The sequence below is a fragment of the Corythoichthys intestinalis genome, chromosome 11 (assembly GCF_030265065.1).
Source record: "Corythoichthys intestinalis isolate RoL2023-P3 chromosome 11, ASM3026506v1, whole genome shotgun sequence".
In the NCBI taxonomy this organism is placed as follows: domain Eukaryota; kingdom Metazoa; phylum Chordata; class Actinopteri; order Syngnathiformes; family Syngnathidae; genus Corythoichthys; species Corythoichthys intestinalis.
In genome coordinates, this window is record NC_080405.1 from 6,238,048 (window position 1) to 6,382,226 (window position 144,179).

Consider the following 144,179-nt stretch of genomic DNA (forward strand, 5'->3'; position numbering starts at 1 on the left):
TCACAGCAGCAGTATTTCGCAAGAGCCCGAATGTCGAAAGAGAACGCCACAAAGACGAGACTGAAATTATGAATTAAAAAAAAAAAATAAAGCAAATGTGACACACAGAAGGGCTTGATAAAATTTGTTTAAATATATTGTTCTACGTAAATCGGCCAAGGTAGCCCCCTGCATTTTTACCACACCAAATCTGGCCCCCTTTGCAAAAGGTTTGGACACACCTGTTTAACTGATGATCTGTAGACGAGGCCAGCTTCTTTCACTTGGTACCAGCTAAATACTATTCAGAATGTAATGATGGTGGAAGAAATAAGCATCTTGAATTTGAAACTGTATGTTGTTGGCGATTAGCCTCGCAATGATCTTTATTGTGGTTGTCAGCCCAAAACCATCTAAATATATATTAAATGCATCTTACCAGATATAAAATGACTACTACATAGTCTGTGGTAATCGTTTGGAGCCCAGTTTTCTCGTCGAATTGCAGCAGTCCATCTCACTCTCCTCTCCGGGTCTCTCGGAATACGGTACAACTTCAAGTCTCTCAGTCTATCTTCTCTGTTATTGCAACCAACCGCCACACACGCCTTCACCATTTTGATTATTAATGTGAACGAGCAGAAAAACACGCCATAATAGGAGGAATTTACGTAGCGGTAATGCTAAAATCTGACGAGTAGACGGACAACATGGCGCGGAGGCGTGGTTGTGACATCATGTGAGTAGGGTCTATAACTGTTATTACTATAATTCCAGTCCTGTATGGAGTTTTTCCAGTTTAATAAACATCAATGTCCAAAATATATAACTGTGGTTCTTTTCTGGCTTCAATTAATTGTTTTAAACGGACATAACTCATAACTAATGTGTGTGTACTGTGCGCACTCCCGCGGCCAGGGTATACAATTTTTGACGGAGGTAACGCCATTGGCAAGACACCGGTGGTGGCTCTGTTGTACAATTACCATCTTTAGTGGGGCAAATTGAAACTCCGCTCATCATTTTGGCGGTGTTCTCTGGCGGTTCATGGTCCACATATTCAATCCTTGGTTCTTGCTCAGTAGTTGTTGCTTTGAAAACTTAAGTTTGAAAAAATTAAGTGCATCCATCTTGCCTTTTCGGTGCTCGGTGGTTTTGGCTAAGCAAAGCAAATGACTGTCTAAAGTGCTAGTCACATGATCTGTTCGAAAAATAATTTTGTGATGACGTGCGCCCAGTGCAGTTGAAGAATGGATGCATACACAGCGAGTTCATTTCTCCTCTCCAATAGTTTACTTTGGTGGCGTCTTGTAACTCAAATGCTCTTTATCCAAATAAAAGTAACAAACCAAAAGACTCAAAAACGTATTCACACTCCAGGTCAGTAAAAACAAACGTTTGAAAGCTCAGAGTGGCAAGGAGTAAAATTACAATAATAACACAAATCAGGAATATGGCTCATACAAATTTTGACCGATTATATCTTTTTTTTGTTCATTTCATTCATTTAGTTGTGTTATTGCAAGGCAATTTTTATAGACAATATTTTACAGGAAAACTCTTTAAAATCATATATAGGAAAGTCAATTGCATGCAATGACACTTTTCGGCCACCGTGGGGGGCCTGGCCCCCCTTAAAATCTGCTTATGGCTGTAATGCAGTCAGCACGTTTGTAGTTTTTTTGTGAGTGGCAGGGTTCCTGCCACCCTCCTAATTAGTGCCTTTCAACGTGATACAGAACTCCTTAGAGATATAAAAGATGTGTCATTCACGTATTCAACAGTTGCCATATCACAAATTTTATGAAAATAATTTTTGAAGGTTGAAAAGTTACCTAGTGTTGCTTTAAATTATTAGAACGCACGTTTTATTAATCCGATGAACATCATTTCACCTTTAAAATATTACTGTGTTAATCTGCTCTATGATATACAGTGGGGCAAATAAGTATTTAGTCAACCACTAATTGTGTAAGTTCTCCCAATTGAAAATATTAGAGAGACCTGAAATTGTCAACATGGGTAAACCTCAACCATGAGAGACAGAATGTGGGGAAAAAAACAAAATCCCATTGTTTGATTTTTAAAGAATCTATTTGCAAATCATGGTGGAAAATAAGTATTTGGTCAATACCAAAAGTTCATCTCAATACTTTGTTATGTACCCTTTGTTGGCAATAATGGAGGCTAAAAATTTTCTGTAACTCTTCACAAGCTTTTCACGCACTGTTGCTGGTATTTTGGCCCATTCCTCCATGCAGATCTCATCTAGAGCAGTGATGTTTTGGGGCGGTCGTTGGGCAACACTGACTTTCAACTCCCTCCACAGATTTTCTATGAGGTTGAGATCTGGAGACTGGCTAGGCAACTCCAGGACCTTTGTTCCCCTGGCTGCGTGTTTGGGATCATTGTCATGCTGAAAGACCCAGCCACGTCTCATCTTCAATGCCCTTGCTGATGGAAGGAGATTTTCACTCAAAATCTCTCGATAAATGGCCCCATTCATTCTTTCCTTTACACAGATCAGTTGTCCTGGTCCCTTTGCAGAAAAACAGCCCCAAAGCATGATGTTTCCTCCCCTATGCTTCACAGTGGGTATGATGTTCTTCGGATGCAATTCAGTATTCTTTCTCCTCCAAACACGAGAACTTGTGTTTCTACCAAAAAGTTCAATTTTGGTTTCGTCTAACCATAACGCATTCTCCCAGTCCTCTTCTGGATCATCCAAATGCTCTCTAGCGAACCGCAGACAGGTCTGGACGTGTACTGGTTTCAGAAGAGGGACATGTCTGGCAGTGCAGGATTTGAGTCCCTGGCGGCGCACTGTGTTACTGATAGTAGCCTTTGTTACTGTGGTCCCAGCGCTCTGTAGGTCATTCACTAGGTCCCCCCCCGTGTGGTTCTGGGATTTTTGCTCACCGTTCTTGTTATCATTTTGACGCCACGGGGTGAGATCTTGCATGGAGCCCCATATCGAGGGAGATTATCAGTGGTCTTGTATGTCTTTCTCACAGATGATGGCTTTACACCTAGCGTTTTACCTATTGCAGATTCAGTCTTCCCAGCCTGGTGCAGGTCGACAATTTTGTCTCTGGTGTCCTTCGACAGCTCTGTGGTCTTGGCCATCGTGGAGTTTGGAGTGTGATTTACTTAGGTTGTGGACAGGTGTCTTTTATACCGATAATGAGTTAAAACAGATGCCATTAATACAAGTAACGAGTGGAGCCTCGTTAGAAGAAGTTAGACCTCTGACAGCCAGAAATCTTGCTTGTTTGTAGGTGACCAAATACTTATTTTCCACTTATTTGGAAATAAATTCTTTAAAAATCAAACAATGTGATTTTGTTTTTTTTTCTCCACATTCTGTCTCTCATGGTTGAGGTTTACCCATGTTGACAATTACAGGCCTCTCTAATCTTTTCAAAAAGGAGAACTTGCACAATTGGTGGTTGATTAAGTACTTATTTGCCCCACTGTAGTTAACTGAAATTGAACTAAAATCAGTGATTTACAAAGGAAAATCCTAAACACTATCAGGGGCACCCCAAATTTTGCATACCACTGTACATTACGCGCACAAACAGGTTTGTGTGTGTGTGTATGAGCCAATTTACACAAAATCTTTGACCAGAAACAACTTCCGCAGTGTGGTGTGCAGTTAAATTAAAACAATTAAGGACAAATTTAATTTTTTTTATTTCAAAGTCTTTACCAAGAAGCAAATATAACATTTCTATTAAAAAATAATTTGAGAAAAACACAAAAAAACAACAAGCGTGCCCGCCCACTTTTTTGCACAATGATATCACACTTTACAAACGAATCATTAAAAGTTTAACATTTTAGAACAATGTTGCATGCATTTCAAGTGCTTCTATGAACACCAAAACAAGCCAATTAAACTAATCTAATATTGTTAAAAAAACAAAACAATCCCTGAGTTATCCGTATTCCAAGTAAGGTTCTAGTAATGTACTTCTCAGCTAGAAATTTGGATGATTTAATCCTTGAACACTTTCAGGAAAAAATGAAAGGATTTTACAGTTGGGTTGAGTGAAAGTAAAATATTTAAGATGTATACGAACAGCAGGAGTGGGCAAAGACCTATGCCATGTCAAGCTCTACAGTATTTTCGGTCTTCTGTATTTTGTTCGGAGTTCCTGCACAGTCATCCTGAAAAAGAGAAACTTTTTTAAAGCCCTTTTCTAACCACATTACCATCTGTACACAAGTTGGCGTAGATGTGAGGACCTGTCATAAAAGCTCAAAGTGAACCGCTTCCCGATTGCCCAAAAAAAAAAGGAAAAAAAAAAAATCATCGTCAAACAGAAATAACAGAATAAGCCCAATCAGGCAATTGTTTTTCTATCGCCCAGATAAGAAAACAAATCTTACCATGTGTTTCAAAACAAGCAAGCCTAAAGCACAGCCTAGCTTGAAGTACATCATTTTCATATAAGTCTTTGGTAGTGAATGAGTTAACCACTGGTGATGGTAAAGGTGGGAGTGCAGGACATATCACATAAGTAACACCACCAAAACACAGCTATGATGCAGCCTGACAAACTACACGCACAATAAGAAAATGGCACACATTGTGAACATACGACAAAGATTATGGGGCATTTTCATCTGAATCTGAAGATCTGTTTTTAAGCTTGTTATCGTCACTGTTAACGAAAACAATTCAGTAATATATGGCAAAAAAAAAAAAAAAAAAAATATATATCATATATCATCACTATATCACGATATCGATATGACAAAATAATGCATTTTTAAATATTTGGTGAAGAATTATGTAACAGTTACACAGTGCCCCCCTTCCCACTAACTGTGTTGTTAAATTGACAAATTGCTATAAATGTTAAATGTATCACGTAGTGCTCCAACGTAAAACTATCCAGTTTAAACAGAAGCAGGTCGTTTCCTGTTGAGTTTCGGTCACTTTCTGTTGATTTTGGGGCATTTACAGGTCACTTCCAGTTGATTTTGGGTTCCTGAACGGGAAGTTACTCGAGAAATGCCCCAAGTTGCATAGGAAGTGACTCAAAATCAACAGGAGGTGACCTGTAAATGCCCACATAAGACTAGCGGTGACTAGTTTCAATGCCAATGACAGCGCTAGACGTCCAATCCAGGTCAAAATCAATTGGATGTCTGGTGCCGTCAATGGCAGCCAGTGAGCTAACACTATTCTAATGGAAGATTTTGGTAGCAACCCTGACATTAATCAAATCTTCGGTAAATTTATACCTACTGCTATTTTTCATTACATTTAAAAGCAATTTAAGACCTTGATTATCAAGATTTTAAATTTAAGACATTTTTAGACTTTTTTAGGCCTGCAGCTATTGATTATTTTAGTAGTCAATTATTCGATGACCTAGTTAGTTCGAATTAGGGATGTCCTGATCCAGGTTTTTGCGTATCGGATCGGCCGACACAGAAAAATTCCGATCCAGTTTTTTTTTTTTTTTTTTTAAAAGTCCGGTCCCGGTTTTCCAGTGCACCGACTTACATAATCCATTCCAGTTTTTGCTTCGGTTTCCCTAAAATCCGGTCCGCATTTTACGTACACCTTCAACACACTACATTACCGTCTCCCAAATGACTGAGAGACTATCAGTAAAAATGTCAGCTGTGTGGGATTATTTCACTTTAAAGGACGACAAAGACGAAGAGGTAGAGTGCAACATATGCCACAATAAAGTCAAGCGTGGTGGTAAAGCTGTAAGAAGTGTTAATACAACCAAACTAATCAAGCATTTATCGAAATACCACCACAAACAATACAAGGAGTATGAGGAGTATATGATGAGTATAAGAAGAAAACCGAAGACAGAAAGAAAGGTCATACGCAACGAACACTGGCAGAAACTTTTGCTATGCGTGACAAACTGGCACTTGACAGTCCCAAAGCCCACTGAAGAGTCATTGCCGAAGGAATCATTCTGGATGACGAGCCATTAACTCTCGTGAGTAAAGCGGGATTTAGACGCATCGGGCAGACTTTTTTCAAAAAATATATAATCATATATTTATACTAAAACCATGGATGTATGTATGTACTTTTCCAGCTTTATTTCGCTGTGTAAATGCATTTATAATGATAAAAATATGTAGAGTATTTAAACATTGAGAAAACTTGCGTTTTTTTTCTGCCAACTGGAGGAGATTAAACTAAATGTCAAATCCACTATCCACCTGTTAGAACACACATGCAAATATAAAATATATAAATGTTTATTGAATGTCCATCTTACAGTCTTGTTTAACTGGGAGAATTTGTTACAAAAGACAGGCTATAATTTGTTATCATTATGCATATATGCACTTGCGTCACCAAACGTGATCACACAAAACGTAACCACGAATCGCTCCTGAGTCCTCACAAATAAAGCATAAAATTTTGTTTTTTTGGGCTCGTGCCTACAAATAAAACATTTTGGGGGTTTTTCGGGCTGGACAAGCAAATCAAAGGGAGTGTGTAATAGTTAATAGTTTGAGGTTGTTTGTGTGTTTTGCTTTTTTAAGACAGTTTACAATATTATTAGCATGTTTTACAGTCTGAATATGTCATTTCTGTTTGTTATTTATAATATTTTGTGTTTATCATTTAATAAACAGGTCAGTTTCTTGTTACCAACCATTATGTGTTATTCCAACTCACCTAATTTAGCTGGCAAGTTGTTATCAAGACTACTAAAACCCTTTTCAACATGAGTCTGACAACTAAGCAAGGAGGCTAAATAACTTTAAACTTTAATGCAGGCTCAGAGAGGCCGGTATCGGTATCTGCCAGTATTGGTATTGGATCGGAAGTGCAAAACAATATCGGTATCGGATCTGAAGCGCAAAAACCTGGATCGGGACATCCCTAGTTGAAGGTGTGCGTAAAATGCGGACTGGATTTTAGGGAAACCGAAGCAAGAACTGGAATGGATTATGTAAGTCGGTGCACTGGAAAACCCAGACCGGACTTTAAAAAAAAAAACTGGATCGGAAGTGTGGATCGGAATTTTTCCATGTCGGCCGATCCGATACGCATTTTTTTGCCCATATTGGCTGGATCGGATCGGGACACCTCTAGTTCGAATAATCGAGTAATCGGATAAGGAACATTTAAAAAAAAAAAAAAAAAAAAAAAAAAAAAAAAGAGGATATATGTACAATAAAAGAACAATTGGCTAACTTACATAGTAAAAGTCCGCTAGTTAAAATGCTAGTATATAATGCCAACATTTTTTTTACAATGCTCTTAACAAATAGTTAAAACACATATTCCCAGAAAAAAATTGCTCAATATACCTTTAAATTACGAATGATGCATTAAAAAACATTAGCTTAAACAAAAACTTAGTTTATGTTGGTCTTAACAGGGACCAGCTGGATTCAGGAATGAGGCAGACTAGAGGGCAGTGTATCCACCCAAATCAATGAAACTAAAGGCAAACACACACACACAAAAAAAAAAAAAAAAAAAAAACAACATTAAAATGCCACTTTAATTAAAAAAATACTCGAGGCAGGAAAACTGAATTTGAATATTTTTTTTTCTAATCGAATACTCGAGTTAATCGATTAATCGTTGCAGCACTAGACTTTTTAAAGACACGTGGGGACCCTGGCTCTTTGTGGTTTGTGTGTTGTTTTTTTCCCCAATAGCGTACCGCACGAATGCCATTTTTAGACTGTGATGTCGCCATCGTAACGCGGAAGTGGGTTGTTATAGACACGCCCTTGCATACAATCCATGTTATTTCTATTAGTTTTCTCCAGTAATCTTTCAAAAAAGAACATGCCGACTAAACATTGCTGCTATGGAACTTGTAGAACCAACTCTAGACATTTCGACATATGAATGATGTTCTCTTCATACGTTTCCCGAAATCAAAAACTCGGAGGAAAAATTGTGAAGAATGGATCAACTTGCACGGACGTCCAAAAGACTAGTACAACGCCTGCAAGGTGAAGCCATTCATATTTCATATTAGAGTTGGGCGGTACAGCGAAAATTTACCGTTACCGAAATTCTTCACGATGACCAACGTAATTTTGACCATGTCGGTAAATTCAGTATTTTAATAAAACAATAAAATATAGTCTTTTCATCCTGCATTCACTGTGTTGTTCAGCTATATTCATTGATTTCATTCCCCTTTAAGAAAGCGGTCAGTGTGCTTACGTATGAAGTCACGTGATTATCAGGAACTCAAAACAAACAGAAGCTAGGCTAGTGCTAGCGGCTAACGCTACAAGCCTTCGCCAAACTTTCACCCGACATTAAGTAGACTCTTGGCGGCCTTCAGACGGGCTTTCACCAGCTATCCTCCCTGGTTCTCACCATTTCAGGAGCGTGTTTTCAGTGTTTTCTACTTGTATCCAGGCCACAGGCTAACGCTAGTGGCTAACAGCAGCTACAAATGAACGTGATGGAGTTGGATAGCGGCTCTAATATTGTCAAAACGGCTCAATTTAATAAGTGGATTGTGTACTTACTGCATCGAGCAATAAGTATGTCGCGTTATTTTGTATCTCTGTGTGTGATGATTTCTTTGATATCTTTTATGATGGTAAAGCATTCAGCATAAATTACAATCCAACAGTGACCGTTTAATGGCCACAGTTATTTTTCTGTATGTGCTTGCTTTATTTTGTCATTCTGTTATTCTGTGTCATTACTGCAATGATAAAATCTTAAATGTGTGCATGTGTGTGCATGTATTTAAAAAAAGGCTCTGGTTAAAAAAAATACCTGAAACCTTAAAGTAAACACTTGTGTTGAGTAATTATGTCACAGCTGCCATTAAAATTAAGTTGTTTGAAGTGTACTGTTCAAGCTGTAATTTGTGTCACAATGACTTTGTTATAATATACATTGTTCAAGTCATACAAGCTGTTATAAATGTTCATACAGTACTTGAATTCTTATTGTTTAACAAGACTTTTTATATACTTAATGTTAAGACTGCATGTACAATTGTTAAATTGAAAGCTGGTAAATAAATCAACGAGAAACAGTTCATTTGTATTTCATGCATTGATTCAGATTCTCAAATTATATAACAGTCTGTTTGGGCGAATTTATCGTCATTTATCGTTATCAAGGTAAATCTGCTCAATTTATTGTGATACGTACTTAAGGCCATATCGCCCAGCCCTATTTCATATGCAGTAAGCATTTTATTAGGGGCTATAGTCCTACAGAGGACGAACAAGTAAGCCATTTTGATATTTTACTTATTTCTTAGCGTGGCATTTTGCCGTGCTGCTTCTGTCTGACAATGAATGACCTGAAAAAGATTAAAATGGTATCTGACTGCTAATGTTGCCTTTTGTTGTAAAAAAGAAAAAAAAAGAAAAGAAATTATCAATGAAAAAATTAACCATTTGTTGGCTGTCAATAAATAACATTTATGATTGCTACACAAAAATAGCAATGTAAATTACACCTGAGAACGGTCAGAGACGCAAGACAACCAGAGGATGTAATATATAAGAAGGACGGGGCATATGGTGGTAAAGGATATATTGTTGAAACAGGATAATGTCATTGTCAGTGGCGTAAGGCAATGCACACAAGAAAAAGGTGTCGATAAAAAAGCTAACTCTGGATCAGGTCGGCTCTTTTTCAGCCCTCGACACTCAAGCCAACTCTTTAACTGAACATTAGTATGTTCTTCCAAATTTTTACCAGTGACTTTAGCACCAGGGACATCATTTTTGGACAGAAATGGTAAGTTTAGCTCAGTAAACATCTCGTTTGTACACTATTTAAATTCATCTACCATGAGGGACAAATGGGAGGTTGACCCACCTAGCAACAGTTGCTAACGTCATGATTATTAATAGGCAAAGGTGAGACGTTACATGCGGTACGCTTTGTCATGCATGCATTACTCAAAAAATGCTCTGCAGGGGGCGCCAATTGGCCAACTACTGAGTGGAGATAGGGACATTTTGAGGTCAATTTCTAATAATACTACAGCATTTGGAATCCCATCAGTCTAGCAAGTCAGGACATACTGAGCAATATATACTGGACATCATGTGCATTGTAGGAACAGGTCTATTAATCGGCGTTAATCAAGATAGACAGGGATAATGTCGATAGTAAGTTCGATATTGTTTTGCCGTCATATGTTACAGCGCTAACGTGTACTGTTTATCAAGTCGGTATTCCCAGAACGGGCCTCATAATGCTGGTTGGCAAATCTCGGAAGGATTTATCCATAAATAAATTATTGGAGCCATTTTTAAACGTGTCCAAGTTCAGCAGACTTTGCACATAAATGCCTCCGTGAGCTTATTTTCTAAGCTCCCCTAAAATGAATGAGAGCGTGGCAAGCAGGAAGTGGACAGGTACTTTCATAATCTGGAATCGAAGTGACGTCAAAAACCCATTTTGATGCATAAAAGATGTGAAGAAAATTTGACAACAGGGATAATTTAAATCAGGATTCACAGAATCCGGACCTCGATGCCACCTATCCTGTCGTGTTTTCCATGTCTCTTTCCTATGACACACCTGAATCAAATGATTATATCGTCAGCAAGCTCTAAAGAAGTCTGATAATGATCCTGATTATTTGATTCGGTTGCGTTGGAGGAGGGACACATGGAAAGCATGACAGGAAAAGTGGCCCCCGAGGTCTGGATTTGAGGAACCCTGATTTAAACTTCACTTGTAAAAAACAGAAAAATGATCTCACCTCCAGTGACAAGCTGTGCGTGGTGAAAGAGCATGTACCATTCCCAGAATCTGCTAAAATAGGAAAGTCCAGCTCTATGTCCATAACATCCTCAAAATTGAGCTCCTCACTACAAGAGAAACATACGACATGTATAAACAATATGAATTGTTTTGGCTTTGTAATTTTATCTTAAACATTTGCTTACACATTGGCATTGTCTTCTCCCTCTTTGGCTGGTGGGTCCCAGGCATGGAGTTTGACCTTCCATAGTTTGATCTGCTGGTCCCAGGAACGCCGACTGTATTTCTTGAATTTATTGGGAGTCTTTGGATGAATGCCTTGTTGTCGCATGTGTCTAAAAAAGGTAGCGAAATCAGCCGCAATTACCCAACTTTAATTTAAATGCAATCTTAAATTTAAAGTGCCTGTTACAGCATAAAAAAACTTAAATAGCGTTATTATGAGAATTAGTATCATATTTTGAGACGATTCGACTATATACAACAATTTGGCAAAGATGACGAGAAATTAAGTCTTTTAATCTGCCGTTTAACCCCTGCCTGTCATTATAGCACTCTAGCATTCCCAGCTGGAAGATGGCGTCGGCAGGGTTACGATTTCATCTGATTTAGAATTCAGCCCATTGAGGGGGAATTATTCACAACGAGGAAAATGCGACAAAGAGCAGCAAAATGTCATTGTTTCAATCTCTCTACTCCCAATATTTTTACAGGATATTCTTTTTATATATGTATTTTCCCCCCAATTTCTAAATGGTATGGTCATTGGTAAAATGGTAAGGCAAATAACAGTCATTTGCTAAATGGAATATTAAATTATATTAAAAATGCATTTATTCAGTACGACATGGCAAAACTGTCAAACAGAAAAACTGTAGGTTTCTTGCACATCCCGATCGATATTTTATGCCACTGGAGTTGGTCCGGCTTTTGTCATTTCCTTGCTCCGGCTTCGGAGAGCGTAAACAAACCAGGAGGCATGACAGCTAGCCGACACGCTAACCTGAACAGAGCGGCGTTTCCAAGTCTTATTCTCGCCTTTCGAAGCAAAAAAAAAAAAAAAAATCACACAAAACTACTCCGGTCATGTCACACGGCCACGAGGTTGTCGATTGTCTTGACGAAAGTGCCCCCCCCCCCCCCCCCATTGCATTATTCATTCACTCCACACTCAGTGGATGTAAGCTTCTATTGTAACCACAGCTACCCTGGGGGACACTGACACCTTCTCAAAAAATTCCCAGATGAAAATGTGTGTGTATGTTGATTCCAAACACTGATTGTATGTTCTAGATAACATCTTTATGTATGAAGAAACACTAGCATGCTGCAAGGCTGTTAGCAAACGCCAACAAGCTAGTTACAACAAGTTCTCCTCTTTCACGGCCACTGAAAAACAAGCTTGAATGAAGGGAAAAGGATAGCGTCAAAGATCGCTATTTGACATAATACAAAACACGATGTTTACTCAGTTCCTCTCGAAGTCCAACGGTCCCACAGTTGTCAGACTTGTTTTGGCCAATCTCGGGGTGAACGGGAACTTTTTGAAACCCAAAAAGGCTCCAAGGCCTCTCCCTGGTGCAGCAACAAAACCCTGCAGCATATTTGGCTGGCGTGATGCGAAAAATAAACAAATTAATCCGCAGGCCATTTGCATGCTATAAAGCAATGCTGTATTGTGAGATACTGACCCGAGTGAAGTCACATTCGCATTCGTCCTAAACCTGAGACTGGAGCCAGAAATTACTCCTTTTAATGGCACGGGATTCGAAAAATTGAATAAAACCATCGCTTACACACTTATCCAAGCGGTCCATTTCATTCAGGAGCATAAAATATTACGCGAAATATGAAATAAACATGCTTTTTGCTGTCATAGGCATTTTAAGTACTTATAAAACATTTTGAATGTTACATATGTATCCGAAAGAGTAAAACTTCCCTCAGTTTGTATTGGTAAAGAATGTTATGCGTGTACTTACTTGGGAACCTCCTTGATATATCGATCATAGGCCAGTGTATTCTTGCCGTAATTGATCTGTTTCTGTCGTCGCAGCAACACAGCTTCATCCATCTCTATGTTGTCGCCCTCTTTTGAGTCACAGCTGGAGAATCATTTAAAGAAAATATTTAACAATGATAGACGAGGGTCGCTATCCTGTCCAAATGTTTTATCAATCGACGCATTCACAAATGTGGTAAAATTTATCACCAACCACTCCGTAAATTTTTGAGGTGAAAAAGTAACTGAATTGGATAGTTTTAACGATACACAAACTCACGATTTTGGACCCATGAATCAATACACAAAATAATTTTTGACTAACCTATGTGGGTCTCGGCTTGCTTTGTTCTCGGGGAGGACACAAACAAAAATTATTCCTCCGTTATTCATGGACAGATCGGAATGAAATGTGGTAGGTTCTGTACATTCTTGGGATGGATACGCATTGATGCTCTGAGCCAGATTTTAGTTCTCTTCTCCAAAGGGCTGATTAATTATATAAATTAACTACGAACTTATTGTTGCCCGTCCATTTCAGATAAAAGTTTCGGGAACAAGCCAGGCGGTTGTATATTTTGAACTTGTTTAAATATGGAAAGGTATTTCATCTAAATAACATTTATACAAACATTTAACTTACGAAATAACCTGAACATTTTTAAAAAAATAACAAGAAGTAAAATGACTTCTTTTGGAGTCCGGAGTCAATGGTTTAAGTCTTGGCCAACACCATATTAAGGCGAGGCCATTCCGCAACTCATTGCGTCTTGGTGTCGCAGAGTCGCCATGTAAACTGCCCCTCAGTACTGTGATATCTGTTTCCATACACATATCGTTTCAACCTTAATTGCGAGTTACCAGCAAATGCGAATGTTTGTTGAGTTGGTGAGTGTCTTGATCGCCCCTTCTCACACCACGAGACAGGATCATTGCCATGAGTGTCACAGTTTTTATACGCATATCGTTAAAGCTGCGATAGGCATCATACCTTTCAGAAGAGCCCGAAGACATCTTCCTCTCCCTCTGAGCGAAATCTGCTGCAAGTATCCTCCTTCTGTAACTGGAAAAATGACCATACAGTGGGTTAGAAATGATAAAGAATGGGAATAGATGGGTGTGTAATTCCACGAACATCTTATTGTAATAAAGGCATAGTAAAAGTTTGAATAGTCATTTCAGTTCTAATCATTTCAGTTTTGAGATTAAAATTAAAATGTGACAGACTATTTCCCTTGAACATATGGGTCTACTTATTTTCTACCAAGTGTAGTTAAACTGTGCATTTCATAAAGGAAGTGACAATCAGAAGCCAGAAAGGAAGTAGCAGGGCGGTAAACCGAAAATTTACAGTTACCGAAATGCTTCACGATGACCGACATAATTTTGACCACGTCGGTAAATTCGGTATTTTAATAAAACAATAAAATATTGTCTTTTCATCCCGCTTTGACTGTGTTGTTCGGCAATGTTCATTCCCCTTTAAGAAAGCAGTCAGTGTGCTTACGTATGGAGTCGCGTGGTTATCAGGAAGCCAACCAAACAGAAGCCCCGGTCGGCTAACGCTACAAGCAAGCGTGATGGAGTGTGGCTTAAGGGAGGTTCGCCAAACTTTCACCCGACATTAAGTAGACTCTTGGCGGCATCCAGACGGGCTTTCACCCTAACCATGGTAGCCAGGCCACAGGCTAACTAGCGGTTAACACTACAAATAAACGTGATGAGTCAGATAACAGCTCTAACCTTGTCGAAACGGCTGAACTTAATGAGTGGATTGGCCACGGACTGCATCTAGCAATTAGTATGTCGAGTTTTTTTGTATCTCTGTGTGTGATTTCTCTGATATGCTTTACCATGACAAAACCTTCAGCATAAAGTACAATCCAACAGTGAAACTTATAATATGACCGTTTAATGGCCCCAGCTATTTTTCTGTATATCCTTGCTCAATTCTGTGTCATTAATGCCATCATAAAATCTTAAATGTTTCATTGGCATCAGATCCCTATAGCTTTAATGTGTGTGTGTGTGTGTGTGGGGGGGGGGGGGGGTTCATGTGTGCGTGCATGTATTAAAAAATGCACTGGGGAAAAAAACCCTGAAACCTTGAAGTAAACACTTGTGTTGAGTAATTATATCACACAGCCATTAAAAATAAATTGTCTTTTTGAAGTGTACTGTTCAAGCTGTAAGTCACTTGTGTTAGAATATGTGCACATTCATATTGATTTTGATTATGTACATTGTTCAAGCCATACAAGCTGTTTAAAATGTTCAAGCCATACAAGCTGTTTAAAATCTTCATACTTGAATTCTATATTGTTTGTAGGGCTGCAGCTATCGAATATTTTACTAATCGAGTAATCGACTGAAAATTCTATCGATTAATCGAGTAATCGGATAAAACAAATATATTTTTAGGTGAAGAGCAATTATAAATATACATGAGAAAACAAGACATTTCATCAAATCTTGAACCATTTTCAGTCAATCAATGTCTTTATTTTCAATGTATATTGTTGAAAACAGCCAACAATTGCACCTCAAACTGTAACTAGAATTTTAAAAAATGACTAATTCACTGCTTTCACTCGAAAACTTTTTAGATCTTATATATATACGTAAATATCTTACCTAAAAATGCCGTTACGCTTGATAAAACACATCACTTTTTTCCCACGTGTTTCAATTGAATTTCTATTGGTGTCAAGCCATTTTTAAGTTCTAGTTAAGTTTTAAGTTAGTCTAAACTGTAAGTCCTGTTAGGATTTTGAGTTTTTGCAGTGTTCAAAATAAATGTATGATACAGGCTGTATTGGAGCACATTAGGGACCAGTGCTACTTGGTGTTTTAGCCAGCAATGACTACTGAGCTAAAATTGATAATTAGCATTATTAAGTTTTTATTTTACACCCTCATCACTCCACAATGCTAAGTTATGTTAAAGCCTGTATGTAAGACACGTTAGCCACGCATCGACAGTGGTCATAATTAATAGAAACCTAGCCCTCCGCAGGGCTAACGTTACGTGAGCTAGTAATGACAGTAACGTTAATCTTATTTATTAGCGCTTAGAGCTCTTTATTAGCGCTTAGAGCTCATTATTAGCGCTTAGCGCTCTACTGCTTTAAGATGGCGGCTGTTTGCTAACGCTGCCCAGAGGCGGCCGAGTCTGATAGGTGCATCTAGGTCAACATACATGTGATCTTTATGAGACGCAGCAGACGCTAATGGCAAGTAGCATCGTGCGGGCTAGTATTTAACAACGTCGGCGTCGCTTGTAGCGGCTTTCAGCTGCAGTAAGTTTTTTTTTTTCCCCTTCTTCCTCCCCGCACGTGACATCAGCACGTTGTCCTGCATTAAAAGTAGTCCGAGCAAAACGTGATGCTTAGAGCTGTCAAAATAAACGATTACTCGAGGTGAATAAAATTACTCGGATCAGTTTTTAAACTCGAGTTACTCGAGTTGCTCGAGTATTCGTTTCAGCTCTAATTGTTTGTAATAAATTTTTATATACTTAATGTTAAGACTGCATGTACAATTGTTAAATATATTAAATTGAAAGCTCGTAAATAAATCAACGAGAAACGGTTAATCTGTATTTCATGCATTGAGATTCTTTTATCATCATTTATCAGTATCGAGGTAAATCTGCTCAATTTACTGTGATACGTGCTTAACGCCATATCTCCCAGCCATAAAAGGAAGTGACAATCAAAAGTGTTTTATGGACTCATCCACTTTGAAACTGGAGACTTTTGGAACTTGCCATCCAAATTAGGGAGGTCACTATTGATTATATATATACTGTATATGGTGGAAAGCAGTCAGGTGACTTGAAGTTCTGCTCTGAGATCCCCAATTTGGCCAACTTTCAAAATTGTCCGATATGCATGTGTGATACATCATTGGAAAGCTTAAAATCTCAATTTTTGGGGGGGAAGGAAAATTTTGAACAGTGGGGCATTTTTTTAAAAAAATTATTATTTTTTTAACAGCGAAACCCTATCTGGAGGTGAGAGCATGAAAGAGCAGAATTAAAGACACCATGAATTTAACAAGATATTATCGTATACTTACCTTGTTTCGATCCAAAAACTCCATGTAGCATGTATCACTGAATGTCAAAACACAGCTGTGAATGGCCACAGCTGGATTTTTGGGGGGATTTTATGGGTGAAACATGGTAATATAACAAGGGTTGCGATGCAGAAATCGCAGACATCAAGGAGTGGTCAAGATTTTCTTTTTCATATATTTACCCTTTTAAGCGCCCCCCCCCCCCCCAATTTTTCTTTGGATCGATTATTTATCATCCAACATATCAGAGAAAACGCAACAGTAACAAAAAAATACAATTAAGCGATAGTTATTAGGTAGGTATCCGTGACTTTTTTACAGACACCATTTTTTCCATTGTGACGTAATTTGTTTAAAAGTTTAAAATATGCAAGTGAATAGTTTTTTAAAGTCTTTTTTGTTAAAAAAACGAAATACTAGACATCAATTAATAATTCTAAGCTAAAAATGACAGACATTTTGAATAGTAAATATAATTAATTACCTTCGTTTTATGGCTGGGTTGAAAGAAAAGCGGTTGTGCGGCGTCTGTAAACGGGGGGTTTGTAAAAGGGCCTGTAAAAGGGCTGCCACTGCAGGGCAACGCTGCTTAACAGGTTTAAGTAAACAAAAGTAGTGCTTATCGTTTTTTTTAGCTTGTTATTGAAACATTAATACATTTTTTCATTCCGCCATGATAGCTCAGAATCCTGTGCGAGGCCCGACTGCATTTCTGTAGACAGCAGATTGGCCTCTCATCGACAGAGTCATTATTCCACCCTGTGCAAAGTAAGAGGGTTTATTCTGATTTTATCGTTTTACTCACCTAATTCTGACTAGTTTTCTGTGGATTGCCGATCAAAATTGTGTAAAAGATGTCCAACATTGCTCTCTTTCTTGCTACTACACAATGTGTCCGGAAATGTTTACCCATATAAGCTGCCTTTGGCTTTGAAGATTTGATTTGGCTTTGAAGCCTGTCAGTTGGTAAACGGCGGAGACCCTGCGGTAAATCAGTGCTGTTGTTGTGTTGTTACAAGTCGCAAAAATGGAGCCAGGAAATTCTCCATGGTGCGACGAAGAGGTCAAAGCCGTCCTTGGTATTTATTCAACCGAGAGCGTCCAAAGAGGACTTGAGGGGTCACAACGGAACATAAAAATATTTGCCGAGATAAGCTCACATCTCGAAAAGGCTGGGATTTATCGCAGCGCAAAACAATGTAGGAAAAAAATGAAGAAACTGAAACAGGACTATAAGAAAATCAAAAAGCACAACAACCATAGCGGGGCGAACAGGAAAACGGGCAAATGCTATAAGACGCTCGAGCGCATATGGCAGCATATGGTGGGATGGCATGGCTCAGTGGTAGAGTAGTTGTCCCCCAACCCAGAGGTTGTGGCTTCAATTCTCCGCCCTGATGAACTTGCCTAAGTATCCTTGAGCAAGATACTGAACCCCACATTGCTCCTGGTGCTGCGTCACCAGTAGGTAGTTGGCAATATAGTGTAGAGCGCCTTGAAAGGTGGAAAAGCGCTATATAAGTACAACACCATTTATCATATGGCAACGCCGCAACGAAGGAGTCATCTGCTGAGGTTTTGTGGTCGTTGATACAGAAGGAAAACAACCGACCCTCCCAGCTGCTTGAAGGTTGGTATGGAATAAGATGTAATTTAAGGGTGTAACAGTTCAAATTTGCATGTTCACTTGCGTACACTGTCGGTTGTGTTTTATTTTTCCCCTAATGAAATCTTTTACAAACATTGCATGGGGAACCGAAGTACTGAAAGTGTTTCTCCACGGACGCCTTAAGGGTCGGACACAAATGCAGGCAGGCATGACTCGTCTCGTTAAACTTACAAATGGAGAAAGGAAAGTGAATGAATCCATAGATATGTCGACATTGCTGTACAGATATGTTGATCACGGATCGATATAACGATTGGTTAAGCAACAATTCAATCAAATCGATCGAAATGCTATTAGTGCTGCAAAGATTAATCAGTAAACCTTAGTAATTCGATGAGAAAAAAAGCTTGCTTTGCTTATGTTGATTTTAACATGGAGCAGCTGGATTCAGCCATGTGAAATGAGACAGACGAGAGGGCAGTGTATCCACCCAAATCATTAAAACTTAATGCAAACACTTTCAAAATAAACCATTACAACGCCACTTTAATTAAACGAATACTCAAAGCGGCAAAATTTAATTCGAATCTTTCCAATTGAATACTCGAGTTAATCGATTAATCGTTGCAGCACTATAGCCAATTGTTCTTTAGTTGTACTTTGATTTTCATTTGTATTTTATTTGAATACCATTTGAGGCTAAGCTCAGGTATGTTAATTTATTTTTAAAAGCATTTATTGCTCTTGTGAAATGAAAGTGCAATTCTGCATGGTTTGAAAAAAAAAAATTTCGGGAATTTTGTTTTGTATTCGCATCAAATGCTCTTTGAAAGTGCAATCTTGGCAAGCCTTTGTTTTACATCTTCTAAAATTTATTCTGGAACCGATTGCATGTTCCTGATCCGATTACTCGATTATTCGAACTAGCTTATTGATAGATTATTCGATTACCTAAATAATGAATAGCAGCAGGCCAAAATGCCAAACATTGTCATCTTTAAGATATGCCATTTTACATTTGAAAACAAATGGTTTCCATTCAAATGTCTGAAATATTTCTACAAGAAAATACTCAAAAATGTTAAAATTGCCTTGTATGTTTTTATAGCTTTAGATGAAATTGAACTTTGGAACTACCATTCCATTAAATTGATTAAAGGCTTTCGGATTGGATTGGATTGGATTGGGTTGAATTGAATTGAATAATGGCAGACTTTGTAATATTGGCACGAAAGACATTGCAGTGACATACAGATTGGAAAACTGTTGGGAAGATTTTTTTTTGGGTCACACACAAGCAGGAATGCAAAACATGAGTCAGAGCTAATGTCAATGAAGAGTAGAAGTTGAATATTACCGTTGCATGTCTTTCTGCACATCCCTCCTCATCTCATCTTCCTCCACCTGGCTGCCCCAGTCAGCCCGTTGACCAATGCGGGACACTTGGCTTCTGCTTTCCGGAGTGGTAAAACTGAAGTAAGAAACAAGGACATACAGTAGAGCTAGGCATGTGCCAGTATGAGATTCTGACCGTATGATAAACTAAGGGATCACTGTATAGCAATTACAGCTCTAAAATGTTAATTTGAGATACAGTATCTGGGTTTAAAAAAAAAGAAAAAAGAAAAAAAACTTTTGAACAGGATTTCTATTTTTCAAAACATTAGCAAATTGGAACATAAGTATAATGTTAAGTTAAAATAATTTTTTTTAAAAACTTAAACATTCTAAATAGACTTTTAAATGCGGTTCTTTAGGTGAGCCTAACGCCACAGCCACAGCTCAACATTATTACCATCAGAACAAAAATAATTGAACTATTTTCCATAAAAAGCTCGTGTGTGTGACTCGTATCATGTTTACATTATACACACTCTGTCTAAACACGGACAGTTGCCAGAGAGAAAAAGACACATGTTTAACCATTGCTAGACACACTAAACACGGTGGAGTTAACTCTCGTAGCTGGTGGGAAATGTTCATGACAGCGTTTAGTAATCTTTAATTTTGTATAAACGCAAAATCATATTGGAGGTGTTGCCTCCTCGGCAGCCACTCCTCGCAACCATGTTTTACATATTGATTGGCCCTCCTCCTCCAAGCCATCTGTAACTTTTCTGGAGCCGAAGTATTCCCATACCAGCAATTTTGTTTTCTTCGATGGGGGAAAAAGTACAGGATTTTCACCTCCTCTAGCCATTGTGTAGCACAGCTGACTCACTGACAATGAGGAACAACCAATGATGGAGGGTTGAGCCTCGCAGCTGCAAGCGAGGGATTTCTCCCTGTATTTTTGGGACATTAAAAAAATGCTAAAACCGTGGGGACGGTATGACGGAAAAATTTTGGGGTTTTGAAACCTTGACGTTTTCAAACCATGGTATACCTTGAAACCGGTAATCAGCACATGTCTAGACACAGTAAAACCTCGTCATGTCAAAACAGTAGAGCTAAGGATTTCCCCATTATATTTTTGAACCCTGAATCCAAGTTACTGAACATTTTAAATTATAACACGTGCAAAATAACCTTGACTTTATGTTTCAAACACGGAATGTGAATAACAAAACAACTTAAAAAGCAATTGAAGGCACATCATCGGCACATCTTTTTTAACTATGGAGAACACAAGTGCAAAATATATTAGAGGTGCACGATAATTATCGGTTCGATAATTATCGGTCCAATAATAGGAATTCTGACGTCATCCCAATAAATCCAATAACATCATTTATCGGCCCGATAATATACTATATGTTTTTGCCACAGTGTCGGTGGATTGGGATGTGTGCATTTGTTTCCACTCCTGTTTTGCCAGTATGCAAAGTTTTGTTACTGTTCTAGAGGCCGTAGTTTTCCATCACTGAGTGATAAACCTTACTATGGCAATTAGCGATTGTTTGCATTTTACAGTGTTAGTTATAAGTTAGTATGTTATTGAGAGGCCTTTTGGTTATTGATAGGCTTGCTGTCCTATAATTGCCAGGTTAAGAAAGTTGTTTCATGGGCCAAGACCTCAACAGTCTCCTCTCCTGTTGCACCAAAAGTTTTATCTGCTGACAAAGCACAATACCTGTTGGATTTATGTTTGTTTTAGTTTAGTGCTCATTTGTTCAGGGGAACACAGTCAATGACATTGACTGATTGTGATTGTGAATTGAATTGAAACACATGGGAAAAACTCCTAACTCTTAAGTGATGTGTGTTATCAAGCGTAATGACATTTTTAGGTAAGAAATATATATTAGGGCTGCAGCTATCGAATATTTTAGTAGCCGATTAATCGATGGACTAGTTAGTTCGAATAATCGAGTGATCGGATAAGGGACATGAAAAATTAAAATACCCGAGCTGAGCCTGAAACGGAATAAAAAATAAAAATGAGGATCTATGTACACCAAAAGAACAATTGGCTAAATTACACAGAAAAAGTCCGCTAGCTTAAATGCTATAAAATGCTAAAGTTTTTTTTTTTTTTTTTTTAAACAACGCTCAGAACAAATGGTTCAGACTAGGGCTGTCAAAATTATCGCGTTAACGGGCGTTAATTAATTTCTTTGATTAATCACGTTAAAATATTTGACGCAATTAACGCATGCATTGAATGACCCGCTCTCGCATTGCCTCAAACAGATTTCAATGACGCCGTTTATGGACATTAAGAGAGAAGAGAATGCCACCGGCCGCTTGGGGGCAGCGCAGCGCCGTTCCATACTAATGTTATTCCTTCTAATAGTGGGAGAATTAGTAGTTATGAGACGTATATGCTGTTGCATTGTGCTATTTGTGCTCAACACATATTTTGCTATGTTTGCTTTCTTTTAGTGGCAATTAAGCCTGTCGCAATATGCAATAATTCCATTTATCGCACGGTAAATAAAAATGAAGGCGACAATTTTTCCGCTGCGATTTATCGCCTCGCGTGCACCTGCGTGCGCGCATGCGGCTGACGTGCTGTCAAAAGTTCGGATTCCTTGTTACCAACTACGCAAAATGCATTTTAGTTCTGTTTTTAATTTTGTGCAGTGTAAGTTTAGTGCAGGTGGAGAAAAAAAGAAACGGTGACGCTTACCATTGAAATGAAGATGTGAATGATAGCAATATATGAGCATGGTGTGTGCATCCATGAACTGGGTTGTAGAATGCCGATCTCGGCCGGCGACCCCCTCCGTTCGCCAGTCTTTATAAGTTAAGGTGACAGTTCTTATTGTGGTAACATCGCCTAAGAAATCGCCAGCTTCGTCAGGTTTCAAATCATTTATTCCATCAACTCGCCGAGTATCCACTGCTGTTGACGCTAGGATCGAAACAGAAAGTAAAATAGCGCTCTCCTGCTCACTGTCAGCCCCGCGGTGCGTTCAGGTACAGCAAAAAAAAGTCCGCCACATTAGAAGCCGCTTCGTTACATTATTACAGTTACTGTACTGTATTATTGTTATTATTGCTATTATTATATTATTGTCATTCTGATTTTTATTCATATTTTATTTGTTTTGCTCTTTGTAATTGCTATTTGCAATAGTAACAGCAGTATTTATTTAGGATGTAGTGTGGGTTTTTGGGCTGTGGAACGAATTCTTGGAATTATAATGTATTCTTATGGGAAAGTCCTGCTCGACATACGACCATTTCAACTTACAAACAAGCTCCTGGAACGAGATAACTCCGTATGTAGATGTACCACTGTATTACACATGGAACGCCATTGCAGAAGCTATGAGGGGAAACGTTTTCATTTGCCTAGATGCTTAAATTATTAAGTGGAATTTTATTTTTCTCAAAAAACACATTTTATTTCTTCTGTGCTTCCGTGCAGTATTAATATTGTTGTCTTTTACTTAAAAGAGGCATGGTCAAATGTTTTTAGTTGGGATTTCCTAAAAAGTATTTTTGAATTTAAGAGTAAACATTTATTGCGTTTAAATGGGTGTACATGAGCTATTAATATATACTGTATTCTCACAGTGGTTTTTTTTGTTTGTTTTTAAATTGGGGGTGTGCAATAATATCGCATATCACAATAATTTATGAAATAAATTATCGCACACTAAAATTTGTTATCGCGACAGGCCTAGTGGCAATTATGTGTCTCTTGTTGTATTTTGGGTAAGATGTGCAGAGATATATCTGTTATAAAGGTGAGTGGACACAGGCGTTCTTTGGACTGAGCCATTTATTGGCATAAGCTTCGGCAACTCCTTCACAACAAACATAAGTATCATTTAGTGAAAGCACAACAAAAATAATGTTCCATCTCTCAAAAAAAATAATGTCCACAAAAATAAAAGCACTTCAGTCTGTAGTAATGAGGCCCTATTCTCACACAGCTAAACAACAATGCAAAGTGAACTGGCATTACTCAGACTTTGGTCACTCAATTCTTATTATTGTTATTTTTATTCTTATTATTATTATATTAACTACTTTTGATTGAAAATTTTACAAATTTTATTAAAACAAAAACATGAAGAGGGGTTTTAATATAAGATGACTATAACAGTTATCTTTTAAGAACTACTAGTCTTTCTATCCGTGGATCACTTTAACAGAAAGAATGTTAATAATGCCATTTGTGGATTTATTGTTACAATAAACAAATACAGTACTTATGTACAGTATGTTGTATGTATATAGCCGTCTTGTGTCTTATCTTTCCATTCCAACAATAATTTACAGAAAAATTTGGCATATTTTAGAGATGATTTGAATTGCGATTAATTACGATTCATGAATTTTTAAGCTGTGATTAACTCGATTAAAAATTTTAATCGTTTGACAGATCTAGTTCAGACACAATATTCCCTAAATATAAACTAAATCATGAATGCATTAAAAAAAAAGATTAGCTCCAACAAAAACTTAGCTTACGTTGGTCTTAACAGGGCACAGTGGGATTCAGCCATGTGAAAAGAGGCAGACCAGAGGGCAGTGTATCAACCCCAATATATAAAACTAAATCTAAACACTTTCAAAATAAACCATTACAACGCCACTTTAATTGAACGAATACTTGAAGCAACAAAATTTAATTCCAACATTTATTTTTAATCGAATACTCGAGTTAATCGATTAATCGTTGCATCACTAATATATATATATATATATATATACACACACACACACACACACATACATACACTGTATATCCTTTTTATAAGATCTAGAAGTTTTTTGAGTGAAAGCAGTGAATTAGTCTTTTTATATTCTAGTCAAATCTGAGATGCAATTGTTGGATGTTTTCAACAATGTACATCGAAAATAAAAACATTGATTGACTGAAAATGTTTCAATATCAGATGAAATTTCTTGTTTTGTCATGTATATTTATAATTGCTCTTTACCTAAAAAAAATGTTTTATCCGATTTCTTGATTAATCTATAGAATTTACAGTCGATTACTAAAATATTGACAGCTGCAGCCCTACTCTCTACCATTACCCAAGTTTTGTAAATTCTTCCACTAATAACATTTTCATGAGAGAAAGAGAGAGAGAAAATAATGTCTAAATAATAATACGAGTCATACACGGGCACGCCGTCTGTAGCTCTCCATTAATATTCTACTAAATCATAGAAGTTGAAGTAGTGGTGGTGGTACGAGTTTTACATAATCATATTATCAAATATCATCAAATTCATTTAATTCCAGTTCTGTATCACCAAAGTCATTCCATTAAAAATTTGTGTTAATTTAACATATAATGTATAGCTTTATTTTTCCTTGTAATAGGGCAGCACTCACAATCCCGCATCATAACAGAGAGAAGTACCGGTATGTAGAAAATGAGCAGGTGTCTAAAAATGTTGAGCTGGAGCTTAAACGTCCGTGAAGTGCCTGCAATATATATAAAATTTATTTAGAAGTGTTTTTACTTTATTATGGAAAACAATTATTTCTGTTCTTCTTCTAAGGTTATCATACCGTCAAAATCTCATACCGGCACATGCTTACCTCGAACCAATGGCATACGTATATCTGTGTTTCCAGACTAAAGGAACATACATAATTTTATATAATTATATGTATTTGTTCATTACTGTTCTACGAATGTGTTTTAACTTATGCATAAGAAATTGCTGACCCCTTTTGTAAACAGAATTAACCATCCTTTAAGATATGATAAGGGGATATGAATTTATTGTTTATACTTTGTAGTTTTCCACTGCGTATAGATGGGCAGGAAATTCCCACAATTAGTCTGACAGAGTGTCCTTAAATTTGTGGGCTGAGACAAGCCTGCCTATTTGGATATGCATCAAAATCTTCTCAAAGGCACTGTAGAGCACTCGAGAACCGAGGTCCTTCTTTAAATTTGTCATTTATGACTAAGTGTATTTAGCTTAGGTGTTTATGGCTTCCTTTTGACTCCTGAATTGTGTTGTCATTTATGGTTTCCTTTTGACTCCTGAATTGTGTTGTCATCCTCGGGTTTTTAAGGAGCATTAAAAAAATCTGAAACGAGAAAGTCTTTGCCTCCACCGTTTTCCTCTTCAAGTCTTACCTGGCATTTCTGTTGTTTGTGTCAGTGTCATCTTCACCATCATTATCAACATCATCTCTCTTCAACCGCAAATTGCCATCAATCCCTCGTTTCCTGCATTGTGACCACCGTGATGAGCCATGAGACCTAAATAGTGAGAAAAAACTTCTTAGTACACAGACAAGACTGAAAAAGCAGTTTCTTTGCTATTGTTTTTGAGATATTAATTTTGAGTAGTGACGTCATGCAGCCCCTCCCCCCCGTTTATTGAACAATGGACCCGAAATGGTGCCATTGGTTTATGCTATGTTTGTGCTGTAAAACATTTAGTTTGTGCTGCTATTGTCTTATGGATATTGAGATACTAATTTCAAGTGATGATGTCACTCGCACCTTTTCCGTATCCAACTCCCGCAGCTTATGTTGCACACCAAATCTCTCAACAACAGAGGGGTGTTCCAACAACTAGCACAAACATTGCCCAAACAAATTGCACACCTTCGGGTCTATTTTGCAGTAAATGGGGGCTTGAGATATTAATTTCAAGTGATATTGTGACACGCAACCCCCAAATTTACTACAAAATGGACCCGAAGTGGTGCCATTTGTTTGTGCTACTTTTGCACTAGGTGTTGGGACACCCCTCTGTTATTGACAGAATTGGTGCACTCCGTCAACCGCGAATGAAGGGCTTGGATAGATGTCTTTACTCGAAATTAATATCTCAATATCTATAAAACAATAGTACAAACGAAAATTTTTACAGCACAACATTAAGCTTTGAACCAATTGGCTGCAAAGCTTGCTTCAAGAAGCTTCATTTGGCCATCAGTGTTCCCTTGGGGGAAACAGGCAACCTCTTCTGCTATCTACTGTCAACACTGTTGTCATCCAGCTTGCCTCCTATCATGCATTGCAGCTCTACAGATGTAAACAACAATCAAAATTCATGTTCTGTGCTAATTATTTCTTCAGTTACTGTTTCAGTTGGTTTATTAATTGCTAGTTATGTTATTTTGTAACACTTTCTATGACAGTGGCGCCATAAGACTGTCACTAGACAATCATCACTATGACATGACACGGTCATCAGCATTACTGAACGCTTATAACATGTCATTTAGTGTTATCCGGCAAATTATCATACTTTTGAATGGATGTAAAAGATCCAAACTGGACGTAAATGGCGTTAGTAACATAATTTGCCAGTTGACACTAAATGACATCTGTGATAAGCATTCAGTAATGCCCATGATAGTGTCATGTCATAAATATGACCGTCTTATGACCCCACTGTCAAATAAAGTGTTTCCAAATACCACAACAAGCTATTTTTGAAACAACCGGAACAGTAACTCAATAAATAATTAGCAGAAAACATAAATTTTGATTGTTATTTACAGCTGTAGCAGTGCAATGCATGCTAGGAGGCAAGCGTTGCCTCTTAACCCAAATAAATCAACAAAGAAACCACATTGGACTATAAGCCGCAGGATTCAAAATGAAGGAAAAAAGTAGCGGCTTATAGTCCGAAAATTATGGTAAATTTGCATCCGATGGGAGGCCAACTTCATAGATGTGAATGTGTCACGTGATTAAACAAATGTGCTGATTGGCCTAAAGAATATCTTCGATTATTTTTCTCCTCTGGGTTGGGGGACAACTACTCTACCACTGAGCCATGCCACCCCCCCTTTGTCAATGTTTTTCAGTTAGTTCTATATTTAAAATCCAAGTTAAGCATTTTAGATTCAGTTGAGAAATTCAGATTCTGTTTCTAATGGCACAAATAGGCTGATATGCAAATTAATATCTTTATAATTGACAGATTATAGGCCCTATCGGTTCTTGTCTCATGACGTTTCCGGCGCAATGCATTGTGGGTTTTCGTGTATTGCACAACAACAACAACAAGCCCGCGACGTTATCCTTTGCTAGGCATCCATTCTGCGTGGTAATTGTTGAAAATGGTACACTCGTGTTGTGTGGAAAGACTGCCATTCTAGGTCCCATGATAGAAACGGATGCAAAAAGGATGGGATAAGTTTTTTTTTAGCAATACCGCCTGGAAGAGAAAGTATGGACCTCAGATAGATGAGTTGACCAAGAGGCGTCAGTTGGCTGCAGCTGTGAGAAGAAAGGCTATCGCTTTTCATTCATCAACAGAAAACATGTCGGTCTGTTCCCTACATTTCCATAAAGGTAAGTAACTGGAAGTGTTAATGTTCTTCGGATACTGATACTGAACGTTCATTTGAACGCTTATGGCGTGTGGTTGTGTTGTTTCCTTTGGCTAACCACGCAAGTGTCTAAGAGTGGCCAACTGTAGCCCTACTGTTTAACTGCATAAGCCACAGGCGTTGACCGTACGTTACTAGTACACACAAAACCAGTTCAAGGGTAACAAAGAAAGTAAGGGCAGTAATGAAGATGTAACAGCACACCATTAATGATTATAAGTATGGGAGATGTGTTAGGAAAAAAATGCCATATTTACCTCCCGCTTAGGCTACGGATATGCTTGACCAAGCACTCTGTGGAGGATACTACAGATCTACTAAATCAACAGAAGAATCTTCTGCTTGTTTGTTATGCCTAATGATCAGTTAATCTTAAAAAAAAAAAAAAAAAAAAAACTGTTGCACGTACATCAGTGACATGTGAAGGCAGTTCCCATCAGTTTAGACATAATAAATAAAGCAATAATATCGCATATCGCAATAATTTATGAGCTAATTTATCGCCCACTAAAATTTGTTATCGCGACAGGCCTAGTCTACAACATGAAATCATGGATCCATCCTGCCTTGTATCAACGGTTCAGGCTGGTGGTGGTGGAGTAATGGTCTGGGGAATATTTTCTTGGCACTCTTTGGGCCCATTAGTACCAATTGAGCATCGTTGGAAAGCCTGCCTGAGTATTGTTGCTGACCATGTACATTCCTTTATGACCACAATGTATCCAACTTCTGATGGCTACTTTTAACAGGATAATGCGCCATGTCATAAAGCTGGAATCATCTCAGACTGGTTTCTTGAACATGACAATGAGTTCACCGTACTCAAATGGCCTCCACAGTCACCAGATCTCAATCCAATAGAGCATCTTTGGGATGTGGTGAAACGGGAGATTCACATCATGGATGTGCAGCCAACAAATCTGCACCAACTGTGTGATGCCATCATGTCAATATGGACCAAACTCTCTGAGGAATGCTTCCAGCATCTTGTTGAATCTATGCCATGAAGAATTGAGGCAGTTCTGGAGGCAAAAGGGGGTCCAACCCGTTACTAGCTCGGTGTACCTAATAAAGTGGCCGGTGAGTGTATATATGCATGCATAATAATGTTAATAGTCACAAAGGACAAGACAGTAGACAGACAAGACAGACAGGACAAGACATTGGCCAGGTATTTTCAATGCTGCCAAATTGTCAGTTAAAACAAATCACAAACTACCAATTACCAGTTACTTGAGTGGAGCACAGAGAGCAGAACCAACACATGTCTTTAGCTGTGTCACGCTGTAGACCAACACAGATTAAATGGTACCACATAATGGGGCAGTTGTCATTATCACACGCAACCAAGTCATCTTTGGTCTCCAGACCATGGCAGTGGCATGGCATAACTGACAAATACCGATCTTTCGCTTCCTTCTCAAGCTTCTCCACATAAGCAGTCTTGTCGTTCTTCTAGCTTTTTCCATTTTGATGTGACATTCGCGTGACTGCTTACCCGCAAAATTGTCAACAAAACAAACGTGACTGCGGTGGATGTCGTCCTGGTCACTGAGGCCATGTCCACATGTAGCAGGGTATTTGCCAAAAAGAAGATATTTTTCTACGGTTTGACCTATCATCCACACGCGCACGCAGAATTAAACCAAGGTTCTTAAAAACGACAGGGAAGGTGAAGATTTGAGAATTCTGCGTTTGTGGCTCTACCATGTGGACACTGATAACCAAAGATTTACGTCACTGGCTGCGACACATTTTGTCCTCACGTCACACATGAGACCAATTTTTACATTTGGAGTATATTAAATAGACGCTTTTTTGCTTCCATTTTTTTTTTTAAACTCTTGCTGTGCTTCTTATTGAATAATGGGTATTTTGGACAGATATTTTATTGTTTTGAATGTGCTTAAAAATGAATGACAGCCGTTGGCTGTGGAAGTTTGTTTTTTTTTCTACACAAACGTGCAGGTGTGGACGCAATTATTTTCCCCCAACGTATTAGGGCAGAATCCTCGTTTAAAAAAAAAAAAAAAAAAAAACCCTGCTATGTGTGGACATGGCCTTACATACACGAAAGATAGGTGGTCGTGATGACGTAGGTGACAACAACTGATAATCTGTCAATTGTAAATCGTATTACAAAAAGCATTTTCGAAAATACACGAAAACGCTTAAGTTTACGTTTGTTTTAATTTAGGTAAGCGTGTGTTGTTTGAAACAATTAGGAAAAACCAATAATAGTTTGTGTATATCTTGTCACCTAAACAGCACCGTTCTAGTTCTTTTGTTGACGAGCACACAAGTTGAGTCATTGTTCTCCCGCCATTTGCTCCCTACTTTCGACTGCTGTGAAACGAATACCATCGTTTCTTTCACTTTCAGGGATTCGTGGCGGTTTATTTACAACATAAACTAATCATACTGATTAATACACATAAGCAACAGAGAACATGTTGTAATTTAAGAACCAATTTGTTCAGCTAGCTCAAATTGTAAAGCTCTCAATGAATAAAATAGAATAGGTAAAACAGACCAACGTTACATTACAAGTGTAACTCTAACGAATACACAAATAACATAGAAATAGGCGAAGTAATTCAGATATAAGCTAGCAATGATTGTAAATGGCCATTTCGTCAAATACAAAATAGAAACTATCTAGGTCTACACTATCGAAAATGATGACTTACCTGTCGTGGTCCAGTTCAGTGCTGTTTCTCTCACGTCTTCCATCTCTGGCCAGGTCAGACATCTCGTTTTTTATAAGTGGGTGCGCTTGCAAAAGGTAAAATATTATTGGAAGCAATGGGGAGAACTTTCCCGGGTACAGCAGAGAAGAATCACCCGCGAATGCTAAAAGACGCGCGGCCAAAAGCTATACAAAACGTCACGTGACCGGAAGAGGCGGGTACTGCTCTTCTTCTTTCCAGTGTTCAACGGCAGCCTAGAGAGTCTGGCTGCAGCCCGCCTCTCTCAGTACCCTGCGCACATTGCAAGTACGCATTAGCGCTATTTGTTGATTTGTCATGGTTACTGCATATGTTGACAGGTTTGTTAAAAAAGTGGTGTCAAATTTAGGGTGACCCTTAGGGGTTCATTTGTGCCGTATCCGGCACCTCTTGATTTTGGCCGGACTTATTTGGCCAGATCCGGCTCGTGTATAGAAAATAATAATAATATAAAAACGTTTTTAAAAATGTATTGTAATAGCCCCGAATGGGGGAAAAGAAAGAGAGGAGTAGTTGATGGCTTTCTCCACTTTATTGTGGCAACAATAATAAAACAGCAAACAAAATAACAGCGGACTGCTGCCACATTCTACCGCGAACTTTTGCTTCTCGCCCGTCTCCCCCTCGTTTCATACTTCTCACAGCTCTCCAGTCCCAGCGTCTCTTAAAGGGACCGTGCATTAGGGGTGTGACAAAATATCAAAATGGGGATATATCGTGATATTTTATATCCCAAAAGGTTATCGATATGCTCCTGCCAAGAATCGAGATGTCATTTTAAAAAGGTGTCAATGTCTAAAAAAATAAAAGCCAACAAGTTTCTACCAAAATCTTCTACCATAATACTCAGATAGCAGACCGACATTGAACAAACGTTGATTTTCCATCAAAATCAGTATGGTTGACATCAAAATTTTCGACGTCAAGTGACGTTGAAACAACGTTGTTCTATAGTATGTCAGGCGATGGTTGGGTTAACAGTGTTTTATAGTTGATGAACAAATTTTGGCAAATAGTTGACTTATTATGACCGGGAAATATGATTGAAAAGTCATTGAATTATGGATGAGCGGGCGTTTTGGTCGAAAACATAACATTGATTCAGCGTTGTTCCAATATTATTAATAATCGAAATGACGTTTAGGTTTTATAAGTATTTTAACGTTGAAACAACATTCATTGAGGGTGCAAAAGTGACGTTGATTCAACGATATAAGATCAACAGCGGAATGTTGATCCAACATCTTTTCAACGTCAGTCTGCTCTCTGGGTATTGTCTGTTAACTCTAAGGCTGCATTAACAGTGCTCAACGCCGAATCCATTTAGACTGGGAACGTTCGTTCATTCGAAACCAGAGCATTCACAGTCATTCTCCCCGATTTTCAGGGCATTTACAGGTCACTTGCTGTTTATTTTAGGGCATTTACAGTTTATTTCCTGTTGAGTTTGAGCCACTGTCTTTTCATTTGAGTGATTCCCAGGTCACTACCTGTGTTTTTTGAGTTACAGAACAGGAAGTTCCCATAAAATACCCCATAATCAAGAGGAAGTAACTGAAAATCAACTGGTAAATGACCTTAAATGGCCCAAAATTACCTCATTGCCTGGCATTGGCTGCCACTGACGGCCATAGACGTCCAATCCGTTTGAAGTGGGAGAGATCAAATCAAATCCCAGTTTAAATGGATTGGACGTCTACTCGTGATAAACACATTCCAATTCACAGCAGAAGCTCGTTTTTCTGTTTATTAGTTATTTGTGGAATATCCTAGAATGATTTCCTGTCCAATGTTTCGATAATCGTTGTATCGCCATATCGTCAGATCATCTTTATCGTGAGCTTTGTATCGCAAATCGTATTGTATCGGCATGTACCAAGAGGTTCCCACTCCTACCATGCAGTGTCTTGTTTTGAGGTTTTTGTTGACAAAGGTATTGAACACACGACGTGCTGACAACTTTCTTCATTAACACATGGAGCTAACAACATGAACACAACTTGTGGCTCTTGAGTTGGCAGGCTGTGCCTCTCTATCTCACTCCCGCATCACGTGACCAAAACAACAGTAATGTTGCGTGCACTTAGGGGTGCCTCGGAAACCATTATATCATTATATTATTATATTATATATATATTATATATATATATTATATTATATTATTATATTATATCATTATATCATATATTATATTATATCATTATATCATTATATCATTACATACATTACAGTATAAAATAAAAGAATAATATGCATAAATTAATTTACAGAACAAATCCCAAGAATTGCATGTTGTTTATAAAAATCTAACGTCATTTGAAAGAGTTGGAGATTTGTTGATGCACTGAAAAGCTGGACCAACAAATCATGCCCCTGACATAAAAAAAATAATAATAATAATTAAAAAAAAACTTTACAGCATCTGGGGAGCAAGCAGCCAGGATCAAACGGTATTTCAACATGCCAAAAAAACTGTTGCATTTACTGTCTTCTTTTCAAAAAGAAGGAAGATGGTTAAAAATGAGTCGGAAAAGCACAAAGAAAAGAAAGAAAAAAAGAAAAGTCCCACAGCATGGCAAGTGGGCATTTGCATTTTGTTTTCAGCACCATTTTCTGCGTATGTTCCAGGACCTGTGCCCGTCGTGTCATCCCTGCGCTGTCATATGTACCGTACTTTGCGTCACTGGTGACCATGTTTTGATTTCCAAAAAAAGAGGACACTCGACCCGGCCTCGAGATACTTAAATTTTACTCGTTCACTCAATGATGCCTTTTCACTTTAATATAATTAAAGTGTGCCTCATCCACCTGGATGGATTTTTTTTTTTTTTAAACAAAGAAAAGTTTTATAACAAAATAATAGCTATATAACCAAAGACACAAAATCTCAGAGGTTACTCTTTATTATTCCTAAAACAATAGAACAATAATAATGTAAAAAAAAACTGGAATGAAAAGATGAAAAAAAAAAAGCCTCTTCTGTATTAGCGAATCATCCTTGAACTAAATAATAGCTGTCTTTTCAATTCTTACTTTACAAAAAATAATCTGAAATAATGTTATAAATAATACCTCTTCTGTAGAAAATTCAGCTTGAACTAAAAGCTCTTTTTTCTTTCCAATGAAATAATGTAAACAAAACCGTAGCCTCACAACAATGCTAATATAAAAAAGAAAACTAAAAAAAATGTCACTCTAGTCTTCAGTTTTTTTGTTTGTTTTAGCACTTTTTTGGGAAGATGGAACACTGCTCTTACGTCTGTTTTCTCTGTTACTGAGCACAGCAGAACCAACCGCTAAGTAGGCTCTCTGGGAACATGTCACAGGGATCTCTGTACCGTAGTATTGTGCATAGCGTCAGTCAATTTCAACACATGCTAACTGGTTCCATGAAAAATAATGAAATCTGGGCATTTACATTAATTTATAAAACCCAGCCTGACACCCAGGGCAGGATGTAAAAAGTGGACGTGTTCGGGCAAAAGAAGACATTTGGTCACCATAGTCCAGGGGTCGGCAACGCAAAATGTTGAAAGAGCCATATAGGAGCAGAAGTAAAAATATGTCTGAAACTGCAAAAAATTGAAAGCCTTATAATGAAAGCAACACATGCTGTATGTATCTGTCTTTGCCATATTAGCCTACTATCAACATGACTAAGTTGGCTACAAATTTATAATGAGCCTTCATGACATGACAGTGCGCCTTATAATCCAATGCGCCTTATATATGGAGCAATATTGGTTAATGATGGCATGACATTCCATTTTGCTCAGCTCCATCTTGTGGATGCATAACGCAATGCCAACCACTACACCTACTACTAATACAACTGCACCTTATTTTCCAGTGCGCCCTATACATGAAAACAGTTTTAAAAGAGGCCATTCATTGGAGGTGCGCCTTATACTCCGATGTGCCTTATTGTGCGGAAAATATGGTAAATCAGGGGCGTTACCGGGGGCGGGCACCACGGACACGCTCTGCCCACCCAAAGAAAACTGGATGTAGTACTAACGGCAGCCTGGGCACTGCATATGGTATCCCATTCATATACTGTACGTAGTACTGATGTGTTGAGTTTGGTGAGTTTTGAAGCATTCTGAGGGGGTCAAAGTAGGGCTCAAAGCGTCGGTGGGACAAAAAATGACTGCTGGCGGGCGCTACATAGTGTAGGCTATTTGGAATTTGTCGTTACACGGCATCAAAGATTGCACCTGTCTTGACCTGCCTGCAGATTTTGGTGCATTTTAAAGCATTCTAAGGGGGTCAAATTGAGTTCAAGGGGGCTACGGAACAAATAATAACTATTATAATAATTATAATAATAATAAAAAAAAACGAGGAACCACAATAGATTACTTAAAAAAAACATTGTCACCTGCATGTCCTTACTGTTCAGTTATGGATGTGTTATCAGTAGGGCTGTCAAACGATTAAAATTTTTAATCGAGTTAATTACAGCTTAAAAATTAATTAAACATAATTAATCGCAATTAATCGCAATTCAAACCATCTATAAAATATGCCATATTTTTCTGAAAATTATATATTTATTCTGTAAAATAATTTGTTGGAATGGAAAGATAAGACACAAGATGGATATATACATTCAACATAAGGTACATAAGGACTGTAGTGACTATTTCACTCTACTGTCATTTAAATCTGTCTATGCTGTCCTCACTCCGAAGCATCTACTTTTTCCAAAGCTAGACAGCTAGTGAACGACGCCTTAATAATCAGACTTCTTCCTTTTTCATCTGATTTATTAATAAAATGGCCTCAAACCACTGTCCTCTTTAGACCGTAGTGAAACTACAAAAAAAAAGTACACAAGCATTGCATTAGCAACAACGTTAGCTTAGCACGCTATACAGGTTGACTAAACATAAACAAAAAGCGTCTCATACAAAAAATATAACATTTCGCTTACTAACATAATATGTACATTCTTTACAACAACCATACTTACGAACAAATCTTGTCCAAGGAGCATATAAGCACAACATTACAACGTAGGCGTCAGCCCGAGACGTCGTGCAGCCATATTGAACTGGCAAGAAAAAAATAAACCATGTCACAAAGCGACCACAAGAGTTCGCTGTTAGACAGCACAAAAGGCCTTGCTGTAAAACTTACCAAAAGGCAGAATACTGTCTGAGCGGGACATGTGCATTAATTGCGTCAAATATTTTAACGTGATTAATTAAAAAAATTAATTACCGCGCGTTAACGCGATAATTTTGACAGCCCTAGTTATAAGTCAAATAAAATCAAATTAACTTTTATTTGTTTGGACCAAATCACAACAACAGTTATCTCAAGGAGAAAAAATGTTGTGTACATTCTGATAATTTCCATCGCTAAGAAACATCCTACATTAATGGCAAATATGTAAACTTTACTGGTTTGTTGTTTTAGCTTGCTTGGAGGAGAGTAATTGTAAAAAAAAAAAAAAAAAAAAGTCTCACATTGCCCCAGTAGCCCCTATACTTATACAGTCATGGACAAAATTATTGGCACCCCTGGAATTTTTCCAGAAAATACAGCATTTCTTACAGAAATTATTGCAATTACAAATGTTTTCAGTATGAATGTCTTTATTTCTTGGATGTGCAAATGTAAACAATCTTACACAGAATGCAAAAAATGGGCTGGACAAAATTGTTGGCACCCTCAACTCAATATTTGGTTGTGCATCCTTTAGAAGAAATAAGAGAAAGCAATCGCTTCCTATAACCATCAACAAGTTTCGTGCACCTCTCAGATGGAATTTTGGACCACTCTTCTTTTGCGAACTGTTCTAGGTCTCTCAGATTTAAAGGATGCCTTCTTGCAACAGCAATTTGGAGATGTCTCCATAGTGTTCAATGTGATTTAGATCTAGACTCATCGATGGGCACCTCAGAATTCTCCAGCGCTTTGTTTCCAACCGTTTCTTGATGCAATTTTCGGTATTTTGGGGGGTCATTCTCATTGTCCTGTTGGATCACCCACGACCTCTGACGCAGACCCAGTTTTCTGGCACTACATCCTACATTGCGGCTCAAAACATTTTGAGGGTGTCCATATTTAATGACTCCTTGCACACTCTGGGTCAAGGCACCCAGTGCCAGAGGCAGCAAAACTACTCCAAAAGATCATTGGACCTGTACCATGTTTGACTATAAGAACTGTGTTCTTTTCATTGTAGGCCTCATTCATTTTTTTGTGGTACTGTCATGGGTGTTCCAACAGGACATTGACCCAAAACTCAAATAGCCCCAAGAAATGGCTGGAGACTAGTGCCCAATACTTTTTTTTTTAAATAAATGTCAGAAATGCATTAATTTTACTGCATCCTTCTTTAGAATCCTACCGTTTAAAAAATCAACATCTGATCTGAATCATAGCCACGTTAATACGATTTGTAATAAACCCAAATGTTTGTAAATTTGTCAAGGATTCAGCATGTGGAGAAACTCAACTTACGTTTCTGTTTCAAGATGTCTGCCAACTACTTACACCGCCAACTCCTCTTTAAAACATCTTTCCTTATCAATGTTTGTGAATATATTATGTCTAAACCAGCAATATATCTACAATATATCTAAACCCCAAAAAGCGCTCTTACTCCGAAACCCATGTTCAAATGCATTTTCAAGCCATTTTTATTGAACAAGCGAAATGTAACAGTTTTTTTTACTATTTGCAATCGCCTGCTATATGTTGTAAACACCGCAATATCTTGTAAACACTGTTAAAACATTACAAAAAAGATCAAATTCGCCGCGAAGAAGGAATGAAACTACGGAAGCTTTCGTGTTTTCCATGACAACAAAGAAGCAAACGTAGCTTTGATTGGCTACCGGTATCGGCGTTAGTCTCGCGAGCAAACGCTATTTTTAACATCCGCGAGGATTAACAAACATTTGAATGGACAGTTTACAGCCCTAAAATATTATCCAATATTCATTTAAAGGCGTTTTGCAGTTTGTTTAAGAGCACGGTTACGGTTAAAAAGATGACCTTTGCTGCTTTACCTGAATCGATCGAGAGTTTATCCGATGTCAGACGAGCGTCATCTGGTTGTGGCGTTATCTCACTTCACGATGAAGACGTGTTAGCTGGCCTAACACTAGTTTCAGTAAATCACAAGAATGTACCAGGCTTGGACCTCAGAGAGCATTTTCTTGTGTCACTTCACCAACATGTAAGTTTCAGGTTTCAAAACTCCTACCTCGTCAAATCTACATTGTTCATGGCAGATTGTTTTTAACACGTTAATTGAACTACGAACTACAGTACTTTTCCAATTTTGATTTACATATAATCTGTATTTTTTCTGCTGTTTAAAATGCCCGTTTATTGTTATTTATTGTTGCAAAATTAAATGGCTGGTTATTGTCGTGTTTTTTTTTATTTTTATTTTTTTAATATAAACTCAATTCTCTGAAAGCAAGTTTATATTTCAATTTCATGTATTGATATTTACCTCAAACTGCAAGGAAAATATAAATGTTTTTTTTTTTTTTTTTTCTCCAGACCTGGTTGAGAATCCAATGGATGAAAAGAATTTCGATGCACTGAAAGACCTTGTTGGAAAGCCATTTCTAGCAGGTGATTTTGACATAAACTCACACACACACACACACACACACACACTAAGTTAACGCTGTACTGTTTTTCATCTAATCGTTTTGTATTCATTGCCTCTAGGTGTTTTATTCGGAAGTACATATTGTAACTATTACGTTGAAAGTGCTAAAAAAAAAAAAAAGACACAAACTCAAATAATAAATATTGGTGTTGCACAGATACCATTTTTTGGCCCCAATACCAATACCTGGCTGTGCAGTATAAACTGATACTGATACCATACCGATACCACTTTGTTTGAAATTATATATGTATATATATGTATATATACGCAGTGCCTTGCAAAAGTATTCGGCCCCCTTGAATCTTGCAACCTTTCGCCACATTTCAGGCTTCAAACATAAAGATATGAATTTTTTTGTTGTTGTCAAGAATCAACAACAAGTGGGACACAATCGTGAAGTGGAACAACATTTATTGGATAATTTAAACTTTTTTTAACAAATAAAAAACTGAAAAGTGGGGCGTGCAATATTATTCGGCCCCTTTACTTTCAGTGCAGCAAACTCACTCCAGAAGTTCAGTGAGGATCTCTGAATGATCCAATGTTGTCCTAAATGACCGATGATGATAAATAGAATCCATCTGTGTGTAATCAAGTCTCCGTATAAATGCACCTGCTCTGTGATAGTCTCAGGGTTCTGTTTAAAGTGCAGAGAGCATTATGAAAACCAAGGAACACACCAGGCAGGTCTGAGATACTGTTGTGGAGAAGTTTAAAGCCGGATTTGGATACAAAAAGATTTCCCAAGCTTTAAACATCTCAACGAGCACTGTGCAAGCCATCATATTGAAATGGAAGGAGCATCAGACCACTGCAAATCTACCAAGACCCGGCCGTCCTTCCAAACTTTCTTCTCAAACAAGGAGAAAACTGATCAGAGATGCAGCCAAGAGGCCCATGATCACTCTGGATGAACTGCAGAGATCTACAGCTGAGGTGGGAGAGTCTGTCCATAGGACAACAATCAGTCGTACACTGCACAAATCTGGCCTTTATGGAAGAGTGGCAAGAAGAAAGCCGTTTCTCAAAGATATCCATAAAAAGTCTCGTTTAAAGTTTGCCACAAGCCACCTGGGAGACACACCAATCATGTGGAAGAAGGTGCTCTGGTCAGATGAAACCAAAATTGAACTTTTTGGCCACAATGCAAAACGATATGTTTGGCGTAAAAGCAACACAGCTCATCACCCTGAACACACCATCCCCACTGTCAAACATGGTGGTGGCAGCATCATGGTTTGGGCCTGCTTTTCTTCAGCAGGGACAGGGAAGATGGTTAAAATTGACGGGAAGATGGATGCAGCCAAATACAGGAACATTCTGGAAGAAAACCTGTTGGTATCTGCACAAGACCTGAGACTGGGACGGAGATTTATCTTCCAACAGGACAATGATCCAAAACATAAAGCCAAATCTACAATGGAATAGTTAAAAAATAAACGTATCCAGGTGTTAGAATGGCCAAGTCAAAGTCCAGACCTGAATCCAATCGAGAATCTGTGGAAAGAGCTGAAGACTGCTGTTCACAAACACTCTCCATCCAACCTCACTGAGCTCGAGCTGTTTTGCAAGGAAGAAAGGGCAAGAATGTCAGTCTCTCGATGTGCAAAACTGATAGAAATATACCCCAAGCGACTTGCAGCTGTAATTGGAGTAAAAGGTGGCGCTACAAAGTATTAACGCAAGGGGGCCGAATAATATTGCACGCCCCACTTTTCAGTTTTTTATTTGTTAAAAAAGTTTAAATCATCCAATAAATTTTGTTCCACTTCACGATTGTGTCCCACTTGTTGTTGATTCTTGACAAAAAAATTAAAATTTTATATCTTTATGTTTGAAGCCTGAAATGTGGCGAAAGGTTGCAAGGTTCAAGGGGGCCGAATACTTTTGCAAGGCACTGTATATGTATATATATATATATATATATATATATATATATATATACACACAGTATACACAAACACAGTATACACACACACACACAAAGTAGGGCTGCAGCTATCAAATATTTTAGCAATCGAGTACTTGACTGAAAAATTTATTGATTAATCGAGTAATCGGATAAAACATTATTTTTTAGGTAAAGAGCAATTATAAATATACTTGAGAAAGTCATTTCACCTAATATTGAAACATTTCCAGACAGTCTTTCTTTTCAATGAACATTGTTCAAAACAATCAACGATTGCATCTCAGATGTGACTAGAAAAAATGCCCAACAAATTCACTGCTTTCACTCAGAAAGCTTATAGATCTTATTAAAAAAAAAAAAAAAAATCTTATTTCTTACCTCAAAATGTCATTACACTTGATAACACACATCACTTAAAAGTTCACGTGTTTTTCCCACGTGTTTCAATTGAATTTCCGTTTGTGTCAAGCTATCTTTAGGTTCTAGTTAAATTTTAAATTAATCTAAATTTTAAGTCCTGATAGGATTTTGAGATTTTGCAACGTGCAAAATAAATGTCTAATCCTGCAGTATTGGAGAACATTAGGCACAGTGCTACTTGGTGTTTTATCCAGCAGTGACTACTGAGCTAAAATTGACAGTTAGGTTTATTATGTTTTTATTTTACACCCTTATCACTCTACAGCGCTGTATTTTTACAGATTAAATAAAGCCTGTATGTAAGACACGTTAGCCACACATCGACAGTAGTCATAATTAATAGAAACCTAGCCCTCCGCAGGGCTAACGTTACGTTAGCAAGGTACAGTAACGTTAATTTTATTTGTTAGTGGTGAGAAGTCTACTGCTTTAAGATGGCTGATGTTTACTATGTCTGGCGAGTTTGTCATTTCGCATCTAGTTCTATATACATGGGCTAACTCGTCCGAGTCTGTCATTTTGCATCTAGTTCCATATACATGTGATCGATGAGACGCATCAGACACTACGCTATCACCGTAGCATCATGCGGGCGTAGTTTGTAGCAAGGTTTGCATAGATTGTAGCAGCTGTCGGCTACAATCAGGTATTATTGCTTCTTCCTCTACAGACGTGACGTCAGTGCGTTGTCCCTCAGTAAAAGTAGTCCTGGCAAAAGGTGATGCTAAGACCTGGCAAAATTAAACAATTCCTCGAGGCGAATAAAGTTACTCGGATCAACTTTTAAACTGGAGTTACTCGAGTATTTTTTTCAGCTCTAGCACAAAGTGAATCCACTTGAACTTTTTATTGCATACCGGGTATGGGTAATAATAGTTAAATAAACCTTTGGCTCTCATAGGCCAAAATACTGCTAAATTTGTAAAAAATTAAAACATGTATAATACTAGCCCAACAGTAAGAAAGTAAAAATACAATGAATAAACAGAGTAAACTTTTTTAAACCCTGCGTTTTGGCTCTCAAAGGCCAAACAGTGCAACTTTCATGAAATTATTAGTAATAGTAATTGACTACAGCATCCTGTCTCTCTATTAGCATCCCTCTCTGTGCACCAGCAGCAACGCACACTTAGCCACTTAGCCGCTTAGCTTACTTCTACTGCACTTTTGAATAGGCTTGCCACCCGTCCTTTGAAATAAGAAATCGTTCCGAAGTGGGAATTAAAATTTGCATTCCGTAATCAACCAATACGGAATATATATAAATAGATACATTTCTATGCAATTTAGGAGTTTTGGGGATGTCCCTTTTTTGTCGCCTGTACAGCTTTTGACGGGAGAGTCCCTGATTTCTATTTCTGAAAGGTGGCAACCCTACTTTGGAAACAATTCTCAAATTACTACGGCACTTCTTTCAGTGAAATACAATATAAGTGAAGTAGATGAAGTGAACCGCCCAGCCCCCTTTCTCTGGACAGCAGTCCTACTGTTCCAGCCTCAAACTCTGAGTTCGTTCACATGTTTCGTCTTCAAATGTTTCAACAGGTTCGAGGTATTGAAACTGGCCGATTTAACTCCACCTCTCGAAACTTTCAGGCCGCAAATCTTGCATGCAACCATTGATCGTACTCGGCGAAATTTCTATGCTGAAATATTTCCAGACTGCCGCCATTTCTCCTGGTTTGTTTTTCCTCCAGATGAATAAGCTGCCCCGGCACTGGTTAAGAGTGGCTATTGGCCCGCTCTCATTGGTCTGGAGCAGGCCAATAGCAATAGCTGCTTGGTGGGCAAAGTGATCACGTGTCATCACACAACACAGAGACAGAGTCGAGTGAGCGTCAGGGGGAAAAAAGGCTGCAGTCAAATGTTATAATACTGGACCGGTAAATGGTTTTGGCGCCATTTTAGTTGGTACTCGCCGATACCGATACCACCATTTTAGTGCGGGATCCCCTCGCCGATACTGGTATCGTTATTAGTGCATCATTAATTAATATTCAGCTTTTGTATTATATTTTTCCTTCACAATATAAACATTTAAATTAAAATGCATTTTTTAAATTTCTAGAATTACAAATAACAATATAATTTCTCAAAATAATAGTCATTCCGTAGTGTTCCGTAACTCAAATGGAACATCCAAAATCAAGTACCACAAAATTGATACAATTCATATCATTTCAGACCAAATTTCATGGGAAAAATACTTTAATCCATACATGTTTTAAAGTACTGTATCACAGTCAGTTGATTGTTACCTTTTTTTTTTTTTTGCACACAACAAAGAAGACGCTCAAGTTGGCATTGATGGGAAAGACCATTTGTTATTTGTTATTGTATTAATAATAATAATACATTTTATTTCTAGACCGCTTTTCATGCCACACAGATGCTTCACAAGAAAAATGGAGACAAAGTAGCTCATAAACCATTACAACAAAACAATCATAAAATTACATTACAATCAGGATAAAAGTAAATAAAAAATAGGAGGTCAAGATAGAACAGAGATGAGGATCATGGTAGGTAAAAAAAAAGTTTGTAATGTAATTTTAATGATAACTATTAAGCATGAAATGAAACTAATTGCAACAAAAACGTCGCTGGCTGATCGTTACAATAACCGTAATTACTATTTATGGATATTACATATACTGTACACTATCTAAAAGAGCATACCTATGAAACATTTAGTTTGTGCACCATTGTCCTGAGGTATAAACAAGAATCAATGAGACTGCGATCAGAGCTTACGGCATCATGAGATACGTTCACCTAATGAGGACCACGTGTCTCGTGCATACTAAAAAGATCAGCATGTGCCAAAGCTCCACCTCATTATTTGACTGCCAATTTAAGGATTGTTTCAGTATCTAGACAACAGGTCTTACTTAGTACACAAGGTGTAATATACACTTGTGCTCTAAGCGCAATCCAGTTAAATTTTTATTCCAAGAATTGTTGAAGTCATATCACTGAGCTAGTAGTGTGAGGTCAAATTCATGCTTCATACATTAATATTTCTTGTGTGTGTGTGTTACTTTTAGAAAAATCAGGCTTATTCACTCAAGAGGAGGAGAAGGTGGGTGTTATAATTATTTTTGTACAGAAATACCACTGCTGGCCAAAAGTATTGGCACCCCTGCAATTCTGTCAGATAATGCTCAATTTCTCCCAGAAAATAACAAATTACAAATGCTTTGGTAGCAATATCTTCATTTGTTTTGCTTGCGATGAAAAAACACAAAAAAGAATAAAACATTTTTAAATCATTATCATTTTAAACAAAACTAAAAACAAAATTGACCGGACAAAAGTTTTTGCACCATCAGCCTATTACTTGGTAGCACAACTTTTAGACAAAATAACTGTGAACAACTGCTTCTGGTATCCATCACTGAGTTTCTAACAATGCTCTGCTGGAATTTTAGACCATTCTTCTTTGGGCAACTGCTCCAGGTCTCTCAGATTTGAAGGGTGCCTTCCCCAAACTGCCATTTTCAGATCTCTCCACAGCTGTTCTCTGGGATTCAGTTCTGGACTCATTGCTGGCCACTTTAGAAGTCTCCAGTGCTTTCTCTCAAACCATTTTCTTGTGCTTTTTGAAGTATGTTTAAGGACATTGTCCTGCTGGAAGACCCATGACATCTGAGGGAGATCTAGCGTTCTCACAACGGGCCTTACATTATGCTGCAAATTTGTTGATAGTCTTCAGACTTCATAATGCCATGCACACGGTCAAGCAGTCCAGTGCCAGAGGTAGCAAAGCAACCCCAAAACATCAGGGAACCTCCGCAATGTTTGACTGTGGGGACCATGTTCTTTTCTTTTAAGGCCTCGTTTTTTCCTGTAAACTCTATGTTGATGCCTTTTCCCAACAAGCTCTACTTTTGTCTCATCTGACCAGAGAACATTCTTCCAAAAGGTTTTTGGCTTTCATAGGTAAGTTTTGGCAAAACTCTAGCCTGGCTTTTTTAGGTCTCTTGGTCAGAAATGGGGTCTTCCTGGGTATCCTACCATAGAGTCCCTTTTCATTCAGACGCCAACGGATAGTATGGGTTGACAATGTTGTACCCTCGGACTGCAGGACAACTTGAACTTGTTTGGATGTTAGTCCAGGTTCTTGAACCACCATCCGCACAATCTTTCGTTGAAATCTCTCGTCAATTTTTCTTTTCTGTCCACATCTAGGGAGGTTAGCCATGGTGCTGTAGGCTTTACACTTATTGATGACACTGCGCACGGTAGACACAGGAAGATTCAGGTCTTTGTAGATGGACTTGTAATCTTGAGGGTGCCCATGCTTCCTCGCAATTTTGCTTTTCAAATCCTCAGACAGTTCCTCGGTCTTTTTTCTTTTCTCCATGCTCCACGTGGTACACACAAGGATACAGGACAGAGGTTGAGTCATCTTTAATCCATTTTAACTGGCTGCAAGTGCGATTTGGTTATGTGCCACAGGTAAGTAACAGGCGCTGTTAATTACACAAATTAGAGAAGAATCACATCATTTTTCAAAGGGTGCCAATACTTTAGTCCGGGCCATTTTTGGAGTTTTGTGTAAAACAATAATGATCTCCCCCCCCCCCCCCCCCCCCCCCCCCCCCATTCTCAATTGTGTTTTTTCATTGCAAGCAAAATAAATGAAGATATATTTTTACCAAAGCATTTGTAATCATTTTCTGGGAGAAATTGAGCATTATCTGACAGAATTACAGGGGTGCCATTACTTTTGGCCAGCAGTGTATGTGTCGGGAAATTATTATTTTTGTATTTTAAAGCCCACCCAGAATGCAGTATTAACGCCAGCAGTGCACTAGCAGATGAAACATAAATATGGAAAGAACATCACACATTATATCTCATGATTCTTGGAGATAATCATGGAGAGATAACTGAATATGTTTGCTTGTTTGTGTCATAAGCATTACTGGGAAATGTGAATAAGTTCGACAACATTGTTCATCTTCATTCAGAAGACAAAATAATTTTGATTTGTTTTACAGAAGGTGTGCACATCTTCTACAGCAGAAGAAGACACGAATGGTACATTTTGGGCATATGCTGTATTATTGCTGGGTGATATGGGGGGGGGGCAATATGGACTTTTTATTATCACGTTACTGATATGCCACAATGTAATATTTAATTCTAGACGAAAAATTATACAAAAATTATGACAGCTCTTTCCCGACACCCTTAATTTTCAAAAGACATTAAACAGACTTGTCATAAATGTAAAATGTATCAAGTCATGATTGGTGGAGGGTGAGACATCCGTTTTAAACACAGAATCAAAACAATACTTTTTACGGGCTGACAATCGACTTTTAAAATGGCAGAATCTCTGCTTATCCATTGAGAACCCTGTTAAAAGTATTTCCCCCAATTTATTTTTTTTTTATAGTGTCTTGAAATATTTAGGCTATTTAATGAATAAATGAATCATACATTTTGCTCCTTTGTTTTTTAGTGCTTTTGTTATTGGCTACTTTTTTCCCATTGTAGTAGTTGTAGTCGTGAATATTTTCAGTTGTTTATCACATTTACTTTCTTGCTTTCTTCTACAGTATGTCTGTTTGTTCGAGCTTCTCCATCACAGCCTGCTGACGTTGCTCGTCTGCCTTTCAGGTTCATGGTCACAAAGGACTATCTCTCGTTTACTCAGAAGCACCTTAAATCCCCGTATGAATTGGCTCTTACCTGGTCACAGTCAAGATGATAATGAGGAGGAAGGAGAAGAAGAAGGAAACTTTGTGGTGGCCTGTAACCTGGTGTCCAGATCCTCTGCACATCTGTTACGTTTGCAACAGGCTCTTCTGAGTGTGTCCGACCAAAGGCAACATGTCGGCGGGGCAGCAATTGGCACTCCCAAGGTGACCTCTTGGAGACAGTGTTGTTCAAGTTACTTTTGAAAAGTTTTAGTTACTTCTCTGAAACAGTAATTACTTGTTATTCAACTATGAAAGCAACTACCATATTTTCCACACTATCAGGTGCATTGGATATTAGGGCGCTTTCACACTAGCACTGTTTGGTCCGTTTTAAACGGACCAGGGTTTTTTTTCCTCAGATACTGCGGTTCGTTTTATAAATGCGAATCTGCAACTGAACTGTAGTTCGGACCGAACAAACGAACTTGAAAATCGTAGGTCTCGGACTGCTTTAAGCGCACCCTGCAACCAGAGCAAGGTGCGCTTTTGCTACTTTATGTGCAGCCCGCCCATCTCATTAGACCATAGGACATGGTTCCAGTAATCCATGTGCTTTGTTGACATGTCTTTAGCAAACTGTTTGCAGGCTTTCTTGTGTACCGCCTTCAGAAGAGGCTTTCTCCTGGGGTGATAGCCATGCACACCAATTTGATGTATGGTCTGAGCACTAACAGGCTGACCTCCCCCACCTCTTCAATCTCTGCAGCAATGCTGACAGCACTCCTGTAACGAGTCACATGACATTTTGGAGGGAAAATGACAAGCAGTACTCAATTTGGACATTTAGGGATGTATGTTTTTTCAAAGGGGTGTACTCCCTTTTGTTGCCAGGGGTTTAAATGTTAATGGCTATAGTTTGAGTTATTTTGAGGGGAAAATAAATTATTATATACTAGTACTTTTGTTGCCAGGGGTTTAAATATTAATGGCGTTATTTTGAGGGGGGAAAAAATTATTATATACTATTAAACTGCACACAGACTACTTTTCAATGTCTCAAAGTGTCATTTTGTCAGTGTTGTCCTACGAATAGATATGCTTAAATAGCTGCAGAAATACGAGGGGTGTACTCACTTTTGTGATACACTGTATGATTCTCCATGCTGTGACACTACACGTAGGACATCCTTGGAAGGGGAAGTACAGCGCGCACGCTATTCAAAATCAACAATGGCAAGACGGACAATTAAACATGGCCAAATGTTGTTGTGCTGGGCTAAGCACTTGCATTTGACACACGGAATCAAGTTCTAATGTGGGGGTTGTGTTTTCCATGCTGTTCCTGAAAGTGCCGTGTGAGAGTGACAGTGGACGGGACAGGCTGATCCTCCCGGGGCGTCCATTTCGTGAGAGTGACAGTGGATGGGACAGGCTGATCCTCTCGGGGTGCCGAGTCTCGCTCTTCTGGAAGTGGCGACAATTTGACAATCCAAAAAGTCACAAAAGTGAGAGCGATTGTGCACCTGTGTGACCTGGGGTACCACGCGGTTCCCTTTCGTGGTTTAATTTTCCCCTATTCATTTTTTATATGCTCCAGTTTGCTCGGCATAGAGTCAGGAGGGAGCGACCCTGCCACTGGCTGAGCAGCGACTTAATTTATGCGACATTACGTGCAGCGTCACAGCACCACGCTGTGACGTTGGAGGGAGGTAATTAGTCTTCTATTTTTTCTATCAATGAGTGCGCCTTTCGTTCACCTGAAGTTACTTGGTAAGTTCGGTTGGCGCAGTGTGAATGCTGAACCTTGACAACAACTCATTTACAAATGCTGTTGTGAGGTAGCTCTCCAACCGGACCCTGTTCCTCTTGGTCTAATGTGAAAGCGCCCCTAGGCGCATCTTCAATGAATGACCTAGTTTAACAGTTTTCATATATTAGGCGCACCACATTATAAGGCACATTGGTATTAGTATTAGCAGCAGTACCAGTAGTTGTTTGTTACGTTATGTTTCCACTAGAATCTAGTGGATCTAGTGACTAGATGGAGCTGTGTTAACAGGAATATCATGCCACAATTAACTAATATTGATCCATCTATAAGGTACATCAGATTATAAGGCGCACTGTAGGCTTTTGAGAAAATAGGAAGGCTTTTAGGTGCGCCTTATAGTGCGGAAAATACGGTACTTTAAGTTGCTTTACCTAAAAAAAGAAATCATAAACAATTACTTAAAAAATTATTACAAATATTTGTATTTCCACCCTGCAAAGCCTCCACTCTCAGTGTCATGCGTACTTGCCATTGCAGCATATGTTAATGTTCAACCAGAGTTTTTTGTGTGTACATAATCTTGATTGGTTTGTCTGTGTTTAGTCCAGCCATACTCTAAGACTGACTTTGATTGGCTTTACTCTGGCATCTTGATCTATGTTAGCTGATCAATAACCTCATCTGGGACAGGCTGTGTTCATGTTAAAATGAATACAGCCAAGTGGACTCCCAGGCTAGTATGAGAGCACAAAGCTGTCATCAGAGAACACCACCGATAGCACGCTCTCTCTCTCACAGAAGCAGAGACGTCTGTCAAATACAGATAGACTTGCGTGCAACGGCACAGCAGAGGGAGACTTTTCACTTGTATCATGTAACCAAAACCAAAAAGACTGGCTGCAAATATGCTGGTTTCAGTGAAATTGACAGTGCTCGTCCCTCCCGGTCAAAATGAATTGGACGCCTACCGCTGTCAGAGGCAGCCAATGAGCTACTAACATGGACACTATTCTAGCAGGAGATTTTGGTAGGAACCTGATGTTTCGTTTTTATCAATAACCTTTTGGGATACAAATTACAGCGATATATCGCCATTTCGAAATATTTTCACACCCCTAATGCAAAGGTTGGGATACTTCTTTTAATGTGGTCAAACTTTCAGAACATTTCCTTTTTCCTGATTCGTTTATTTCAGTCAGTCCTGATCTCAAAGCGCAAATTAAAATTTAATACAGTCAGTGTACAAGTATACCTTGTAAGTAAGTTTTTGACTTGGTCTAAATACTTGTTTTCCTCTTTAATCCTGGTCAAGATGTGTGTCAAGAGTAGGACATTGTCAAGTGATGGTCTCCTGGTTGTGCCCTCGGCGTCCTTCTTGAATAAGCACTACAATGCTCTGTGGAAGCTCCTGGAGCAAAGATCACTGTTGCTTTTTATCCACGAGTACACCAGGAGGGCTCATTTTGCTGCTGCGTACATCTCGAAAGTTGACCTTCTGCTTGAGAATCACTTGAAGAAGTCACACCTCTCATACAACCCGGTATGTACAAAATGTGCATATAGCAATGCAATTGTCGTTTAGTCACTAATTAAATAATTTTTTGATTGATTATTGATCTTATCCATCATTCCAAGCTGTTGGTAAAGTAACAAAAAAATTTAAGTAATACTGTATTTTATTAAGTAAGATTAGCATTATTTCAAAATATTACACTAATAAAAGTAGTCATCCACATTTAACTAAAGTACAAGTAAAGTATTCGATGAAAAGAATGAGTGACTGCTTACCATGTTTATTTATTTTCTTTATTTAAACAATGATTTTTTTTTTTTTTTTTTTTTGCAGCGCAATATTTTTTATATGAGCTATTGTTATTCTGCGCTACATTATAACCTATTACATGACCATGTTAAGCCAAAGAAATACACAAAAATCATGGAATTCTGACTTGAAAATCTGTAGAAATGAAACTAATATAAGTGGGATATTAACTTTTAAGAGGCTGAAATCGGTGTATTTGCACAATATTATGTTACACAATTCCATAGCGAAGGTGTGAGACCAATTCGATTTATATAATTGTTCTCTTTCTTCTACTGTAAGGCCAGGCCTCCAGAGTGCCCCCAGATTAGAGCCGGGCGGTTTACTGAAAAATTTCCGTTACCGAGATGGTTCACGACGAGCGACGTAATTTTGACCATGTCAGTAAATTCGTTTTTTTAATGAAACGAAAAAATGAGTCATTTCAGCCCGCTTTGACTATGTGTTATTCGGCTATGCTCATTCCCCTTTGAGAAAGTTCAGCTAGTGTGCTTACATGTGACGTCATGTGGCTATCTGGAAAAACAAACAGAAAAATGTTGCTATTAACCGGTGTGCTAACGCTACAAGTGAACGTGATGGAGTCTGATAATCGTGAAATGGCTAACACCAGTTGGATGTTTCGCCGATGTAGCAAATTTTGGCAGAACACCGGAAACAAATGGTCTCTGCATGGGACGTGAGGTCGCCATAAACATCGACAGCGGCTCTAAAGTTGTTGAAGCGGATGAACTCAATGAGTTGATGCGGGAGCAGTGCTATTGGCATGGACTGCACCTAGCAATCAGTATGGCGTGTTATTTTGTATCTATGTGTGTGTGACTTCTCTGATAGCTTTTACAATGGATCAGCTCAGCATTCAGCATAAAGTATAATCCTTGAGTGTAGCCTATAATATGACCGTTTAATGGCCACAGCTATTTTTTCCTGTATGTGCTTGCTTTATTCTTTGTCATTACTGCCATCATAAAATCTTAAAATGTTTTATTGGCATAAAAGTTAGAGCTGTTTAGCTTACTGTGTGTGTGTGTGGGGGGGGGGGGGGGGGGGAGGGGGGGGGGTGCGTGTGTGGATTTCAGAAAATGCTCTAAAAAGAAAAAGTTAAAATGTTTTTTTTGCAGTAGGAACTTGAAGTAAACACTTCTTTTGTTGAGTGATCATGTCACAGCAGCCATTAAAAACAAGGTGTCTGATACTGTCCTATGTCTATAGTGCACTGATGAAGCGAGCGCGCTTCTATGTTGACCAGTGACGTGCGGTAAGGTTCATGGTTGGTGAGGCACTGACTCCTTTAGTGTCAGATTTCCAAATATATAAACCAAAAAGGGTAGCTTATTCAATTGTTTACTGGTTATTTCATATCTCATCAGCATTCTTCACAAAACACGCACACACAGTACATATTATCGATACGTAAAAGTAAGAAAATAACATGCATTTGCTCTACACCCTCAATGTGTTGGCCGTCTCAATTCTATAATTCATGCAACATAAATGAGAGTAAAGAGTGGTGTACAAAACCACAGAATTCAATTCTGACCTTTAGTGAAATATTCAGTTGTTTTTAAAACTTAATTCTGATACTTTAATCAATTTATTACAGATTGCTAAACAAAAAGTGTGAAAAGAAAAACAAAGGATATTTTATTTAAGTCCAAAATTTAGTTTTTAAATATTCTATTGTATTTTTCTTAGTCTAAGCTTTTTTTTTTTTTTTTTTTTTTTTTTTTTTTTTCTTAAATAAGATTGAAATGAAAACTTTGTGGTCTTGCGCCTGTCCTTCACCACAAAAACCGCCGTTACTTTGGAGGGGCATAGGTTTGGTCTCAACATTCGTAGGGACGATATAACAGCATAACCTGCATGTAGGTACAGTTTTTGCTGGGGACGGGACATTAATACGACCAAACAGATTGGATGAGGGGGCAAAGGGCCACATTTCTCATGTATATGAACCTAATTAATTAATAGGCAAAAATGATCAATGCAAAATAAATCCTTATCTACTGATAATAACTTTTACATGCATTGGTTCAGATGATACACTGTTCGATTCAAACCTTTGTTTTGAAAAAATACTAAAGAAACATTTTGAAAACTTCCTGAATAAATGTCTGGTTTTTATTAGCAAACATAAGCATAATGAAAATAATTCACTTAATAATGGTAGGGTCAATTCTATCCTTACAACATATGGAACTATTGAAAGATCTAAATTCTCTATATAACTGAACATTATATCAAGCAAAAAAGGTAAGGTTGCTTAAAAGTTGGTGGGGACAATTTTAGCATCCTGAAAAGTTGGTAGTGTTATGTCCCTACCGTCCCTATGCAAACCTACGCCCTTTTTGTAAAAGTCCTCCTTATTTTCCTTTACTTTAAAAAATCACTCCGCCTCAATGGAGAGGATTGCTTCAATTAGATCGTTCTGTGTTCTATTTGACAAGCCAGAAAACACAGTGGATGTGTCCAAATGTCTAGCTAACCTTTTATCTTTCTCAGCAAAACCATGTAATCGTTCTACATATATATACCACGTTTAGAAGAGCTTACACGTTCATCGTTACCACGAAATGTTAACTCCTGTTTAGCTAGGATGCAGGTTGCATTAATGAGGTCTTTCAAACTCTTTCGGTTTTCCTTTACCTTGGCATTGTGGATGCTACCGTTGAGCTTCCGCTGTTCGTCAAAGCCAAATCGATCCTTGAGCTTCCAAAGGTTTTTAAAGCAATCAGGCTTTAAATGTGAGTGGTCGAGCTCTCATGTTTGCTAAGGCTTCGTGGTAGTTTTTTAATGTCACAATATCTCGTGTTAGTCCAGACATTGGCACAAGTTGAGAAGAAAAGGCAGGGAAAGCAGCAAAGGCGATTTTTCGAAGGACAGCCGCATAGCCAGTCTTTTCGGGTGTACCAGTCCGTTTGAAAAGCGCGAGTTATCTTCTGTCCCTTAGTTTGAAGCAAACCTTTTAGCTCCGGTGTTGTGTTAATCGCGTCCACTTTTGACGGAAAGTCCAGTTTCACGTACGCCCCCTTTCAGTGCGGCAGAGTACTATCTGCCGCAACCTGTGCCTTTTCACTGCGGTTTTATTTCCCATCAGCAAAACTAAATATGTCGCTAACAAACATTAAACTTTAAGGGTTAAAGACATTAGCCAGACTGGGGGAAAATCAGGTCAAATAAATGTATCTGGAAACATTATAATGGCGACATGCAGATGTACGGCAACCAGCACGCTCCAATTCCATGTATCAACCCAGTTTGTTATGGATTGCGCAATCAGAGGTGAGGCTTTACTCGTTGCTGCCGCACCTCTCGTTTCATTTCGTTATTTGAACAGGAAATGGGAAAATTCAGCGATTTTGACTATAACAAATGTTTGAAATGAGTCATACATTAAGAGCAATGGACAAATATTAATATAAATTTGATGCTATAATTATTTTTTTGTCATGATGACAGGTGAGGCTCTGCCTCACCTGCCTCCCTTGACCGCACGTCACTGAGTCACTTCCGGTTTACGATGGTGACGTTACGCAGCCTTGCGGTCTACAAATAGCATTCATGTGGTACGCTATTGGAATCAGCTATACCTGCAGTCTTAACGCAGCCTAAGATACCCTTAGAAGAAGTTATTTAGAAACAAATCATCAGAGAATGAGAAAAGTATGAGAACTCCAATTGGTCTCACAAGTTTGCAATTGGATGGCTGGCCACTAAATAATGAGTGAAATAGTTGTCGATTAGTATTATGATTGTTTAGTTGTTGGTTTATCGATTGATTTTGACAGCCTTAGTTTTTTTTATTTTGACTACTATGGCTGCAATCCTGATGAAATGGTAAACCACAGCAACAGCATAAAAGTTCTGCTTTTATAAAGTTAGTGATAAAGAAAACAAGTATTAATTTTGACAATGCTTCTTCTGCAGACGCAGCACTTCTGCTCATCAGCAAAGGTCCATTTTGTCTCCTTGTGCCAGGAGTTCCGCATTCATCTCAACCACTGGTCTTGTTTGTCTGCAAAAGTCCAGGCTGATCACTACCTCAGGCGTGCTCTGGCCCAGCAGAACAAGATGCTGGAGGAGATTAGACAAACTCTTCACTTGCTTGGCCTGCAGGCTATAGTTTTAATGGAACGTTACGTGCACGCTATTCTCATTACCATGGGTCAGTCTGATTTGGACCAAATACCAAGGGAGGTCATGGCAGATATTTTAACTTCTTTAGACCTCTATAACACGGCAATGGAGGAACAGAGACTACATAACAATACCACCCATTTTAAGACTAAAATATTACAACAGATTTGTTATACCGCATTGACAAGCAATCAGAGACATCTTCCTGCTCCTGTCACAATTAAAGACTTGCTAAGCAGTTTAGCAGTGCATCATGCACATACTGCAGCCAGTCAGTTCCATTTGTGGACTACTCAGCAATGCATGTGCAAATCCCATATGAGACAGGGAATTTCTTCAAATTTGCCATCCAGATCTCCATCAACTTTGTCCTGGGAGCAGCTCCTGGATAAATTTATGTCTTGCTCCCATTTTCATACCTGCCAACTGAACAGTCCAGAACATAGGCTGCAAAACTCTACCAAGAAAAATCATCAACATCATCCCGATTTAGAAAAAGGCCCCTTTTTCCTTATCAAAGATACCAACAGGGACAACTTATCATTTCAGTGCCAGAAATGTACCAGCAATGTCAGTCAAGTGAAAACTGATCCAAAACATAAGAGCCCTTTAAGAAACCTTCAGCATTTGCAGAAGTCCAGTCCACTCAGCACCTTTTACCATTTGTCAACCATCCCACTGTCAGACTTTTTTCAACAGGACCAGTCCAAAGTGGAGCTTCTACTTCATCTGCTCGTTTCCTCCAATTACCTGCTGGCTCCAATGATATCACATCCAATGACACCTACTGCACAACAGGTTCCTTACGCTGTAACAATAGACATGCTACCAACAAATGGGAAGTCTGATCCAAACCAAAGAATTAGGGACGTAACGCACAAGGAAATTGCTGAACAGGACAGAACTACTGAGCGATCAGTAAATCTCAGGTAAACGCCCATCAACCATTATATAGTTTTAACATGTTATTGCTTTGTGTGAGAGAATCAGAATGACTTACACTGCTGGCCAAAAGCATTGGCACCCCTGCAATTCTGTCAGATAATGCTCAATCTCTCCCAGAAAATGATTGCAATTACAAATGCTTTGGTAGTAATATCTTCATTTATTTTGCTTGCAATGACCAAACACAAAAGAGAATAAAAAATAAAATCATTATCATTTTACACAAAACTCCAAAAATAAGCCAGACAAAAGTATTGGCACCCTCAGCCTAAAACTTGGTAGCACAACTTTTAGACGAAATAACTGCAAACAACCGCTTCCGGTATCAATCAGTGAGTTTTTTTTTTTTTTTACAATGCTCTGCTGGAATTTTAGACCATTCTTCTTTGGCCAACTGCTCCAGGTCTCTGAGATTTGAAGGGTGCCTTCTAGAGGTGTGCATCGGCACTACCCCCACGATTCGATTAGATTACGATTCGGAGGGCCACGATTCGATTCGATTCAGAGGGTCACGATTCGATTCGGTTCGATTCGGCAATGCACCGCGATGCCATAAAGCCTGGGATGCATTAAAATTTTAAAGCAAAGCATATTTTTCGTGAATCATAAGGCAACACAAGCGGTCAGACATTAAACAACTTTTTTATTGGATCTTGTGTCACTCCTGGTTGAAGTCAAATGAAAATACAATAAAAAACAACATCACAGCATTTAATTGGTGCTTTGAATGAGACCAGGGCTTTCTCTTTTTTTTTTTTTTTTTTTTTTTTTTTACACACAGTAGCAGCCTTTCACACAGTGCAACATCTGAACTCCTGTGCAAAATCAGTAATAACAGTCACTGTATTTTAGTCACAAAGACCCATCAATAAAAATATTCTAGTAAATATTAAAGAAAACGACAAAGAAAATATTGTAGTGCAGCAGCATCTTTATCGCAATATCAATCCAGGGATCAGTTCAGTTGCAACAAAACATCAACTAAATTGCAATGTAGAACAAAAGTAAAATGTAGGCCTAGCCCACTATACATGTGCAATCAACTTAGAAATGCAAACAGTAACTACCACATAACAATAAAAAAAATAATGAATTCAAATGAAGTGCAGCAGCATTTTAGCAGCCATAACAATCTGTTTCAACATGAGGAAATATCAGTTTTTTGCAATCGAGAGAGCAGAGAGATAGTAGAGGTTAGATCGGGCCTAAAAAATCCAGCCCGACCCGACATGGCCCGCTGGTATTGAAGCCCGACCAGACTTGGAGTGACGCGAAAAAAAAAAACGCAGCAGCAGCAATTTATTTTCATCGAGTTGGAAGAAAAAACACATGTTTTCTTTATGTTTAAATAGTCTATATATTTTTATGATCATTATAAAAGCATTTACACCACGAAATAACGCTGGGAAAGTTTAATATAAGAAAAAAAACATGCGATTTTGCAGACACACAGAGGAGATTCAAAAGGATCACATTTGTGTTGCCATTGTGTGCATAAAAAAGTGTCTTTCGTAACGAATTCTCAGTTGGCAGAAAAAAAAACGCAAGTTTTCTTAATGTTTAAATAGTCCACATATTTTTATGATCATAATAAAAGCATTTACACAACGAAATAACGCTGGGAAAGTTTAATATAAAAAACAAAAACAAAATGTGATTTTGCAGACACACAGAGGAGAAGCTTCAAAAGGATCACATTTGTGTTGCCTTCGTGTGCATAAATAAAAGTGTCTTTTGTAACGAATCGCAAGCGCCACAGCCAAAAAGCGGGCTGCGCCACTGTGTTCATGTGCGTGCACAAGCAAATGCACAATACAGAGAGCCTGTTCTCGGTTTTATCCCTTTTTTTAAAAAAAAATAATTTATTAGTCCGGAGCGGCGGCCCGACCCGACCCGACCTGACCCGAACGTGAATGCTTAACATTTTGGGCCCGACCCGACCCGTTCGGGTTCAGGCACAAGATCTAACCTCTAAGACAGTGGTGTCCAAACTATTCCACATAAGGCCGCAGTGGGTGCTGGATTTAATTCCTACAAAACAAGATGACATCTTTTCACCAATCTGGTGTCTCACAAATGTAATCAGTTGATTGCAGTCAGGTGCTGCTTGTTCTAGCACAAACTTCATTGGTTAAACTGTCTGTGCTCGATTGGTAGGAACAAAAACCAGGACCCACAGTGGCCCTTGCGGACAGGTTTGGACACCCGTGCTCTAAGAGATAGGACATAACATAACAATGGCTGAAGCGGAGAAAGAGGGAGCGAGAAAGATTATCGATGCACCTAAGACATTGAAAGCAGACATTTGGAGACATTTTAGCTTCTACGAGGTTGGTGGGAAACTTGACCAGAGTTATGCAGTGTGTAAAAAATGAAACATGAGAATAATAATACAAATGGGGAAACCAAATCAGTTGCATCACCGAAATTGCGCAGGGAAGATTTTTGATGCGTTGAATCGATTCGGCTTGTTGCCCGCATCGAATCGTCCATGCCTCGCATCGGGATGCATCGCCGCATCGATTATTGTTGACACCACTAGTGCCTTCTCCAAACTGCCATTTTCAGATCTCTCCACAGGTGGGATTCAGGTCTGGGCTCTTTGCTTGCCACTTTAGAAGGTTGCAGCACTTTCTCTCAAACCATTTTCTAGTGTTTTTTTTAAGTGTGTTTGGGGTCATTGTCCTGTTGGAAGACCCATGACATCTGAGGGAGACCCAACTTTTGTCTCATCTGACCAGAGAACATTCTTCCAAAACGTTTTTGGCTTTTTCAGGTAAGTTTTGGCAAACTCCAGCCTGGCTTTTTTATGTCTCTGGGTCAGAAGTGGGGTCTTCCTGGGCATCCTACCATAGAGTCCCTTTTCATTCAGACGCTGACTGATAGTACGGGTTGACACTGCTGTACCCTCGGACTGCAGGACAGCTTGGACTTGTTTGGATGTTAGTCGAAGTTCTTTATCCGCCATTCGCACAGTCTTTCGTTGAAATCTCTCATCCATTTTTCTTTTCCGTCCACATATAGCGAGGTTAGCCACAGTGCCATGGGCTTTACACTTATTGATGACACTGCGCACGGTAGACACAGGAATGTTCAGGTCTTTAGAGATCAACTTGTAGCCCTGAGATTGCCCATGCTTCCACACAATTTTGCTTCTCAAGTCCTCAGACAGTTCTTTGGTCTTTTTTCTTTTCTTCATGCTCCATGTGGTACACACAAGGACACAGGCATATAGCCCTGAGATTGCCCATACTTCTACACAATTTTGCTTCTCGAGTCCTCAGACAGTTCTTTGATCTTCTTAATTTTCTCCATGCTCCATGTGGTACACACAAGGACACAAGACAGAGGTTGAGTCATCTTTAATCCATTTTAACTGGCTGCAAGTGTGATTTAGTTATTGCCACCATTTGTTAAGTGCCACAGGTAAGTAACAGGTGCTGTTAATTACACAAATTAGAGAAGCATCCCATGAGTTTTCAAAGGGTTCCAATACTTTTGTCCGGCCCAGTTTTGGAGTTTTGTGTAAAATGATGATTTAATTTTTTTCCCATTTCCCTTTTATTTTTTTCATTGCAAGCAAAATAAATGAAGATATTACTATCAAAGCATTTGTAATTGTAATCATTTTCTGGAGGAAATTGAGCATTATCTGACAGAATTGCAGGGGTGCCAATACTTTTGGCCAGCAGAGTAGGTCTTTTTAAACATATTGCTCAAAAAATAAAGGGAACACTAAAGTAACAAGTTGTAGATCTGAATGAATGAAATATTTTTATTATATACTTTCTTTCCGTAGTTAAATGTGCTGACAACAAAAACAGACAAAAACTATCAATGAAAAGCAAATGTATCAACCTATGGAGGTCTGGGTTTGGAGTTACTAGTTACTAGTACTCAAAATGAAACTGGAAAAACACACTACAGGCTGATCCAACTTTGATGTAATGCCTTTAAACAAGTCAAAATGAGGTTCAGTAGTGTGTGTGACCTCTGTGTCCTTGTATGACCTCCCTACAATGCCTGGGCATGCTCCTGATGAGGAGGCGGATGTTCTCATGCCAGATCTTCTCCCAAATCTGGACCAGGGCATCACTGAGCCCCTGGACGGTCTGATGAGCAAGCTGGCATCCCGGAGGAGACTCCAGGAGAGCTGGACAGGGCCGTTGAAGGTCTTTAAACCCTCAGCAGGATCGGTATCCGCTCCTTTGTTCAATTAGGAACAGGGTGAGCACTGCCAGAGCCCTATAAAATGCACTCAAGCAGGCCACTGATGTGAATGTTTCAGACCAAACAATCAGAAACAGGCTTCATGAAGATTGCCTGAGGGCCGGTTGTCCAGTAGTGGCTCATTGCCCTGCATTGTAGACCTCAATTGGCATTTGCCATAGACCACCAAAATTTGCAACTACGCCACTGGCCCTGTGCTCTTTACGGATGAGAGCAGTTTCACCCTGAGCACGTACGACAGTCGTGAAAGGGTCCGAAATGCCTTGGAGAACGTTGTGTTGCCTGCAACATAATTCAGCATGACCGGTTTGCTGGTGGGTTAGTCAGAGGCATATCCCTGGAAGGACACACAGACCTCTACAGGTTAGATAATGGCACCCTGACTGCTATTAAGTATCGGGATGAAATCCGTGGACCCATTATGATAAGCTAGGCTGATGCAGTGGGATCTGGGTCCCTCCTGGTCCACGACAATGCCCAACCTCATGTGGCTAGAGTATGCAGGCAGTTCTTGGAGGAAGAAAGAATTGATTACATTGAGTGGCCCCTACATTCACCTGACCTAAACCCAATAGAATACCCCTGGGACATTGTTGAGTTCCATCCGGTGCGCCAGGTTGCTCCCCAGACTTTGCACTCAGTGATGCCCTGGTCCAGATCTGGGACAAGATCTCCTCGGACACTTCATTGTCTCGTTAGGAGCATGTCCAGGCGTTGGAGGGAGGTCATACAGCCACGCCGAGGCCCCACACACCACTGAGCCTCATTTTGACATGTTTAAAGGACATTCATCAAAAATGGATCAGCCTATAAAGTGTTTTTCCACTTTCATTTTGAGTGTAACTCAAAATCCAGACCTCCATAGATTGATAAATTTGCTTTTCATTGATAATTTTTGTGTGATTTTGTTTTCAGTACATTCAACTACGTAACAATGTATTGAATACAAATATTTCATTCATTCAGCTTTATAATATGTTACTTTAGTGTTCCCTTTATTTTTCTGAGCAGTGTGAATGTATATTTGGGATGTACCAAAAGCAACATTTTGGGCCGAAACCGAAAACCGAGTATTGGAAACACTTGGCCAAAAACACGAAACGCCGAATAATACACATGTATACAATTCATTTTTTATTCTTTTTTTTTTTTTTAAGATTTTCATTATTTTCCGATTAATGCCCTGTGCCTTGGCCCTTTTTTTAACGATCAGGTGGAAATAAAATATGGTATCTTTTCAAAAGTACGCAAACACCTTCCAAAATGTTCTATGGGCCCCGAGGTGGAGATCTTTCCTTCATGCCTGAAGTCTCGACACGCATCAGTCTGAAGAAATGTTAATTGGCAGAAGATGCAACTTACGCCAATGTTCCTCAAATCACCACTTCATTTCTGTCTTTTAGTTCAGGTGGGCAGCGCGGTCTCAAGGAGCTTGGAGAAGATGTTCAAAAAGTTGTTGATGATTGTGCCCAGCGGCCTCGCTCGGTTCAGTGGTTGGACCTTGGTCAGTCAATGCTCTTTGATGAGCTGTTGAGACAGTATGGTACGCTGCAGTGGGCTTGCTTCGGCAAAACGCTGTGGCTGCAAATGCACATTCCAGACGGAGCAAGAAGTACATGGAGTGTCAACCTTTGTGACAACCGTCGGAGCCTCCATGTTCTTGAGATAATCAGCCTGGCCTTGATGGCAGGTAAGGAGACTTGTTCAAGGTGCTATGAACACCTTGAAGCCTAGGTTCATACCGCAGGTCTTAAAGCACAAATCAAATTTTTTTTCTGTGTTTTTCCGACCTTGACTGAGGCATTAACTTGATGGTCTGAACGGGACAAGTCGCAAAGAAGTGTACCATTTCAAATCCGATCACTTTCGTATGTGGGTAAAAACCAATCTGGGCCACATTTTTCCAGAATGTGTCTGCGGTCTGAACTGTGAAGTTTCCCAAATCGGAATTCTGCAACAATTACGTCAGCAAAGAGCGAGAGAGGCAGGGAGCATGTCAGCAATGGAGCTGTGCATTAGCATTAGCACCTAGCTTGAATTCTGCTTTTAGGCAGGAGGCGGGCTTGACCACAGCCATAAAAAAATGGGGGGGAAAAATGAAAATGCTTGGTTTTCTTTGTGTGCGTCAAATGAGCAATATTTCAATATTGCCTCCATGGCCGAGAGTCGAGGCAAACTGACCGTGTATGTTTGTGCGTCATGGATGCACAGTGCGTGCATGCGTTCTATCAATCCGTATAAACTTTAAATATAGGACTAAAAGGGGATTATTTATATCTCTTATTTGTGTCCCCTTATTTTGAAATCAAAATATGATGCCCTAGAACACAGGTGTCAAACCGATTCCAGAAAGGGCCTAGTAGGTGCTGGATTTCGTTCCAACCGACAACCGAGAGTTTAACCAGTGAACTTCCTGCTGAAACAAGCAGCACCTGACAAAGTTTAACTGATTACACGTGTAAAAGATCTAATTGGTGAAAAGGTGTCCTCTTCATTGGTTGGAAAGCAAACCTGCACCCACTCGGCCCTTTCTGGAATCGGTTTGACACCTGTGCCCTAGAATGACATAGAGCCAGTATGTTAAGTCATTTATTTTGATGCTTCTGCGCATGTGGGTCAGTTTGCTCAACGCGTGTCTGACTCAGAGTTAATGCACATGTGTAATACATGAGCGGGCACACCAAAAAAACAGATATGAAGAACAATCCTGTGGTCTGAACCTAGGCTATGTGAATTTGAAATGATAGCAGACCATCTTTTGGACACAAAATCATCAAAAAAAAAGTGACAAAAAAGGCGATTCTAATTAGTCTTCCTTTCTCAGCTGCCTTGGCTCCGCCCTCTAAAAAACCTCCAAACAAAATATGAGTGAGAATGTGAGAATGAGCTGCAGATTTTTGCAGCCTGCTAGCGTGCTTTCCATAAGCTTTCGATTTTCATGTTTGTGATCTGTCATTCTGTCACTGTCATTGGTTTGGATGGAATAACAATGAAATGGTAAAAAAAAAAAAATTAATCAGCCATTTGATTGCCAAATGTGTTTTCTACATGCAAAATTAGTAGTGCATTTTCATAGCAGCTTTCAGTGTAGCACATAACAGAATATAATACTAGCACTAACATCCATCCAAACCAGCCCAGCAGCTTTAGCAGGGAAGCCCAGACTTCACTCTCCCCAGCCACTTCAACCAGCTTCTCCGGCCGGATCCCAAGGCGTTCCTAGACCATCTGAGAGAAAGTCTCTCCACTGTGTCCTGGGTCGTCCTTGGGGCCTCCTGCAGGTGGAACACCTCTCCAGGAGGGATCCTAACCAGATGCCCGAGCCACCTCAGCTGGCTCCTCTACGTGGAGGAGTAGCGCCTCAACCCTGAGTTGTTCTCTGATGACCGAGCTTCTTACCCTATCTCTAAGGGAGAGCCCAGACCTCCTGCAGAAGAAACTCATTTTGGCCGCTTGAATCCGAGATCTTGTTCTTTCGGTCACGACCCACAGCTCGTGACCATAGGTAAAGGTAGGAACATAGATCAACTGGTAAATCGAGAGCTTCGCCTTTTGGCTTAGCTCCTTTTTCACCACAAAAGACCTAGACAGAGTTTGCATCACTGCAGACGCTGCACCGTTTCATCTGTTGATCTCCGCTCCCTCCTACCCTCTCTCGTGAACAAGACCCCAAGATACTTGAACTCTCCTCCACTTGAGGCAGGATCTTATCCCCGACCCGGAGAGGACACACCACCCTTTTCCGACTAAGGACCACAGTATCGGACTTGTAGGTGCTGATCTTCATCCCAACCGCTTCACACTCAGCTGCGAACTGTTCCAGTGAGAGTTGGAGATTACGGCTTGATTAAGCCAGCTTGATCAAGCAGATATGCAATGCTGAGGCCACCAAACCGGGCCCCCTCAATGCCTCGGCTGCTCCTAGAAATTCTGTCCATAAAAGTTATTAACGGAACTGGTGACAAAGGGCAACCTTGGCGTAGTCCAACCCTCACTGGGAACTAATCTGACTTACTGCCGGCAATGCTCACCAAACTCTGACACCGGTCGTACAGGTACCGAATAGCCCTTAAGAGGGGGCTCTGTACTCTGTAGTCCCGAAGCACCCCTCACAGGACTCCCCGGGGGACAATGTCGAACTCCTTCTCCAAATCCACATAACACATGTAGACCGGTTGGGCGAACTCCCATGCACCCTTGAGGACCACTAACAGACATCCAGAAAATTGTTCCGTTCTTTAAAGGCGCTCTGAAATTGTGACCATGTCAAAAACGTATTGTTACAGTATCGGCATCGGCCGACTGATACAGCTGAGTTGTGGTTATAGGGAGCCAAAAAATGATACCGGTGCAGCGCTAACTATAACAACAATCTAGCTCATCACTCAATAACAACTAATGGGTGCACAAAAATATTGACCAGGGCATATTTTACCACCATATACTTTATGTATTAAATGGTGCAATATTGCTCCAGGAACCATGTAATTTTTTTTTTCAGCTGACCACTGCTGGTACTCTTTAAATATTTTGTTTACGCGAACCAAGAATAGTTTTACATTCAGAAGCCAATTTTATTTTAGTATTTGACATTGTTTTTCTTGCAGATATCCTTCCAAAGCAGTGCAAAGCCATGCTGGAGGAGTTCAATCTAAATATGTTGGTCAGTGCAGCGCATGCTCATTGGGACTATGGTTAGTAGGGGTGTGACAATGTATCGATATGGTGATATATCGTGATAATTTGAATCCCAATAGGTTATCGATGTTCTCTCGCCAAGAATCAATGTAACATTTTAAAAATATGTCACTGTTTAATAAAGGAACCCTAACAAATAATTCCACAAGATCACGATTTTCACCAAAAAAGTGTCCATGTTATCTTATTGGCTGCCACTGACGGCACGAAACGTCCAATCCATTTTGACAGGCACAGGGTTCCTACAGGTTTCCTCAATGGTAAATGGTGTTATTTTGTTGACAAAGAAAAACAAAATCCGTGAAGTTGTGTTAATTTATTTCTCGAAAGTCGATATGTGGAATGCGTGCATGATATAAGAATGCAGCGTATTGAATAGGCTACTCACGTGACACCACCAAAGCGCAGACACAGACCACAGCCAAGTAGAGGCGTTCTCATTAGCATTAGCATTTAGCATGGCGAGCGTCATCTTAAACTCTCATGCAACCACAACACCTCTGCTTTCATGGTTGCTGTGGACACAATGCACGTAGATCCACTCTCGCACATCCACTAGCAATCGTAGCTGGGCTAGGATGCAGGCGGGCTGCAGGACTAGCAGACAGCTAGCTAGTGTTAGCTGCTGTTGCATCACTTACATTAGCAGCTTGCTGGCTGGCTTTAGCTTCCGTCTGTTCAGGCTCGTGAGCAGTTGGGTGTCTTATACAGGCAGATTGAAAAATGCCAGCAATGGAGGGAGTTTGTTTCTTTCCTCTTAAGGAGTTTATGTGCTTGGACGATTTAGCATGGGCTTCTTTCGCCTTCATGCCCATTGTACCCAGCTGAATCTTTTTTATGCATACGATGCAAAAAGCCTCGAACACACTGCTATCCAGTGGTTTGAGCCAAAGGCGAAAGGATTGTTTACTCAACCACGCTTCGTTGAATTTACATTTCCCCATCTCTCTAATATGAAATGTATGGCTAGGTGTAAAAAAAATCTGTGTAGTGTACAGCATGACATTTTGTCGGGACTTTCGTCGTGACTCGGGATTCACGTGGGAATCCCGCAGGATGGGATTTAGACCCGGGGCTGCATTGCATTCTCAATGATTGGATCCTCCGTCCCGTCTACGTTATTTAATCAAAATGACAAATGACACTTTTGATAAGAAATGAAACACTGAGAAGTTTCATACATCATAAATGATCATCAGATATGAAAATTCCATACATTTTCAAGATTTTTTAAGGTATTATTTCCAAATTCATAAATTCAATGCTTTTGACTTCTTAAGACCCCGCTGGAACCCGGCAGGCAGGGACCACTCAAAATGGACTGGACCTCTCGTGCCGTCAATGGCAAAGAATACCGGTACTTAAGCGTTACTGATATTTCCAATAAGCAGAACTTGACAAAAACTTTCACTGTTTTTCGTGGTTTTCAGTTTTTTGTATTCATTTTTCACGGTTTTTCTCCATTTTTGCTATTTTGCGCAGTTTTTTTTTTTTTCAGCATTATTTCCTGTTTTCACTTTTTTTTTTGTTTTTTTTTTGCGGATTTTAACCTAAAACAATATCAAGATTGATTTCCTCAGCTGTGTATTGGTAATTTTTGTTTCACTATGTCGTGAGAAAGTTATCGTGAGACTTGTATCGCAAACCGTATTGTATAGTGAGGTACCCAGAGGTTCCTACCCCTAATGGTCAGTGTGTTATTATAGCAAGACCGATGCGCAAAACTTCCGTAATTCAAATTTAGGAAAGCATACTGTACTGTCCTTTTGCTATACCATTTTAGAGCAGTGTTTATGAACAGTATGGCAACCAGCCAAATGGTATGAGTCTGCATTTTACCGTTACTTTTTATATTACTAAGGCTGGTGGTAAATCACACTTGCTAAAGATCCTCAGATGTATCCTTAAACATGGATATAAATGACTGAATAACACTTTTTTTTTTTCAGAATAACTCAGTCCATTGGGTCAAATAATCTAAAAACCCAAATGTTAGACACTACTGTTTTGCAATAATAAATCCAGTTATTTGATGAGTAATTGAGACAAAAAGTACAGGTGGGTTGTTGCAGAAATGGGTAGAGTAGCTAAAAATTTTACTCATAATAATACTTCAAAATATTACTCAAGTAAGAGTAAAAGTAGTCATCCAGAAGTATACTCAAGTACAAGTAAAAAAGTATCCAGTGAAAAGAATACTCCCTTTAATGAGTAACATTTTGAGTTACTGCTTTTTTTTTTTTTTTTTTAAACTGGTATTTTTTTTTTCTTTCAGCATAAACGTATCTATATGAAATGCTGTTATAATTATACTACACAATAACCCATTACATAACAACATTAAGTCAAAGAAATAAAAACTATATATCATTCAATTAAAGAGACCACCCCCTCCCAAAAAAAACAGTAATGTAGCATTATTAGTCCAAAGAACATGAGTGCCCTGCCCTCTAGTGGACAACATAGTTTCTAGTTTGAATAGTGAATATTTCCTTCAAAATTACTATGATGAAATTAAAAGGATCTTATCTCTGGTTTTCTGTGGTCAATCGGTGCCAGATAAAAACTGGGAGAGAGTTTTAAATCCGTGCTTTCGAGTCATGTTGAGGGCATCGCTCTATGTGAAATACTTCATTTGTTACGGCATTTTAAAAACAAGTGATTAAACAGGCTTGCGTAATCATAGAACGGCAAGCTTGCTTCTGATTGGTGTGATGGAGTCTCATTAGTTAGAAGCGCTACTCCTTGCAATAGCATCGCTAGCAAAAAAAGATAAATCTAATATGTAAATACGTAGAATAAAGAGGAAAAATGTAACAGCTCTTGTGTAGGCCAGAGTAGCGGAGTAAGAGTAGCATTTTTTTCTTCACAAATCTACTCAAGTAAAAGTAAAAAGTATGACTTAGTAAAACTACTCTTAGAAGTACATTTTTCTCTAAAAGTTACTCAAATAAATGTAACGGAGTACATGTAACGTGTTACTACCCACCTCTGGTTGTATGCTTCAAGAATATTTTTCATATTTATTGCACCAGTTTCTCAATCTGTCCTTCTATTCTTTCTTTTCTCAGTGGTATGCAGAGGTTTGGGTATAGCTTTGAAAGACAAGTGTCTAACAGCTGGAAACCAACACAACAGGTCTTTAGAGCCATCATTAAATCAAGATGACAGTGTGAAGATGTCTGTGACCTCCGAGTACTTGCTACAGCTTGCTCCACCTCTACTTTCCGCTTTGTCTTACTGCAATGCACCAGGTAAACTTAATGCTAAGTTTCAGCCTGTCACTACATTTTATTGGTTTGCAGTGTTGTTTTCGTTGACGATAACAAAATATTTTGTCAACGAACAATTTTTTCATGATAATGACGTGACAGTGATGAGCTGAAAACTTGTCCTGGGAGACTAAAACATTACGAGATGGATGACGAGACGAAAACGAGATGAAAATTTGCCATAGTTTCCGTCATTTTGTTACTGTATGTGTATTGAGCACGCATCATAGCAGTGTTTGGTCATGCGCCCCCCATTAACTACGTAGATGAATGAATTGTGAACTTATTGTTGCCTGAGTGTGTTACAAGGTAGCTATTAGAGAGCATGCATGCTCTTCAGTTGTGCTTTTCATGTCATGTTTAGGAATCATCACCACCCCCTCCACTCCTCCCCCCTCCTGCTCTGCACTCTCCAGGGCAGGCAGATGTGTGGCAAAATCAGACATCTTGCGCTTCATTCAACCAAACTGTAGTAATGCGCCCCTTCACATCCTCAGTAACAGTAACGGCGTTGCAACGTTCGAAAGAGACATTAATTACATTACTCACTATTAAAAAAAAATAACTCCGTTAGAAATGCTGTTATACTCTTACGCCGTTATGAACAAAACTAATCATCACACACTAAATGTAACTTGTAGCATTAGCCATAGACTTCATAATGTATTGATGGGACACGGGGCCGATAAATTGGGGGCCTGCATTCGCGAGCACGTCAAAGCTGACAGAGTGGAATCACAGACAAAGAGCTTTTTTGTTGAAAATTCTTGTGAGTAAATGCTTAAATCCCCTAATAATTTATAGATATGGATGTAAAACAGTCTCGATTCTTGGTTAAAAGCAAAAAACGTGCAATTAGTATTTATTTTACTTAAACAAGTCGAAGTACAATGCTAGTCTGTTAGTAACTTTAGCTAGCGGCTGCCTTATGTAAACAGAGCTTTTCCGGTGAAAATTCTTGTGAATAAATGCTTAAATCCCCAAAGTCTTTATAGATATGGATGTAAAACAGTCTCGATTCTTGTTGATAGGCAAAAAAAAAACAAAAACAAAAACGAGATGTTAGCATTTAATTTACGTAAAAATTGCGAACTATGATGCCAGTGCAGTAGCGGCTAATTTCTCCCATTGATTTTTGTTTTCACAACGTTTCAAAATACATACATGGTAAGAAAAGTATAAAAATTACCTCGAATCCTCCAACAAATCACTCCTTAGACAATCCTTCCTGATTGTATGCGGTACAGCTTCCATACTTTTTTAACAGAAATCCGGCGTTAGATCACTGCGTGCGTGTGTTTGTGAATAGCTCCTCTTGATGTGGGCGGCCCCCTACTTGAATGCGAAGCGCAGTGCATGACCGATCTGACCCGTCAATACCATTATGAAGTCTATGCATTAGCATTTAGCGTGGTGAGTGTCATCTTAAACTCTTTGAAAACCTTTTACATACAGTTTGTGGCGTACAGCACATTTAATACCATTTTCTCTTTCAGGTTCTTCGAGCCTCTCCGCATCACGTCTCGCTTTTCACAGATTGACCGTTAGCTTGACGTTGGCTACAATGCAACTATACACAGTCTGGGTGATGTCAAAGGCCTACCAGTTCCTCTCCTCGTGGAGCCTCAACAAGTTCTTACTCATCACCCAAGGAGATCTCAAAGTAAGCTGTCCAGTGCAAACCTACACAATTTTAGCAAAAATTGAGTTTGTATTAATTTTGAATGGATGAATTGGTACGCTTGAGAACAGGTGCAGAATTTAAATACCGGTAATCAATTTGATTACATATGCTACGATTGACAAACCTCCTCGGAGCACCAACTTGTTTAACAACCCAATAAAACAGTAGACATTGAACGCTAATAATGATATCAATTAACCTTTCTCAAAAGCCCCTCCGTCCTTAGTTACGGTTGCTAAGCCGACAAGCTTCGTGACTCCCAACGGGTATAGGCAGATGTGTTTCAAGTAATTTCTTTTGGAGCAATACCAGTGCAATGTCTGCCAGATTGAGGCAAAAGCCTCTACAATCTGCAGAGGAGAGTGATATTGAAAGTATAAAAATGTTGCGAAGGGTTGGGATACTAAGGTGTCCGTTCACAAAATGTTACGTGAAAAATACGTATAATCAAAATAAGTTCAAGGCGCTTAGCAGGACACTATGCTCATACGCGGAGATTAAGGAGGGGCCGGGGCGGAGCGGGCATAGCCCCCTCTGGTGGCCGAAAATGTCATTACATGTAATTGACTTTCCTATACAGGGTGACCCAAAAAAAAGTTTACACTCAGTTGACTGCTTGTTAAAAAGCCATTGAAACATATCTAAATAGGTTGTCATGCTTAAGTGATTCATTAAGGTCACTCAATGCAGCTGGTAATCTCTCGTCTCTACAATTCCTGTGCTTCTGCTGAAAATGAAGAAAACTTTAGCTGTACCCGAATTGCTGCGTGCCGGTCTGACACCTACTGAGATTGCAGCAAATCTGACAATATCCAGATGTGCAGTCTACAAATTTAAAAAGAAGCTGAAAGATACTGGAACAGCCTCATAAAAACCTGGGTCTGGAAGTACCGATCTGTGCGGACCAAAAAGTTGATTGACAAGGTGATATGTGGCCACCCCAGAGTCCAGATCTCAATCCCCTGGATTATAGCATATGGGCAACTTTGGACGACAGTGCCTGTAAGAAGCCACAAACTTCTGTGGCAGCCTTGGAGAGGTCCATTGTTAGATCTTGGGAAAAGATGACAGCATCCTACATATTGAAGACCTGTCAAGCGTTCGGCAGGCGCCTGGAGGCTGTTGTGACACTTAAGGGAGGACACATTGAAAAATAGAGTGTACTGTACATGTTCTTTACAATAATGTATAATTTGTGATTAAATTCTAATTCTAAGCTGAATGAACATGGCATTTAAATTGTATTATGGCAGTGTAAACTTTTTTTTGGGTCACCCTGTACAGTGCTACCTCGACATACGATCGCTTCGACACACGATCATTTCAACAGCCGACGTAAAATTTGACTTCCATTTGTTTCTACTTCCTACGACATGCTCTAAATACGATGATCTATGACAGCGCCGCTGTCACTTGGTTTGCCCGCAAGACAAACGCACGGCATATTTTTTTGTGAGAAATCAACATGGGTTTCAACCATGTCAGTGCAGGTGGAGAATAAAAAAGGAAAAAAGTGATGCTTACCATTGATATGAAGACAGCTATATAACAACAAAGCCGTAGATGGTTTCGGCGGTCCTCCTCCGTTCGCCAGTCTTTATATGTTAAGGTGTCAATTATTTTTGTGGTAACATCGCCAAAGAAATCGCCAGCTTCGTCAGGTTTCTAATAATTTATTCCATCAACTTGTACAACACAACACACCTAGTGTCCCCCGCAGCAAAATAAACACAACGAAAGTAAAAAGGCTCTCTCCGTCAAGTTAGCCACGTGGTGCATTCAGGTACAGCAAAAATCACATTAGAACCCGGTTTGTTACATTATTACAGGTGTTATTATTACTAATATTCCAGGGTACCCGCAGGTTATTAAAAGTATTAAAAAAGAATTGAATTTAGTTTTCCATTATTAAAGATATTAAAAGCATTAAATTAGTAAGTCTGGAATTTTTTTCACAGTGGTTTTAATTTTCAAGAACATCTCTGTGCAACCTAAATTATATCCGTGACGAAGTTTGTTTTTTTTTTAAATCCAAGATGACGCGTAGAATTTTTACGATGTGCTGCACCTCGTGCGTGCGTGCCGTTGGCATCATTAGAATCAACAGCAGGCAATCGCACAGTACTGTGTGCTAATACAAGGAACTGCTCAGATGCCTTAGTTGTTATGTTCGACGAAAGCCTCAACAAGACAACCAAGTCCAAACAGTTGGACCAGCATGTGAGGTATTGGATCGGCGACCAAGTCGCATCCAGATACTTTGGGTCGCAGTTTATGGGTCATGCGAAGGCAGTGGACCTGCTTAACATTTCAAAGTAAGTTGCCAATTTCTCCAGTTAAAATGTGTTAGATGCAGTAATGTATTTCTGCACGGTTTGCCTTTCGAATGAATGTCAATTTCGCAGTTTTAACTCAAGAGTTAGCCATGTTCAATGGGGTATTGGCAGGTGCACTAGCCTTAGCATGGATAAACCGGAGTCGTAGATTCACCATCACTCTCAGATACACAACACGGTTGACACTGTCTATTATTGGAACGAGTGCGGGGTAACGTTCTAACGTTGATCTGAATAACATGGCGCGGTGATAGGCAAATTATAATGTAGGTGATAGTAAAACACCTCCTGGTATATTTAAATGTTTTTCTTGATTAAATCAGAGTATGGATTTTCTCGATCGGATTAAAAGAAATGTCTTCAATAGCTAACAAAGGATTAACATGTGTTTTTTATACTTCTTGTACTGTGATTAGAAAAAAAACAATTACCAAGGGAAATAGTCATGTGTAGCTTTTTTATTTTGTGGTAATTAATGGTAAACTACTGCCATTTAGTGGCTGTGTTTTTTAGACTTTCACTGCCAATTGCAAGCACTTTACAGTTAAGGTGGCCAACTTGACAATCACCTACCTACCACCTTGACTAGGTCCTCTTAAAAGGGAAACCTGTTGTATTGCAAATGTAATTTCTGAAGTTGCTTTACAATAATAGTGTAAAATCCATTTTATCCTGGGAAAAAAAATTCTGAAAGACCTTATATTGTGTTTTAATTTTATCTTCAATAAATGTGCATTCTTTTGTCAAACACACTTAGTAACTGAGGTTAAATTTGATGTTCAGTGCTTTATTTTTTAAATATAATTCAATATTATCTAAATAATGGGTGTGAGAAAAGTATTAATTTTCAGTTGAAATGGCATTAAAAAAGGTCTTATAAGTCTTGAATTTAGATTTATCAATCCTGGGGGGACCCTGTATTCCAGTTTTTGTTAATAATTTATTCGTTTTGCTCTTGGAAATTGATATTTGCTATTGTAACATCAGTAATTATTACGGGTGTAACGGTACATGTATTGAACCGTTTCGGTACGTGGTAGTCGGTTCGGAACGGATGCGTACCGAACGAGTTTCTGACGTAATATAACCCTTACTTTTCGAGGCTGTGAGTCAGTCGGGTTACAGTTTATTTGTGGAGATTATATTTACTCAGTCTTCTCTACTATAATGAGGACCAACACGGTAGGACAGTCCAGAAACGTCAACGGTGCGACAACGTGGCCGCCACGAGAACGCAGTGAAACGCGGGCGTTAGAATCAGCCAATGCACACCAGTCGCAGTGCGGCTGCGTCCCAGAAGTGGCTCAATGCGACGCACATGAAAAGAACGGCAGAGTTTATTATTTGACGCCAGACGCGGCCCTCCTGCGTCAATACTACTAGCTAGGATCGGGCCGGAAGTCACTCATGTAATAATATAGTGGATCCGGTCGATTTTCAAACTAATATGCAATCGTAACCTACTTTTTGAGTCCGTCAGATCTCTTGAGTGGTAGATCGGGGCACAGTTGACTTGTCTTTGTTGATTTACGGCTGTCTTCTCTGCTATAATAATAACCAACACGGCCCCGTGTTCAATACAAAGCCCTCCTACCACTACAAAACAAGTAGGAACTAATATTCACATAGGAACTGAAGTTATACAACATAAAATATACAATATAAATGAATACCACATCACATTTGTAAAATATAAACACATAATGAAATAAATAATAGCCCATTCAAATAAAATAAATTGAAATGAGCTAAAACACCTGTAATTAAATAATAAGAATAATACACACATCCTGCTTACACAATTTTTGTGTGGCGCTTTAACTTGAGAAAATCCACCATAAAGCTTTTGAAAACCGTTTATAAGAAAAAAAAATGTTTCATTGAGGCATTTCATTTGTAAAATACATGTTAAAATCTTTGTCATTGGGATTGCTTTTCTCTTTAGCACAGGACTTCTTTTTTCTTCTTTCTTTCAGAAAGAAAGCCGACCAATACGCGGGGTCTGAAAGGCAAATTGTTGTTGGATTATCTTTAAATACTCGCTACTTTTTGAGCACAATTCTAGCTTTGTATAGGCTAATTTCTTTGTGTCAATCGGAAACCATCAGTCAGACCGAACCAAATTCAGGTGTGGAGTCCCTCAAGGGTAAATTCCTAGACCACTCTTATTTAACATCTATATGATTCCCTTAGCTCAGATAATGGAACAGTACGACATCTCCTATCGCGCCTATGCAGATGACACACAACTGTACATTTCTGTGTCCCCACATGATTATAGTCCCTTAGTCTCACTGAGTAAATGCATTCATCAAATCAATGAATGGATGTGCCAGAATTTTCTCCAGTTAAATGTGGAGAAGACAGGTGATCATTTTTGGGCCAAAAAAGGAAAGGTCAAAGATAAGCAGGCAACTTAGCACAATGTCACTTACAGCTACAAATCAAGTCAGAAACCTTGGCGTAATTATTGACTAAGACCTAAAATTTGATAGCCATCTAAAGTCCGTCACTAAATCTGCTTACTACCACCTAAAAAATATAACCAGAATTAAGGGGCTTCTGACTCAACAAGACATGGAAAAACTTATGCATGCATTCATTTTCAGCAGATTGAACTATTGCAACGGTATATTTATGGGTCTTGATAAAAAATCAGTCAGGAAGCTGCAGCTAGTACAGAATGCTGCAGCCAGAGTCCTCACAAATACAAGGAAGCTGGACCACATTACACCGGTTTTGAAATCGCTACACTGGCTTCCAGTGAGTCAAAGGATAGACTATAAAATACTACTGCTCGTCTATAAAACACTTAATGGCCTTGGACCAAAATACATGCTTGATTTGTTAGATTCCTATGAGACATCTAGACCCCTAAGGTCGTCTGGAACCGGTCTCCTGCATGTTCCAAGAACAAGAACCAAGCAGGGTGAGGCAGCATTTAGCTATTATGCTCCTCACCTCTGGAACAAGTTACATGAACTTCTGAAGTATGCTCAAACTGTTAGCTCTTTTAAATCAGGGCTAAAAACGCTATTGTTTAGCACTGCATATCCATAACTGTCTATGTATTTCAATCTACTTGCTTTCTATTCCTCTTGTGCTTATCCCCATAGTTGATTTCAATTATTATTATTAGTAGTAGTTTTTGTGTTATTTTTATTTATTTATTTTTATTCAATTTGGGATTAAATGCGATTTTTATGTATAATTTTATTTCCGATTTTGATTGTCTTGGTTTTTACTTTGTATTGATTTAAATGTGATTTTTATGATCTTCATGTGATATAAAGCACTTTGAATTGCCTTGTGTTGAATTGTGCTATATAAATAAATTTGCCTTGCCTTGCCTAATGTTCCTATTTTTGAAAGCACAAAAGTGTGTAATAAACAACTAGCACATTTATATTTTGCATTTTGTTTTTTTACTGTGCCGAAAATGAACCGAACCGCGACCTCAAAACCGTGGTACGTACCGAACCGAGATTTTTGTGTACCGTTACACCCCTGGTAATTATCAAGAATTTAGTGAAGGTTTTCGGGCTGTGAAACGAATTAATGCAATCATAATGTATTTTTAGAGGAAAATCCTGCTCGACATACGACCATTTCGACTTACAAACAAGGTCCTGGAACAAATTAAATTCGTATGTACAGGCACCACTACATAGTTAGTTATGAGGGGGAAAAATTTTTTTTTTTTTGAGGGCGCGAGCTACCCACACTAGCGTTGCGATCGACGTACCCCTACTGTAGAATGATAAACAGTACATGAAAGCGAAGTCCTGTGAAAGGAGTCCGAAAGGTTACTTTCATTCATCAAAAAGCATTTAGAAAACTTCAATGTCAATAAGAGGTTATTAAAATAAGATGGTAATTCTTTATTCTCTGCAGGTGCTGAGAAAGTCACTGGACAAAATGGTGCAGCAGACTAAATCGTTGGTGAACTCGGACAGTAATTTTCTTTCTACTCTTCATAGCCATAATCAACTTCTACTGAAGCAGCAGCTTCAAAAGGTTGATGCAGCTTCTGCTGAGCTGCAGGTGACTTGCCCGATCCTCTGATGTTTCCATGATAAGCGTGTTTGAATATTTCAATCATTGCAGAATCAAAAATGATCCGCACATGGATCTTTCATGCACTGTCGCTTTGGTTTTTAGCGCAATTTTTCTCACACGTGCTGACTTATATGTCGTGATCACGATCGCAAGTACTTTTTGGATAAATGTTTACGCATGTTGTTTTCACTTGGTAAAAGTACCATTGTAGAGCAATGTGTAATTATCTTAGGTTTATGGTCAGAGGTATCTTCAGCAGCTGATGTTGTTTGGCACAATATTGAAATAGTGTGCCACTGAGAAGAATGGCGCATGAATGGCTTGAAGAGTTGAAAAGAGACGTAACAAGCCTGAGACATGCAGAATGGGTAGGACCTCATTCAACCTCTACCGCTGACGAGAAGACTGAGCAAGCTCTGCAAATTATACTGTCGGACTATTAGTCATGGGTTTGCCCATCAAATCATTCATAAAAGGAAAAAAAATCACTTATTGCCCTACAGACAAAAACGACAGTGCACTATAGAACGTGGAGATTATTTCTGACGTGACCATGTACAGTGGTATAAAAAAGTATCAATCTTTTGGAATTTCTCACATTATTGCATAAAATCACCATCAAATGTGATCTGATCTTTGTCAAAATCACACAGATGATAAAACTGTGCCTTAACTAAAACCACCCAAACATTTACAGGTTTTCTTATTTTAACCAGGATAGGATGCAAACAATGACAGAAGGGGGAAAAAGAAGTAAGTGAACCATCACATTTAATATTTTGTGCCCCCCCACATCGATCAGGACTTATCTTGGGCCTCCATGGAGTCCTCCCATGAACACCATTCTTGGCCATAGTTTTACATACAGTTGATGTGTGCACAGAGATATTGGACTCAGTGATTTCTGTAAGTCTTTAGCAGACACTCTAGGGTTCTTTTTCACCTCTCTGAGTATTCTGCGCTGAACTCTTGGCGTTATCTTTGGTGGACTCCTTGGGAAAGAAGCAACAGTCCCAAACTCCATTTGTAGACAACTTCTCTGTCAATTGATGAACATCCAGATTTTCAGAGATGGTTTTGTATCCTTTCCCAGCTTTATACAAATCTACAATCTTTGATTGCAGATCTTCAGACTGGTCTTTTGACCGAGCCATGATACACATCAGACAATGCTTCTCATTAAGACAATTCTTACCAGGTGTGTGTTTTATAGTGGGCAGGGCAGATTTAAACCACTCATCAGGGATTGGGCACACACCTGATGTAAATTATTTGGTAAAAATTGGTTCCAATTGCTTTTTAAGTCTCCTTAGGCAGAGGGTTCACTTATTTTTTCCCCTTCTGTCATTGTTTGCATGCTATATTTGAAATATGAAAACCTATAAATGTTTGGGTGGTTTTAGTTCAAGCAGACACTGTTTTTACATTGGTGTGATTTTGACAAAGATCCGATCACATTTGATGGTGATTTTATTCAGAAGTTTGAGAAATACCAATAGGGTCAGATACTTTTTCATACCACTGTAGATACTGATGTCTGCCAATTAATTATTTTTCTATATCAGGCTTTTTCTTCTCTGGTCCTAAAAACCTTTTCTGATGACTGCAAAAGGATATCTGCTGATCTCTTTGAGCAGACCATGCCTTCTGCTGGACATTGGAGACTCAATCCTAGGCCAGGTAGTCTTTTGTATAACTGCCAATCCATACTTTGCTTATGATTTTACAGAATTTCACTCCCAAGAGTTTTCAAAGCCAAACCTACTTGAGAATGACCTGAAATTTCGGTACTAGCAATCTTTGGTTTTTCTGTCGTTTTTTTTTTTTTTTTTGTGACATAATTTGACATCAAAAGTGCGCCTGCCTCACTGAGCTACAAGACTCGTCCAGATCAAAGTGTCATGTCATATGAGGTGTTTACACTGTCTTGCCCTACCATCGAACATGCAATTTGTCGTCACCTACCATATACCTGTATAGATAGTCCACACGCCGAGTAACTCATCTTCATACATCTTGGCTGTCGTGTTGCCTGTCAAACTGACAAAGTCTGCAAGCTCCTCTCACTTTAGAGCACGCTCAATGCGTCTTTTGTCACTCCTTAAACAAAATTCCTACGAAAAGATGTATCCCAAGCAATATCCACTTGGCCTGAACAATATTGGAAAAAAACTGTTGCTGCGATTTTTGGGGGCGGGGTTACGATATTTTGCGATATTAAAACTCAAATTTTCACTAGATGAGTTGAATAACTGTTTGGAAAGACATAGTGTATTAATAGAATACGGTTTAATCAGTGAATGATGAAGATTGATATGAGGGGATCCAGGAAGCCAAGGCTCTGCACAAAATAGATGATTTATTGAACACTGTATTTTACACTTTAACAGCAGCAAATATTTTAAACTACAAATAAAAAAGCAAGTGCATAAGTCCCCTGAGTTGTTAACAAAATATAACAATAAATACAAACTTCTGTAAAATAACAAAGTTGTAAACATATCTGAACAAAAATATTAAATATTAATAAATAAAAGATCAGGTACAATAGTCCCGAGTTGTTCACAAATATAACAATAAAATTAAAACCTCAGTTAAACAACAACAAAGTTGTAAACATATTTGAACTTAAATATTAAATCTGACACTCCCGCTGTGGGGGGGGGGGATTACTGGAGGGAAGGAGAGACTGTGTGGAGAGCATGAAGCAAAACAAAAGTTTGTGTATTAAAAAATGAAATAAACAATCGCACGTCCTTGCGATGGGACTACCGCGTATGCGCACATCGCGATGGCGATATTGTGAATATTATCCACTGATTTGCCATCAGATTGAGATCCCGTGTTAGTCCACCATCGTGTTGTATTCAGCCGACTGAGGGGGCGCAGTGGCCTGGGAGTCAGTGAAAGACCGGCCCGCTTCATGGATGGTGTTGGAACCAATCCAATGCATATGAGAGTAGTCAGAATGGTTTATCACAAAAATTCACCAACCATAGCCAGTACTTATTCAGATGTGTGGATTCACAGTGCCACAAAACCGAGAACTGAAACCTGCCATTTACTAATACGACCCGTTACTGAGGGGAATCGCATAATATTGTACTGACGTGACAGCGCATGTAACGCATATGTATATGGGGCGGTTTTAAGATCAGGCAACTTTGTTTCATTTTTAAATGATGACAATGGTGTTGTTATATTTATTTATAGTGTTGAGAGTGTTCTTACGAGTTGGGAACAGTGCAAGCACACAGAAGTCAACTGCCTTGCCGCTCGCTGCATTTACCATAATGTTTGGTTTACGCGGTTGTGCTAATTTTAGGGTCCCCGGTAAATCCAAAAATCCTCGGTATCTCTGCTTGCCAGTGCACTCTTGGTGACGTAGCAACTTTTCAGGGTTGTCAAATTTGTTTCGCGCGAAGCTTGAATTTACTTGCTTTATTTTTTTCGTGATATATTAAAAAACAGTTAATCTAGCGTGCTGTACAGTATTTTGTCATTCAGCATAAATTAAGGGTTACAAAAATGCCACTGGAGAGACTCACTTTAATGATTATGCTCACTGTTCATACTGTACTGTATCCTTTGCTCCTATTTAGCCCACGGCATACACAAAATAAATTATACTGACGGACTAGCATGTAGTTTCTTAATTGTTAGTCACACATTAACAACATCTGGTGTTTTTTGAGGCACGACAAATGTCATTGAGAGTGGGCACTGATTAAAGGATTAGCATGGTTATTACTAGCTCTAAATGATGACTGACTAGCAATGCAAATGACTGCATCTTTAATTATATTTTGTACCATGACCATGTCTCTTGTTCTAAAAGCGTTTCACATCAGTGTGGGTGGCATCTGAATTATTTGACAGTTTTTTTTCTTTGTTTAAACAGGCTGTCCGATGAGTCCCAATGAGTACGCGTCATTGGCTGCACAGAATGTGATTGGTCAGGTTTTGGATGGCGTGGAGTTACTGCCTGATGATGTCCGCATCCAGGCGCTTAGCTTAACCATGACAGCTTTCATGGAGGCATGGATGGAACACATACTGAAAGAACGAATAAAATTTAGGTATAGCCCCTGACAATTACAGTGGTATGAAAAAGTATCTGAACCTTTTGGAATTTCTCACATTTCTGCATAAAATCACCGTCAAATGTGAGCTGATTTTTGTCAAAATCATACAGATGAAAAAACTAAGCTTGAGAACGATCAACCAATACAATCGGATGTCCGGTTTTACAGGCGAGCGATACGGCTGTATCGATAGCAAGCTAACTATTTGACAGTAAATAGCCAGTAAACCTTAGATGTATCAATAGTACAACAAGGACTCTGCTATCGCGAGCGCAAAAACCGGATATCAGCGTTCATACCATTGCTTTGCTAGTTTTATGAACCAAGCGATGTGTAAATGACACATATGTAGCTTGTACTTCAATAATGCTGCGCAGTGCCTTCCCCTTCGCCGCACTTCAAGTGAGACAGCACTCGCAGTCGTGGTTGCCTCAACTTCCTATCATGCATTTCGATCGTGACGGGCGTGTCATAACTACGCCAGAGCAAACGAAACCACAGTCGCGCATGCTAAAACAATGGACAAAAAACATGAGCGCTGACGCCAGCTTGCTAGGCGGAAGTTACGAATGACAGCGATTGATTTTCAACGCATGTCGGACTTTGAAGTGAAGACGGCACCCAGATTTGTATGGGACAGAGATCGTTTTTAAGCCTGAAAAATAACCCACTACAATGGCACGACCTGCTGGAGATATTGTTTCCACGAAACGCAGTCTACTTAAACATGAACATTTGGATCAGTTGATCTTCCTCAAGAAAAATCTGCCCTTCCAAAAAGATATGGACAGTGATGAGGAATAAAAATGTGGAAGCACAGGCATAAGTGAATGACTTTGTTGTGTATAAGGTCAATAATCATTTTAACCTATCTGGCTAAAATGCCATGTTTTTATTCCCACAATTATACCAGAGGTAAAGAATAATTGCATTATGCTTTATTTATTTTTTTATTTATTGTGATAATACTAACAGGTTTGATTATTTTTCTCTAGAGCTCCTGCATATAATTTTAGTTTGTGAGATGTTTACATTGAAAGGTTGCACTTAACTTACCTACCTCTTGTGTTCAAAACACCAGGAAATACAGAGATTGAATTACTGCTCTTTATTATTGTCTGTCACTTGAGTTTTAGTATCAATCCCAGCCAACAAAATGATGGTCATCTAGTTGGCCTTATTTTTTTTTCATGTCTCAAAAAAAAAACACATTGGTATGAACTTATGTTGTTTAATTTTACTTGTAGAAATTTGGTCTCTTTTATCCGTTTAAAATACTGTAAGAACAAACAACAAATGTTTATCGTATCGTTTTCACACTGTATCGAACCGTATCGTTCTAAAACTGTATGGAATCGTATTGAATCTGTCTGCCTTAAAAATTTATCGTTTTTGAATCGAATCGTAACCTGTGTATCTAGATACATATCGAATCAGCTTCATGTCAGAGATTCCCAACCCTGGAAAAAACAGCGTCTGCTTTAACTAAAACCACCCAAACATTTATAGGTTTTAATATTTTTATGGGTATAGTATGCAAACAATGACAGAAGGGGGAAAAATAAGTAAGTGAACCATCACATTTAATATTTTGTGGCCTCATCTTTGGCAGCAATAGCTTCATTCAGACTGTCAATCAGTCTGGCACATCGATCAAGACTAAACTTGGCCCATTATTCTCTACAAAACTGCTGTAGTTCAGTCAGATTCCTGGGATGGCTGGCAGGAATCGCTGTCTTTAGGTCATGCCACAGCATCTCAATGGGGTTCAAGTCTGGACTGTAACTTGGCCACTCCAGAACGTGTATTTTGTTCTTCTGAAACCATTCTGAAGTTGGTTAACTTCTGTGTTTTGGATCATTATCTTGTTGCAGCATCCATCATCTTTTTAGCTTCAACTGTCTGACAGCCTCAGGTTTTCCTGCAAAACATCCTGACAAACTTTTGAGTTCCTTCTTCCATGAATGATTGCAAGTTGTCCAGGCCCCGAGGGAGCAAAACAGCTCCAAATCATGATGCTCCCTCCACCATGCTTCACGGTGAGGATGAGGTGTTGATGTTGGTGAGCTGTTCCATTTTTCTTCCACACATGACGTTTGTGTGTTATTCCCAAACCAACCAACTTTGGTTTCATCAGTCTACAAAATATTTTGCCAAAACCTCTGTAGAGTGTCCAAGTGCCTTTTTGCGAACATTAAACAAGCAACAATGTTTTTTGTAGACAGCAGTGGCTTCCTCCTATGAACACCATTCTTGACCATAGTTTTGCATATAGTTGAGATATTGGACTGTGCCAGTGATTTCTGTAAGTCTTTAGCAGACACGCTAGGATTCTTTTTTTTTTTTTACCTTTGAGCATTCTGCGCTTAACTCTTGGCATCATCTTTGGTGAACAGCCACTCCTTGGGAGAGAAGCAACAGTGCCAAACTCTCTCCATTTGTAGACAACTGCTCTGACTGTTGATTGATGAACATCCAGACTTTTAGAGATATCATTTCCCAGCTTTATACAAATCAACAATCCTTGAACGCAGGTCTTCAGACAGCTCTTTTGGCAGAGCCATGATGCACATCAATGTTTCTCATCAAGACACTTCTTACCAGGTGTGTGTTTTTTTGTGGGCAGGGCAGATTTAATACACTCATCAGTGAGTGGGCACACAATTTCAATTTCAATTGCTCTTTTAGTCTCCTTAGGTATAGGGTTCACTTATTCCCTCCCTCCCCCTTCTGTCATTTTTTGCATGCTGTCCTCATTAAAATATGAAAACTTATAAATGTTTAGGTGGTTTTAGTTAAAGCACTGTTTTTACATCTGTGTGATTTTGACAAAGATCAGCTCACATTTGATGGTGATTTTATGCAGAAATGTGAGAAATTCCAAAAGGTTCAGATACTTTTTCATACCACTGTAAGTCATGTGAATATGACTGATGTAAAACTTATTATTTATGCTTCCTCCTCAGTGTGCAGGGAGCGCTCCAATTAAAACAGGACTTTGATTCTATTCGAGAATTGATCTGCTCTGACAGATATGGACTGCCAGAGGAACTCCTTCAGCGACTACTCAGTCTCAGGTATCCTCAAGCCTTGGTATATATTAGCTTTTAACCAATTTGTTTGCCATGAGTATTTCATGTCTATATTTTTTGCTCCAAGAGCTACTTTACAAATTCCGGCGATCTACCTTTACAGCTTCAACTTCCTTAATTAAAAAAAAAAAAAGTATCCTATATTTAATTATGTTGTGTGAGCACCATATAAGCTTATGTTGCCCGCACAAAATAATTAACTATGTGCGTGTAATATTTTTATTTTTTATTTTTTTATGCCGCGAGCGATCCACACAAATGTTTTCCACTAAGGTAGTAAGACTATATACAAATAAATCAAATACTCATTCAAATTCAATAAACGTTTATTCACTAAATAAAACACACAAACTATTATTTAAAAAATATAATTATTAATAAAATTATTAAATAAAAAAATTAAAATTGAAATTATTAAATAAAATTATTAAAAAAAATACATAATGATAAACAAATATTTAAAATCGCAACGGGTGACGTGCGATTTGAATGCTGGCTTAATGTAGAACAGGAAATAGGTGAGAAACCAGTGCCATTTTTGTTCTGGGCCAGTTGGAGCCTATCAAAATCGATTGCTTTGGTCCAAAGTGATTGTCATATAGACACGTGTAGTGACATTGGACACTTCGAACCTAATTTTCTGTTTTTTACCGATAGAAAAGCATGCATACTAGGGTGTGACAAAATATCGAAATGGTGTTATATCGTGATACTTTGTATCTCAAAAGGTTATCGATATGCTCATGCCAAGAATCGAGATAATGTTTTAAAAAGGTGTCAATGTTTTAAATAAATGAAAAAAAAAAAGAAAAAAAGTGGGGGGAACCAACAAGTTGCTACGAAAATCTTCCACTATAATAGCGTCTCAGTTAATTCCATGGCTGCCATTTTTGGCGCTCGACGCCCAGTGCATTAAGAAGGGCGAATGAACGTTTGTTCGTTTGAAACCAGCGCATTCACAGTCAGTCAATTCGATTTTTGGGGCATTTACAGGTCACTTTCTGTTCACTTTAGGGCATTTACATGTCACTTCCTCTTGATTCCCGGTTCACTTCCTGTTCTGTAACCCAAAATGCCCCAAAATCAACAGGAAGTGACCCATAAAATGCCCCAAAATTACCTCCTTGCCAGGCATTGGTTGCCAATGATGGCCATAGAAGTTGGAGGGGCACGTTTGAAGTGGGAGGCCACCCTCGCAGTTCAAATGGATTGGATGTCTACTAGTGATAAACTTAGAGCAGAAGGATGAAAATGGCTTGTTTTTCTGTTCATTTGTTGTTTGGTAAAATAATGTCCTGACCAATGTGTCAAGCTCAAATACGAATCCTTAGGTAGACATTTATAATATTACCCAAAATAAGGAGAGAAGGCACTCAATTTATTTGAAAAGCTTGCAAGGAGAAGGAGGGAAAACCTATACAGCTTCCGCAACCGTTCTAACTAGCCCCTCCTTCACCTCACTTTTTATTTGGGATGCCCCTTGTCTTGCCCTAAAAAGGAAAGGGGACGCAAGTTGGCGACACCCCTTGTATTTGTTTGGCTATGTGTGTGCATGTAGGTGGAATTATATAGATGTGCGTCAGCACATTTCAGCAAAGCTGCATCTTTTGCCTCTGCCCTTGAAAAGGCAAGAGGCTTCTTCAAGACGAAACATTCCTTCTTTGTAAGCAACAATAAGCATTTCTTCTTTGCAAGCAGCTATTGATTAGAGCAATTATATAATAACATCTTCATAACTATCTCATCAAATACATCTAATTAAGCAATATCATTTGGCAAGTAATAAAATGCAACAATATCTTGAATGTCCCAGACAGTTTAGTTCCTTAATGTCTGTGGCATGTCCTTGAAGCTGGCCTGTGGAACCTGGGCCAGTTTATACCGGTCAGAATGACAAGGCAGTTTTATCAAGAGCTAAACATGTCTATAGTTATCAATCACCAAAATGTCTCTTACTGCAATCAATCATGGAACATCCTATTATAGCAACAATACTTTATTATGAATCTTCATTGGTAAAAGCAAATATTTAATAGCCATTTAATAATTATCTTATCAATGTATAATAATCGTTGTATCGCCATATCGTGAGCTTTTTATCGCAAATTGTATTGTATCGTGAGGTACCAAGAAGTTCCCAGCCCTAATGCATACTGTAGTATTGAGAGTGTAACAAGCAGCAAATATGATGAAAACAAGTTAGAATAACTGTATTACAAAACATTGCCACCCACAGGTAATATAGTGCAACTACAAGCTTTCAAGTTGGAACTGAGAAATAGACGTCGGCGTTAACCTCATCACCGTCAATCAGCAAAAATTTAAGCGGTTAGATGAGCACGTATACTCATTGTTTTCGTTTGCTTTGAAAACAAAATGCTCTAATGCCGGGGCTATGGAAATGAAAATTTTCCTTGTCTCCTTGCATCTTCCTGACTCGGCACCATCTGTACACGCCGCATTGGCCTCCCTCCATTGGATGATTGACATTTGGTCTCTCAAATTTAAAAACAAACACAGATGCCAACAGTCACATGAACGACACAAGCAAACAAAACACTGCTACGATGCGTGCTAACTACACATACAGTAAGAAAATCACACATTGTGAACTTAAGAAGGAAACTATGACGAATTTATCTTGGCATTCGTGGCATTAGGTTTTAGTTTGTTATTGTCATCATTGACAAAAACAATACTGAATGACAGTAAATTGGCGTGAGACTTCATAGTCAAGTGCCGCATGTTCATGTTTTTGTAACCTTATCTGACTCCACTAACTTTCTTCAGATTATCTACCATCAACTGTCCACAAAATAGACCATTTACCGTATTGGCCCGAATATAAGACGGCCCTGACCCCCTTTTTCAAGACTCAAGTTTGAAAAAAGACTTTTTGAACACCAAATTAATTTTTATACAGAAAATAATTACAGTACATCTGAAACAAATGATTATAACAATATATTTGAGAGAAAAAGTATGATATTTGGCCTCATTCAAATCTTAATATCTGAACATTTAAATACAGTATGTAAACTAAAGTGCAATCACATTCGTAAATGAATGGCTTCTGGTTTTTGAAATAAAGTAAATAATCCAATCTATTGTGATAAAACAACAAAATTGTAATAACTGCATTAACCATCAAAGTGAGGTCTAACTGTAACTGTAGTCTTGAAACAAATCTGAATAAGGAAAAACATTGCAATAAAATAATGCAAACTGGTTAAACTTGAGAGTAGCTGAGATCTGTCGTGACAGAACATTACTCCTCAAGTTCAGCATTTGCTTCAATGATATCTGGCGCCATCTAGCGTCGTGAATGGGTATATTGTCTAGACCCCGAATATAAGACGACTCCCACTTTTTCAGTCTTATTTCAATGCAAAAAACACAGTCTTATATTCAGGCCAATACAGAATCGAGAACAGTAAAAAGTAACGAGAATAACAATAAAAACGGTCAGGAAACCAGAGGGAAAAAACTGGGCCCTGGGTCCCATTCAGGCAGCACGCCTTTCTTCATCCTGAGGAATGAAACGCCTCTTACGGAAAAATTGTCTTTTTGAAGGTTCGGTAGGTGGGGAGGAAGGGAGTTCCAAAAAAATCGATTATTACATGCATTGCAATTCGACGATTCAATTATATTCATAAAGGTTCAAAAACGATGATTTTCCCTAATAACTTTATGACAGCCGCTCATAGCGGAACGACACTCAAGACACGTCTGCCTCCAGGACACCTTTACCGGACGCACGCACAACGTTATGATGGATGCTGCCGGTTACTGAGCGAGAGATTTACTCCTTTTCAAAAGACTGGAAAATAAATCTGTATGAGACAGGCAGGGACCCAGCGATCGCGCTTCTGTGCGCAAGTTAGTTTTTAGAGTGAGAGGGAAAGAGAGATATATCGTTGCCCCTTGTCTTTCAGTTGTCCAGCCGTAGGTTCAAGTCGTGTTATTTGGAAAAAGTCCCTAGTGTTATGCAAAGTCCTATTTCCGTCTATCAGAGGTGAGTACACGAACCCTCTTGTACTGTTTAGCCTTTGTTGTTGTCGTTTTTGAGATGTTACTAGTTAGCGCCGAGCGCTATGCTAATTAGCGACTTCACTAACAAATATTTCCATATCAAGTTGTGCGTTGTTTGGTGGTGTACATAAATTACTCCAGATGCAGAACGTTTAAAACCAGGATTAAGTACAGCGATAACACTGCAAACATGTGAAATAGTGCAGAAATCTGTGACAACAAAGTATATTGGTTATGGTCTTATTTATAAAGACACTTTCTTTGTTTCCAGAAAATGTGGAATTCATTCCACCAGTGTAATTTTTATTGTATTGTTGAGAGAAATAAGTACTGCCTTTGAAACGGCTAATGTTTTTGGACCTTCTTGTGAAAACATGTATCTCGAGGTCAGCTGTGTATTGTATGGGCTTGTTGAAATATGAGTACTGCCTTTAAAATGGTTAATGTTTTTGTACTTTCTTGTTAAAAAAAAAGTTTAAGGGCAGCTTTTTCTTGTATGGGCATGTTTCCATCGTTCCTGTTGAATCATTAGGATACTTTAAATAAACAATGGACATGAATTTCTTTGGCTACTTTATTAACCCTTTAAGGTCTGGGCCTATTTTGTCTGATTTTGCATGCCTTTGAAGTTGCCTTTATATTTCAAAGAAAGAATTGTTTACGATGGCCTGGTTTGGTCCCTTTTTTTGTGACACCTTGAACTTCATGTCCAAACTGTTGTTTCATTCACTGACCAATTATAAATCATCATTTTGGGCCCAAAAAGACCAAAAATTCCAAAATCGTTTTGTCAAATTTTTTAATATTGATGTCCAATTGACAACCAAACATGCGTAACGAACCGTTTTGAAACTTTGTAATATTTATTCAACATGTTAGGATGAACATTCAACCAAAAAAATGTAGAATAAATAGTCTTATATTTGACAATTCAACATAAACAACAGGTATAGCCATAGGCGTTTTTTTGCCTTTATACATGCTCTAGTCAAAACAGGTTATATACAGCAGACCGAACAGTGAAAAAATATATACCATCTAACACAAAAAGTGTTTAGAGGCCATCTCTTTATGAGTTTAGGTATTGCGGCCCATCACCTGATGAAAAATATGTACACACAATCAAGCTTCTTGAACACACATTTATATAGACAAATTGAGAAGGCTGATTGTGGGGAAAAATATATATACAACATTGGGAAAAAAAAGTATTTTCAAAAATATTTACAATAAACAAGTTAAATTTTTTTCAGGCATGCCACTCCGAAAAGCAGTTTCGTCCTGGAATTCGACACAGGGCGACATCACACAGCCCACACTTCCATGGGGTGTCGGTCCTCTTTCCACCCTTCCATTTTCATTTCACTTTACTTTCATTGTCACTATAAATGTACATGAAAAAAAGTCAGTATTTATGAAAATAATAAAGTATAAAATAAAAATATATACAGCAATAAATAATAATGGAAATCTATATGTATGACAATAGAAAGAATACCATAGCTGAATATGTGCTACATCCCTAATCTTCATATAGAAAGAAGATCATCACAATTATAAATTCCTGCCTTGGATACACACAGTGCACGTACGACTTTGATCTGATATGCACATTTTATTATTATATACACAAACACACACTTATATTGCATCAAAATTAACTTTGTCTTGCAATATCAAAAGAAACTTTCAAAAGAAACTTTTTCAGCATCAAAAAAAAGTGAGTTTGCTTACCTCTGCTTGTCGATGGCGTCACCCACGTATTCAAATCCGTCACTATCTTCACTCGAGGACTCTCCCGAAGAAGACGATGATGACGAATTTGGACCATCCTCTTCCTCAAGTTGATCAAAAAGCACAATTGCCTGCGCTAAATTTAGTTTTCCGTTCATTCTCAAAGTCACACAAAGTCGCTGCTCGAGCCACACGGCCGTCGCTCGCCCCCTCGCTGCTTCAGAACACTCCTCCCTCTCGTTCGGTGGAACCTCGCACGGCAGTTATATTTATTTAAAAAACGCATTTTGTGCTTCCACTGTGACTTCGAAAGGGTTCGTTTGATTTGTGTTTTTTTCATGGAGCTTCCGTTTTGAAAAAGGACAAGAAATGATGGAAATATAGACATAAAGAAATGATCCATGCAGCGTTTTAATGTTTTTTTGAGAGGACAATAAAACTATAAAACTTAAATGACAATATCTCACGTTTTAGTTGGTCGATTGACTTCAAATAATAACGAGAGTAAACCGCAACTTCCGCACTTTAAAACGAGACCAACCAACGGCATGTGGGTGACGTAATTAAAACGTGAGGGCGCTTCAAAGACGACGTGCGCTGAGGACGCGCCGGCGCGTCCTTCAACTCTCAAGGGTTAATTAGTAATGTATGATGCAAATATATAGATAACAGTGATCATCGTCACTACCGTGATCATCGTTTGATAATCGAATCATAGCACCCTGAATGAATTATAATCGAATCAAATCTTGGGTGCCGAAGATGGCACACCTCTAGTGGGGAGGCGGGGCTATAGGTGCAGTGCCCAATGGTTTCACCAGTCATGGATTGAGCAAAAGAGTTTGTGACCACTAGTGCTGCAACGATTAATCGATTAATTCGAGTATTCGATTAGGAAAAAAAGATTTGAAATAAATTTTGCTGCTTCGATTATTCGTTTAATTAAAGTGGCGTTGTAATGGTTTATTTTGAAAGTGTTTGCATTTAGTTTTATTGATTAGGGTGGATACACTGCCCTCTAGTCTGCCTCATTTCACATGGATGAATCCAGCTGCCCCCTGTTAAGACCAACATAAGTCACTTTTTTAATGCATTCGTAATTTAGTTTATAGGTATATTTAGCCGATTTTTTTTGGGTGGGAATATGTATCTGAACCATTTAAGAGCGTTGTAAAAAAAATATATATATTTTTTATAGGGCTGTCAAACAATTAAAATTTTTAATTGAGTTAATTTCAGCTTAAAAATTAATTAATCGTAATTAATCGCAATTAATCGCAATTCAAACCATCTATAAAATATGCCATATTTTTCTGTAAATTATATATATTCTGTAAAATAAATTGTTGGAATGGAAAGATAAGACACAAGATGGATATATACAGTGGGGAGAACAAGTATTTGATACACTGCCAATGGATTTTCCCATTGGCAGTGTATCAAATACATTCAACATACGGTACATAAGGACTGTAGTGGGCATTTCACTCTACTGTCATTTAAATCTGTCTATGCTGTCCTCACTCCGAAGCGTCTACTTTTTCCAAAGCTAGACAGCTAGTGAACAACGCCTTAATAATCAGACTTCTTTCTTTTTCATCTGATTTATTAATAAAATAGCCTCAAACCATTGTCCTCTTTAGACCGTCATAAAACTACAAAAAAAAAAAGTACACAAGCATTGCATTAGCAACAACGTTAGCTTAGCACGCTATACAGGTTCACTAAACATAAACATAAAGCGTCTCATACAAAAAATAGAACATTTCGCTTACTAACATAATATGTACATTCTTTACAACAACCATACTTACGGACAAATCTTGTCCAAGGATCATATAAGCACAACATTACAACGTAGGCTTCAGCCCGAGACGTCGTGCAGCCATATGAACTGGCAAGAAAAAAAATAAACCATGTCGCAAAGCGACCACAAGAGTTCGCTGTTGTGCTGCAGCACAAAAACCCTTGCTGTAAAACTTACCAAAAGGCAGAATACTGTCTGAGCGGGACATGTGCGTTAATTGCGTCAAATATTTTAACGTGATTAATTAAAAAAATTAATTACTGCGCGTTAACGCGATAATTTTGACAGCCCTAATTTTTTAAAAGTTCGCATTTTATAGCATTTAAGCTGACTTTTGCTATGTAAATTAGCCAATTGTTCATTTGTTGTTTATAGATCCTCATTTATTTATTTTTTCTATATTGTTTGGGGCTCAGCTCAGGTGTTTTAATTTTTAATGTTCCATATCTGATTACTTGATTATTCGAACTAACTAGTTCATCGATTAATTGACTACTAAAATAATGGAAAGTTGCAGCCCTAGTGACCACTGTTGTCCGGGCGTCAGCTTTGAGTGGTCTGGACGACGCCAGCTTGGAGCTATCGGTCCGTCCGTTATCATATGGCGAGGGTTTGACATGGAGCGGCAGCTATGTTCTCTTCCATCACTTAGTCTTTCATTTCCTGCATACAGGGCTTTTATGTCTGCCCACACAAACATTCTTTTTCATGCACTCATATTTTAGATGCATTTTATTGTAGGTTTTATCTTTATTTTGCACTAAAACGATAGAAGCAGGCCTATGATAATTGACTAGCATGTTAGCAAATGCCTCTGTCATTCATTTGTTTAGACAAAACATTTTGTAATTGTAAAAATGTGAACATTTACCGATTCTGTAACTGTTGATGAGCACGATTGTTCTTTCCCATCTCTTTCTACAGGGTTTTTCATCAGGTGGACTCTGCAGTATTATGCCTGCTACAGCAGCCACAGGTCAGGCCGTACCTGCAAAGCAGAGCCTGGCAGTCTTTCACGCGCTGCTGTGAGTTGTGTTCTGTCAAGTCAACTCATGAGGGTTTTCAAAACATCAACTGGGCGTGGTAGTCGGGGTGTAAATCATGTATTTCATGACAATACATCATCAATTGTCGATTGATGAGCCATTAGTTAATTTTGACAACTCTCATGTGATTCAATATTTAAAAATGTGTACCACCAGATTTTAGGGGAATTAACCTGGGTGTGTTTCTATTTGTAGGTCCCACTAAGAGCAGCGGAGACAGTTTAAGTGCAGCGGTGGGGAGCAGTATAACCAACCTGAGGGGAATGGAAGCAGACTACATGACACAGTCTAGTCCTTCAGTTGTAAGCACTGATATCCCTTCAGTGGACCCATTTATCCCAGGGGAGCCCTACCTTGCGCCAAGGTAACATCAACTGTTCATTGGAAAACAAAGCATTTTTACTTTGGACTTTACCAAAACTCTTGTAAACTAGTGTCAGGGATTTTAGTTAAACACTTGAAGGAGCAATATGTAAGATTGGTGGCCAAAATTGATACTGCAACCACGATCAAAATACTGGTTCTCCCCAGGTTACGACCAGTGCTGTTAAAAAATGTACAGTAAGTAGTTACAGTTGGTAACAAGTTACTTCTCCTAAAAATTTAGTTAGTTTAGTAGTTAGTAGGGGTGCAACGGTTCAGTTAGCCCACGGTTCGGTTTGAACCTCAGTTTTGGGATCACTGTTTCGGTTCGGTTGCATTAAAAAAAAAAAAAAGTCTGCCTTTCCAAAAGACCGCCTTTATTTTGCTTTTAAGAAAATGAAATAAACACTTAAAATGTAAACATTTTTAACTGTTAAAATGCCTCTTAGCTCTTTGGCTAGTGTAGTGACTGACTACTTAAATAGACACACAGTAGTAAAAATAACTTCAAAAGAACAATTGCACATTAGCTTGAACTACTGAGTGAACTGACTGAATGTAAACGACAGTTACGGGGAACAAACAATAACAAAAATAAAACTGCCAGCAACAGCAACAAATAAATAAAAATACTGTTTTCAAGTAACAAATACTTCTGTACAGTAAAGTCAAAGTGCAACATCAGTTATAGTTACTGTTAATAGATAATTGCTATAATTTAAATTACTAATATTTCTTTTTTTCAAGTTTGAGATTCTTATGCAAAAACAAAAGCCTGTCGACATTCTCTGGAGCAAGGCGAGAGCGGCATGCACTGACAATGTCCCCTGCAGTGGAGAAAACTCTTTCGCTTGGAACAGAGGTTCCTGGGACACAGAAGTGCCTTTGAGCAACTTTTGCCAAATAGGGGAACTTGCCTTCTTCCTTCTCTCACCATTTAAAAGGAGTGCCATCCACATCGAGACAGTCCATTGAAATATACAGAGTGACTTCCTCCTCAACTTGCAAGTGACGGGGGCTGACCTGTGCCTGTTGTGTTATATTTTCCTCTCCTTCCGTATTGTAGTCCACGGGGAAACCAAAATGTTGCCACACCGCAGATTTAAAAGAAGCCAGTGTTTCCTCAAAATTCGGTCCCTCCACTCCTCCGCTCGCCATAGCTTTTTCTGTTTTCCCTCGTTTCACTTTCACTTCGCTCGTAAGTGAGAGAGGGCGTTACTCGGCTCTTATTACACAGGTGCTTGACAGCGATTGGACATTTACTCGCGGGGCGGGAATTTCTTCACAGCTGCGCTTCACTGTGGTTCTGTGTACACAGAGCTCGAACAATTCATTCCACACGCGTTCGGAATAAATTAATTTCAAAACCGAAAAGGCGCGGTTCATAAAGGATAACGGCGTATTGAACTGTACAGGGCGAACCGTACGGTACGTCATTGAACCGCAAACCGTTGCACTGCTAGTAGTTAGGAACTCCGTTACCTCATTGTAAGAGTATGTTACTCAGCAAAGTAACTGACATTACTTTTCATGTTCTACACCAGGGGTCCCCATCTGCCGGCGCATTTGTTACCGGGCCGCACAGAAATAATAATTTAATAACGACCGCATTCTGGCCGAATTAACCCTGTGCCCCTGTTTAACACACCAATATCTCTGTCTACTCTAGATATAATACTACGGGATAGATTACAATGTTGTCATAGATGTCCATTGATTGGACTGCTTGCAGTACATCTTGTTTGTGTATATAATATATCTATGTACGCTTGTCCTCGATAATAATGTATTACTAGGCCGCGGGCGCAGCACATTTGTTCCCGGAAATAATTAGTCCCCACACGAGCGAAGGTAAAGGAAAACGGACATCTTTGGAGATATTTTTACAGCGAAAAGGATATTTTTATGGCGAAAAGGGCACCTGACGAGCCTACAACCTCGAAGACCCACGAACTGAGGAGTGGATTCGTGACCTGTTTGTGAATAAACAGAGAGCTCGCAAATGACGGCGACCTTATTAAACGTACATTTGAGACAACTCTACTGAGGTTCTGGATTAAAGTCATTCTGAAATATCCTGACATCGCGACAGGAGCATTGAAAACCTTGCTACAATTTCCAACATCGTATCTTTGTGAAGCGGGCTTCTTAATTAATGTTTAACGACAAGGCGAAGTCGTTAATGGTGAGCGCGGTGTGCAGCTGTTGTGTGCATCTTACATGGCAGGATGAATCTGAGGAGAACTTTTCTACAAGTCCTTCCATGATCAAACGTAAGTTAATATTCCTTTCTTTCAAGAAAGTTTGTAGTGTTTACTTTGGAATCGCTGTATTTGCGCATTTTGCGGCTATGTTTAACGTCACGTGCATGCGCAGAACCGCATCGTTGCAATTTTTGATGGGTTGCAAAATTTGCCACACACCGGTCCGTGACAAAAAAGACCCAAATAACACTGGTCCGTGGTGCAAAAAAGGTTGGGGACCCCTGTTCTACACGTTATTACATCAAACATTCAATAACATCTTTCACATCAAATGATCGAACTGATTTTTCCATTTAAAAAAAATTAAATGATAAAATTAATGAATATTATTATAATTAATTAATAATTATATAATTATTAAATTATTAAAAATTATTTTTAAAATTTCACCTATATAAGTGTAGCAGTGTACAAACTTTCAAATTCTGTGAGAAAAAGGCGTTTTTGTTTTTCCTCTTGTACTGAACCCGCACCAAACCATACCCAGGTACGTACTGAACCGTGACTTGCATGTATCATCACACCCCTGATATATATGGCGGAAAACACTGAGGTGACTTGAAGTTCTGCACTGAGACCCTCAATTTGGCCGAATTTCAAAATTGTCATATACTGGTTCTTCTTTAAAAAAAATTGCATATTGTGATAAAGTTCATTATTTTCTGTAATGTACTGATAAACATTAGACTTTCATATATTTTAGATTCATTACACTCAACTGAAGTAGTTCAAGCCTTTCATTGTTTTAATATTGATGATTTTGGCAAAAAAAAAAGTCAAGAAAAACCAAAAATCCCTATCTAAAAAAATTATATCATGAAAAGGTACTATAAAGAAGCTACGAACCTAATCAGCTGAATCAATGAATTAACTCAAAACTCCTGCGAAAGATTCCTGAGGCTTTTAAAAACTCCCAGCCTGGTTCATTACTCAAAACCGCAATCATGGGCGAGACTGCCGACCTGACTGCTGTCCAGAAGGCCATCATTGACACCCTGAAGCAAGAGACTAAGACACAGAATGAAATTTCTGAGCGAATAGGCTGTTCCTAGAGTGCTGTATCAAGGCACCTCTGTAGGAAGGAAAAAGTGTGGCAGGAAACGCTGCACAACCAGAAGAGGTGACCGCACCCTGAGAAAGATTCCAGACTTTGGGGGACCTGCAGAAACAGTGGACTGAGTCTGGAGTAGAAACATCCAGAGCCACCGTGCCCAGGCGTGTGCTGGAAATGGGCTACAGGTGCTGCGTTCCCCTGGTCAAGCCACTTTTGAACCTGAAACAGCGGCAGAGGGCTTCAGAGAAGAAGCACTGGACTGTTGCTCAGTGGTCCAAAGTACTTTTTTCAGATGAAAGCAAATTTTGCATGTCATTTGGAAATCAAGGTGCCAGAGTTTGGAGGAAGTCTGGGGAGAAGGAAATGCCAAAATGCCTGAAGTCCAGTGTCAAGTACCCACAGTCAGTGATGGTCTGGGGTGCCATGTCAGCTGCTGGTGTTGGTCTATTGTGTTTTATCAAGGGCAGGGTCAATGCAGCTAGCTATCAGGAGATTTTGTAGCACTTCATGCTTCCATCGATTTCATTTTTCAGCATGACCTGGCACCCACAGTGCCAAAACCACTGGTAAATGGTTTACTGACCATGGCATTACTGTGCTCAATTGGCCTGCCAACTCTCCTGACCTGAACCCCATAGAGAATCTGTGTGATATTGTGAAGAGGAAGTTGAGAGACACCAGACCCAACAGTGTGGGTGAGCTTAAGGCCGCTATCGAAGCACCCTGTGCCTCCATAACACCTCAGCAGTGCCACAGACCTATTGCCTCCATGCCACGCCGCATTGAAGCAGTCATTTCTGCAAAAGGATTCCCGACAAAGTATTGCGTGCGTAGCTGATATAATTAATTGAAGGTTGACTTTTTTTGTATTAAAAAACACTTTTTTTTTTGTATTTGTCGGATGAAATATGGTTCACGGACAGCCAAGCCGGGGCAGGAGGCTGCGACAGTGGCAGCAGCTGGTGAGGTTTGCGCCACCTGGAGTGCTGGCCAGCTACAGCGCCAGCAGTCAGCCAGGTGGACCACCAAGAGCCGAAGCAACAGGCCAGTACCCTGGCATCAGCTAGCCCTGTATAGCAGCCGGAGCAAAAGGCAGGAACCGCGACATCAGCTTGCTTACAGGAAGATTCAGAAGGAGAGAAGCGCGCACTGAGTGGAGAAGAATTTGGGATATCCAGCGACAGGTCAGGGATGGGATGCACAACTGTTTGGACAGCGCCTCAGTTCAGTTGTCATAACATTTATACCATGGATATTATCTGAAATTGAGGCTTGTAAGTCCCACAACATGGCAAGTGGGCATTTGCGTGTTTTTTTTTTTTTTTTCAGTACCATTTTCTACGTATGTTCCGGGACCTGTGCCCATCTCATCATCCCTGCACTGTCATATGTACTTAGCAATTCTGGCACCTTATGATTTACAAATTAAGCACTGAGTACACATACTCACAGTATTAATACAAGCAAGTACATGTTTCAAGTGCAAGTACAAACAGGTACACATAAATCTTACATATTGCTCCTTTAACCGGTGAGCTGCCGGTGATTGATGTGACCTCAAGTTTTGGACCCACAGACAATAATTTGTTATGGTAGAAATTAGGGATGTACGCAATTAGTTGTTTAACCGCCTACTCCTAATTTTTTACTAGTCTGCTAAACGCGGCATCATGCATCTTTCAGACATACGCTGAACTCCGGTTAAGTACCAGGATTTAAATGGGTAGCCCATATCTCTGAAAGCAATTCCCCTGATTAACTAACATGGAGATGACAGTGACATTAACTGGCATTATATCTTACTGTGTTTGTGGTTTGAGCTACTAAAAATTTATGCTGAGCTTTTCTTTTGGACTTGCAGTTTAGCTCTGGGTGCTTCTCAACAAGCCTGGTTAGACTTGAGGATTCATACCAATTCTCGTCGCTGGAGATTGCCAGGACTGCAGTGTCTTTCCAAGTCTGAACCCTGAACTCAATCGCTGCTTTTCACAAAGCTATCCGACTCCCTTGATGGGACAGTGTTTTACCAGCAATAAGAATGTTTTGAATATTACTTTAAAACAATGTGATATAGTCCCCATGCCAGGTTTTTGGTAAGGGTTTCTCTTAATTTTTTTTTGTTTTTAAATGCTTGGCTGTGAAATCAACCCATACGTTAGATTTTCTGCTTTGTGTTCACTTAGGTCTACTAAAAACCAGTGGCGGAATGGTACGAAGTACTTTGTTACTGTACTTAAGTACATTTTATTCTGTCTGTACTTCGCTACATTTTATTTATTATTTACATTTTAATTTTCAAATTGTCACCTGCATTGCACGTTACTTCCGTTTTTTTTTTGTTTTTTCCCCCTTACATTTTGAATTGATAGTTTCGTTTTCATGCCTCCGGCACAATCGATGAGCCCAGTGCAACTATACCGTAACTGAGCACTACAGGCAACAAGACGAGTACAAGTAAGATTAGGCAGGAGAACAAGATATTGACCAATAAATAAATTTAAAAAAAAAAACACCACACACTTGTACAGTAGGTGGCGAAATGCACCTGATAGTTGCTTGCAATCCGGCATTAAGTTTAGGAGTTTTTGAGCTTCTGTTTACATTGCAGTCAATTTTATAGCATTTTTTTTTTTTTTTTTTTTTAATTCTGCAATTTTAAATAAAATTTTTCTTTGAATTTTGACTTTGATATCTGTATGTACTGTAAATAATGTATATAATACTGTATAGTACATTTTTGTATTGGGAGAAAATTTTAAATCAATTGCTTTTGGACTTGACAATTTTTTTCTTAGATGCTTGTACTTTTATTTAAAAAAAAAAAAAAAAAAAAGAGTACAGTGGTACCTCTACATATGAAGTTAGTTCATTCCAGGACCTTGTTTGTATGTCAAAATGGTCACATGTTGAGCAGGATTTCGCCATAAGAATACATTACAATTCCATTAGTTGGTTCCACAGCCCCCAAAAAACTACACTAAATCCTTAATAGATACTGCTGGTGCTATTATAAAATACAAATGGTAATTACACATAGAAAAACAAATTATTAATAAAAATCAATGTAATTCCTGTAATATAACTAATCTGGTTCTAATGTGGCCGATGTGTATTGCATGACTGACGTGACAGAGAAAGGTGAGGTAGAGATTTTACTTCTAATGTTTTGTTGTTGGCGTCAACTGCGGCAGACAGTGGGCGTGTGCACAAGTTCTGGAATAAATGATTAAAAACCTGACGAAGCTGGCGATGTTACCACAATAATTGTCACTTGATAAAGGGCGGAAAACAATCAAGTGACTTGAAATTCCGCTCTAAGATCCCCAATTTGGCCAAATTTCAAATTTGTCCGATATGCATGTGTGGTACATCATTGGAAAGCTTAAAATCTCAACTCTCTACAGGAGGGCATTTAAAAAAATATTCAAACAGCGAAACCCTAACTGGAGGTGAGCACAAGAGCATAAATTAAAGACACCATAATTTTAACGAAATATCGCGTACTTACCTCTTTTCGATCCAAAAACTCCACATAGCATGTATCACCGAGTGTCAAGACACTGCTGTGAATGGCCACAGCCGGATTTTGGGGGGATTTTATGGGTGAAACATGGTAATATAACAAGAGTCGCGATGCAGAAATCGCAGACAACAAGGAGTGGTCGAGATTTTGTTTTTCATATATTTACCCTTTCAAAGTTTTATTTTTTCAATTTTTCTTTTTTTGGATCGATTATCATCTAACATATCAGGAAAAATGCGACAGTAACAAAAAAAAAAAAAAAATACAATTAAGCGATACTTATGAGGTAGATATCCGTGAGTTATTTACTGAAGGATTTACTTTTCTCACACACACCATATAACTGTTTGCATTACTCCAACACACGTACAATAATAATCCATCAGTGAATAGTATCATTTATCATATTTACTATAGGACTCTGTATTACTCCAAGACACCTAATATAAAATAGCACTTACAACATAGCTTAATGAAAAGAAGCAGAACAGAGAGCATAAAAGATACACAACGCCATCTTACCACAGCATACCAACGCATCATGAGCAAGATTGACCAACCAACTCTTGCAATCAGTTATCCCGGGCACTCCAGGACAAAGCAGGGCTCTCTGTCCTAAAACAAGTAGCATCTCGCCTAACCAGGATAACAAGTTGATAGCGGGTGGCTGGGACGTCAAGACCGGCGTCGGTCGCCGTGGCAACCACGTCCCAGCCACAAAGGATGACGCATGAACTTCATCGGCCCAAACCTGCAACAGAGAGATGATCCCAGGACAACACCCAGCCACGCCTGCGGCCTGACCCACTCCACCGCAGCTTTCAAAAAGAACAGAACATTTAGATAACATGGTCGTTGCTCTGGAATATTTCTATGTAGCCTTGTTTTGCTGACCCTGGATCCAGCAGGGTCTCTCCGTCGTCAGTTTTTGCCTTGTTTTTTGACCACTGTTAACGAATAAATTGTCAACCTGTGTTCAGTGAGCCTTCTTCAAACTTTTGGAAAATGGAGTCAGTACAAAGGGTTAACATGGGAGTGAACACACGGAATCTTGGCCCCCACCGGTTGGCTTGCGGGAGCGGTGCCAGCGGAACACTATTTCGTTCGGCTGGCGCTGTTTCCGCGTCTGGGCGGGGGGAATTCATTCATTACAGATGCCAATTTTTTCATTGTGATGTAATTTGTTTAAAAGATTGAAATATGCAAGTGAATAATTTTTAAAAAGTTTTTAAAAAAAAATGAAATATTAGAAATCAATTAATGATTTTAAACTAAAAATGACATTTTTAATAAGTTACCTTTTTATGGTTAGGTTGAAACAAAAGCGGTTGCGCGACGTCTGTAAACGGGGGTTTTCCAGGGTATAACGGACGAATTAAAAATATTTCGGAGGCTTAATGCACCATGAATCTGCTATGGCAGCATATAGACATATTGTTCTATCATACAGAACAGTATTTTAAAAATGTATATTAAAGAGGGGTGGAAGAGCAGAAACTGCTTTTTCAGCATTGTCTGTGTTTTCTGCCAAAGAATGTCGAACGGAGGTTGTTGGAGGACCAAGATTGTTGAAATTCTAGGGCCGGATTGTTGAGCCACTTCACGGATGCGCACTGCACGCTCTGATTTTTCTATCATTTCCATCTTCATTTCAATGGGAAGCGTCACATTTTTCCTTTTTCCACCACCTGCACTAACCTTCTTGGAACCAGTCTTGCTTTCTCTCACAAGAAAATCCGCCGTGCACACATCTTACGGGAAAACAAACTGTGGCTCTGTCATAAATTGTGTTTCCAGCATGTCGTCGGATGCAGAAACAAATGGCGAGTCAAATTTTATGTCGGGTGTCGAAGCGATCGTATGTTGATGTACCACTGTATTTCATCCACCACTGCTAAAAACTGCAGGTTGTACTTACATTTATTTTTCCACCATTGTAGCCTCACCATACAAATTTTGCAAACTTTTGAAAATGTGTGGTTGTAGTCAACCTATAAAAGCAAGAAATTCAGCTTTTAATTGTATCTGAAATGTTACTACCATAATTTTCAGACTATAAGCCGCTACTTCTTCTCTTTTTTCATTTTGATTACTGTGGCTTATAGTCCAGTGCACCTTATTTGTTGATTTTTAGGTAACTCTTTACTTGACAGTGGCGTCATAATGCCATCATAATTATGACGAGACACTATCATGGGCATTAATGAATGCTTATGACATTTTATTAAGTGTCATCCGGCAAATGAAGTCACTAACTTCATGTTCATACCTTTTACATCCATTCAAAAGTGAGATAATTTGCCAGATGACACTAAATGACATACAAGCAGAGACGTGCGGTCAGGGGAGGCAGGTGAGGCAGGTGAGGCAGAGCCTCACCTGTCATCATGACAAAAAAATAATTATAGCATCAAATTTATATTAATATTTGTCCATTGCTCTTTATGTATAACTCATTTCAAACATTTTTTATAGTCAAAATCGCTGAATTTGCCTATTTCCTGTTCAAATAAAGAAATGAAACGAGAGGTGCGGCAGCAACGAGTAAAGCCTCACCTCTGATTGCGCAATCCATTACAAACTGGGTTGATACATGGAATTGGAGCGTGCTGGTTGCCGTACATCTGCATGTCGCCATTATAATGTTTCCAGATACGTTTATTTGACCTGATTTTCCACAGTCTGGCTAATGTCTTTTTCCCTCAAAGTTTAATGTTTGTTAGCGACATATTTAGTTTTGCTGATGGGAAATAAAACCGCAGTGAAAAGGCACAGATTGCGGCAGATAGTACTCTGCTGCACTGCAAGGGGGCGTACGAAAAGACTGGCTATGTGGCTGTCCTTCGAAAAATCGCCTTTGCTGCTTTCCCTGCCTTTTCTTCTCAACTTGTGCCAATGTCTGGACTAACACGAGATATTGTGACATTAAAAAACTACCACGAAGCCTCAGCAAACATGAGAGCTCGACCACTCACATGCAAAGCCTGATTGCTTTAAAAACTTTTGGAAGCTCAAGGATCGATTTGGCTTTGACGAACAGCGGAAGCTCAACGGTAGCATCCTCAAGCTAAGGTAAAGAAAAGAGTTTGAAAGACCTCATTAATGCAACCTGCATCCTAGCTAAACAGGAGTTAACATTTCGTGGTAACGATGAGCGTGTAAGCTCTTCTAACGTGGCATATATGTAGAACGATTACATGGTTTTGCTGAGAAAGATGAAAGGTTAGCTAGACTTTTGGACACATCCACTGTGTTTTCTGGCTTGTCAAATAGAACACAGAACGATCTAATTGAAGCAATCCTCTCCACTGAGGCGGAGAGATTTTTTTTTTAAGTAAAGGAAAATAAGGAGGACTTTTACAAAAAGGGCGTAGGTTTGCATAGGGACGGTAGGGACATAACACTGCCAACTTTTCAGGATGCTAAAATTGTCCCCACCAACTTTTAAGCAACCTTACCTTTTTTGCATGATATAATGTTCAGTTACATAGAGAATTTAGATCTTTCAATAGTTCCATATGTTGTAAGGATAGAATTGACCCTACCATTATTAAGTGAATTATTTTCATTATGTTTATGTTTGCTAATGAAAACCAGACATTTATTGAGGAAGTTTTCAAAATGTTTCTTTAGTATTTTTTGAAAACAAAGGTTTGAATCGAACAGTGTATCATCTGAACCAATGCATGTAAAAGTTATTATCAGAAGATAAGGATTTATTTTGCATTGATCATTTTGCCTATTAATTAATTAGGTTCATATACATGAGAAATGTGGCCCTTTGCCCCCTTCATCAAATCTGTTTGGTCTAATTAATGTCCCGTGCTGTTATATCGTCCCTACGAATGTTGATACCAAACCTATGCCCTTCCAAAGTAACGCCGGTTTTTGTGGTGAAGGACAGGCGCAAGAGCACAAACAGTTTTCATTTCAATCTTATAAAAAAATTTTTTTTAAAAAAGAGCTTGGACCAAGAAAAATACAATAGAATATTTAAAAACTAAATTTTGGCCTTAAATAAAATATTCTTTGTTTTTCTTTTCACACTTTTGATTAAAGTATCAGAATTAAAAGTTTTAAAAACAACTGAATATTTCACTAAAGGTCAGAATTGAATTCTGTGGTTTTGTACACCACTCTTTTTGCGACGACCAACACATTGAGGGTGTAGAGCAAATGCATGTTATTTTCTTACTTTTACGTATCGATAATATGTACCGTGTGTGCGTGTTTTGTGAAGAATGCTGATGAGATATGAAATAACCAGTAGCCAATTGAATAAGCTACCCTTTTTGGTTTATATATTTGGAAATCTGACACTAAAGGAGTCAGTGCCTCACCAACCATGAACCTCACCGCACGTCCCTGCATACAAGCATTCATTAAAACTCATGACAGTGTCACGTCATAATTATAATGGTTTTATGACGGTCTTATGGCACCACAGTCAAATAAAGTGTTACCAAATACCAGAACTAGCAATTAATGAAACAACTGTAACAGTAGCTGAACCATTAGCACAGAGCATGAATTTTGATTATTTACATCTATAGCGCTGCAATGCATGCTAGGAGGCATGTTGGACGACAACAACGTTGAAAGCAGGTGGCAGCAGAGATTGACTGTCTCCCCCAAGGAAACAGTGATGGCCAAATGAAGCTTCATGGGGTTTGGGCTTATGATGCCGCTGTCAAAGTATTACAAGTTAATATCTTTCGGTGTAAATACGATAGAGTGAGGACAGCTGCGGCTTATATTCCAGTGGAGCTTATCTATGTACAAATGCAGTTTTCGTGTCAAATTTGGTGGGTGGTGGCTTATAGTCAGGTTCACCTAATAGTCCAAAAATTACGGTAATTTTTTTCTTAGATACTCGTACTTAATTTTTTGTACCTGTAGCCGTACTTTCACTTAAGTTAAAAAAAAAAAAAAAAAAGTGATTACTTCACCCACCACTGCTAAAAACAGAAAAACTCACTTGAAGCAAGCTTTTGTACTTGAGTTTTAGATTTTCCACAATAGCGTACCGCACGAATGCTATTTTTACACCTTGACGTTTGCCTGGCTCTGCCAAACTATTCTCCCCGTGTTTTTCAAACACTGAGAGAAATAGTCTGGGAACCATCCCATTAACGGCCTTTCGAGCAGGTACAAAATCAATCGACAAATCAGATTCGTTTACTTGCGTGACGTTTTCTTCACGAGCAACGTCACTCTTGCGCGTCGAAAGTCGTCTCTTCAACAACACAGATGGTGAACGGGAGAGCCGAGAATATGTTCCAATCCATGGTAAAATCAGTTTTAAATTACCAAAAACACATCGACACGAGTCATTGACAACAGTCTGTCTCGCGCCAGCCATGTTGAATAAACTCCGCTCTCTTCGTATGTTTACTTTCGCGCGCAAGTCCCTCGTCCTGCCCTCGCCATTTTACTTACGTCACGTCTGCCCGTTGCTGATTGGTCCACTCCGCTGTCTGTTTGCTGTGGCTTGCTCCGCCCTGGAAATTGTATCCGCGTGAATGGTGGCCAGACTCAATAGCTGGAACAGCGGTGAGTCTGGTGTACCAGGCAACCTTGACGTCGCCATCGTAACGCGGAAGTGGATCATTATAGACGCCCTCGCATACAATCCATGTTATGTTTGTTTTCTCCGGTAATCTTTCAAAAAAGAACATGCCGATCAAACACTGTTGCGATGGAACTTGTAGAAACGACTCTGGACATTACAACATATGAAGGATGTTTTCTTCACGTTTTTGAAACCAAAAATTCGGTGGAAAAAATGTGAAGAATGGATCAACTTGCGCGGACGTCCAAAACACCAGATTAACGCCAGCAAGGTAAAGGCATTCACATTTCATAGGCAGTAAACATTTTGTCGGGTGCCATTGTCCTTCAGAAGACGAAGAGGTAAGCCATTTTGATATTTTTACTTTTTAGCGTGGCGTTTTGCCATGCTGCTTTGGTCTGACAATGAATGACCTAAAAATATATATATATATCTGACTCCCACTGTTACCTTTTCTGTTGTAAAAAAACCCCCCAACTTTAGTATGGGGGGAGTGTAAATAAATTATAGAATTAGAGTTTTAATCAATGAAAAAATTAAGTATTTGTTGGCTGTCACTGAGAAGCATTTGCGATCGCTCACAAAAATAGCAATGTAAATTGCCCCCAAGAACGGTTAAAAACGTAAGATAACCAGAGGATATAATACATAAAAAAGACAGGGCATATGGTGGTAAAGAATAGATTGTTGAAATGGGAATGTCATTGTCAGTGGCCTAAATGCAATGCACACAAGACAAAGGTGTCGATAAAAAAAGCTAACTCTGGATCATATCGGCTCTTTTTCAGCACTCGACACTCAAGCCATCTCTTTAACTGAACGTTTGTATGTTCTTCCACATTTTTAACAAGTGAATTTGGCACCAGGAACATCATTATCAGACATAATTGGTAAGTTTAGCTCTGTAAACATCTCATTCTTACACTATTTCCGTTTATATACTATTGGGGACAAACGGGAGGTTGACCCGCCTAGCAACAATTGCTAACGTCATGAATATTAATGAGGAAAAGTGATGTGTTCTTTGCTGTACGCCATTGTTTTTCCTAATATATGTTATTAGAAACACAAAATATTGCTATTGATGTAAAAAATCTATCATTTTAGTACATTTTGACCTACGGAGGGCTTCATGTTTTATGCGCGCAATGGACGCTCGTGATGACGTAGTTTGTCACCGTCGCTAGACTAACACTACCGGTGTTCTGCAGTTCCTACGCGGCAAGACGTCCAATACATGTGCACATTGGTTAAAAGGCGCAAGTACTTACTATGTGTTTTTATCGAGTCTTTTATTAACTTTTCATTGCCTCAAAATACTTTTGGCATGTGTCTCCCTCTCATACATTTGTGTTGCCTTTAAAGCAGATTGTTAATCTGTTGACCACATTAGTCACGTAGCGTATTTAAACCACCCCTTATTTGATCTTACTACATTTAAGTATTTTCTTAAGGCATCTTTAGTATGTTCTGTCTGTATGCATCTAAACAAAACAAGCTGAAAGCACATGGTTGTACTTTGGATGTCGAATTCGCCTCTTGTTGCACGATTTCAATTACAAATTCTTTGGAAGTAATATCTTCATTTATTTTGCTTGCAATGAAAAAACACACACACACACACAAAAAAAAAAAGATCATTGTCATTTTACACAAAACTCCAGAAAGGGGCCAGACAAAAGTATAGGCACCCTTTGAAAAATCATGTGATGCTTCTCTAATTTGTAATGAACATCCCCTGTTAGTTACCTGTGGCACATAACAGGTGGTGGCAATAACTAAATCGCACTTGCAGCCAGTTAAAATGGATTAAAGTTGACTCAACCTCTACCCTGTGTCCTCGTGTGTACCACATTGAGCATGGAGAAAAGAAAAGACCAAAGAACTGTCTGAGAGCTTGAGAAGCAAAGTTGTGAGGAGGCACGGGCAATCTCAAGGCTACAAGTCCATCTCCAAAGACCTGAATGTTCCTGTGTCTACCGTGTGCTGTGTCATCAATAAGTTCAAAGCCCATGGCACTGTGGCGAACCTCCCTAGATGTGGACGGAAAAGCAAAATGAATGAAAGATTTCAACGAAAGATTGTGCGGATGGTGGACAAAGAACCTCGACTAACATCCAAACAAGTTCAAGCTGTCCCGCAGTCCGAGAGTACAACAGTATCAACCCGTACTGTCTGTCGGCGTCTGAAAAGGGATTCTATGGTAGGACACCCAGGAAGACCCCACTTCTGACCCAGACATAAAAAAAGCCAGGCCAAAACGTACCTGAGAAACCCAAAAACGTTTTGGAAGAATGTTCTCTGGTCAGATGAGATAAAAGTAGAGCTTTTTGGGAAAAGGCATCAACATAGTTTCCAGGGGGAAAAATGAGGCCTTCAAAGAAAAGAATGCGGTCCCCACAGTCAAACATGGCGGAGGTTCCCTGAGGTTTTGGGGTTGCTTTACTGCCTCTGGCACTGGACTGCTTGACCGTGTGCATTGCATTATGAAGTCTAAAGACTACCAACAAATTTTGCAGCATAATGTAGGGCCCAGTGTGAGAAAGCTGGGTCTCCCTCAGAGGTCATGGGTCTTCCAGCAGGACCGTGAACCAAAACACACTTCAAACTAGAAAATGGTTTGAGAGAAAGCACTGGAGACTTCTACTGTAGGTGGCCAGCAATGAGTCCAGACCTGAAACCCATAGAACACCTGTGGAAAGATCTGAAAATGGCAGTTTGGAGAAGGCACCCTTCAAATCCCAGAGACCTGGAGCAGTTGGCCAAAGAAGAATGGCCTAAAATTCCAGCAGAGCATTGTAAGAAACTCATTCATGAATACCGGAAGCGGTTGTTGCAGTTATTTTGTCTAAAGGTTGTGCTTACAAAGTATTAGGCTGATGGTGCCAATACTTTTGTCCGGCCCATTTTTGGAGTTTTGTGTAAATGATCATTTTATGTTTTCATTTTCTTTTGTGTTTTTTCACTGCAAACAATATAAATGAAGATATTACTACCAAAGCATTTGTAATTTCAATCATTTTCTATGAGAAATTGAGCATTATCCGACAAATTGCAGGGGTGCCAATACTTTTGGTCAGTACAGTATGTCTGTGGTTAGCGGGTACTTGTAGTACAAGCACACCCGAGGACAGGTGCTAGTTCAAGTACACGCAAGTAGGGGTTCTTGCCGTAGAAGTGTTTATTCTTAAATATAATCTGCGACTGGAAAGGAGATCACTTTTTTCGTACATTTGGGAGTGTGTTGCAGAAAAAAAAAAAGTTGTGAAGCCACCAAGGTACATGATACACCGACTCGACTGTATTTCTGATCCTTTCATTGCATTTTACAAGTTTCAACATAATTCTTCTGAAGCCAGAGACAAAAAAAAAAAAACTGATAAAAAGCCATGCATATGTTGACAGTCTGATCGTTTTGGCAGGCTATTGTACCACTTTATCAGAGTTGTCCTGGGGTCTGCGAGTCCGGTCCTTGAGAGCCACTACCCAGCTTGTTTTCCATTTCTCCCTCTTTTAACACACCTGAATCAATAATCAGATCGTTATCAGGCTCCTGCAGAGCTTGCTGATGAGCTGGTCATTTGATTCAGGTGTCTTAAAGGAGGGAGACGTGGAAAACAAGCTGGATAGCGGCTCTCGTGGACTGGACTTGCAGACCCCTGGAGTCGTCAAATGAAAAAGTAAATTTTAATACATTGATAATTTCACATACATCTTCATTTTAAACGGACTGAAAATTGAAATTTTAAAATGAATAACTCAGTGGCACGTCTATCCATCTGTTGAAGAAACATGGTGAGAAGCAAACTATAAATATCAACAGTTTTTCTGAGAGTTTCTGACACGTATCCACATAACAAGGCATGTTTGGGCAGTTGGTATTGGAAGCAATTAGCCCATGTTTTGGCGATTTCCATAACCCCTGCGATGATCGTCTTTCCAGTCATCCCACTTCCTGGCTTTCATCAAAGCCTCCTCGTCATCGTTTTCAGCCAATTTCTCTTTTTCTTCTTCTTCACTTTCCTTCGCATCAGTGTCCTCCTCAACCGCAAGCCTTCTGGGAACTCCCTGGTCGGGCAGGACTCCGTGTTTCTTGTGCTGATCATACCAGTCATTTACAGTCATTGTAGGAAGGCTTGGATAACCAGACCCAAACACCTGAGCCTGTGGAATGAATAAATAGTTTTGACATGTTATTAAATAAGCTAAAAGTTATCCAAGTAAATTTCAAATTAACCTGTAAAGCATCCTTGGTTAGGATGAATGGTTTCATGGGGGGCCTGCTGGGTCGAGCGGGCTGTGGGGCGCCAAGTTGCATCAGATCCATATTCTTCAGTATTTCCATCTCTTGGTCTATGCTCTGTACTTCATCCAGGCAAAGAATGATCCATTTTCGAACATTCAGCAAGTAGAAATCTCTGCTGGTTTCATCGTCCGCCTGTCCGCTCTCCACCGACCTCCGCACATCTGACAGTCTGGCCTCCAGCTCCTTCTTCTGGCTGTATCGCTCAATTTTAGCTTGCCTTTGTGTGGCCATGGCAACCAAGCTAGATGTGCTGGGCATAGGCTGGGGAAAATACATTGCATAGTTAATACAGAACAATTTTGTCAAAATACCGGCTGATATATAGAACATTTTCATGACAATGACTGTAAATTTCGGAGTATGAGCCACTACTTTTTTGTCTCCATCTGAACCCTGTGACTTTAATAACAAAGTGGCTTATTTATGGATTTTTTGGCAGCGCAAACGAGTCTAATGCTTTGTTGTTTAAAATTTAAATAAAGTTTCATTTACTCCATATATACAGTTGTGGTCAAAAGTTTACATACATTTGTGAAGAACATAATGTCATGGCTCTCTTGAGTTTCCAGTTATTTCTACAACTCAGATTTTTCTCCGATAGAGTGATTGGAACAGATACTTCTTTTGTCACAAAAAACATTCATGAAGTTTGGTTCTTTTATGACTTTATTATGGGTTAAAAGAAAAAGTGATCAAATCGCTGGGTCAAAAATATACATACAGCAACACGAATTAGCAATTTCTTGTGAGTGATTATTGACTTGAACAATCATTGACTTGTTCAAGTCAGGAAAGTCACTTGGAACTAGGCCTGAACGATATATCGTTTAAACATCGCCATCGCGATGTGCGCATGCGCAATAGTCCCATCGCAAGGACGTGCGATAGTTTTTTCATTTCATTTTTTTAAATCCACAAACGTTTGTTTTGAGGAAGGAGCGCGAAGGAGAGCGCACAGCCTCTCATCTCATTCCCTCCAACTCGCAGTCATCGGCTCCTCCCCCTCCCCTGCTACAGCGGAGTGGAGGGAGGAGGGGCCAAACAGCAGAGCGGAGGGAGGAGGGGCCGTTTTCAAAGTGAAAGCAAGCAACACGTTGAATAGAGAAGACTGTCTCCAAAAGGAGTTTTGGAAGTATTTTGGCTACCGACAAGAATATAAGGAACAAAAAACAGCCCTGTTGACAGTGCCTCGCCATGGTTGCCTCAACAAGAAGTAATCCGTCGAACATGTGGGACCATTTAAAACGCAGGTATCTATGCATTCCCGCTACGAGCTTCCCATCAGAGGCTTTTTAGTACAGGTGGGAACATTGTTACGTGCCAACGTTGTTGTCTCAAGCCTGCAATGGTGGATAAACTAGTAGTCTTGGCCAAAAACCTATGAGACCCAGTTGAGAATTGCTGAGCAAGGAAGGTGGACGATATGCAGACAAATACATAACACAGCTGCAGGAATGTCTTTTCTTCTTTTTATTCATGTGACAGCTAACAGGAAGGCAGGAAATTTGGGAGTTAAAATGGTTCTGTTATTCATCAGTTATTTGCTGTTATTCAGTTCAATTATTTACAAGTTCAATTGAGTTTCTGTTTCTTTTATATTTAAATTAATTGTAAATCGTATTTTTCAAATAACTATAGTACAGCTGCACATAAAGTTTTGATACTTAATATTTTAAAAATATTTTTACAACTTTGTTGCAGTTTTGCAGTTTTATATTGTTATATTTTGTGTAAACAACTCAGGGGACTAATGCACTTGCACTTTTATTTGACAGATTTAATATTTAAGTTCAAATATGTTGACAACTTTATTGTTTTACTGAGGTTTTTATTTATTGTTATAGTTTGTGAACAACTCTTATTTGTCATATTTAATATTTTTGTTCAACTAACGTTTACAACTTTGTTGTTATTTTACAGAAGTTTTTATTTATTGTTATATTTTGTCAAAAACTTAGGGGACGAATGCACCTGCTCTTTTATTTGTCATTTAATGTATTTGCTGCTGTTGAAGTGTCAAATATTGTGTTCAATAAATTATCTATTTTGTGCAGACATTGCTTCCTGGATCCCTTCATAATAATACAGCAATCTTAATCATTCACAAATGAAACGGTATTATATGAATACACTGTGGTCACGGTGTGTCATGCAAAGTATTTCCAAACAGCTATTCAAGTCATCTAGTGAAAATTTCTTTAAAAAAAAAAAAAAAAATATATATATATATATATATATATATTTTTTTTTTTTACTATCGCAATATAATATCGCAATATATTGCACACCTCAAAAAAATCGCAACAATAGTTTTTTCCAATATCGTTCAGGCCTACTTGGAACCATTTCATAGCAGCTGCAGGTCCCAAGAGCAACAGTTCAAACAATTGTTTGTAAGTATAAAGTGCATGGCACTGTTTTGTCACTGCCACGATCAGGAAGAAAACGCAAGCAATCACCTGCTGCTGAGAGAAAATTGGTCAGGAGGGTGAAGATTCAACCGAGAATCACCAAAAAGCAGATCTGCCAAGAATTAGAAGCTGCTGGAACACAGGTGTCAGTGTCCATAGTCAAGCGTGTTTCTCCATGGACTGAGAGGCTGCCGTGCAAGAAGGAAGCCCTTGCTCCAAAAGCAGCACCTTAAGGCTCGACTGAAGTTTGCTGCTGATCACATGGACAAAGATAAGACCTTCTGGAGGAAAGTTCTGTGGTCAGACGAAACAAAAATCGAGCTGTTTGGCCACAATGCCCAGCAATATGTTTGGAGGAGAAAAGGTGAGGCCTTTAAACCCAAGTACACCATGCCTACCGTCAAGCACGGTGGTGGTAGTATTATGCTGTGGGGCTGTTTCGCTGCCAGTGGAACTGGTGTTTTACAGATAGTAAATGGGATAATGATGAAGGAGGATTACCTTCAAATTCTTCAAGATAACCTAACGTCATCAGCCCGAAGATTGGGTCTTGGGCGCAGTTGGGTGTTCCAACAGAACAATGACCCCAAACACACATCAAAAGTGGTAATGGAATGGCTAAATCAGGCTAGAATGAAGGTTTTCGAATGGCCTTCCCAAAGTCCTGACTTAAACCCCATTGAGAACTTGTGGACAATGCTGAAGAAACAAGTCCATGTCAGAAAGCCATCAAAATTAACTGAACTGCACCAATTCTGTCAAGAGGAGTGGTCAAAGATTCAACCAGAAGCTTGCCAGAAGCTTGTGGATGGCTACCAAAAGCGCCTAATTGAAGTGAAAATGGCCAAGGGACATGTTACCAAATATTAGCGCTGCTGTATGTATATTTTTGACCCAGCAGATTTGCTCACTTTTTTTCTGTTCACCCATAATAAAGTCATAAAAGAACCAAACTTCATCAATGTTTTTTGTGACAAGGAAGTATCTGTTTCAATCACTCTATCAGAGAAAAATCAGAGTTGTAGAAATAATTGGAAACTCCAAGAGAGCCATGACATTATGTTCTCCACAAGTGTATGTAAACTTTTGACCACAACTGTATATACATTAGAGCTTTCCCAAACGACTAATTTTCTCCCGTTTAGACTGACGACTATTTTTACGATTAGTCGATTAATCTAATGAATGTTTTTTTGTTGTTGTTTTTTTTACTAATTTAGCAATGACATTTTTGTTGACGCTTATTAATTCACAAAAACATTTTGGAACACTTTAATTCTTTATTAAAACACAAATAAACAATAAATAACAATAATAAATCACAATTGCATTAAGTACTGCAAAAGAATGGAATGTAACAAATTCAGAACACTGACTTTGCCTTTCCAACATGATTCAAAACAATTCTTAAAATACAAATATCTAGCATTAAAATTATAGTATACTACTATATGACGGAAAACACAGACAAGACTGAAAAAGCAGTTTCTGCTCTTGCACCCCTCTTTAAAATAAACTGCTGTACTAGTCCTCCGCAAAAAATTAGCATATCGTGATAGATTTTTATTATTTTCTGTAATGTACTGATATTCATTAGACTTTCATATATTTTAGATTCATTACACACAACTGAAGTAGTTCAAGCCTATTATTGTTTTAACATGAATGATTTTGGCAAAAAAGTCAAGAAAAAACAAAAATCCACATCTCAAAAAATTAGCATATCATGAAAAGGTACTCTAAAGAAGCTACTAACCTAATCAGCTGAATCAACGAATTAACTCAAAACCACTGCGAAAGATTCCTGAGGCTTTTAAAACTCCCAGCCTGGTTCATTATTCAACAAAACCGCAATCATGGGCAAGACTGCCGACCTGACTGCTGTCCAGAAGGCCATCATTGACACCCTCAAGCAAGAGGCTAAGACACAGAAAGAAATTTCTGCGCGAATATAGACCCTAACCACATGACGTCACAACCACGCCTCCGCGCCATGTTGTCCGTCTACTCGTCGTGTTGACACATTACCGCTACGTAAATTCCTCCTATTATGGCATGTTTTTCTGCTCGTTAACATTAATAATCATAATGGTGAAGGCGTGTGTGGCGGTTGGTTGCAGTAACAGAGAAGATAGACGGAGAGACTTGAAGTTTTACCGTATTCCGAGAGACCCGGAGAGGAGAGCGAGATGGACTGCTGCAATTCCACGAGAAAACTGGGCAACAAACGATCACTACAGATTATGTAGTAGTCATTTTATATCTGGTAAGATGCATTTAATATATATTTAGAGGGTTTTGGGCTGACAACCACAATTAAGATCATTGCGAGGCTAGTCGCCGACAACATACAGTTTCAAATTCAAGATGCTTATTTCTTCCACCATCATTATTTTTTTAATAATATTTAGCTGGTACCAAGTGAAAGAAGTTAAACAGGTGTGTCCAAACCTTTTGCAAAGGGGGCCAGATTTGGTGTGGTAAAAATGCGGGGGGCTACCTTGGCTGATTTACATAGAACAATACATTTAAACAAATTTTAGCAAGCCCTTCTGTGTGTCACATTTGCTTTATTATTTTTTTAAATTCATAGTTTCAATAATCTCGTCTTTGTGGCGTTCTCTTTCGACACTCGGGCTCTTACGAAATACTGCTGCTGTGAAATTAAACTAGCTTCAAGTTGCTATAATTTCTCGCTGCGTATCTTTCCTATAATGTTGTCGTACATGTCAGCGTGTCTTGTTTGGTAAAATTGCATCACATCGAACTCCTTGAAAACAGCGACTGTCTCTTTGCAAATGAGGCAGACACATTTGTTGCGTGTTTTATTGAAGAAATAGTCCAATATCCACCTATCCTTGAAGCGTCGGCCATCGCAGTCAACTTTTTTTTTTTTATTGATTGTCGCCATTTTAGAAAATTGGAAGTAAAGGGTCCACGGGGTAATGTTGCTTAGAGTGCTCTTTAAATTTTTTCAAACTTTTGTGAGAATAGGCTGATTTTGTGTGGACAAGATAGTTGTAGATATCAGGGTAGCAGATGTCAGTCAGAGAGGGCGAAGACAGCGGGTCGAAAAATATCGATTTAGGCATCAAATATGGATCTGGCGAATGGATAGAGTGACGCTTTTCCACATAACGCCTTTTATGCAACGCATCCAATGAGTTTACAGCGTCTGAAAGCATCGGGGCTCCCATGAATTGCACTATAAATTGCACGACAAATTGAAACCATTGAGAATACGGAAAACACATACGGACAATATGGCGGCTGGATACAGCGACAGGTCATTCTGTGACTTTGGTGAGTAGGGTCTATAGGCTGTTCCCAGAATGCTGTATCAAGGCACCTCAGTGGGAAGCAAAAAGTGTGGCAGGAAACGGTGCCAGAAGAGGTGACCCACCCTGAGAAAAGATTGTGAAGAAGGGCCGTTTCCAGACATTATGGGACCTGCAGAAACAAAGGACTGAGTCTGGAGTAGAAACATCCAGAGCCATCGTGCAGAGGCGTGTGCTGGAAATGGGCTACAGGTGCCACATTTCCCAGGTCAAGCCACTTTTGAACCTGAAACAGCGGTTAAAGCGCCTGACCTGGACTACAGAGAAGCAGCACTGGACTGATGCTCAGTGGTCCAAAGTTCTTTTTTCAGATGAAAGCAAATTTTGCATGTCATTCGGAAATCAAGGTGCCAGAGTTTGGAGGAAGAACGGGGAGAAGGAAATGCCAAAATGCCTGAAGTCCAGTGTCAAGTTCCCAATGAACTTTATCACAATATGCTATTTTTTTTTTAGAAGGACTAGTATTTTAAGCCAAAACAACTGTTGTGTTTGATACAACAATGTGTCTACATGCTGCCATAGCAGATTAATGGCGCATTAAGCCCCCAAACTATTTTTAATTGATCCGTTTTAACCTGGAAACGCCCATTTACAGACGTCGCATAACCGCTTTTGTTTCAAACCAGACATAAAATAATTATATTATTTAAAATGTCTGTCATTTTTAGCTTGGAATCATTAATCAATGCCTAATATTTTGTTTAATAAATGACTTTAAAAAATTATTCATTCGCATATTTTAAACATTTACACAAATTCTGTCACGATGAAAAAAATTGGTGTCTGTCAACAAGTCACGGATATCTACCTCATAACTATGGCTTGATTTTATTTTTTACTGTCACATTTTCCCCCATGTGTTAGATGATAATCGATACAAACAAAGAAAAAAATTTTTTTAATGGTAAATATATGAAATGAAAATCTCGACCACTCCTTGATGTCTGCGATTTCTGCATCATGACCCATGTTATATGACCATATTTCACCCTTAAAATCTCCCAAAAATCCGGCTGTGACCATTCACAGCAGTGTCGTGACACTCGTTGATACATGCTACATGGAGTTTTTGGATCTAAAAGAGGTAAGTACGCGATAATATCTCATTAAAATCGTGGCGTCTATAATTATGCTCTTGTGTGCTCTCACCTCTAGTTAGGGTTTTGCTGTTTAAAATTTTTAAAATATTTTTTTAAATGCCCTCTTGTTCAAAAATTTTCTTCTCCCAGAAAACAGATTTTACGCTTTCCAATGATGTATCACACATGCATTTAGGACAATTTTGAAACTTGGCTAAATTCGGGATCTCAGAGCAGAACTTTAGGTCACACAAGTGTTTTTCGCCATACAGTGTATCACAAAAGTGAGTACACCCCTCGCATTTCTGCAGATATTCAAGTTTATCTTTTCACTCGGACAACATTGACAAAATGACACTTTGACACAATGAAATGTAGTCTGCGTGCAGCTCATATAAAAGAGTTAATTTATTTTCCCCTCAAAATAAAGCCATTAATATCTAAACCCCTAGCAACATAAGTGAGTACACCCATTTGAAAACTCGTACATTCCTAAATGTCCAAACTGAGTACTGCTTATCCAGGCATGCAAACTGGTTAGGGGTGAAAAAGGTGACAAAGTAACATCGACACACGGCATGCGCTGGAAAAGTGCATTTCATAGTGCAACCAGAGACATCTCGAATTAAAAACAGTACATAATAATTTAACATATACAAGTCTAAATCTCTCATCCTGAAATGAAAACATATAAGACGCATTAAGTAGCAAATTATACAAAATCTAAATTATAAAATATACAGTATGTCCCATTTGCATTAAGCAGAGAACAGCTGTACAGCATAAAATATGAATTTACAGGTACAGTATAAATTCCATTCACTTAACTATTATGTGATAGATAGATAGATAGATAGATAGATAGATAGATAGATAGATAGATAGATAGATAGATAGATAGATAGATAGATAGATAGATAGATAGATAGATAGATAGATAGATAGATAGATAGATAGATAGATAGATAGATAGATAGATAGAATAAAAAAAATTACAAGTCTTCAAAAGCATTAACTGTACCAACTTTACATTCAACCAAAGCAATTAGTCCCATGGTCCTTAACTTCGATTGATAGGGCTGTTAGTGCTCAGACCATACGCCGCACTCTACATCAAATTAGGGTGGAAGCCTCTTCTGAAGACGGTACACAAGAAAGCCCGCAAACAGTTTGCTGAAGACATGTCAACAAAGCACATGGATTACTGGAACTGTGTCCTATGGTCTGATGAGAAAGGCGGGCTTTCTTGTGTACAGTCTTCAGAAGAGGCTTCCTCCTGGGGTGACAGCCATGCACACCAATTTGATGGAGAGTGCGGCGTATGGTCTGAGCACTAACAAGCTGACACCCCCCCCCCCACCTCTTCAATCTCTGCAGCAATGCTGACAGCACTCCTGTAACGAGTCACGTGACGTTTTGGAGGGAAAATGACAAGCAGTACTCAGTTTGGACATTTAGGAATGTACGAGTTTTCAAAGGGGTTTATTCACTTTTGTTGCCAGGGGTTTAAATATTAATGGCTATATTTTGAGGGGAAAATAAATGAACTCTATTATATAAACTGCACACAGACTACTTTGCATTGTGTCATTTTGTCAGCGTTGTCCCATGAAAAGATATACCTACTGTAAATATCTGCAGAAATGCAAGGGGTGTACTCACTTTTGTGATACGCTGTATATAATAGATTTATAATAATTATTCATTGCCAATCAGATTTTTCATAAAGAGTGTCATTTTAAAGCTACTCTTAGTGTAGAATCTGAATTCTGAAGTATGTGGGATTAACTCGAGAAATCGTTATTTATATGACGAACACGACTTGCTTTTATTTTGAAATGTTCACTGGAAGTAAGTTTGCTAAACCGCTAACCATAAGCGAGAGACAGCGCGAACCAAAAGTGGTATTTGCCATGTGGCAAAAATGTTTTGCCATGTGGCATTTTTTTTGCCATGTGGCAATTTTTTTTTTTTTTGCCATGTGGCAATTTTTTTTTTTTGCCATGTGGCAAAATAGATTTTGCCATGCGGCATTTATTTGGGGTATGTGGCAAAATGCATTTTGGTTTGGTGGGGGGGGTGTATATGGCATCTTTGGGGGTATATTGCTGTTTTGCAGGCCATACAAGTCCATGCCATTGGCTGCTATGCACATCCAAATTGTATTTTCATTTTAAATGGCAGAAAAACATGTGTGGCTGTGTTTTTTGACCCTACACTTTACATTAGAGCTTATCGACATTTAACTGGCACCCCAAGTAAGTCCATGCCATTGATGGCTATGCATGTCCAAATTGTATTTTCATTTTAAATGTCAGAAAAACGTGTGGCTGTGTTTTTTGACCCTACACTTTACATTAGAGCTTATCCTTATTCAACTGGCACCCCAATTGCCACATGGCAAAAACATTTTACCACATGGCAAAAACAATTGCCACATGGCAAAAAAAATTGCCACAACGCAAAAACATTTTGCCACATGGCAAAAACATTTCGCCACATGGCAAAAAAAATTGCCACATGGCAAAAACATTTTGCCACATGGCAAAAAAAATTGCCACATGGCAAAAGCATTTTGCCACATGGCAAAAACCACTTTTGGTTTTCGGCCCTGCTGCCATAAGCTTTACATTCTGCAAAAACATTTCGTCATTGCATGTGGTGTCAGTAATAGATTCTTTTTTTTTCTTCATTTTTTTGTTTGCTAATGCTGTTAACCAGTGATTTTTCATGTTTGAAGCGTCACCTTTTAACGGCAAGTTTGTGTTTTGGAGAAGACTGCCAATGTTTTATAGCAGGCTAAAGTAGGTTTACTTTTTTCCCCCATTAGTGTCAATGTAGCAATGCTAACGTTTACCATGTTTCATATAGATATGTTTTCTTATTCCGTATGTGTCAACTTTAATTCTGCGGGTGTTTGATGACCAATAAACATCTGTAAAAGAACTGGAGTCTCATATGTCATCCACACGCACCCACAAATGTATGCATGCACGCGCGTGGTCATAAAACGCAGCCGTGAAAATTACCACCCTCATTTTTATTTACCGTGCGATAGACTCATTGCATAGTAGAGGTGTGCAAAATTTCCGATTCTTAGATTATTCGCGATTCGGCCGTGGAAGATTCGAGAACGATTCACAAACATCCAAATTTCGATTATTGAAATATGCCAAGTAAAACGGAAGTACAACACACTCAGCGCGCCGCGCGGTCTTCGGGACGCAATGAGGAACGAAGCGAGAGTAGCTAAACATTATGTTTCTCATTACCCGGCTCCTTGAGTAATGCCAATGCTCAACTCACGGCTCTAGCTCAACTCATGCCACGAGATAAAAAAACACAACAACATACCTGACTGCTGCCGAAAAGCTGCTACAAAGTACATCCACATAATGTTACGGTAGATATCATGTATATAGGACTAGATGCAAAATAGATTCGGTAGCGTTAGCAGCACATCTACAAAAAGCTAGATGCGGGCGTTAGTAAACGGCCGCCATCTTAAAGCAGTACACTTCCCTGCAAGGTTGTTGTAGCGAACCTTCTAAGCAAACCTAATTAACTTTTTATCTAAAATACTCCTAAATTGGTAAAATATTGACTTGAATCTATCTTTAAAATAGTTTTAAAACTTTCACATGTCGAAAGTAGACAAAAGGGAAATTATGGAATAACGGGAGCAACTTTAACAGACTTTAACTTTAATAGATTCACAACATTAAATTAACTGAATGTAGTTTAAAGCTGCTGATACAGAATGGGGACTGGAGTTTTTTATTTACTGTTATTTTTGTATATTTGTTTACTGCTATATGTTAACTTCATACTGAAATAGTAGTTTGGTTTACCCTGAGAGTATTTTTGAACCATTTTGAAACTAATGTACACAACATTTAATTTGATTGTGTCAATGGGCCAATTATTTGTGCGCTCTTCCTTCTATAACTTATTGTCAATTTGTAATTTTTGAATGAAATAAAAAAGGGACATCATTGTGTCAAATTCAATTAAAAATATGTTGAAAAAGAAGGCTTCAAAATTTTTGTCCAAGTGCTTATTGAATGACACTACATAGCAAGTAATATAAGTTATTATTATTTTTAAAAGCTACAAAAACATAACTTAAATGCTTCTGTTTTCCAAATATGTTGGTGCCTAAATTGTCCTCCAATTTTGAAAGGAGCCATTTTTAGCCGACGACTTTTGTGTTTTTAATCAATCCGTTTAAGTGTGCAGTAAGACTCCTGAAATTTGACATAGATTTAAGCCTCCTTTTTGACACTCACCGTCATGCAGGTGGAGGTTGCATCCTCTGAGGATTCTTCGGGAAGTGTACTTTCATTTCCAGACTCCGGCAGAGTGAACTGTGATACGTTATAGTCTTTACATCTTCTCAGGAAATCCATAAAATAGGCTCGGGCAGTTTGCACAATCTCCAAACGCTTCTCTCGACCTGTAACTTTCATGGTCAGGGCTCCCAACAGAGCGGGACTCAACAGATATTTCAGGTCCGCTGTAGCAATTTCCTCCAATTCTTCATTGCGACTAAACAAGTTCAGCTGAGCAGCCATTCGCGATGTATCTTCTAACATACTAATCGCGCGTCTCACTCTTACCTGAACACTGTTTGAAGCAAGAGGATCATTTGTATTGTCGACCTCATCAAATATCTTCCACCCACGGTCAAATAAATCTGATAATTTGGGAGCTTCGGCATCTGAAAGCGAATCCTGTTTGTCGCTCTCGCTTGTTTCACATTCCGCCATGTTGGTACTATTTCCGGGTGTCTTCTTCGGTTTCAAGAATGCAGTAAATCAATTAACATTACTGCCATCGCGCGGTCTAAAATGTTTATGCCATTGAGTTTTTTTTTTTTTTTTTTTTTTTTACGTCACTCACGCTGCCAAAATTTAAAAAATAAACAAATGAACAAATAAATAAATAAACAAATGAATAAATAAATAAATGTTAAGAACATTAATGAATGAATAAATAAATAAATAAATAAAAATGTAAAAGTATAGCATGTAAAAATCCAAAACGAAAAAAACAACTGACATTTCCATACTTATTTATTCTTCGTGATTCCATATGTCGTTTGAAGGTGTCGCGAGAGGTGTCTGCCAGTATTGAACTTGCAGGATGCAGTTCGCGCAAGACCTCCAAGCGCTTGAATTTTTAATATTTTTTCCTCGGTAGCCAAGCTCAGGATAAAAATTATTTCAAAAAACAAACCCGAAAATAAAATTATTTTGAAAAACAAGGTGGGAAAAAAAATAATTAAGAAAAAGAAACAAAAATAAATTATTTTGAAAAACAAAGTTGAAAAAAATAAAAATAAAAAAATAAAAAAAATTTGAAAAACAAAGTTTTTTTTGGGAAATAATTTTTTTCCAAACCCGAAAATAAACTATTTTGAAATACAAGGTTGGAAGAAAGACAAATTAAAATAAATAAATAAATAAATAAATGATTTTGAAAAACAAAGTTGAAAAAAAAAATTAATTTAAAAAACAAAACCAAAAATAAATTACTCAGAAAAACGAAGTTGGGAAAAAATTAATTCAAAAACCGACTGCCAAAATAAATTACTCAGAAAAACGGGAAGTTTAAAAAAAAAATTAATTCAAAAAACAGCCACAAAAATAAATTACTCCAAAAAACAGAGTTGAAAAAAAAATTCATTCAAAAAACAGCCCCCCATTTTTTAAGTTTTTCATGGGGATTCAATACGCTTCCGTACAGGAGTGACAAAATTAAAAAAAATAAATAAATAAAAATTACAAATAACAAGGAAAAATGTGACGAATAGTGTATCCCAAAGTAACAGGGCAAGAGTAACGATTCTTCTTCACAAATCAAGTAAAGTATCAAGTAAAAGTATGGCTTAGTAAAACTACTCTTAGAAGTACTTTTTTTTTCAAAAAGTTACTCAAGTGAATGTAACGGAGTAAATGTAATGGTCTAAGCGACCCCAAACTTTCGACATAACCAGGTAGCAGGCATAGTGTACAGGAACATCTGTGCCGAGTACGGACTGGAGACCCCAGAGTCAAGGTGGGCGACACCTCCGAAGGTAGTCGAGAACAACCGAGCCAAGATCCTGTGGGACTTCCAGATCAGGGTTGAAGGAAGAGTTGGAGAAAATGTGGGGAGTGAAGGCAAGAGTGGTGCCAGTAGTGATCAGGACACGAGGGGCAGTAACCCCCAAGCTGGGTGCATGGCTCCAACAGATACCAGGAACAACGTCCGACGTCTCCTTTCAGAAGAGCGCAATCCTAGGGACAGCTATGATCCTGCGCAGGACCCTCAAGCTCCCAGGCCTCTGGTAGAGGACCCGAGCTTGAAAGGAGAGACCATACCGCCCGGGTGGGCGAGACAACGATTTCTTTTTTTTTTTTTTTTTTTTTTTTTTTTTTTTAGATATATATGGCGGAAAACACTCAGGTGACTTGAAGTTCCGCTCTGAGACCCCCAATTTAGCCAACCTCAAAATTGTCCTATATGCATGTGTGATACATCATTGGAAAGCTTAAAATCTCAATTTTCTCGGGGAAGAAAAATTTTGAACAGGAGGGCATTTAAAAAAAAAAAATTAAACAGCAAAACCCTATCGGTAGGTGAGAGCAGAATTCCAGACGTCATGACTTTGACGAGATATTATTGCGTATTTACCTTGTTTCAATCCAAAAACTCCATGTAGCATGTTTCACTGAGTGTCAAGACACAGCTGTGAATGGCCACAGCTGGATTTTTTGGGTGAAACATGGTAATATAACAAGGGTCGCGATGCAGAAATTGCAGACATCAAGGAGTGGTCGCGATTTTCTTTTTCATATATTTACCCTTTAAATGTTTTTTTTAGGGCTGTCAAACGATTAAAATTTTTAATCGAGTTAATTACAGCTTAAAAATTAATTAATTGTAATTAATCGCAATTCAAACCTTCTCTAAAATATGCCATATTTTTCTGTAAATTATTGTTGGAATGGAAAGATAAGACACAAGATAGATATATACATTCAACATATGGTACATAAGTATTGTATTAGTTTATTATAACAATAAATCAACAAGATGGCTTTAACAGTATTAACATTCTCTTAAAGCGATCCATGGATAGAAAGACTTGTAGTTCTTAAAAGATAAATGTTAGTACATGTTATAGAAATTTTATATTAAAACCCCTCTTAATGTTTTCGTTTTATTAAAATTTGAAAAATTTTTAATGAAAAAATAAATAGCTCGCTATTGTTGATGTCAATAATTACACCTCTTACTCATGGTGCTGAAAGCTATAAAATCAGTTGGACCCAAGCGCCAGCAGAAGGCGCCAAACACACACAAAAAAAGCAAGTAACAAGCGGACATTACACTGCTGTCATTTTAATCTGAGCGGGCCATGTGCGTTAATTGCCTCAAATATTTTAACGTGATTAATTTTAAAAATTAATTACCGCCCGTTAACGCGATAATTTTGACAGCCCTAGGTTTTTTTTCAGTTTTTCTTTGTTTGGATACATTATTTATCATATAACATATCGGGGAAAATGCGACAGTAACAAAAATACAATTAAGCGATAGTTATGAGGTACATATCCGTGAATTTTTTCATAGTGACATAATTTGTTTAAAAGTTTAAAATATGTGAGTTAATAATTTTTTTAAGTCGTTTTTTTTTCAAAAACGAAATATGAGACACCAATGAATGATTCTAATGGTTCTATCAAACACAAAAAAAGCAACAACAAAAAAAAGCAGTTTCTACTCTTGCACTCCTCTTTAGAAAGAAACTACTGTATTTTAAGCCAAAACAACTGTTGTGTTTGATAGAACAATATGTCTATATGCTGCCATAGCAGATTCATGGCACATTAAGCCCCCAAACTATTTTTAATCTGTCCGTTTTACCCTCAAAACCCCCGTTTACAGACGTCACGCAACCACGTTTGTTTCAACCCATCCATAAAACGTAGGTAATTAATTATATTTATTATTCAAAATGTCTGTCATTTTTAGCTGAGAATCATGAATTGATGTCTTATATTTCGTAAAAAAAAAAAACTTAAAAAATGATTCACTCGCATATTTTAAACTTTTAAACAAATGACGTCACAATGAAAAAAATGGTGTCTGTAAAAAAGTGACGGATATCTACCTCATAACTATCGCTTAACTGTATTTTTTTGGTTACTATCGCATTTTCTCCGACATGTTAGATGATAAATAATCAATCCAAAGAAAGAAAAATTGAAAAAGAACGTTTAAAAGGGAAAATATATGAAAAAGAAAATCTCGACCACTCCTTGATGTCTGCGATTTCTGCATCGCGACCCTTGTTATATGACCATGTTTCACCCATAAAATCCCCCCAAAAATTCCAGCTGTGGCCATTCACAGCTGTGTTTTGACACTCAGTGATACATGCTACATGGAGTTTTTGGATGGAAATAAGGTAAGCACGCGAAAATTTTTTTTTTTTATTTTTTTTTTTAAATGCCCTCGTGTTCAAAATTTTGCTTCCCTCAGAAAATTGAGATTTTAAGTTTTTCAATGATGTATCACACATGCATATAGGACAATTTTGAAATTTGGCTAAATTGGGGGTCCCAGAGCGGAACTTCAAGTCACCTGAGTGTTTTCCGTCATATATACAGTGGTGCAAATAGGTATTTAGTCAGCCACAAATTGTGCAAGTTCTCCTACTTGAAAAGATTACAGAGGCCTGCAATTGTCAACATGGGTAAACCTCAACCATGAGAGACGACGGAATGTGGAAAAAACCCCTGAAAATCACATTGTTTGATTTTTAAAGAATTTATTTTCAAATTAGAGTGGAAAATAAGTATTTGGTCACCTACAAACAAGCAAGATTTCTGGCTGTCAAAGAGGTCTAACTTCTTCTAACGAGGTCTAACGAGGCTCCACTCATTACCTGTATTAATGGCACCTGTTTTAAATCATTATAGGTATAAAAGACACCTGTCCGCAACCTCAGTCAGTCACACTCCAAACTCCACTATGGCTAAGACCAAAGAGCTGTCGAAGGACACCAGAGAATAATTGTAGACCTGCATCAGGCTGGGAAGACTGAATCTGCAATAGGTAAAACGCTTGGTGTAAAGAAATCAACTGTGGGAGCAATTATTAGAAAATGGAAGACATACAAAACCACTAATAATCTCCCTCGATCTGGGGCTCCATGCAAGATCTCACCCCGTGGCGTCAAAATGATAACAAGAACTGTGAGTAAAAATCCCAGAACCACACGGGGGGACCTAGTAACCACAGTAACAAAGGCTACTATCAGTAACACAATGCGCCGCCAGGGACTCAAATCCTGCACTGCCAGACGTGTCCCCCTGCTGAAGCCAGTACACATCCAGGCCCGTCTGCGGTTCACTAGAGAGCATTTGGATGATCCAGAAGAGGACTGGGAGAATGTGTTATGGTCAGATGAAACCAAAATAGAACTTTTTGGTATAAAAACAGGTTCTCGTGTTTGGAGGAGAAAGAATACTGAATTGCACCCGAAGAACACCATACCCACTGTGAAGCATGGAGGTGGAAACATCATGCTTTGGGGCTGTTTTTCTGCAAAGGGACCAGGACGACTGTTTAAAGGAAAGAATGAATGGGGCCATGTATCAAGAGATTTGGAGTGAAAATCTCCTTCCATCAGCAAGGTGATTGAAAATAAGACATAGCTGAGTCTTTTAGCATGACAATGGTCCCAAACACACAGCCAGGGCAACAAAGGAGTGGCTTTGTAAGAAGCATTTCAAGGTCCTGAAGTGGCCTAGCCAGTCTCCAGATCTTAACCCCCTAGAAAATCTGTGGAGATAGTTGAAAGTCCGTGTTGCCCAACGACAGCCCCAAAACATCACTGCTCTAGAGGAAATCTGCATGGATGAATGGGCCAAAATACCAGCAAGAGTGTGTGAAAAGCTTGTGAAGAGTTACAGAAAACGTTTGGCCTCCGTTATTGCCAACAAAGGGTACATAACAAAGTATTGAGATTAACTTCTGGTATTGACCAAATACTTATTTTCCACCATGATTTGCAAATAAATTCTTTAAAAATCGTACAATGTGATTTTCTGGGTTTTTTTCCACATCCTGTCTCTCGTGGTTGAGGTTTACCCATGTTGACAATTACAGGCCTCTCTAATATTTTCAAGTGGGAGAACTTGCACAATTAGTGGTTTACTAAATACTTATTTGCCCCATTGTATATATAAAAAGCTTTTGACTTTATGCTGTTTTGATGCTTGTGCAATACCTGAATGTCTCCCATGTTGGATCAATAAAGGATTATCTTACCTGAAATTCTTTTTACCCAGCATTAGTTTTAGCCAGGTCAAATGAAGATCAGGAAAGGCCTGGCTTGCAAAGGGCCCTGTGGCTTAGCTGGTCAAAGTGCCTGTCTAGTAAACAGGAGATCCTGGGTTCAACTCCCGGCAGGGCCTGCAGTTGCTTTATGGGGTCTTTCAGAACATTGCACCGAATTTGAGGAGAAAGACTTGGTTCTTTCAATAATTGTATTTAGCATTGTTAAGAAGAATTGAGGCAACAATCTTCCATTGACTGCAAACCGATGCATGGGGACAGTATCCAACTTCCCTCTAAAATTAGTGGCAGCTTGCAAGTTCTCTAGCCTGACCCCCAACAGCTCTAAGTAGGGCTTACTCATTTTCAGTCCGAGAGTTCCATGCCACAGACCGGCCTACTTTATATCATGACCTACCGTATTGAAATATTGTAATAATAATCATGCTGTCCAGTGATTAAAATTTTTAATCGCAATTAATCACATGCTGTCAATAGTAAACTTGGGATTAGTGGCATTTTATTTCATATTTTAATTTTTGGTGGCCGAAAAGTGTCATTGCGTGTCATTACTTTCCTACATATGATTTTAAAATTTAGTTTTCTGGTAAAATATTGCCTATAAAAGTTGTAAAGCAATAAAACAAACAACAAATTGAATGAAATGAACAAAAAAACATTTTTTTTTATTTTTATAATGGGTCAAAATTTTTTTGTTCAAACAGATCATGTGACTAGCACATTAGACGATCATTTGCTTTGCTTAGCCAAAACCCCGCGATAACCGAAGAGGCAAGATGGATATACGTAATTTTTTCAAACCTATGCTTGCTTTTAAAGCAACAACAACTACGTGAGCAAGAACCAAGAATTGAAAATGTTGACCATGAATCGCCAGAGAGCATCGCCAAAATGGTGAGCGGAGTTTCAAATTCCCCCACTAAAGACACTAATTGTACAACAGAGCCACCACCAGTATCTTGCCAATGTAGTTACCCCCGTCAAAAATTGTATCCCCTGGCCACGGGAGCGCACACACACACAAGGGTTATGAGTTATGTCTAATTAACAAATTATTGAAGCCAGAAAAGAACCACAGTTATATATTTTGGACACCGACATTTATTAAACTGGAGGAACTCCATACAGGATTTGAAATGTGTCATGGAACTGCTCAACTGGTCACGAAGTACCTTGGACAAGATTTTCTCAACAATGTGACCTACATCGAGCCAACGCCCATGTCCGGCCAACACTTTCACGTCTGGATTTACGGAGGATGGCTGGGGGAAATGGAGGCCCATATGTTTGACCGCGCTTGACATTGAGGATGTCGAAGATTGTCACACTGCTGGTTCTCGCTCTCCTGCTGGGTATTGGTGCCCTTTGGATGATCCGTTTCTCGGCGAAAGTGGTGAGACACCATAGAGAAGCAATGAAGCTTGCTCGCAATATCGGCGACGCTATCAATGCGGGGCGTGCCAGCCTCAACAAGGCCTGTGATGATTTATCACAGGTGAAGATGGACCTAACAGCGTCTAGTGTTTCCACAGCTCAAATGGTGACGAAAATCATCACAGAGATTCGGGACCAAAAGAGGCTTGTTCGCGTGAACCAAGCCAGGCCTGACGAGGAGTGAACCACCTGCGCGGGATGCGGCGGAGGTGGGCTTCCGTGTCTCCCTCGGCTGTCCTCCTTCAACTGAAGATCTCTTAGCAGATAAACTCTCACCGAAACAATGAGCAAACGGATGATTGACTGATTGACCCAAGTGCCACGTCTAATCAATGACTATTGTGTGTAAAATATATATATATATATATATATATATATATATATGTACATATACATATATATTGCACTTGTATCACAATGTGAAATGTCTACATTATCATGCGAAGATTTGCGTCGTTTGGTTTAATGGGGACGGGATTTAATAAGCCCAGGCTTCTCCCGTCAGCCCTTGTCTTTTCTTTGGGTTATTTAATCTTATCACAATGCTATCTTGTAATTGTCAATGATACCGACGATGATGACAATAAACAACAATTACAGTAATAACGGTTACAGGTTGTTGTTTTTTTACGTTCAGTACACATGTTACGTTATACGACAGATTTTTTTTTTTTTTTAAAGGATGGGCCATGTTTTAAAACCTTGTAGAGAACTACACCACCAAAAGACAGAAATCAAGCAAATCAGTGCAGCGCAGTGGCTCCGCTCAGGCGATACAATTGTTGACGAGGGCGTACGATATTCAATGGATGACGATCTTGGCCTTAGCAGCCTGATTTAGAATTCCCCTCAAGAATGATGGGAAACCAAAAAAAAAAAAAAACGCTTATTTTCAAATTATTTTTACAAATATTTTTGTAAGTTAATTTTATTGCTGACACTGCGTTTCAGGGTCATCATCATGTTGTGCTCCCCCTCCCCCAAAAGCCAAACTCTGCCTATGGCTCAAGCACGGGTTCTGTGTTGAGTTACCGTTTTATTTTTGGGGTAATGGTAAATGGAGAGTACTTCTATCAATAATTTTATCTTATATAGTAGACTGACTTAAACGCTCAGAAATCTTTTGCAGGTGTTTTGAATTATAAATGCGGTAAATGTGTACAAAACTGAAGCTTTTCACCATATTCATTTTTTTAAATTTAGGTTTGTAGTTATAATTAGCTGAAAAATCTTCAGAATCAAACAAGTTACAAGGTACTGCTTGAGATGAGTCATTACATGCAATTTGACATATAGAATTTTGTGGGTTTAATCTTTAATATTAAATTGCCAAAATGAAACAACTTCTACTTGATATTCAAATTTTCGGGGAGTACTGTACATACTTTAATGTAATATATCATTGGTTATCATTGGTTTCATATTATTTATGGCATAAGATTACCAAAAAAAAAAAATCAATGTTAAAAGATAAAATGATTGAACTCACTAAAATGTCTCCCAAAGCACTGATACAGTTCAAACATCTGTGCATTTCAGGGTAGTTCGCGCCCATTACGTATTCCACCTCAGAGCGCCATGTTTAGGGCTAAAATGCCAAAGTTATATTTTGCCCGGGAACATGGATTTCACCCCAATCCTTCGTGTTTGTGCCCAAAAATAGCGAGCTTCGGGCGGCCACGACAGAAGTACGAAGTACTAGGAGCCTCCATGCTGGAGGTTTTCTGATGCTTTAAAACATTCAAATTCTTTCATTCTACATGTTCATTCACAGTTTACTGTATCTGTGCATTGCAGGAATAAATAAAAAGAGTGCCATATTTTGGTTTTGCCAGCCTCCATCCTGCTTTTGCCTGCATATAGGCCATCTCGGGCGGCCACGACAGCTGCGCAACACGGCGGTAGGTTCATCGCTGTACTTTCATCCAAACAGGCTCGAAAACAACCATAACGGGTCACGCCAACAGCCGGAGGGGTTCATGCTCGTCACGCTGCCTTAACGTGCCTCATTTCGGCCATTAAAACTAGGGCTGTCAAAATTATCGCGTTAACGGGCGGTAATTAATTTTTAAAATTAATCACGTCAAAATATTTGTCGCAATTAGTGCACATGCCCCTCTAAAACAGATTAAAATGACAGCAGTGTAATGTCCGCTTGTCACTTGTTTTTTGTTCTTTGGCGCCCTCTGCTGGTGCTTGGGTCCAAATTATTTTATGGGTTTGTGGAGTGAGTATGGTGTAATTATTGACATCAACAATGGCGAGCTACTAGTTTATTTTTTGATTGAAAATTTTACAAATTTGAATAAAACGAAAACATTAAGAGGGGTTTTAATATAAAATTTCTATAACTTGTTCTAACATTTATCTTCTAAGAACTACAAGTCTTTCTATCCACGGATCGCTTTAAGAGAATGTTAATAATTAGGGGTATGACAAAATATCGAAATGGTGATATATCGTGATACTTTGTATCCCAAAAGTATCGATATGCTCCTGCCAAGAATCGAGATATCGTTTTAAAAAGGTGTCAATGTTTAAAAAATAAAAGGAACAAACAAGTTGCTATCAAAGTCTTCCACCATAATAGTGTCTCAGTTAACTCTAATGCTGCCATTGAAGTTGCTCGACACTCAATCCATTTAGGCTGGGAACGTTCATTCATTCGAAGCCAGAGCATTCGCAGTCATTCTATCCGATTTTCAGGGCATTTACAGGTCACTTACTGTTCATTTACAGGTCATTTCTTTTTTAGTTTGAGTCCCTGCCTATTCATTTGTGTGATTCCCAGGTCACTTCCTGCTCTTTAACTCAAAATAAACAGGAAGTGACCCCTAAATTACCCCACAATCAACAGGAAGTAACTGAAAACCAACAGGTAAATGACCTTAAATGGCCCAAAATTACCTCATTGCCTGGCACTGGCTCCAACTGACAGCCATAGACGTTCAATCAAAGTGGGAGGGATTCATTCGCTGCGGATGGGACGTCGGATTGGACGTTTACTAGTGATAAACTCATTCCAATTCACAGCAGAAGCTTGTTTTTCTGTTTATTAGTTGATTGTTGAATATCCTAGAATGATTTCCTGACCAATGTATCGATAGTCGTTGTATCATCATTATCGTGGGCTTTGTATCGCAAATCGTATCGTATCGTGAGGTGCCAAGAGGTTCCCACTCCTATTAATAATGTTAATGCCATCATGTTAATTTACTGTTATGATAAACAAATACAGTACTTATGTACCGTATGTTGAATGTATATCTTATCTTTCCATTCCAACAATAATTTACAGAAAAATATGGCATATTTTATAGATGGTTTGAATTGCGATTAATTACGATTCATTCATTTTTAAGCTATAATTAACTCAATTAAAAATTTTAATCTTTTGACAGCCCTAATTAAAACCCAAAATTAAGTTTCACTAGCATCAAGTCATGAGAGCTGGTGGAATTGGGAGCACGTCGCGGGGTCTTGAATTCCAAACTACGGGAGGGCCATAACTTATGGCGCAAAGAGGGGTTGTGTTAATGCCGTGATTAATGAGTTTAATTGACAGCTTCATTAGAAATGTAAATTACTTCAGGCCGGCCTAACGGGAAGCGTTACGGTCTTCCCTAGCCTGAAGGTATCTGTCTGTTTTTTTTCAGTATCTGATATTTTACTTGATGGGAGTCTCACCTCCCATTTGACTGTCTTTAAGAACTGCGTTCTAAACTTGATGTTGGTTTAAAGGTCTAGTGCTTTGCAATCACATTCAATATCTGAACGGGAGATACCAATTATTTCAAAGTTGGTGGCTCTTGAAAATGGGCGGCTCTGGATGGGCTAAAAGAGCAGAAGGGCGACAATGACAGGAGGAATCACGCAAGCTCATTCATTGGAGTTGTGCCAAAAAATCAGCATCATTTATTTATCATATATTTAAGAAAATGGTCATGCATATTTCCAGTGATATTTCACCCAGTTGACCAATCGCTGGGATGGAATGCGTCACTTGGTCACACACACTGAGCTGAAGAGCACCCATTGGCCAACAGCGGGTTTGCTCAAATCGAGATTACAACTGTGGAATAAAGTGAGGAAATTCTTGTTACCCAGCATTACCTTTAGATAGGTCAAAGGAAGATCAGTAAAATACAAGCATGCGAAGGGCACTGTGGCTTAGCTGGTCAAAGTGCCTGTCTAGTAAACAGGAGATCCTGGGTTCAACTCCCAGCAGTGCCTGCAGATGCTTTATGGAGTCTTTGAGAACATTGCACTAAATTTGAGTGGAAAGGCTTGTTTTTTGAAGTAATTGTCTTTAGCATTGAGGCGCAAGCCACTTGCCATTGACTCGACACCGATGCATGGCTACGCCCAACTTCCCTCTGAAATTAATGGCAGCTTGCAAGTTCTCTAGCCCTGACCCCCAACGGCTCTAAGGTGTTTTTTTTTTTTCAGAATCCGACACATGACTTGATGTGAGTCTCACCTCCCATTTTGTAACTTCTAGAAATGTAATACTGACAATAGGTTTTTCTTTTAATGATTACATTAGAAAACTAACAATGGTTTATTCCTTAGCATATTGTTATAATTGCTTTTAATGATTACATTTAGTAGGCGCAAGGTCAGCGCACTCGGCTGTTAACCGAGAGGCTGGTGGTTCGAATCCACCCAGGGACGTCTGACTTTAAGAACTGCGATCTGTGCTGGCTTTTGATTTCAAGGTCTAGTGCTTTGCAATCACATTAGGTATCTGAACTATATAGATTCCAATTAATTTCAAACTTGGTGAATCTTGACAATGGGCGGCTCTGCATGGGCTAAGAGAGCATAAGGGTGACAAGGACAGGTTTCACCCAGGCTCATCCATGGGACTTGTGCCAACAAAGCAACATCATTTATTTATCTTAAGGAAATTGTTACACATATATACAGTGCTGTTCCACCCAATTGAACATTCGCTGGGATGGGATGCATCACTCAGTCACACACGCTGAGCTGAAGAGCATCCAGTGGCCAGCAGCGGGTTCGAGATTACAACTGTGAAATAAAGTGAGGAAATTCTTGTTACCCAGCATTGCTTTAAGCAAGGTCCAATGAAGATCAGTAAAGGATTAAGATGCAAAGGGCGCTGTGGCTTAGCTGGTCAAAGTGCCTGTCTCGTAAACAGGAGATCCTGGGTTCAACTCCCAGCAGTGCCTTCAGTTTGCTTGATGGGGTCTTTCAGAGCATTGCACCAAATTTGAGTGGAAAGGCTTGGTTCATTGACGTAATGGTCTTTATTAGCATTGTTAAGAAAACCTCTTTGTGCCAAGCCACTAGCAACAATCTGCCATTGACTGGAAGTGTATGCACAGGTACACCCAACTTCCCTCGAAAATTAGAGGCAACTTGCAAGTTCTCTAGCCCTCATCCCCAACGGCTCTAAGGTATTTGTTTTTTCAGTATCTGACATTTTACTTTATGTGAGTGTCACCTCACATTTTGTAACGTCTAGGAATTTAAAAATGACAATTGTTTATTTTTTAGCATATTGTTATAATTTCTTTTCATGATTATTATTATTATTATTATATATTATTATTCCATGGAATGCTTTAACAGTTTTAACTCTGTGGCATGATGCATTATCATCTTGGAAAATGAAAAACATATTTTCAATTGAAGGGATAAAAAAGCTGTCTAAAATTTCAATGTAAACTTGTGCATTTATTGAAGATTTAACCACAGCCATCTCCCCACTGCCCTTGCCTGACATGCAGCCCCATATCATCAAGGACTGAGGGAATTTGGATGTTTTCTTCAAGCAGTCCTTTTTGTAAATCTCACTGGAACAGCACCAAACCAAAGTTCCAGCATCATCACCTTGTCCAATGCAGATTCTTCACTCTTGACACCTTGTCCAATGCACATTCTTGACCAATGCAGATTCTTCACTCTTGACACCTTGTCCAATGCACATTCTTGACTCTTGACAAGGTGATGATGGTGGAACTTTGGTTTGGTGCTATTCCAGTGAAATCTAGAAAGAGGGCTGCCTGAAGAAAACATTAAAATTCCCTCAGTCCTTGATGATATGGGGCTGCATGTCAGACCATAAGGGCGACAATGACAGGAGGAATCACACAGGCTCATTCATGGGGCTTGCGCCAACAAAGCAGCATCATTTTTTATCTTAGGGAAATGGTCTAGCACAGAAACGTGTTCCACTCGGTTGACCAATCGCTGGGATGTGTTGTGTCACTCAGTCACACACACTGAGCTGAAGAGCACCCATTGGTCAACAGCGGGTTTGCTCAAATCGAAATTACAACTGTGGTATCATGTCAGGAAATTTTTGTTACCCTTTTAGCAAGGTCAAAGGAAGATCGGGAAAGGAGTACAATTGGAATGCAAAGGGCGCTGTGGCTGTCAGGGAAGCTCAAGTTTGAACTCCGAGACAAGTATCAACAGATAACAAAATGAGAATAATGAATCAGACAGCCAAGGATTGCCTGCTTCGAAAACTTTTATATACCATGATATATCACGGGTACAGAATTGTATGACCCAGCTAGGAGCTGAGATCACCCAGAAAGTACAACGTGGATACACAAGTCAAGAGTTTTTATATCCGTTGAAAGGGGGTTGCTTACTGTGTAACAACACCTTTTTCGGAAACACAAGTGAATACCTTTTATGGAAACAAGTGATGATTCATTCCACAGAAACATAGGGGAAAGTTATTCTTGTCCAACTCTGGTGGTCTTTCACAAAAACATTCAGAGCCTGTCCTTGGAACAGCCTGCTCCTGGACAGGAATGCATGTTTTTGGACGATAAGGAATCAAACCAGAAAAGGAATCATTCAGGGCATATTGAAAAACAGGAACATAGCAAATCATATTTGGGCATATTGTAATACCGTCTACAGTCGTCAAGGCCATAAGAAAGCGCACTCAAAAAGATTACAACAGATTAATCTATAATGTTCTAATGCAAGCATAACAAATATATACAAAATATGAAATGATAATGGTTGTGTTTTAAGCATGAATAAAATTCTTTCACAGTGGCTGAGCTGCTCAAAGTGCCTGTCTAGTAAACAGGAGATCCTGGGTTCAACTTCCAGCATTGCCTACAGTTGCTTAATGGGGTCTTCCAGAACATTGCACCAAATTTAAGAGGAAACCTTTGGTTCTTTGAGGAAACTGTTTTTAGCAATGTCAAGAAAACCTTTTTGTGTCAAGTCACTTTTTCTGAGACTTGAGGCAACAATATACCTGCCACGTTTGGGTGCCTTCTCAGTTATTTTCCTTTCATTCCAGCACATGAATCAACTAGATGGGCGGGGCTGCACAACACACCTGCGACGCATCAGGAGCACTTATTATTTAAGGACTCCTGTCACCATACACAAGTGTCGGACTATTGCATATGCTTGTTACCTACCTTGCTTACCGCTGTGTGCTCATCGTCATCCTCGGTGCTTCCCGACATTCTTCGGTTGTGTTCTGGTGTGATCTTATTTACTTTTGTGCTCTTTTGGATTTTGTAGTTAGAATTTTGTACTCAGTTATATTCACGCCATCTTGCGTGCTCTCTTAGTTGTACTTTGTTATACTTGCGCTTTCCAGCGTGCTCTCTCAGTTATACTCGTGTTTTCTAGCGTGCTCTCTCTGTTGTACTTTGTTATACTCGTGTTTTCTAGCGTGGTCTCTCAGTTGTACTTTTTTATACTCGCGTTTCCTAGCGTGCTCCCTTTGTTGTACTCATTAAATACAAACATTCGCTCTACTGATCTCCGGGTCTGTGTTTTGGATCCACATTAACGGCTTGCCGTTCCTAACAGAATAGTCCGACCATGGATCCCACAGACTCGGAGGGTATTTGCCATGCGCTTGCCGGTCATGGCCAGATGATCAGCAAGCATGAACAATCATTAAATGAACAGGTGAACGTGATCACCGCTGTTGCGTCCGCTGGGTTAAACGTGTTTAAATTGTGCCTCACCTGCTATCTTGTCCGGGAAAGGGTTAATTCACTGTCAATCGGAAAGGGGTGTGGAGTCGCATTTAAGCGGAAGCTGGGTCGGCGTGGCTGTCATTCACATTCACGTTGCCGAAAGAGACGCGCACCACCGGTGAGTTTGCCGCTCATTTGCTTGTATTTGTATTATGTATTTGCACCTACTGCATTGCTTTAGATGGCTTGGCGTTTCTTTCATGGCGATCACTCAATGGCCTTCCAGTTTGTGTGTTACGAGATCCGCTGAGAGCTGACAGTTGGCGACGAGCGCGTTGGTTTAGCGTAGCCACTGAGTCAATCTCGCAGCGAATCAGCGAGCGGTGCAGGGCACGCGGTGAACCATGGGTAATGTAGTCTCGGGACCCGCTGTATTGGTGCTTATAATCTGAATGCTTGCGGGAAAAAACTACATTTCCTCATGCTGTTAGCCGCCACCCTTTCAAAGCATTGGACGGCGTTCGTGACTTGAAGTGTATAAATGATGCAACTATTGCCTAAAGAATAACGATTAAACGGTTAAAAATGTAAAATGTGATTTTAAAATACTGCATAATAGTTGGTTATTGCAATCTGAGCAATTTAATTGTGAATGAATTATATATATTATGCACAGTGTATTATTTATTCATTTATATATAAAGAAGCTTTGTGTATATTTGTATTTAGCATTATCATAATTTGTATATTTATACACATATATACATTCTTTGCTTGCATTTATAGGTTTATAACCTGCTTGGTGTTTGCTATTTACTACTCCAAAACAAATCAACAATAAAAAACCAACAATATACTGTGAGCACAAGCCGAGTTATCCAGTGTGTTCTCTTTCGGATCCCTTTCGGCGGGGAAAACGCCACAAAAAAGCGTAAACGGCCGAACAGTTATAAACCGGTGCACTGATCTGGGCTAGTGCAGCATCAGCTTGGTAACCAGGAGGCAAAACCAATCCAGCCCTGGTCAACTTAACACTCCAGTAATTTATTGGAGCTGACAGGGACCTAAACCTGGACAAACAATTGTGCCATCCTGGGAAGCGTTCTGTAGCCGGATATTGGACGGCACCTGAAGCTAATCAAGTCAAATCACCTGCTTGAATTCCTGTTGAGCTCGGGCAAAGGAGCCAGTCACCAACAAAGTGGAGAAAGGTCCCCAGCACGGACCCCATTGGTTGAATAGTCGGCTCTCCGGCCAACAAAAAAGGGAATTGAGATGGACGACTTGAAAAAACTTAAAAGTGCTCGTTCAAAAGCGCAGGCGTCATTCACAAGAAAAGGAAATGCACTTACTACTTATTTGGCGGCTGGACTTCTGGATCCAAGTGAGGTTCCAAAAGAATGGAGGAGTCTCAAACTGGACTTCTCTAAAGTTGTTGATACAGGGCTTGAGTACGCCCACGCCTTGAGAGAGTCAGATGATGAAAGGGTTAAAGAGTCCGCTTTGGACGTTGACAGGCTGACTGCTGAGTGCGAGGCAAAGTTCCTAGAGGTGAAACGAGCCACCCAAGAAGCCTTTTGGAATGGCTACGCCGAGGAAATGTTTTCCGCCCAGGCTAAAGTCGCTGAATCTGCAGTTGCTCAGGCTGAAGAGGACGAAGTCAGCCCTCAACAACCAATTAAGGACCGCAGGCTTAGGAATAAAGGTCTGGACAGAGAGGTCTCGGAACTCGGTGACATGCTGGTGGAGTGGAAGGAATTGGTTCCTGCCTCTAGGTTGATTGATCTGAGGTTATGCTACCGAACATTGAGGAAGAGGCTCCTGGCTTTGTCAGACAAGCTGGAAGAGGAAGAAATGGAAGAGCAAAGTGGTGAACCACTGGCCCCAAATTCCGGAGTGGGAGCGTCCAGGATGGACAGGCAGTCTCCCCCAGCCGAGTCTGTCAAACTAAAACCAGGACCTGACACCTGGAAAGCATTTACTCCAAACCCCAAACACAATCACCCAGCCTTTCTCACCACAAATCGACAACAGTAATGTTCAGGGAGCTATCGCTATAAAGCCCCAAATCAGTCTTGAAAGGGCAAGACTACCCAGTTTTTCTGGTGATATGAGGGACTACTACAGGTGGAAGGCTGAATGGGTGAACCTGGAGTTATTAGGCAACCCATATGGAGCTGAATCTGTGAAAAAGTTCCACCTTCTAAGCAGCCTGCATGAAAAGGTTAAAAGGGAACTTGTTCTATCCAGCTGTGGTTCAGCCGATGATGTATTCAGGCTGCTGGATAACAAGTATGGAAACAGGCAGAAGATCGTTTGGTTGATCACCAACGAGGTCCAGGCTCTTCCCCCTCTGAAAAGTAACAACCCCAGAAAAACCATTGAACTAATACAGGCTGTGGAAAGAGCACTTTGCAACCTTCAGATTCTTAGAGAAGAGGATGCTGTAAAAAATCGGGTGGTCTGCCAGTCTCTCGAGAGCAAGCTTCCCAGCACACTGAAAAAGGAATGGATCATGCATAAGTCCAACCCTGCTTCTGGATTCTCTCCAACAAACCACTTTGATTGCCTCTTGGAGTTCCTGAAAAAACAAGAGGAGATTCTGGAGGAATTGGACCAATTAGAGCCAAGCTCAGTGGAAAAGGATGCAATGGAGAAAAGTTTATCGGTTGTTAAGGTGAGGAAAGCCTCCACTAAATCCACAACTGGTCAACAAGACGTTCAAGCTAAATGCACTATGTGCGGTGACAACAAGCATGCTGGCAGGCTATTTGCGTGCAAAGCCTTCAGAGAACAAGACCTTGCTGGTAAGAAGGCTCATCTGAAGAAGATTGGGTCATGCATCAAATGCTTGCGGCCTCACACCAAGGATGGCAACGGCTGTACCCAGAGATTCCTTTGCCCAAAGCCAACCTGTAGGGGATCAGGGGTTTCGGACCACAACTATCTCCTCTGTCCCAAGCCACCTACTCCAAAACAGGATGAGAGTGAGGACCGGAACAGCACACAAGCTGAAGGAAAGAGCCTTGGCTTGACCAAGAGACAGGAGGAGTTTTTGGCAGAACTCACTCCAGAACAAAGAGAAAGGTGCAAGAAGGTTTTCTCAAACAAAATCTCATCAACTGTATGCAGCAACACTGGAGATGAACTGAAGGAACACCCAGTAGTGATGATGCTCCTGAAAGCAACAACAAATTCAGGCTGTCTAATTGGCACCCTCATCGACCTCGCCTCCGATACAAACTACATCACTCATGAAGCAGCCAACCGCCTTGGTCTATCTGGCGACAACATCAAGCTGATAGTCCATGGGGTGGGGGGTATGAGGAAGACTGTCCTGACAAAGAGATATTCCCTTCGGCTGAGGGTGAAATCACCCAAAGGTAACGTAGCAGACCACAAGATACTCTGTTACGGCCTGGAGAAAATTGCTGAGGTGAATCAGCCAGTCTCACCCAAGCAATTACAAAAATTCTTCCCTGATGTTCCTGCTGATGAGCTGGTACGGCCAAGGAAGATAGACCTTCTTGTCAGTCACCGTGAGGGTCGGCTTGTTCCTCAGCCAACCAGGATTGTGGGAGACCTTGTGCTCTGGGATGGCCCGTTGGGCAAGACAGTCGGAGGAACCCACCCCAACCTCATTGAGGCTGTCGACCTTGCCGTGTACTGCTCTGACACCCACCTTGCAAGGAGCATGAGATGTGCTTCGGTGGCATACAAAGAGACCGTCTTTGACCAAGCAGCAGAGGAGAACACAGTTTCCCAGAGCTTCACGGCCACAAACAAGAAGGTCCTTGAATGGTTCAAGTGGGATAGTATCGGAGCAGCCTGCAGTCCCGTGTGTGGTGGCTGCAGGTGTGGCAAATGTTCCCCAGGTGGAAAGGAAATGACTCTCAGTGAAGAGAAAGACCTGGAGAGGATAAAAGCCTGCATCACTTACGTGCTGGCTGACAAACACAGCGATTCCCCCCACTGGGACGCAGCGTATCCCTGGAAGGGTGACCCAGCAACACTTCCGGACAACCGTCAAGCAGTTGAGGCGACCTTCAGGAGCACTGAAAAACGCCTAGAAAAGGAACCTGTGTGGAAATTAGCGTACAAAGAACAAATCCATGAAATGGTGTCCAGAGGAGCTGCTGTCAAACTCGCCAAGGAAGAAATTGACAGCTGGACTGGTCCAACTTGGTACATAAGCCATCTAATAGCACCTAATCCTCACTCCACTTCTACCCCTGTGCGGATCGTATGGAACAGCAGCCAAGAGTTCCGAGGGATGAGCCTCAACAATCTCCTGTACAAGGGCCCCGATGTTCTCAACCCAATACGGGGAGTGCTTTTGAGGTTCAGAAGTGGCCAACATGCTGCACTGGGCGATGTAACAAAAATGTATAACTCAGTGTGGCTGAAGGAAAAGGAAGTCCACCTACATCGCTTCCTCTGGAGGGATAACCTGGAGGATGAGATAGAGGTCTTCGCTGTTGTCAGGGTAAACATCGGTGACAAACCCGCTGGTTGCATCGCCCAAGTTGCCATGAGGGAGACGGCCAACCTTCCCCAGTTTGCTGACAGGGTTGAAGAACGTCGGGTTCTGACCGAGGATAGCTACGTTGACGACATCTTGACCGCTCATGATGACCTCGAAACCCTGCAAAAGATCTCCAGAGGGGTGGTGGACATTCTGAAAGCAGGAGGTTTCCACCTCAAGCCTTGGGTCCTGTCGCACCAAAGTGGGAGGAGTGGTAAACCTTCTGACATCAGGGCTGAAACAAAAGCTCCCAGGACCTTAGTGCTGCCAAACCAAATGAAGGATGAGGAGAACAAAGCTCTGGGTGTCGGCTACGAACCCGAGACAGACAAGCTTCGGCTCCTGACTTCCATCAACTTCTCCAAGAAAATGGGGAAAATGAGAACTGGACTCGATCTGAGTGAAGAGCTGGTCAGGGACTGCACACCAACCCCCTTGACACGGCGTATTCTGCTCAGCCAGATCGCAGGTTTCTACGACCCAATTGGTCTTGCCTCACCAGCCAAGCAAAAGGGAGTCATGCTAGTGCGGGAGTCATTCCAAGAAGCCGGCAAAGACAACCCTGCCAAGGACACATGGGACATCCCTCTCTCGCCCAGACTCCGAGAAGCAGCAATAACACTCTTTGAAGAGTATATAAGACTTAGCCAAGTCAGATTCGAGAGAAGCCTGACACCACCTGACGCTCTAGGCCCACCAATGGGAATTACATTTTCAGACGGGAGCGAATCCTCTTATGGAGCAGTGCTCTACCTTCGGTGGACAACCCCAAATGGGATCATCGTAAAGTTGGTGGAGTCCAAAGCAAAACTCACTCCCCTAGACCAAAAGGGGGACGTGATCAAGGCGGAGCTCTGCGGCGCAGTCTTTGCTACCCGCCTAAGGCAGTACTTTGAAAAGCACTGTCACATTAAAGTACAGCGCTGGATCCACTTCGTTGACAGTCAAACGATCCTGGCAGCCATCCAAAAGGAAAGTTATGGCTACCAAACATTTTTTGCCAATCGAATTGGTGAGATTCAGAAAGCTGGACAAGTGGAGAATTGGAGGTGGATTGAAGGCAGCCGAAATATCGCAGACATCCTCACCAGAGGAGCTTCCCCTGAGGAACTTGGCGAAGGTTCGACGTGGCAGAAAGGCCCCGAGTTCCTACAGTTGCCAGAGGAGGACTGGCCCATGAAAATGGCTAGCGAAATAACAACCTCAGCTGCTGAAAATGTAGGAAAATTACAACGGAAGGGGTTCTCTGCGGTAGTCACCAGGGTCCAACCAGACCATAAGACAAAGACCGGCCCCAAAGACGAAACAACCCTCCAAGAGCCAGAGCAACCAGCTGGTCCAGAACCAGCGCCAGTACTAGGCAAACAAAGAACTTGGAGCACTGGACTGGTGCACCTTGTGGAGCCTCAGCGTTTCAGTTCCCTGTCGAAGTTGTGTGGAACTTTGGCCTGGGCTCGACGAGCCGCTGAGACCTGGCTTAGGAGGCTCAAGACACCAGATCGACTAAAGTGGGAGGAAACCAACTCCATACTGAGTGCTAAGGAAAGAGCAGGAGCCTTCCAAGATCTGGCCCTCGCAGCCCAAGATGGAGTTGAGTTCAATGACTCTACACTGAATCGCTTGGTGGTCCACAAGGAAAAGGACACTGGACTCCTTCTCTGTGGAGGCAGAATCCAGTCCTGGAAGGAAGGTGGGACAGCTGTTCCACTTATCCCATTCCATTCCTGGTTGGCAACCTTGCTGACGAGAGATGCCCATGAAAAGAACCACGAAGGCATTGCTACCACACAGCTGCGGACGAGGAAGAAGGCATGGATAGTACAAGGTCGGAGAATAGTGAAGAAAATCCTGAATGATTGCGTTCCCTGCCGTAAACTGAAAGGGAGAATGTGCCAGCAGATCATGAGCGACTTGCCACCAGAGCGCTCGGAGCGTGCCAGTCGATTTGAGTACACTACACTTGACCTCTTCGGCCCTTTTGAAATCAAGGATGCCGTCAAGAAAAGAACCAGCAAGAAGGTCTGGGGCATAGTGTTTTGTTGCATGGCATCAAGAGCAGTTCATGCAGATCTTGTTGATGACCAATCGTCTGAAAGCTTCCTCCAAGCCTACTCTCGTTTTGTAGCTCTGAGAGGCCATCCAAAAAGACTTTGGTCTGACAGGGGAACAAACTTTGTTGGCGCTAAACCAGCCTTGCAGGAACTGCACAAACACCTGGCGAGCCTGCAGGAAGCTTCCATTAAGAATGAAGCCGCCAAGAATGGAACAGAATGGTCATGGGACTTTCATCCGGCTGACGCACCTCATCGTAACGGAGCTGCTGAAGCTGCAGTAAAGCTCCTGAAAAGAGCCCTTATGAGTCTTGGAGGGACAGAAGGCTCATTCACCTGGAGTGAACTCCAAACCCTTTTCTATCAAGCAGCTAACCTCACAAATGAAAGGCCAATTGATGCCAGAGCACAAATCCAGGAAGACTCAGTCGAGTACATCACACCTAACAGTCTACTCCTCGGACGAACTGGACTTGGAGGCGACACGGATGGCCTCGAGCTTTGCATCCATCCCTGGCGCCGTCTGAGAGCCATACAAATCAGTGTGGACATGTTCTGGTCGAAATGGAGTGAGCTTGCTGGACCTAATCTATTCATTCGGCCAAAGTGGCACCACACGAAGAGGAACGTTGAAGTTGGCGACATCGTGTGGATCGCTGACCAGAATGCCTTGCGAGGACAATTCCGTCTTGGACGGATTCAAGCAGTCTACCCAGACAAGAAAGGACTTGTTCGAGACGCTGATGTAAAGATGTGTGCTGGCCTGCCTGCAGTGCTAGCAGTCAGGCAACGCAGAAAGGACCTACAACAACTGACGACAGTCATCCTCCGGAGAGACATCAGGAGATTGGTTGTCCTCATTCCCACTGAAGAACAGAATGGTTCTGCTAGGCAAGGCACAAGCTGACTGGCTGATGTCATCCATCGCCTGGTTCTGGAGGTACCGCATCATGACATAATTGTCCCGACACCCTTAAGGGTCGGTGGTGCAAGCCAAGCGCTGCCACTGGGACACACATTTGCACATACACGAAGATGAGTACACACATAATTGTGCCCTGACAGTACACACCCCTGTCAGCGTAGGTGCCCGAACAGTGACATTGGCATCATCATCTTCGTTGGCAAGTAAGATTGAACTTTTACTCAATACAAACAAAAAAAAAAAAAAAAAAAAAAAAAAATTGTGATGTGGTGTTAAAGTGGGTGACCTCTCTGAATTATCAGTCGGTCAAGTGGGAGGTGTTGCGTCCGCTGGGTTAAACGTGTTTAAATTGTGCCTCACCTGCTATCTTGTCCGGGAAAGGGTTAATTCACTGTCAATCGGAAAGGGGTGTGGATTCGCATTTAAGCGGAAGCTGGGTCGGCGTGGCTGTCATTCACATTCACGTTGCCGAAAGAGACGCGCACCACCGGTGAGTTTGCCGCTCATTTGCTTGTATTTGTATTATGTATTTGCACCTACTGCATTGCTTTAGATGGCTTGGCGTTTCTTTCATGGCGATCACTCAATGGCCTTCCAGTTTGTGTGTTACGAGATCCGCTGAGAGCTGACAGTTGGCGACGAGCGCGTTGGTTTAGCGTAGCCACTGAGTCAATCTCGCAGCGAATCAGCGAGGGCACGCGGTGAACCATGGGTAATGTAGTCTCGGGACCCGCTGTATTGGTGCTTATAATCTGAATGCTTGCGGGAAAAAACTACATTTCCTCATGCTGTTAGCCGCCACCCTTTCAAAGCATTGGACGGCGTTCGTGACTTGAAGTGTCTAAATGATGCAACTATTGCCTAAAGAATAACGATTAAACGGTTAAAAATGTAAAATGTGATTTTAAAATACTGCATAATAGTTGGTTATTGCAATCTGAGCAATTTAATTGTGAATGAATTATATATATTATGCACAGTGTATTATTTATTCATTTATATATAAAGAAGCTTTGTGTATATTTGTATTTAGCATTATCATAATTTGTATATTTATACACATATATACATTCTTTGCTTGCATTTATAGGTTTATAACCTGCTTGGTGTTTGCTATTTACTACTCCAAAACAAATCAACAATAAAAAACCAACAATATACTGTGAGCACAAGCCGAGTTATCCAGTGTGTTCTCTTTCGGATCCCTTTCGGCGGGGAAAACGCCACAAAAAAGCGTAAACGGCCGAACAACCGCGCTAACCACTAGAATAGAGAATATGGCCCCACCTGCACAGTCCGGTGGTGTAGGTAACGCTGCCGCGGCGCCCGATCACTCCGCCCCGTCTCCGGTTGTTCCACCGGCTTCTTTCCGGGAGCCGGTGTTGCCACACCCCCATCATTACGAGGGAGCACCCCGCGCTTGCTGACAATTTCTGCTCCAGTGCTCCCTTGTATTTGACCAACAGCCATATACGTTTGCGAGTGACTGGTCCCGTGTAGCGTATACTATGAGTCTCCTCACCGGTAAAGCGGCCCCTTGGGCAATGGCGGTAAGCAACGCTAATCCCGCAATCCGTCAGTCATTCGAGACTTTTAAGACAGAGTTTGTGTGAGTTTTTGATCACCCGGTTAGAGGCAAGGAGGCAGGCAGCCGCCTGCTGGATTTTTTTCAAGGCAATCTTAGCGTGGCGGACTAGTCCATTCAATTTCGCATTTTGGCCGCGGAGTGCGGTTACGACGAAGCAGCGCTGTGTGGAATTTTTCGGCGGGGGTTGTCATCTGCGGTGAAAGACAAGTTGGCGGCCCGGGAGGATTCTTCGGGTTTG

At 39.5% G+C, this 144,179-nt stretch overlaps 3 protein-coding genes and 3 non-coding genes across 12 annotated transcripts; 4 read left to right on the top strand and 2 right to left on the bottom strand.

The window, feature by feature from the left end:
* Positions 1 to 3,670: 3,670 nt before the first annotated feature.
* Positions 3,671 to 31,061, bottom strand: LOC130924528 (histone RNA hairpin-binding protein-like). Of its 6 annotated transcripts, none has more exons than XM_057851166.1 (8): positions 30,799 to 31,061; positions 25,890 to 26,015; positions 19,745 to 19,840; positions 13,690 to 13,755; positions 12,679 to 12,801; positions 10,882 to 11,031; positions 10,695 to 10,803; positions 3,671 to 4,152 (listed from the first exon to the last, which is right to left on the bottom strand). In XM_057851166.1, the coding sequence occupies exons 1-8, from the start codon at positions 30,858 to 30,860 to the stop codon at positions 4,084 to 4,086; spliced, it is 801 nt and encodes a 266-aa protein (XP_057707149.1). In that variant the 5' UTR covers positions 30,861 to 31,061; the 3' UTR covers positions 3,671 to 4,083. The 6 variants fall into 6 exon arrangements, with proteins under 6 accessions (XP_057707149.1, XP_057707150.1, XP_057707148.1 ...); XM_057851167.1 differs by having other exon boundaries at positions 19,745 to 19,837; positions 30,799 to 31,060; XM_057851165.1 differs by having other exon boundaries at positions 13,690 to 13,761; positions 19,745 to 19,837; positions 30,799 to 31,060.
* A 6,543-nt stretch (positions 31,062 to 37,604) lies between these two features.
* ccdc142 (coiled-coil domain containing 142) lies at positions 37,605 to 100,651 on the top strand. Of its 2 annotated transcripts, XM_057849992.1 has the most exons (18): positions 37,606 to 38,032; positions 38,365 to 38,439; positions 43,862 to 43,896; positions 45,821 to 45,860; positions 46,446 to 46,690; positions 49,552 to 49,779; positions 53,989 to 55,127; positions 60,777 to 61,063; positions 63,981 to 64,067; positions 67,143 to 67,325; positions 68,840 to 69,006; positions 75,258 to 75,407; positions 76,988 to 77,102; positions 79,324 to 79,501; positions 82,474 to 82,584; positions 91,097 to 91,197; positions 91,414 to 91,582; positions 96,761 to 100,651. In XM_057849992.1, the coding sequence occupies exons 2-18, from the start codon at positions 38,382 to 38,384 to the stop codon at positions 96,867 to 96,869; spliced, it is 3,402 nt and encodes a 1,133-aa protein (XP_057705975.1). In that variant the 5' UTR covers positions 37,606 to 38,032; positions 38,365 to 38,381; the 3' UTR covers positions 96,870 to 100,651. The 2 variants fall into 2 exon arrangements, with proteins under 2 accessions (XP_057705976.1, XP_057705975.1); XM_057849993.1 differs by lacking the exon at positions 43,862 to 43,896 and having other exon boundaries at positions 37,605 to 38,032.
* Positions 100,652 to 107,509: 6,858 nt separating this feature from the next.
* igbp1 (immunoglobulin (CD79A) binding protein 1) lies at positions 107,510 to 119,938 on the bottom strand. Its single transcript, XM_057849994.1, has 3 exons — positions 119,418 to 119,938; positions 108,232 to 108,561; positions 107,510 to 108,158 (listed from the first exon to the last, which is right to left on the bottom strand). Exons 1-3 carry the CDS (start codon positions 119,895 to 119,897, stop codon positions 107,886 to 107,888), a joined length of 1,083 nt encoding a protein of 360 aa, XP_057705977.1. The 5' UTR covers positions 119,898 to 119,938; the 3' UTR covers positions 107,510 to 107,885.
* A 5,588-nt stretch (positions 119,939 to 125,526) lies between these two features.
* Positions 125,527 to 125,600, top strand: trnat-agu (transfer RNA threonine (anticodon AGU)). The gene has a single exon. It is a non-coding gene; the product is annotated as a tRNA-Thr (tRNA).
* A 5,474-nt stretch (positions 125,601 to 131,074) lies between these two features.
* trnat-agu (transfer RNA threonine (anticodon AGU)) lies at positions 131,075 to 131,148 on the top strand. The gene has a single exon. It is a non-coding gene; the product is annotated as a tRNA-Thr (tRNA).
* Positions 131,149 to 132,036: 888 nt separating this feature from the next.
* trnat-cgu (transfer RNA threonine (anticodon CGU)) lies at positions 132,037 to 132,110 on the top strand. Its single transcript has one exon. It is a non-coding gene; the product is annotated as a tRNA-Thr (tRNA).
* The last annotated feature ends 12,069 nt before the right edge of the window (positions 132,111 to 144,179 follow it).

What these genes read in the sequence shown, in the direction of transcription:
- LOC130924528 (XM_057851162.1), bottom strand. Translation starts at nt 30,860, where the DNA reads ATGTCTGACCTGGCCAGAGATGGAAGACGTGAGAGAAACAGCACTGAA. An exon ending in ACTGAACTGGACCACGACAG is followed by an intron (nt 26,016 to 30,798) that starts GTAAGTCATCAT and finishes CTCACTATTTAG; the next exon opens with GTCTCATGGCTCATCACGGT. An exon ending in GTGCAGAAAGACATGCAACG is followed by an intron (nt 13,762 to 19,744) that starts GTAATATTCAAC and finishes TCATTTTTCCAG; the next exon opens with TTACAGAAGGAGGATACTTG.
- igbp1 (XM_057849994.1), bottom strand. Translation starts at nt 119,897, where the DNA reads ATGGCGGAATGTGAAACAAGCGAGAGCGACAAACAGGATTCGCTTTCA. An exon ending in CAACCTCCACCTGCATGACG is followed by an intron (nt 108,562 to 119,417) that starts GTGAGTGTCAAA and finishes TATTTTCCCCAG; the next exon opens with CCTATGCCCAGCACATCTAG. An exon ending in TAACCAAGGATGCTTTACAG is followed by an intron (nt 108,159 to 108,231) that starts GTTAATTTGAAA and finishes TTCATTCCACAG; the next exon opens with GCTCAGGTGTTTGGGTCTGG.
- ccdc142 (XM_057849992.1), top strand. Translation starts at nt 38,382, where the DNA reads ATGGATGAAAAGAATTTCGATGCACTGAAAGACCTTGTTGGAAAGCCA. An exon ending in TCACTCAAGAGGAGGAGAAG is followed by an intron (nt 43,897 to 45,820) that starts GTGGGTGTTATA and finishes TTTGTTTTACAG; the next exon opens with AAGGTGTGCACATCTTCTAC. An exon ending in CAGCAATTGGCACTCCCAAG is followed by an intron (nt 46,691 to 49,551) that starts GTGACCTCTTGG and finishes ATCCTGGTCAAG; the next exon opens with ATGTGTGTCAAGAGTAGGAC.